Genomic DNA, 113,903 nt, shown 5'->3' with positions numbered 1-113,903 from the left:
AGTCCGTAGAATCGATATTACGTATATTTGAAGAGTAAACCTCGGTGCACCCACCCCAAAACCTGCGCGCACCCAAAAACTAGGAAATGTGGGACCATATAGCTAATGACACCTGATATGGTAAATCCTATTTTCAATAGTAAAATTTCGTCTTTTCAATATATACAACATTCCCTCTAATTTAGTCATTTCATCGCCCATTTTTTTACACGGCCACCTACACACCCCTTTTACACACCTATTTACACATTGCAGCGTACCGTAACAACACACAGCACACGACTCAATATCCACTATTATATTTACCCCCCCCCCCCACCCCCCGCCCCCTTATAGTACTATAAACGTATATAATTCTACTTAGATCAATCGCTATTAATTGCTTATAAATAGTATTAATTAAATAGAGTAGTTAATTCCTAATAACTTATACTTAACACTATAAAAGTATTACGAAATTTGAGTAACTAGGTTACTGGATCACATAACTGAGTGACCCAGCTGGCAAATCTGACTAAGGTAACAGACATTGAAAACGAGCAAAAACACGGCTAAAATACGATAATTTCAATACCGGCTGGAAATGGGGTTTTTGGGTGCGCGCAGGTTTTAGGGTGGGTGCACCGAGGTTTACTCTATTTGAAAGACGAAATTTTGTGGGTAAAAACAGTATTTACAGTATCAAGTGTCATTAGGTATATAGTCCTACATTTCTCTAGTTTTTGGGTATATATAGGTTTGGGGTGGGTGTGCGGAGGTTTACCCTTTATAAGTATAAGGGAGCCTATATTAGGATTTAAAACTAATTGAACAAGGTTTAAGAGGAGTACTAGAGAGTCCTAGCTGTATAAAGGGTAGTAAGGATTTGAATTTATAATATTAATAGTTAATAAAATTAAATACCTATATAAATAATTCGTACGGGTACTCTCCTATCCACTTACGGTTAACCTACTTAATACGTATATAATTATCAAACTTTAGTAACTCATTTATATAAATATTATAATAGTAGTTTATATAGTGTAGGTAAGCCTTATACAGCTCAATTAACCTACTACAAACTAAAAGTCAATAGCTTTTAAGAGAGCCGTTATTAGCCTCATTGGGTAATATAGTCCTTTACCCTTAATTGAAATACTGTCTAATATAGCAGCCTACCCATTCTTTCTTATGGAATAATAACGTCTCCCTAATCTATCAAATAATGTCGTCCTACTTACAGCGAAACTAATATTATAAAATAGATTAAACGCATTCGAAATCCCTTATATTCGAAGAGTTAATTATATACTACTCTATAAAGAATAGCCCTAATTAAAGCGTGCTTCAACTGTTCGGAGGTGGATGACATTCACTGTTTTAGAGGGGCTCATAATTCATTTATAACCCGGCATCCACCGAACGGACTATTAAGGGACGGTTCGTCTAAAGCCGGGTTTTCTAGTAAAGTTCTCAGGCCTATTATTAGTTAATTCAAATATACATTCCAACAACTAGTTAAGGCGTCTGCCAAGCCTATTTCTAATTAATCAATTCACAAATAATATTTCTAATAATCTACGCTAGGATATACTAGGTCTTTCCTTTTCTAAATAATAGTTAATTAACGGGTCTAACAAATAGCTAGCAAATACTAGGCACTAACGCTACCAATCGGTCTAGCACCCGCACTAACTAATCGTTTACATCGCAAGCCTCCCGCTATTCAACTTCAACCTCAACCTCAATTTCAACACTACTAATACCAATACCAATACCGCAATTCAATCTAATTAACCAGCTCACCGCCAAATAATTTGTTATAGCAGCTACAAACGTATATCGTTAGAAGGCAATAATTTTCCTATCCGGCAAGGGACCGGCAAACCAACCCACGTAGGGTATAAGAATCTCGCTTCCCCTCCCTCAAATTTCAAACTCTCCCCTCTTTCTGTTTATTACCAACCTAAAGTTCTACCCCGAAAGAAGGTTAATAAAAATCTACGATTAAGTATTACCTTAAATTTAATAATAAATATAAATCCCAACTTTCTAAATCCCGTCTATTAAATAAAGTCGGTTCTCCCCTTCTTATCTATTTACTTACTATTATTAATATATTATCGTAAGTATGGAGGATCTCCTTTTCTTTCTAAGGGTTTCTTTCTTTCTAAGGATTTCTTTTATTCTTAGTATTTCCTTTATTCTCGGCGTTTCCTTCTTTGTAGGGGTTTCTTTCCTTTCGTTATTATAAATATACCTACTAAATATTACAGAACATATTATTAATATAAGCCTAACCTGGAATTTACTAATAAACGAGATCCTACTAAATTCGTACAAAATTGTAAAGAATACTGCGACAAGCAAGCGGAAGTAAATATCTATTAAATTCCTATTTATTACTAACCCTAACGTTCCCTTTACTAACCGACCAGTATTATCCACTTAACGATAAATCCTTTAAAATATATAAATCCTACCAATAAAATCCTAATATACCGTATTATTTTACCACTTACGGGTAAATAGGATACTAAATAATAGGTAATACTATAATCTAAACCGCGGGGGGTAACGGGTACGATTCGGACAATATTAGCTAATTTACTTTAAATAACTAATATAATTAATGGATTATATACTATAAGAAGAGAAATACCACCGAATTATCCCCTCCTCTTAACCGATTACAACCGGTATAGCAACCAATATAATAGCCAGTATAGTAATTAGGTCCCTAATTAAGGCCTTTATTACCTCGACCTCAATATAAAAATTGCGAGGAAGAATTTAATAAACTATTAGAACGGGAACTACAACTATTTTCACCTATAATACCACTAATAGTACTACCACCAATAGCACCCCCCATACCTATACTACGCCAAAGACCCCTAGTACCGGCTCCAACGCCTATTCTAGCGCCTACCCTAGTACCAGCACTAGCACCGGCACCCGCTCAACTATTTCAAAGAATCATTAATATTAACAAATAGCTTTAAGATCGAAATTATATTATACATTCAACTACCCCTTTCTTTTTTGAAGGAAAGAATTCCTAGGTATACCTATTTAAAATAATAGATTTAAACCTAGCTAATTATACGTTCTACCTATATAGGATTCTCCTAGTACTACCGTAGCCCACTGCTAAATTAATTAGATTCAGCGTAGTTATTATCATTATTATTATAATAATTAACCAATTTCAATCACCCCCTCCCTCGAGAGTTAAAAAAGATACAATACTAGTATATACAATAGGAATAATAATTAAAATAATAATATAAATAATAATATAGAAAATAAGGATCTCAACCTTAGCCAAAACCCTAACTTAAATTCAGATCTAAATTTAAACCTAAACCTAGACGACTATTTCTTTTGCCTAGTATATAATATTGCTCGGGCTATAGCAAATAAATATATTGAGTTTAATATTTACAGATATTACCGGTTAGGTGCCCCATACGGCAATACCAACTTCGAGAACAAGTTCTATATATATTGTCGAAAAGTATTTATACGGGGGTTATTCTTTAATTTTAATACAAGAAAAGAGAGGGAATATTGCGATTAGTATTATTATAATAATAATAATTCATCCGAATAATTACAATCTATAAATCCCTTCAATATACTAATATATATACTTCAATATAACCCTCAACTATCTCTAGCTTTGCCACTACTTCGTTATAATCCTCAACCTCCCGATATAGTAGTAAATAGACTTAAACAACCTACGCCACCATCCCCCCTGGCCTTACTAATTCCCTAGACTTCCTAATATTAAATTTAAATAGGATCCCCTATACTATAAATCCGAACATCTTCTAGTAAGGGCTATTTCTAAGGTCGATTTCAACATAATTAAAGCGTTTTAAACAGGCGAGAAAGAAGATAACATAAAATAGTATCTACAATATAAAGAGAGTTAATTTAATATACATATTACTACCGGATGATGTCGTTAATATTATAACTATGATAATCGAAGAGTTCCTAATAACCCTGAGTATTTCAATGCCGATAATAATTTAAATTTTAATTATATTCCCGATTTACTAGCGTGTTACTAAATTAAAGAACAACTCATTACTCGAATATATATCTTCGTTAATATCTGAATCATTAAAAATTCCTAGTATAAATACTCCAATTATATTATTAATTTCCTTCGTAATATTGCTCATATTTGATATTAATTACTTTTATTACCCCGCGATCTCGACATTATTATCCTTCGACTTCGTAAAATTAGGGATGAACCCTATATTGCTAGAAGAGTTAAATAGACTCTAATAATTAACCGTAATAAATTTTATATTTGATTTAATCATTTAAACGCTAATTACCTTAAGATATTAGGATATTGAAATTGTCGAGGCCCGATTTAAAAACCTAGAACAACTTCCTAATAGTAATATATATAACGATTTAATAGTCTATAAAGTCGATCCTAATAATTTCCCTAAGAATAATGATTTTAATTTCAATAAAGAAGAGAATAAGAAGGATAATATTTTTAAACTAGAAGTTACCGCCCTCCCTAACCTTATAGCTAACTAAGTAAATATAGAATAACTTCGTTAATAATTAGGTAGAGGACAGCCTACTTAAACTAATATTTAAATTAATAATATATTAATTCAGCCCGCTCCCAGCCAACGCCCTCCAACTCAATTATTCCTTAAACCCAGTCCGTTATATAATACCCCTATAAGGAGATAGAATAGATCTTAGTCTATTTTACTATAAGCATTCCTAACCCTCCATTCCCAAAGTAAAACCGATTTTATTAAACCCCAAATACAATCTATCCACTCTAAGGACTACATAAAATATACCTTCAAATAGTATAATAATCGCTTTATACAATATTACCGGTTCTCTTTCATTATTTTCAATATATTAATACATAAATAAATCAATTTAAAGAATTCATTTTTTATCCGCTTAGGTTATAATAGTACAAATAACAAAGGTTTGGTTAATATTAAGCAATTAAGGGAAATAATTAAATTTAATACTCCCGAAGCACGTTGGCTATTCGATTCGGTTATTCGGTTTTCGAATATTATATAGGGTACACAACTATATTAAATTTACAAAAATCGTGAATTTCGTATTTATATCTAAGTATAAGGTATGCTAACTATATTTATAACTTTTAATATAGCCGATACTTATTGGGATAGCCTTACTTGGTATATACCCAATTATAAGGAATAGAAAGTTACTTTTATTAAAGATCGTAATAGAATTATAAAAAAGGATTTTAAGGAAAATCCTTAAATCGTTATATACTACTTAAAACGCCGCTTTAAATTATTTAAAAAGTATATCTTAGTACTAAAATTCAAGATCGAGGACTAGTAGTATTATATTAAATTCTAAGCAAAAGGTAATAGCTATAATTATAGTATTTAGTAGGTACTATATATTGAGGTACTTAAATTAATTAATAAGAATATACGGCGGCAATTTATTAAATTATAGGGTTATTATATAACCGCTTTCAACCCGGAGCCTAAAAGAGTTATTTAATAGAATAAAGGAGATCCCCTATTTATTATTATTAATAATAGCCTAGAAGAAGAAAGTATATACCCCCCTACCTTCGACCTTCTATCTTATATAATAAATAAAGTACAATAATATAATTAGTATACTAATAATTATTACTTCCATATTAAGCGGTTTAATTAAAGTACTCTACGTCCTAAAAATCTAATATTAAAAGTATACCGCTTTTACTTTCTTAAAAATCACCACCTAGAAGCCTACCTCACACACAGTCTCAACCCAAAGTATTAGCTATACGATAGGGCACGAAATAATAACCGTATAAATAACTACAACCGGACTATTACCCTAATATAGCGTACTAATATAAATATCTAGCTATATACTAATTATAAAGCCGTTATTAATTATATTGCTAAATACTATTTAAAGGTAGAGAAGTAATTAAGGCTTTTTAAAGAAATCGCGTAATAAATTGCCCCCTAGGTTGCTTCTAATAACGCTATTATCTCTTTTATTATAAAAATAATAAATTAATTAATTCCTAAAAGAGATTAGTCCATTTAGGAGATTAATTATCTTCTCCTTAATTTACAACTTAGCCAAAATACCCGCAAAATTATTAATATAGACTATCATTATCCCGATAGAATACCTAAACCTAGAATACTTATTAAATAAAATTAACTAATTTAAACCCGCAATTAATATTCTAAATACTTATTTCGCCCAAATAACTCCGAAAATATTAATTATTTCAAATAATTTACCCGATTTAATAATAATCACCGTCTAGGTAATCGTACTAAGAAGAGGGTACTTAACTACTATCCCATATAAAAATTCAATATAGAGGATTAAGCCCAATATAAAGAGTAGTATAGAATTAAACTTATGTTGCATTATCCCTATTGTATTCAGTGGGATTTATTTAGTATTTAGGGTATAAATAGAGTCTAAGAATCAAAAATATATTCTAATATATTTCCAATCTATACTAAAATTTATATAGGCGATATAGATTACCCTTACGATTACTACGGCAACCTCCCTAAAAGGGAACCTAATAATGAATTTGAACCTCCCGCCGAAGAGGAAAGGTAATAAAAATTATAGTAAGTATTGGCTAGAGAGTTTCCTATTTAATAACGAATTAAAAATGATGCAAATTTCGGGATGCTTGGTTTTAGGGATCAAAACGTTTTATATAATTAGTATAACCACCTAGGTTATTAAGATTTATTACTATTAGCCCGGGATTATTAATATAATATAAAAACCGATAATACCCATTTAAGAATTAATATTAATACTATTACCGCCTTTACTATCAATAACCTCAACCCTACCCAAAAAATTATTTTTAATCAGTTTATTACTCATTACCAATCTATCCTAAACTATAATAATAATAATCAATAGCTTAAAGCTATCCTACCTCTACTTTTATAAGTTAATAACTATGATAGTACTAGTAAATTATAATTTATTAAACTTCTATCTTTCAAACTAGAATAGATAATTATAGGTTGGAGGAAGGGTAATCCTATTATTCGTAGTGCTCTTACTAGTATACATACTAACAATACTAATGGACAAACCCTTTACTCTTTATTCAAACTTCCTATTATATTTAAGAATATAAATTAAAATAATTTAGAAATAGCCGTTGCAATATTACAAGGTATTAATCTTATTAATTTATAGCGAAGATTATAACTATATCGATATTTCATTATTAATAAAAAATTAATACTAGGTCTTCGAACACTCAATTTCATTAATTAAAAATTTCGCTAAATATTTCCTAAATATTAGAGTTAATTATTTAGTAGGCGGAACATTCTTCTACTTAATAATTTCTATTAATTACCACTAGTCAAACAAAAATTGTTATTTTATAATTAATAAGTATTACACGTTATTAAGGCTATTAATTGTACTTATTACTATATATTTAATAAAATTATAGAATTATAATAAATTATTTAATAATAAGGTAATAACCAAGCCCTATTTGAGGATATACTAGAAGGACTACGCAATAATCTACGTACTTATTAATACTAACAATTATTAAATTTTCGGATTAAAGTACAATTATTTACTAAAGAAATAGACTACCTCCAATACACTCTACGTATTTATCCTAAGCGTAATAATGTAAGGGTTTACAACATCGAATATATAAAAGCGTTAAATAAGCTATACTTTATACTTCCTACTACCTACAAGGGTACTAATACTAAAGATATAAACGCTATAGAAGTTAATAATCTACAAATTGAAACACTATCAATAATCTATAGCCGAATTATATTTACTGAGAATCTCTAGACTAAGGCTAGGCTGGTTAATAGTATATTAGGTATTATTTTTAATATTATTTAGGATACTAACTTTCCCGATTAAGAACCCCCTTTATTATATTAGTTAAATTCGATTAATATACTAGGCTATACTACTTTCCTAACCAAGAAGACCAGAAACAATTCCAGAATATTATTCCGGTATTCAAAATAACACGGGATTTCATATCGCATCGGAACGCCCAATACTAACGAACACAATTCCCCTTAATATTTATATATACTATTACAATATATAAATCACAAGGTTTAATATTAAACATAGCGGTACTCGATATTTCAAAGAAAGACTTCTAAACAGGATTTACATATATAGTTTACTCGAGAATTAAAATATTATAAAGGCTTATATTCGATGTACCATTCGATTTAAACGTTTCTCGGGTAACCTCTAACCGTATATGTATTATAAAAGCAACTAATAAAGTAAGGAGGTTGCCAAAGAAGCTCCTAATCCCGGATATATAAATAAACACTAACATTCCGGCTACTTGATATTACTACTTCTAGTCCGGTACTAGCCTACAGATATTATTCAAATAATATATATTTATAAATATAAACATAATTATAACTTATATTCTAAAGCGTACCTTCCTTTATATTTAATAATATTTATACTACTCCTTCTATCTTATTTAGTACATTATTAAGTAATATCTCTTTTCTCTCTTTCTCTCCGTCTCCCTCTCTCTCTCCCTTTTTCTCTCGTATTCAACTTTTTATTACTTTTATTTATTATTTACTATCAATCCCTAACGCTACTATATTAATTATGTTTAAAAACGATAATCTCGAATTCAAATTGCACTTTAATAATATATTGAAAAAAGAAGAAGAGTGCTGTGATTTGCTCGCTATTAAGCGCTAACGGACTTCTATTAGTTGGGTTAGTATTAAGATTTTACTATTAGTTAAAGATGAATTTCTTTATAAAAGGAAGACTATAGCTATACAATCCGCTAGCCTTTCTTTCCCTATCCGGTTAAAATAGTATATCACCTTTATTATTAACTACAATTTAGATTATTCTAATTTAGAATTTAGGTAATTAAATCTTATTACTAGCTTATTTAAACAAAGGAGTTTAGTTCGACTTATTCCGCGCACCCTAATCGAAAACCTTATAATATACCCTTTTTTAGAATAACTATCAATAGTACTAAGGGATAGTACGTCTTACGGCGGTTTTACATCTCTTATTCCCCAGAATAGCCTATACACAGTTAATACTAAGATTGGAAGATAAGAAGGATCTAAGAAACGTTAGTAGTATATATTTAAGCCTTTAAACGACAAATTAGTTACTAATAAGGAATTAAACGCGAGAGCTCTCTATATACTTACACTAATAGTAGTAGGATCGTCCTCTATACCGCTATACTACGAACGTCCCTATAGCACCCCGGGGGGGGGGGGGGGGGGGGCTAGTAATAGTAAGGTAATTGGAAGTAGATTATATATAATAATTAGAATATTCTAAGAGTATTCACTAGTTTATAAGCAAAATAATAGAAAGTCTCGTAGAAAGAATCAGATTTGGTAATATTTTAGCTGGTGTTGTGCCCCTAAGTGCGAATTCGAATTGCTAAGAACCTCCCGTACTTCCCGCCTTGGCATTTCTTAGCATACGAATTCTACTGGCTTACGTAATGTGGATCTAAAGCACGCTTCAATATATACCGGGCACTGCTTGAGCTGAGGATCCAGCATCGCACCGGTGTCTGAGAACTATTTTATATTATAATTACTATCTAATAATAGCAGTAATTAAATTAGATTAGACGTATAAATTTACTATTACCGACCTTACCCTGAAATTTGATAAAGAAGTCATTTAATAATATATAATCGGTATAAAAAAGAAGAAGGGAAGATAACGAACGTCGGAGGAAGAAGAAGATAAATTATACTTATTAATTAAAGCGAAGAATTCTCTACTAATTTGAATTGAAATAAAAATTATTAACCTCCAGGCTTTCCTCTACCAAACGAAAGTACTAAACATTATAATACCTATTTATATATATGGGTTTCAAAAGGAGACTTTTACTTATATTATCCTAAATTACTTTAATACGGATATTCTCTTCTAATCAGACTCCGAAAATTGGCTATTTATAAAGGAGGAATTTTAAAAATATTTAGACAATAGAATTAAAGTCGAGAGGATTTCATTATAGGTATTAAGGTTAGGGAGGTTAAGGGAATATTATTTAATAATTGAATTAGAAGAGGAGTAGCGGGAAGAATTCGCGAAATATTTTCAAAAAGGGAATAGAATATTAATAATATTATAATAATTGAACGACGGAATGAGGAAGGGATAATTATATTAACTATAAGTACTGTTTAAATTATAATCATAGTAAAAACCGAAGTACTATTTAACGAAGCGTTTAATTATATTTTAGAAGTTATTCGCATAGTACTATTATATAGGCCTAATTGTAGTAACTTCGTAACGCTATTAAACCTAATCCTTATTTATAATATAGCGGCCGGGAGTATTAATAGTTATAGAATTACTAAAAGTAGAACTACTACTATTACCGGATACGATATATATAAGAGTGATGGGACTACTATTAAAATCAAAAGCTTTTTTATAAATTTAAAAGGTTAGTAGTTTGGGTGAAAAAACGACGCCGAAACCGGAAACGCCAATTTCTGGTCGAGGAGTGCTCCAAAACGAAAGCTAACAACGGCAATCGACTTAGGAGGGTCGTTTACGTCCCTTACAATATCCTACGACGAACGCAGTAATAGCGTTGTATTATCGTTACCAATGGCTATCGATGGCGGTACTTGTAGGCTTGAAAATAGCGTTTATAACCTACTCGCGGAAATCTCAATATATAACGACCCTAAAATTGTATTCATTGCGAAGACTTCGGAAAAAACGGGAGAAGACAATGAAATATTAAAAATATTTATTATTAAAACGAATAAGTCTATAGATTATAATACTATTTTAATTAAGGATTGACGTTAGGTTCGAAAATCACTTTTTAAATTCGTAAAGGTACGTATTAAAAAAAGTGGATCCCTACGACCCGAAGTTAATAAGGTTAGAACCGACTAATTTATTACTAAAAAGAATTTCGATGATTTAAAGAAGGATATTCTAAAGGAGATTAAAAAAGGTACCTAAGAAGTATTAAAGTGTCAGGCCAATATTGTAGTAAAAGCTATTCCGAATAAAATTGGTACTACCTTCTAATAACTATTTACTACTACTATTAAAAAATTTACCCTTTCCAACTTTAAATATTAGTTTATAATTAAGGGAGTAACGATTACCGCCGAATTTATAAACTATTGGAATAAAGATACGAAAACAACCCTAACTATAAATTTAAATAAGAAGAAACCCGGCTTAATAATTTGTATAGTTATTAGAATATTAATAATTAAAGACTATATAATTATATTTAATAAATTTATAAATAATTAGTACTAGTAAAACTAAATATAAATTAAAGAAATATTCAATCCGGATATTTTTATTATTATAAATACTATAAATATATTAGTCCGAGGCGTACCCTAGGTTAGTATTAAGAAGTTATACTATAGCGGAAACCCTAATAAGAATAGTAAGGGAAGGAAATACGGAGGTAATTATTATTAAAGTTCGGTTATAGAAGAGAAGGGACGGAGAGAATAGGGGTCTATTCTTTATAGAAGTTACTACTACGTTAGTAGTATATTTCCTTTAAAATAATCTCTTCCTTTAGGACGGTAGTATATATCCGTACGAATTGTTTTAAGCTTCGAGTAATATTTAATAATACTATAAATATTAAGGAATTGGATATATAACGAAGTTTTATCGCTAGGAAAATATCTATACCCGGTATAGAGAAGTTAAATATAAAGAAGATTACTTTAGTAAAGTAAATTACCTATTTAATAAGGATTAATTATTTATTTATTATAAATTATATAGAAAGAAGAGATATTTTATTTATAATTGTAAAGAGTATCCTATTCTTTGGAAGGCTATTACGAAGGCGTTTATTACATATATTGAAAAATTACGGATATTCGCCCCTTATAAAAATCCTATTAAAAAGGTATTAAAGTCGATAATAGAATTTATAAATAAAGGTATCCTACCGGACGCCCCCCCTAGCTCCTATACTATTACTATTTTAGAGAGATAATTCGTAGGAGGTGCGAAGAAAAAACGGCCGAGGAAAATCGTCGGTTAAACTTCCTAACTAAAACCTTGAACTTTATAAAATTTAATTAATATTTATTACCTATATTTATAGAATATAAGGGGGAATTAGACGTATAGCGGTAATAGTTTTTATATAACTGCGGCCCCCCTAAGGAAGTAATACCTTTATCCTCTATTACGTAATTAGAAAGAACCCTATCCTGAAGTAATTAATAATACAATTAGAAATATTCTATCAAAATATAAGGAAATTATATAAGAAAGGGAAATTTCTATTTAAATAAGAGGAGATTTATAATATTATAGTAATTTAGGAGTTAGGTAGGACTTTAAATAGGGATACTTATTATCCGAAAGGCGGGAGGTATTTCGGGGTTAGTTATTTAGAAGGAGGAAGGACGGTAATATATATAAATAAAAAGTAGGATTGAAAAGACTTAAATTTCTAATCCGGGAAAAATTAAAATATAGTAATATTTAAAAACTAGAGGAATTCAACGATTATTTATTCTATTTACTCCTTTATCTTAATATAAAGAATACTAAAATATTAGTAAGAGTTACCGCTTTTCAAATTCCTTAAAACTAGCCCCCCGACGGGAAATTAAATTATTATTGGGGATTTTAACCCCTACTATCCTAATTAGAATTTAAAGAATAGGATTAGCCCGGAGATTATTCACCTTCTTATATAGGTATAATATTAAATATTTAATTTATTTACCCTCTATAATAAATTAATAAAATTTGGGAATATAATACAAAGAGAAAAGGATAGAGCAATTAATTATATATAATTATTACCTAGGGTTAAAATTAAATATTAGGCAGCGTAATAGTCCGAATAAATTAATTCGGACTATTACCCTTAGGAAATTTAAATTTAATTAGGAAGAAGAAATAGAAAAATAAAAAAAGAAGAAGGATATAATTAAAATCTTATAAATACGGTAAAAGTAAAGGAGGCGGTGGAGAAACGGATCTTAGTCCTAGAAAAGATTGATATAATAGAAAATATCGAATTCGCCTTTCGTGAATTTAATAAGGAATTTATAAATATTATAGAGGAATTCGTCCTATATTAAAAGAAAGGTTGAAGGAGAAATGTAAATTAATAAATTCTAGGATATAAAACAGTAATAAAGGAAGTGCGGCGGATATATTAGATATAATTCGGATATTAAATAATATTGAAGTAAAGGGATTTTATTAAAATTATAATAAAGAAGAAGAAAACAATAGCGAAAGTATAGTAGACTATATAGTATAAGGGTATTATAGAGGCTTTAAAGAATCCGAATCAATCTTAATTATTAGAGAAATAGGCCCGGATTTAAAATTATCGATTAATAATTCCGTCCAAATTATTAACCTTTTAAATTTATAAAAGGGTAATAAAAACTAAGAATTATGATAGTAAGGCCGAGATTTTTACCGACTGCTTTTTCCCGAAGGTAAATGTTATTATAAATTATTTATTAAATTGGATTAAATTATTAAAGGGTATTAATTTAATAATTATTGGCGATTTAATTACTAAAGAGGATATTTAGGATATACTCTCCTAGATAGTATTTAATAAAATTCCCGGGGTTAAATAGTATTTAAATAGGTTTTTAAAATTATATAAATAGTTATTCCAATAAATTATAGCGTATTTCGTATCCGCTAACTTCCGACTCGAATATTTCCTATAATAATTTAAAAATATAAAAATAATTATTTTTAAAAAACCTAGAAAAAACGCCGCCTAATAAAGGCTAGCGGGCGTATAGAGGCCTATATTGCTATTTGATAATATTGAAAAAATCTTCGAAGTACTTATAATTAAGAAACTAATATAAGTAACCAAAAAATTCAATTTCCTACCGAAGGGTTAAATAAATAACCGGGCAAACTATTTAATAGAATTCATAATCCGGATAATTACTGATATAGTATATATAACTTGGAAATTCAAGGCCGTAACTTTCCTTATACTTTTTAATTTAAAAGGATGAGAAGGCGAGGGAAATGGAAGAGACGCTCGGGGATATGGACTAGTGCATTTGATTGTGTGTGTGAAAGACCCGGCCGAAGCCGGTAGCTACCAAACCGGAACGGAACCGCATCGGAACCGATAAGAAGCCGACCAGACGTATACTAGACGTATCGAAGGCAGCCCCGGAAGAAAACTAAATTATAATTAGATTAGGGGAATTGGGGAATTAATTATTCTGCGTTGCTATTATCCAACATCGTATTAGCATCGCTATAAGCCTTAACCTCTTTAGGATTATAATTATCTTCTAAATCGGAACTTCTATTATTATCCTTATTGAAATCCTTAATAATAACGCCAATAAGTACCGTTTTTATACTATAGCGGGCCCGGATAGAAGTTGAATCGTCGACCGGACCTATGGTTAAGATGTAATTATAAATATTATAAATAGTTTGTTCGATATTAGAAAGTTATATAAAGGAAATTAGTAGAAGTACCGATATAGGAATAATACGGGTTATTTATAGCGGAGAAATAAGTATCGAAATTATCCTACTTAGTACGGACTACTATTATTCCTTTACTAATATATATAATATTAATAATAATTATATTAATTTTATTAGAAAGAAGGCGGATAGATTCCTCGACCTTCGTAATATAGAAACGAATTACGGCGATATTATTACGAAGTATAGTAAAGTCCGTAGAAGTATTAATAGTAGTATAGGTAAACTTTCTCTTTTTAGTAGGAAATTTAATTATAATTATTAAATTAAAAATTAGGAAGTTACTAATAGAGGAGGGTTCGGTACCGACGCGGTCCGCTGTAACCTACGCGGCGGCCGCGGCCTCTACCTTACTAATAAAAACCTTAAAATCGCTTTTAATAGTATTATAATTATATAGAACTATAACGGCTTCAATAAAGGTACGTACTAGAAGAGTAAATTTAGTATCCGGGTACTCCTTAGTCCTCTTTTACAATTAGTATTTACAATAAAGAGTAAAGGGATAGATTACTTTGCGGATTAGAAACGAAAATACTATAGTAATAATATAAATATTTATAAGGATCTTAGAAATACTAAGCCTAATCGACAATAATTTTGAAAGCGGCTATATCCTAGTAAATTAAAGGGAGGGTGTACTAGAACCTACGGGTATAAGCCTTATATTATTTATAGTTCGTAGGAATCTAGAAGTACTTTATAATAGCGCCTTTCTTCTTTAATATTTCCTTTAATAAATATTTCCGAACTTTCTTAAAGGTAACGGACTTAACGGGGGTATTATTATACGGCGAACTAGCAGGGCCGATATTAGGAAGTACTATATTCGAAGCGGCGTTGCCTTCCGAATTGTTGGGAGAAGTTATAACCTTTATAGCCTTAATTATTTTTAAAATAAGCGTCTTTTTAATAGTACTATTAAGTTTCTTACGTAATATTATAAAGTAATAATAATATTAATTCGGATTAGGTATGGGCGAATAGCGGTAGCGGATTCGGTTAAGATACGGATATAATGCGGCGAAGGTAGTAGTATAGTATAAAGAAGAAAGAAGGGAAGGAAGGAGAGAGCCGGGTCGAAGTTTCCTTTATAGAAATATCTAGGTAGCCCGGGATAATGTAATTAAAGAAAGATAGGATAAAAGACCGCTAATTATAGAGAAGCTACAGTAGGAGGATAAAGGAAGGACGGCTATAGGCTAGAGCCGGGTCGGTTACGTATATAATATAAATTTATAACTTTAATTATAATAGTAAGGTTATACCGAGAGGAAGGAAATTGGGAAGGTACGGGGCTAATATGGCGCTATTGCGATAGCGAAGCGGAGGGTTTTCACCCGGCCATTACAGTACGGTTTTTCCCACCGACTACGAGCGAAGCAGCACCGCGTGCCCACTGGGCGGACTATGTATATAGTTAGCGTGTATAAGACTAATAATAATAATTTAAAAGGAATATTCAATGGAATTAACTATAAGTAATTATTATATACCCTATAGGAAATACGGCTCCCAATATAAATTATTAAATAAGTAATTAATTTTATTACTAGTAAAAAAGGTTCTTTCTTCTTTAATAATAAAATATCCTACTCCTATACTATTACTATAAGTATATTCTAAGGCTCCCCCCTCTCCCCTATCCTATTTATTCTTTTTATTACCCTACTATATAGAAAATTAATTATAATCCCAAATATAATTCTAATCGGCCTCGCAAATAATATTAATATTATTATAGTAGTATATACTATAAAAGAGAATTACCGGACCTTATAGATAGTATAAGAAATATATTTAGAATAGGTAAAAGCGAAAAGTATAGAATTTAAAGCGAATAAGACAGAATTAATATATTTTATATAAACGAAGGTACTAAGGACGGAAACTCTCTAATTCGGAAATATAATACTTTAATTAATAGAATCTATAAAATTCCTAAGGGTCTAATTAAACTAAAAATTCAATTATAGAACTTATACGGAAATAGTAAAATAAAAAATAAATATTTAAATAAATATATTTATAAAATTAGTAGCGAAGATATAGAATTACTCCTTTATTCGGACGAGGGAAATATATATTAAATATATTCGTAGCGCTATTATATATAGAGCTTTAGCATTCTATTAACCGACCAAAATTTATAGGAAATTACCAAGAATAATAATTAAATTAGCGAAATATTAAATTAAATATTTAAGAATTATCGCCGGAGTATATAAAGCTATACCGGTACAGAATTTAGAGACGGAAACCTTTTATCCGCCGCTCGACCTCTATTTTAATAAAAGGGTCCGAACTTTCGAAGAGAGGCTTATTAGGATAGATTAAACTAGATTTATTTAGGGGATTGCAATTTAAATTACTAATTATATCTAAACCCAATAAGCTAGGGGTCGGCTACCTATTAATAAATTAGAAAATAGTACAATTAAAGTTCGGTAAATCGAAATATAAATACTAATAAAAAAATTATTAATAATAGCAGCCAATCCCCCTTCGGAATTAAAAATCTAACTACTACTATTATAAATCCTAAAATTAATAGTCGCTAATTAAAAAGAATAATTAGAAGATGCAACGAATTAACAATAGATATTACACTATAATTATTACCTAGTAACAATAGTAACTAAATTAAATTAGCAATATAAATTTACTATCGCCAATCTAACCCCCAAATTTAATAGGGAGGCTATTTAATAATATATAATCAGTAGAAAGAAAAAAAAGGGGAGGTAACGGATATCAAAAGATAAAAATAATAAACCGTACTTATTAATTAAAGTAAAGAACTCCCTCCTAATTTAAATTAGGATAAAGGTTATTAGCTTTCGGGTTTTCCTCTACTAGAAGAAAATATTGGACGTTTTAATACCTATCTATATATATAAATTCCAAAAGAAGACCTTTACTTATATAATTTTAAATTACTTTAATATAAATACTCTCTTTTAATTAGACCTTAAAAATTAATTATTAATAAAAGAAAAACTCTAAGAATATTTAAATGACAGAATTAAAGTTAAGAAGATCCTTTTTTAAATATTAAAGTTAAAAGAATTAAAGGAATATTATTTAGTAATTGAATTAGAAGAGGAGTAGCGTAAAGAATTCTCAGAATATTCTTAAAAAGGGAATAAAATATTAATAATATTAGAATAATGAAATATGGGGATGAAGAGGGGATAATTATACTAATTATAAGTACTATTTAAATTACAATTACAATAAAAACTGAAGTGCTTCCCTATAAAATATTTAATTATATTTAAAGAATTATTCGAATAATACTATTATATAAATTTAATTCGTAGTAACCTTATAGTACTATTAAACCTAATCTTTATTTAGAGTATAGCGATTAGGGGTATTAATAGTTATTGGACTATTAGGAATAGAATTATTACTATTAATACCGGAAATTATACGAATAAAAGTAATAATAATACTACTACCGGATGTAATACGTATAAGAATAATAATACTATTGTTAAAATTAGAAATAATCCGGACCGGGTTTATAGCGCTACTACTAAAGAAGGAAGGGGTATAACTATAACGGACATCCTTTATAATTAATTTATAGTAACCCTTTAATAAAAAGTCGGCGATATTAGAATATAAGGGGCGGAAAGGAATACGAATATTAGTAGGGAGGTTATTATATTCTAAATGTATATATATATATAATTAGTAAAACTATTAATAGTACGAACGAAGGATTCGAATCTTTAATTAAAACTAAATTAACTACCCAATAATATAATAATAACTACCGCCTAAATAATTTTACAAATATTACAAAGACTAACGGGGACGTTTAATATATATTTATTAACAATATAAATATAAACTATATTCTAAACGCCGGAAATTATAATATATAAATTAAATAATAACGAGGAAAGGAATAGAAGGATAAAGAATATACCGGACGCTAAAATATAATAAATTTTACTAATAATAATTATATAGAAGGCGTCGATAGAAGTAAATTTATTACCGGTTTTTAAGTAGGTAATTAAACTTAAAGTATAATATAGGTAAGGAATTTTACAAATAATATTAGTCGGGTTAGCGTATAAATTAGAAAGATAAAGAAGAAACTATACCGGTTTTAAGGAACTATAAGGCTAGGAAAATTTCAAAAGAAATAAGTGAGAACCGTAGGTTCTAAATATATTAGAAACGTAGGGCTAAGGGATAATTTAGGGGAGGAGACTTCTATATTGGAAATTAAATCGATTAAATTAGGGCAATAATAGTTAGAGGGAGCTATTTTAAGTAAGAATTATAATAGGGAAGAAGGAGGATAGGAATTAAGAAGGGGTATTATAGGGAAGATTATATAGAAGAAAGAAAAGGCTCTATACCATTATAAATAGAAGTAGAGCCGTAAGGTAAAAAGTAAAAGGCTGGGGCGGAGGTAATTAAAAATAGAATAAAGAAATAGGGAAGTAGAATAATAAATAGGAAAATAAAATAGGGTAATAGGGAAAAGGCGGAAAAAAGGGCGATAGATATTAGGACGGAGGGATAGTAAAGGGAAGTAGCGCTCTAGATTTAGGTCCTATTCCTATTATTTTCATTATTTTAATATTAGAATAATATAGCGGTAGGAGAGACGAGATCAGTTCGCTGTAGCGGTGGGTAAGAACCGTTATAGTTGTAAGTAAAGTAGGAGCGGTGTGAAAATCTACGACCGAAATATAGCTGGGGGTTTTCATCCGGCGGCGCTTAACGCCGTACGGTTCTCCCCTCCAGGGAATTGGAGAAGGACCCTATGCCAAAAAGCCACTATAGTTATATAGTATAGGGAATAAGATTATTATTATTATATAAATTTAAGTAAATACGAATTTTATATAAAAAAATAATTATTCGTAAAATGTATTATTTCCCCGGAGGATATTTTAATAAACCCGGAGAAGGTTATAACAATTACGAATTAGAAAACACTAGCGAATATCTATAATATTTAAATCTTCCTAAAGTTTACCGAGTTTTATTAATATTCTATGATATTATATTCGAAAGTAATTACACCCTTAACCGAATTATTAAAAAGGAATAAATAAAGACTGTTCGAACTTATAATAAAAGTAAAAAAAGTATTTACAAAATTAAAAAAATTATCCTAAAAAACTCCTATACTATAATATTTCGACCTAATATTATAAATCCGAATAGAAATAGACGTATTAAATTTTACAATTAGGGCGGTTCTTATACAATTATATAACGATAAGTAATACCTAGTAATATTCTTTTTAAAGAAAAAATCGCTAGAAGAAATAAAGTATAGAATTAGGGATAGGGAATTATTAACAATTACTAAGGTTTAAAAACGTAGAAATAATATTTATTATATATAAATGAACCGTTCTTAATAGTTATAAGTTATTTAAATTTATAATATTTCTAGGATAAGGAGTGGGCGAGTATAAGGTAAAATTAGTAGATATCAGAATTAGTAACGTATAATTTCGGAATAGAATATTAACTAAGAAAATTTAATTTAGTAAATAAATTATTAGAAAAATCGTACTTCTAAGGAGAGGAACTAAAGAAATGGGGTAAATACCTATTAATTAAAATTATCGAAGGGGGTAAAAAGAAGAGCCGGGTAATAAAGTGAGGTTAGGTATTAAAAGTATTAGTAAAATAGGTAATATTAATCGGAAAGGTAGGTTAAAGGGCGGCAGTAAAGGAAAAAGAATGGTAGTAGGATATGAGCGAAGTAGAAGAGGAGTAGGTATTAGAAAATGGAGGGGAAAAATTATAAGAGGAGTAGAGGGGATTTAGGGGAGAAAATAAATTAAATAAAGAGAGGAGAAAACGGACGGGGGTTAAAAATAATATAAAAAAAGGAGGGTCAGCGGTAAAAAGAGTAAGTTTCGTAGGCGAGGTTACTATTAAAGGGCGCGACGATATAAAGGGAATTATTATAAGAAATGTAGGCGTATATATAGTAATAGTAAAAATATAAAAGAACAAGGGATATTTCCGATTATTAGGGTAATAATTATTAAAAGTATAGAAGGAGGACCTATTCGTTATTAAAGAATTATAGAAGAATAATAAAGGAAGGAGATAGGCGTAGAATTGGAAAATAAGGAAGGATAGGACTCTTTAATATTAATATTAAATTTACATTCCGGAATATATACGGGCCCAACTACTTTATACTTAATATAATACTGCAATAACCGGATACCCAAGGCAGCAGAAAATATTAAAACACATTAGCCAATTTTACTACTAGCCTACTATTATAGCTAATATAAAAATATAGATTTGCGAATATCTAGTATATTAAAAGGCTAAACTTCGTAATTATCAATCTTATAACCTATTTAAATCATTACTTATCCCTACTATTCCTTAGTAGGATATTTTATACAATTTTATTACCCAACTACTAAAAATATTCAACCCTATCTCTAATTGGATATATAATACAATCTTAATTATTATTAACTATTTTACTAAATATACTTTATATATCCCTATATAAAAGACAATCGATATCCAATAATTTATTTTTCACTTTTAATAATACGTATTCTAATAATTCGGTCTCCTAGATTCTATTATTTCCAATAGAGGTAATCTTTTTACTAGCTAATTTTAGAAGATTTATTATAAGTTTTTAGATATCCGCCAACGCTTTAATACTATTTAATACCCCTAAATGAGCGGATAAATAGAAAAGTAGAATTAGAATTTAGAGTTATACCTTCGAATTTTCTACGGAATAGAATAGGTCGACTAAATTGAAAAATTTACACTAACCTAATAAATATATAATAATTATTTCTATACCGTTATTGGAAAATCCCTATTAGAACTATTCTTTAAATATTACTTTTAAAGATTTATAAACCTAAAACGAAAACGAAGAACGGTCCTCCCTATAGTAATTACCAATTAAATTAAGGAATTGCTTCGGGGCTAGACTAAAGTAATTACAACCTTAGAAATTATTAACCGAAGATATACGAAATAGTATAATAAAGTTCGGAAGCCCAAGGAATTTAATATAAAGAATTAGGTCCTACTTAATACGAAGTATATTAAATAATACCGTTCTAACACTAAATTAGCCAATAAATTCCTAGGGCTATTCTAAATTATTAAAATAATCGGAGATAGAGAAATAATATACTAATTTACCCTTTCCATATACTATCGCATCTACCTAATATTCCCTATTACCCTATTAAAATTATATTACAATGATCCTATTATAATAATACCCTAAAGAAAAGTAATAGATATTAAAGAGGATAACTTATAGTACGAAATTAAATTAATTATAAAGTACCGCGGGTCCGGTCGCTACCATTAATTTTAAATTAAATAAAAGGGGTATCTTAATAATAAGAATTCGTAGGTCCTTTAAAAAGATATAAATTGTCCAGACCTTTTTAAAACCTACGAAACTAAGGAAATATAAAGGCGAAGGGATAGAAGGGGGCCAATTATTAAATTTATAAAAATTAATTAATTAATAAATAGGAAAATACTAAGTCTTTAGAATTTAGAGATATAAACGTAAAACATAGACGTAAAATATAAAAATAGAGACGCAAAAGTAGAAATATAAAAGTAGAAATGTAAAAATGGAAATGTAAAAATAGAGATATAAAAATAGAGATATAGAAATAGAGATGCAAAAATGGAAATGTAAAAGTAGAGACGTAAAAGTAGAGACGTAGAAATAGAAACGTAAGACGTAAAACGTAGAAAATAAATATAAGGTATAAATATAAAGTATAGATGTAAAGTACTGATAAAATACAGTTTCCTTGGCCGGAGCCCGGATATAGCCAAGGAAGACAGAGAAACGCCCATGGAGGTGAACATTTAGGAAGTGAAAAGCTGGACCTACATATAGTAGTTGGATGTACCCAATTAAGTCCATTTGCTAAGACGGGAAGTACGGGAAGTACAGGAAGGTTCTTAGCAATTCGAACTCATATTTAAGGGCACAACACCAGCTAAAACATTACTAGATTTGACCCTTTCCGCGAGACTTTCTATTATTTTACCTATAAACTAGTAAACAGTCTTAGAACGCTCCAATTAACCTATATAGTCTACTTCCAACTACCTTACTATCACCAGCCCCCCTGGGGTGCTATAGGGACGCTTATAGTATAACGGTATAGAGGACGCTCTTACCGCTACTGGTGTAAGTATATAGAGAGCTCTCGCGTTCAACTCCTTACAAGTAATTAATTTTTCGTTTAAATACTCAGATATATACTACTAACGTCTCTCAAATCCTTCTCATCTTCCAATCTTAGTATTAACTGTGTATGGGCCGTTCTAGGGAACAGGAGATGTAAGACCGCCGTAAAACGTACTATCTCTCAGTGCCATTAACGGTTACTCTGAAAAAAGGTATACCATAAGGTATTCGACTAGGGTGCGCGGAATAAGTCGAACTAAACTCCTTTCTCTTTTTTTTTTTTTTTTTTTAAAAGCCGGTAGTGAGATTCAGCTACCTAAATGCCGAATTAGAATAATCTGAATTATAATTAATAGTAAAGGTAACATACTACTTTGACCGGATAGAGAGAGAAAGACTAGCAGTCTTTTCTTCGTAAAAAAGTTCATCTTTAACTAGCAATACTATCTTAGTACCGACCCAACCAGTAGAAGTCCGTTGGCGCTTAATAGCAAGCAAATCACAACGCTCTTCTTCTTCTCTTAACATATCATCAAAGCGCTACTCGAATTCGAAATTATCGTCTTCAAAGATAATTAACATAATTAATAATTAATAACTAATAATTAATAAAAGAAAGAAAAAGAAAGGGAATTTAAGAGCTACAAAGACTTTAATAATATACAACGGCTATCAATATAGAAGGTACGCTTAAAGGTATTTATTATTATATCTATCTATTATAATAATAACTATTCTTACTAATCTATCCTCCTCTCAACCGCGGTAATCCATTACTAGCACCAATATTCTTACAAAATCTTCCACAGGGCCTTCCTAAACTAACTCTACCCGGAGCAATACTACTAACTCTTAAACCAACTCTTAATCCAATTCTACCCGGTATACTACCAACTCTACTACCGGGCGGTCTACCGCGAAGTCTTAATCCAAATCTACCACGGAATCTACCGCGCACTCCTCTTCCCCGGGGCGGCCGGCTATCATCGGCATTATCATCATTATTGTCATTATCATTATTATTAATATCCCCCGGCCCGGAAGGGAGCTAGAGCCTTCGATTTATAACTAAAGGACTACCCGGGTTATAAATATAGTATAACGGCAATAGATAGCCGGGACGCAATTATTAAAATATACGTCTAACTATATCTATAGCTGTATATATATAAATCTTAGTATTTGTCACACATAAAGCATTAATCTCAAAGCTCTTATTAAATATAATACCTTTAATCGTATAAGTACGGGAAACAACTATATAGAATAACCCAATTATAAAATCCTTCTTTAAAATATTATAAACAACCTTATCCAATATTTAACCCTATATTCTATATACAATAATAGTATATACAATAATTAAAGGGAATTGAATTCTCCTACGAATATAAACTCCTTTCAAAAATTCCCGGGTAAAGCGAAAGATTAGAACAACGTACTCTAAATCATAAATATTAGGATAATTAAAATCTTTAAAATAATTAGATCTTCAATAGTAATTAAAATGTACTATAATAATAAAGGGGGGGTCGCCGGCTTTAAGGTATATATTATACATCTAATTACTATTCTACATAATATTAATAACTGTACTAATTAAGCTATTAATAAAGTTAATTTTAATCTAAAGATTCTCGGTAAGTATAATTCTACTACCCTTAACGTAAGTAAATTTACTATACAAATTACTAATATCGGTATATTTAATATTTTTAATACTATCAGGTTTATTAGGAGCCTCAGTAATAAAGGTTAGGCTCTTAAATTATTCTAAATACTTAAAGCTGTATTTATTAACTATAGTATTAGTTAGGTAGATTCGCAAAGTATTATCGAATTCGGCTTAGTCGGGTATAAATAATTTGAATTTAGTACAATTAATTAATACCCGCTAATCTTAAATAGTAGGGTTATTATTTCGTAGTCCTTCTAAAGCCTTACGAAAGTCTTCTTACTTAGTACCTTATTAACGGAGAATTTACTTCAATTCAATATTCTAATTAAAATTAAAGTAATAAATTCGACTACTATATTAAACCAAGTCCAATTTACCTTCTAAGCGCTTCCTTTCTTATTCCTCAGTCTCATTAGGAAGCCGGTCTAGATTATTATTCTTACTAAGGGCTTTAAGAGGCGTATTGGGATTATTAACGAATTTAAAGGGTTCCTAATAGAATAGGGCCTTTTATCCAATAGTCGCTAATTAGAAGAAATTCCTAAGAAGAAGGATATTAATACTACCGAACCACTTCCCTTAATTTTCAATAAAAGCCTAGCGAAGGCGGGTATTAATATAATATATAGTTTTTATACCTAATATAGACTTTTCGTTAATACTAAAATACTTATAAAGTTTAAATTTATTTTAAATACTAGTTAAATTAGTACTTTGTAGATTAATTAAACCTTTAATACCGAAAGGAAGCTGTAGAAGAGAATTAAGGGTATAATTATTGATATTATTAGCGGTAATACTAGTAGGGGCAATACGAATAATAGGGGTTAGAAGGTTATATATAAAAGTTATTTCAGTAAATTTGTAAAATAGTAATTAAATAAGGTAAAATTTCCCAATACTACTATAGCCGTTAATTTAAAGAAGCAGCTAATCTAGAGCTTAGCTATTGAATACTATTTAATAATAGTTAATAAATTAGTTAAATACTATTTATTATTTAGTATTGAGAGTATTATAAATACGTTAGATAATAGGCTTCAGATCAGGAAGGTTGAAAGTATTGTAACGAGATTTCTAGTAATCTGCAGCCAAAGGTAGGAATTCCTGGAACTTAATATAGTTATTATACTAGTTATAATTGAAATTAATATTACAGCGGCTAAGAACGTCGCTATTGAAATTGTCGTCGTCGGGATTAATATAGCGGTTAGGGTTGTCTCTAGCAATTTCTTCCCAGCTAGGCTTATTAGGCTCTTCTTCTTAACTAGGTAGTTCAAACTCTTCTTCTAGTTTAGTATTAGGGAGTTTACTATAATAGTTATTAGGGTAATTTAATTCATTAATATATTCTTTATAGTAAGCCACATAAGCATTTTCTAATAACTTATAGTAAATATTATTAATAATATAAATATTAACCGGATATTAATAAGGATAATATAGTATAAGCTTAATCCGGATGAAATTTCGTTAATTATTTTTATATTTGTAAATAGGGAAGTAGTTGATTACCCTCTATTTAGTACGATCCGTTAGAGGTTTGGGATATAAATTAGTATAATCGAATTTAATAATAAAATTAAAGAAGGATATTTAAGTATAAGATTCTTCTCGATTTATATACTTCTAGTAGATTAACCGGGTTTACCGAACTTCGTTGGTAGTATTAATATAAATACTACCTTTACCCTTATTATTATTACTACTAACTATGGCTATTACTACTCTTCCTCCTTCGGGATTATAAACAATAATACTTCGGTTATTTCGAAGGCGGTAATTTACTATAACCACTATATGGTTATTCTTATAAAGAAGAAGGTTAAAAAGTAGGTAGCAAACTTCTTAAACTAACCAATCCCTTTTAGTAATAAGTTTATTTATAAACTTAGTTATAAATTACTTAACTAAATTTCTAGCCGTAATTTGAGGGATAATCTCTATTGCAATTTCGTTGTAAGATTTAATACGTTTCTCAGTCTTAGAAACGTACTTAGCCATATAATTCAAAATAGTATTTATATTAGTATATAGTTAAATATTTATATTAGCCATCTATTTAAGTATAATAAGAGGATTGTACTAATTGAGAATACTATTATTTCTTCGGCCGTCGAAGAGCTAGAACCCAGGATTAATACGGGTAATAAGGAGAGGGTATTTATAAAACTTCCTAGCGAAATCAAAATAGTAAACCTTTTACTCTAGAACAGAGAATTCGAAATCCGGAATTTACCAATCCCCGGGAAGGGTTCGGACTTACTAGCGTATTTAGAGGTAGTAAATACTATTACAAATATATTATTATATACAGTTAATTATAGCTGTAAGTTCTTTAAAAATAAGTTTAACAGCATTTATCCTTCTATTTAAAGTATCGTTACGTTTATTATAGTATTTTGGAAGACGATTAATAGGGATTAGTTAATTATAGGCATTATATTAATTACTAATAGTCGTAATAGCGCTGGGAGGGGGGCCTTTTAAATTTTTACTTTTATTAAATTGAATTTCAATTGGCTATTCAATACCTTCTAATATTAGATTCTATACAGTAATATACAAACCCTACATTTCAATAATTTCTCGTCGAATCTTTATATTTCTTAAATCCGGAGCATTAATATTATTAACCTAATATACGCTATAAATATACCTAGTACCTCGAATTTAGAACTCTAACCGCTACTAGCAGTTATCGAATTTAAATTCAAGTATTAATATATGCTCTTTAAAGAATTTAGAACGATAAATAAAATAATAAGTAGTAATATAAAGGTTATTAAGGATATTAGTCTTGGATATATAGTAACGATTATTATCGTTGGAGGCTAGCTATTATTTATAGTTAGGTATATGTTTTATTAGACTTTCCCAATATAAATTAGTAATATTGAAAATTAGAAATATAGTTGGCATACCCAAAAAGTTAATATAGGTAGCTAATTCATAGGACTATTGAATCTAGTAGGATCTTATACCTCGAATAATATTAGTAAATTATACAACTAAATTGAAAAGACTTTATACTTCTTTAAATTGAACTTCGAAATATTCTTCGAATTATTACTAATTAACGAAAACTTCGGAGTTAAATTTGGTATTCCGAACGTAAAAAGCGTTTTTATTATATACTTAGCTACGTATTAAGGAATTGAATATAATATATCGAAATCTCTTGTATCGGGTAAATCTACTATTATAGTACTATATTATATAGCGAATATATATATTATATTTAACTTTCCTTATACGAGGCTTAGGATATTTAGTTTAACTATAGGGGTAAAAATTGGGAAATGCCTAAAATAATAATACCTAATTACGCTAGAATTTATTAATGGATTAATTATAAAGCGGTTCTTATTAAATATAATAACGTTTAGGCGGGGGAGCCGGAGCCGGGTTGGGATTTGGAAACAAGTCGGTAGCCGGAGGAGGAACCGGACCTAAAGGTTCTTATTACTAGCCTATAGGTTCTTCCTACTAGTTTATAGATTGTCCTTTAGGCCTTATGAGTTATAGTACTTAACTTAGAGGTAGTGGTTGTTAATTATCTAGTATATTTATAAATTCAATTAATAGAAAGTTAGGGTCTAATATTTAATCCCTATAAAGCTATACCCTAAATTAATTAATATCCTAGAGAGTACTACTTAGTATATTAGGGGTTGTACTAACCTCTATTTTATCGGCTTCTTTTGAAATTTCTTTGAATTTCTCTTCTTATAATATATTAAAATCCTTAATAATAATATTATTTATTAGGATATTTGCTATATTATTTATAATATTTCTATTTTCTCAAAAAGTATTAAACCGTTTTTATACGATATTAATATTCGAATACCTAGGGTAGTGGTCTTTTAAGAATCGAAGCTAAATATTAATTGTATACCGGTTGATTTTGAATTCTTTATATATATAATTGAAATTAGGGTAGTTTTAAATATTTCATAGCCGGAGTAAAATAATATCTGTTGGAGGAGGCACGTGACTCTGGGCACCATTCACCCTCGTACGGCCTCCCCGCCTTCACTAGTCTTTAGCCCTCCAGACCTCTCCACAAATTCTTTCTTTTTAGAGCAACTCAATACACATCATCAATTACTTCATTTCGTTGCCTTGTGCGTCGCACAGGTTATGAGCCCTCTAAAGCTATCGTAATCGACCGATCAATCGATCAAACAACAAGAGATCTACTGGTTATCCCGGGAATCAACCTCTTTATTGTACCCCTCCACTTGCAACCGACCTCGAGTTGCGTACAATCAACCGACCTTCAAATTGTTAACTAACCAACCTTCGAATTGTCAATAATTAATAATAGTACCCACTATGAATAGCGGTTCGCTTATAATCCTTCGTAGCGAGAATAATATCAACAATTGGAAGTGCGCTTTACATATCGAACTCGAATTTACCGAGGTCGACGACTACGTCTACAAGACCGTAGCTAAGCCCGATAAAGACACTAAACCTAATAATTATAAGAAGTAAAAGCTTAATTATATCTACACACTTAAAATTATTAATACTACCCTCAAAGACAATAAAATCTTAACTATCCTCCGCATTAACAGCTAGGACTAGTCCAATAAGGACTTTAAATATTTCTTTAACCTTATTAAAACTATAATTAGTAAAATTACTAACGAAGTACACAACAATATCCTTAAATAGTACTAAGGACTTTATCGGTCTAGCTTTAATTCTATAGCCAATTTTTTAAATTAGTATAAATTTACTCGCAAACGTATTACCAACTATAACTTAATTATCGACAATACTATTAAGTATTTTAACCTCTATAATATAATTAAGTATAATTACCCTACCGATACTAAATTATAGGCCAACAATATGACCAAAAACGCCCTCACTACTAACAAACTATTAGCTCAACTCTCTACCCTTAGTAATATAGAAGCCCGTTAAACTAATTTAATTATTTAAATTAAAATTATTAATAATAATAAGGTAAATAATAAGGACATTAATAAATCCAGTAACAATATTAGTGATAATAACAATTTTATTAAGAATAAAAGGAATAAAAATAAACTTATTTACTCTATTTGTAATAATACTATCTAGAAGGATTATATTTACTATATTTATAGCCGTCACTATTTAGCCAAGATCACTACTTATTAGTAGTATAAATTTGATAAGGCACCCAATTCCTAGCCTAATAAGGAGGAAACTCGTAAGTATAATATAAGTACTATAATTGCATTAAGTAATACTAATACTACATTGGCCAACCCCACTACTACTAGCTCAACTCTATTATTCAACAGCGCCAACTTTAATACCAACTTTAACCTCGCTTCTCTTAGTAGTAATTAAGGTTTTTACTAGAGCCTGTAGCAAAGTCTATCTATAGAATTAATTCTGATATTAAATCGAACACTTCTAATTATCCAGATTCGTATCAATTACAATACTTAAACCGTAACTTTTTTAAAGACTAATAAACTTCTAAAATATAAGACCTAGACTCCCCAATTAAAAATCTCGTTATTTACAATTCTAGTTATAGTTTATACATTTTCAATTATTAAAAATAATTTATTAAACTCTACCCTCTAACTTATCCATCAGAATATACTATTAGTAATGGCACTACAATTTACACGTACTATATTAGCACTATTAAATTAAAAATACTAATAATAACGAGTATTAATATTAGAATCCGTATTCCTAATATTATATTCAATCCATCCACACCGGCCAACCTTCTATTAACCTAGGCTATATTCAACTACAGTATAGAATAGAATATAAAAATAAATCAGATTTTACTAGTTAGCAAAACATTTATTCAATATAATTTTATTAACAATCTAATTACTTTACTAATATTTCAACCAAATAACTTCAACTAAATAATCATTATACTACGGTATATAATGCTTACTTTAATCAATTATATAATATAATATAAAAGAATAATATACATAGGCAGAGACTAGGTTTTCAAAACTTATAAATAAACCGGCATTAAACTCAGCAACGTTAACAACCATACTTATAATACGTATTTACACACTAGGACAACTAATTATATTCCTGAAGGAATTCACCCAATTACAATAACCCCGCTTCAATTTATACGAATCGACATAATCTCTTACAATAAGGCTAGATATATAGGGGCCCGCTATACAATCTATTTTATTTACAATATCTCCGGTTACTATTAAATAAAGTTCTATACTAATAAGGGAGATACCTTCATTATTATCATTCAATTTAAAAAGTAGATTAAACTCTAAATTAAACTTAGAATTAAAATTATCAGCCTCAATAACAATCTTAAATTTAGCTTTAATATAATAGAATTTTAAAAGAGCAAACTAGTAGAATAAACTTATAAAGAAGGAATGTAACTATATAAAACCCCAATATATATACTATAAATAAACGGCAAACTAGAGCGAACCGGTTATATTATTATAATTAGAATTAGAATTTTAATACTCAATTTAAGTATACTAGAATATTTTTAGCTACTCATAATCTAAACAATTATAATAATACTTAATATTATACTAATAAAGTCTAACCCCGATAATAAAACTCCCTATAAAGTATTTACACAAACAATCCCTAATTTCCCAAGGGATTAAATCAAACCTCGTCTTAACTACCTCAAAACTTTCTTCTATACAATATACTACTTTATTAAATTAGAGAAATATATTAAAGGAGACAAATTCCAAGAACACGCCCATCGCAGCAAATTCATAGGATATAATAACAACTACAATAGAATCTGCTAGATCTAAAATCTAAAAACTAGTGCTATTATACGTACTAACACGGTTAAATTTATTAAAAATAACAATAAGCTAAAGGATCCAATAATTTATTTATTATCTTATTACGCTAACTAGTTATACTAGTCTACCCAATGGGTATGCGGTACTGCTTCGTTCGTAGTCTAAGGGAAAAACCGTATTATTGAAATCCGGATAAAAACCCTCAGCTTCTCTATATCCAACCCTAACCCTAACCCGAACCCTTCGTTCTACCTTACCGTAGGAGGCCCGGGGAACCGTAGTTACTTCTTTCGTCTTATCTTCTCTCAATATATTATCTCTTTAATCCCAGTAGACTTCGTTACTTCTAATTAGTCCTTTAGACCCTACTTCCTACCCAACGCTTCGGTAGCGTTTTTATTCCAAAAGCGGGTATTCTTCTTTTATCCTATCTTTAGGGTAGGGGTAGGGAAGTAGGGTCTTACTTTTATAATTGGAATTTTCGATTTTTTATTAGAATTAGTGAGATAATATAATTGGTTAATTGTCGTATTACCGGACGGGTTCTATCCGAACGGAACCGTAGTTCTAAAATAGATTTCGGAGGTAGGGTTCCAATTCCTAAACCCTATTAGTAGAGCGGGGGAGGCCAGCGCATCTTCGATTGGAATAAAATTTTTAATACGTGCCCAATTACGTACACCTAGGGTTTTAGACTAGGGTAGGCCCCCACATTTGATTTCGCTATAAATATTCTTCTTTTAAGAGCGTTTAGTGGAGCGATAGCGGGGAAGATCTTTCATCCGATCCGGCCGAAAAACCGGATAAAAGAGGGGGGGGGAGCGGGATTCGAACCTACGACCTTTCGGATAAAACCGAAAGGGGGCCAAGCTCAGATCTTCCCAACTGAGCTATCCCCCCGATCCAATAATTAATACTATCCTTTATAGAGTATTCTTTTTAAATTAATCTATTTAAAAAATTAAAAAAGTAGCAAATAGCAGTATAACCGTTTAAATTACTATAATTAATTTATACCGGCTATCCCCAACCAAATCCTTAAATTAACTAACTCCTAATTAAATTATTAATAATAACAAAAATTAATAAAAGAGGGTACTATTTATACCCTTCAACCCTAACTACCTAATACTAAAAGTAATACCAATACTAAGAAAGAATACCTCGTCCTTACCTCCCCTACCTTCTTAATTTCCTAACCCTCAACCCCGACCAACTTAATATTATAACGAGCCAATACGATTAATAGAGGAAGAGGAGGAAATCTAATAAAGCAACCTAATCGATCTTGAAAACCTCGAGGAAAAAAATCCTATACCGAACTATACCTTTACAAAGTAAGATCTAAACCGAGAACTAGAACTAGGATAGGAACTAAATTAACTAAACATTACGAATTCAACTCTAAATTCCCCACCACCCGTAATAAAGCAATAATAATCATAGAGAACCCCATAAATTACATAAAAAAAGCCAGCCCTCTATAGAACCAGCTTCAATTGCAATTATAAAGGTACATAAAGGCAAACCTCGTAGATCAACTACAATTAAACTACCTAATTTTAAATATAATATATAATCAATTATTAATAATAATAATAAAATCGTTAAATATAATATTAGACTTTTCTATAGCACAACTGAAATTAAATACATAATACAACTACCGTAATACTATCTTACAATAATAAAGGCTATTTATAACCTTTAAGCCAATAACCGTTCGATACCTAAGAACTATTAGTAAACGAAGAAATTCACTAATTTTAAAATTTACTAATTCCTAACGATAGAGAAGTAAATTAAAGTACTCAAAGACTAGGGGGTATATTAATTAATTGACAGAACCCTAAATATAACTATTTTACCCAGCAAATAGATTTATAACAAGAAATATAATATTAATAATAAAAAGTATTTCGCACGTACTAAATAGGTAGTATACAATAATTACAAGAATAAAAATAATTAGGCCGTATAAAATATCTATATTACGATAGCTAATATAGTCAGCGTAAAACTCTTCTTAACTATTATAGCCACCTACAATTTAGACTACGAATGATTTAATATCAATACCACTTTCTTAAACGCCCTTATTCCCAACAATTGCAAATATTACATTAAACAACCAATTAAATTCGAAAAAGGACCTCGCAATAAACTAATTTACCTATTAATCAAGGCTCTTTACAATTTACACCGTAGTCTATTATACTAATTTAAAATAATCTTACCTACATTTAAAAAAATAGGCTTCATCCCCATCGGAGGCGATACATATCTTCTAATCTACAATGGACTAAACGCTTTACTTATCTTTTATGTTAACGACTTCTTTATTACAATACCTAATAAGAAGATTATCAACGACCTTTATTTTCAACTACAATAATACTTTACTATTAAATACATCGGACTAGTACGCACCTTCCTAGGCGTTAACATCGTCAGGAATAGAAATAAACGTACCGTATTTATATTACAAGAACAATATACTAGATCAATTATCGCTAAATTCAACCCCGCTATCAAAGTTCTATACCCAATTAAAACTCCCTAGCCACCGGACTTCAAAATCTATAAGAATAAACCACTTCCTAATAAACCAAAGCTATATATTAAATATATTAATTCTTTAAATTAGGTATCTTTAGGTACCAGACCGAATATTACATACATAATCAGCAAACTAGCTAAAAGTAATACTAAATTAATAAATAAGTATACTATTATTATAAAATATTTATAGCGATATTTAACCGGTCTTCCTAATTTAGGAATCATTTTAGGAGGAAAGGCCTCGCTAATAATAAATCTATAATTCAAAATATATACGGATGCCTTATATACAAATAACATACTAATAAAGCATAGTATAGTAGGGTATATAGTATTCTTTATATCGGGGCCCATCCTATAGAAATCAAAGAAGTAGGAATTTATTACTACTAGTACAATAGAAACTAAATTCATCAACCTCGTACCAATAATAAAATCCTTAGATTAAATTAATAATATATTTAATAATTTAAGTATTATTAAAATAATTAATAATACTAAAAGGATCCTTTATACCGATAGCGTAAATACTAAAGATAGAGCACTTAATAAGAATATTCTAGTTCGTAACTAGTATATCGATATATAATATAAATAGTTAATTAAATAAGTAGAACAATAGACTATAAAAGTTATTTATATCCCCGGAGAGGAAATACTTGTTAATAGTCTGACTAAACCGCTAAAGGCGGACAAATATGCAAAATTCGTCAAGATGATCGGTCTTTATTAAAAGAAGGTCCCTTAGGCTTGAGAACAACACCACATACTATATCACAAAGTAAACAATGTGTATAAATATCATGGCCATTAGGGTCTTTCGGTCTATGGGGGTATGTTGGAGGAGGCACGTGACTCTGGGCACCATTCACCCTCGCACGGCCTCCCCGCCTTCGCTAGTCTTTAGCCCTCCAGACCTCTCTACAGATTCTTTCTTTTTAGAGCAACTCAATACACATCATCAATTACTTCATTTCGTTGCCTTGTACGTCGCACAATATCAACTTCTTCGGGTAATTGAGATAATTGGCGGTAAACGTAAGAAATATTACAAAGAAAATTAATATAATAACCCCTATATTTTCGTTACTAGCACCCGAAAATATAAATATTTAGTAGGACTATTAATATATTAATTAAACGGTTTATTAGCGGAAGTAAAAGAAATTTACTAATATAAATGTAGATTTGTATAATAAGTATTTCCTCTATTAGATTAAGAGGTGGTAGCTAATATTCCTTAGTATTAGGACCGAAAGTGCTAAAATCTATATTGTTGGCCGTAGTATATTTAAAAGGCTCGCCTGGTCGGAGGTCCGTATTAATACGGCGATACTGCTTATAAACATCCTAGCCGCTAACTTTAATAAGCTTTAAATTGAATTACTTTTCTTTATAATAGTAGTATTCTTCTATAATTTTAGTATTTAACATAGTTTAATAATTGAGAATATATTAATAATTAGTATTAGTAATAGTCCGGGTATTTATATTGTTGTTGAATACGGGGTTGTATTTAAATTTAATATTAGGTAAGCCCGGGAATTGAGCGTTGAGAGGCCGAGGTAGCTATAGTAGTTTAGGATTGCGTAGCCGACTTCGTTTCTATTATGAAGTTTCGGATTAGTATTAGGACTAGGATTAAGTCTATAGAAGGCTATAGTCTTGTATAAAGTTATTAATATCAAATGTAGTGTTTGAATTGTTAAGAGGATTGTGTATTTGGAAACGGGGTTTAATTTGAAATAGATTATTATTATTATTATTGAAATGGTAGAAATTATTAGGATTATTATTATAATTATTTTCGTCTACTTTGTCTTTATGTAATAATTTTTAATACTATGTATAATAATTATATTTAATATTATATTTATTAGAGAAACCTATCCGTTGAAAGTTTTAATAAGAACTGAGATAGACTTTATTTTCTTTTCGGATATTGTAATTAGGATTGGTATAAATATATACTATGCAAAATCTAGTAATAGGATCTTTATTAATAGGGTACCGTATTGATTTATATATCGGGTAGAAGAAGTAGGGTATTTCTTCGTTGGGTTGAATATTAGTATTACTATTATTAATAGATTACGTTGGGAGATTAGAACTAATCAAGTAATTCTAATCCCTAGGTTTTCTTAAGTATAATAAATAATAGTCCCGTTCTAAGAAATTATAAATTATATAATCTAGACGGTCGGCTATATCATTATAAATAGAGTAGATCTTATATTGAAAATTAAGGTTGTATTGTGTGGAGGATTTATAAAGTATGTAATTACCGGTAACGGGATTATATTCGCTGATATATCGAGAGTAATAGTAATTGGGATAAATAAATTATTAGTTATTATTATATATAATATAGTTGCCTATAGTCGGGTTCCGGTTTATAATTGGTCGAATAATATAATAAATCGGGTAAGTAAATCGATTATTACTATTATAAAACCGATAAAAGCTTATAGTAGGGTTACAATCGGCGATACAGAATATAAAATAATAACGGTAATATATAAATTGACTAGGGTCCGGTTCGTTAGCGCCCGATTTTGAATTAGGATATTACTAGGCAATTAATATAGTTAATAAGGGAGTGGGTATAATATTTTATTTTCGATTATACTTACGAAGGTAATAATTATATTAAATCCGGTTTCTCTTTCGGCGGACTTAAATAGTTTTTTCGTTATCCTATTAAAGAAGGATATATATTAGTAAATAAAAAAGTACGTTAGGAACGGAAAATATACTTATAAATATAATTTACCCGTTTTATATTAAGTATTCTATTAAGTAAGATTAGTCTTAAATTTAATAGATTGGTATTAGGGAATATATATTTTAAAATAGGAAGTACTAACGGTTATAAATTAGGTATTAATTCAAAGTTAAGGCTATAAAGATTAAATCCAACGATTAATAGGCCGTTCTAAACTAATTCTCTAAGTTGGTTAGGGTTGGACTATCTGCCGTTAAAATTGTTAGATTTATAGTTAGGGGGGTTAGAGAAGTTAAAGAGGCTACTATAGTCATTAATGTTATTTAACTTTAAATTCTTAATGTATAATTATACGAAATCCGAATTCCCCTTATTACTATTACTATTTTTCAAATTACAATAACTCATATATAAATATATTAATATCTTCGCTATAAAAATGTTAATAGGGATTTAAATGTTGAAATACCGGGGGTTGCGGTTCTTAAAGCTATACCGGTTATTAAAATTTAGGTTACTAAATTTATTAAGGGAGTAGATTTTTAAAGACTTATTATTAGGGGGTATTATTAAAATATTCTATAACCTTTAATAGCGCGGGTTTCGTATTGTGAGGTTGGGTACGGGTATTTTCCGGTAATAATATTAAAGTAATTTCGGGACTTTGTTTATTGCCGGTAGAGGGATTGGGGACGGTAGGATTGCCGGAGGTATTGGGATTGGCGGTATCCGGATCGGCGGCAGACCGTAAGCTTAATGCTATTTAACGTTGGTGAGACCGATTCTAAAATAAAGAAGTTAGTTATTTAAAATATAGCCCGTTACTAAATAGCTAGCTAGTATTGTTTAAATTCTACCCGCAACCCCCCGCAGTTCGAATTATAATATTACTTATAAATATGTATTCTATTTACCCGTAGGTAGTAAAATAATACGGTATATTGGAATTCTATTAATAGGATTTACGTATTTTAAAGGATTTACTATTAAATAGATAATACCGGTTAATTAGTTAATTAATAGGAAGGGAAATAATAGATTGGATAAAAATAAAGGGAATAGATAATTTATTAGAGTACGTTTATTATAGTAAATATTATAGGTGATTGTAAGGAGGTTTGGATTATTCTTATTAATAAATATTAATATTAGCTTCTTTTTACTATAATTGTAATATTGGCGAGTAAATATAGGACCTGGCTAACTTTGCTCTTAGTTGTTAGGAGGCGGCTATTAATTAGAATCCATCTTAATTAAATCTTTAAATAATTGACTAAATGACTAAACGATTAAATAACTAAATAATTGAATTATTTAATAGATTAATAGACTAATTGAATAATGGAAAGATAAATTGATAAATTGATAGATTAATTGAATGATTGAATGATTGAATGTTTGATTTTGAATACGAATTGTGATTCTAATGGGAATTGTTGATTTTATTACTCTGGCCCAATTACTCTCGTATTTATTATCCTAATCTATATTAATAACTTATTTCTGAGGGTCTGTGATGATATTCCCAGACCCGATAGGGTGAATGAGATTAATTATTTTACCCTTCTAGTTACGTCCTATTAATCTATAGGCAGCTGATTGGGTGCCCCGTAGGGTAATATAGGATAGTAGTAATATTGGATATTAATATGGGATATTAATGTTGGGTAATATTATTGGAGAGCGATAGTCTATAAGAATATTATATTAAGGAGATTGAAAAGGCGGGTAAATTTATAGAAATAATATTAGTTAGTGAACGGTTAGATGGGTATTGGGTATTTTGGGGGGGGGGGGGGGGGGGGGCTTACTACTAGCTTCACCCTTCTAGTTTCGTTTTGTTAGTCTACGGGTAGCCAATTGGGCGCCCCGTGGGGTAATAGTCGAATTTTCGTCCTAGTATTCCTAATACTCCCCGGTTACTCTAAAGAATCGGTAAGGATATTAGGTAATAATAGTATATAAGGATGTTATAATAACGAAATTGAGAATGCGGGTAAATTTATATAAATTAAGTTAGATAGGTATTTGGGAGGAGGGAGGAGGGAGAAAGGGGGGGGGGGGAGGGGAAAGCGACTTACTATTAGCCGGTTAAATAACTGATATATTTTACCCCGGGTAATAAAAAATACCGAAATACTTTACTATAGTAATATTAGTAGTAAATAGGAGGGGAAATAGGAGGAGGGGATTTACCCGCTTATATAATTACTTTAGTTGAATTACTTTAGTAGTTAATTTAGAAGAGTGGTCGGTTATTAATAGGCGAATAGTTAAGTTTAAATTATTGTAGTATAGTATTGGAATTAAAAGATATTTAATATTAAGAGTTAAGGTTGATTTTAAATGTGAGATATTAAGTGTGATAAAGAGGAGAGAGTTCGATAGTCGAGAGAGGCGGGGGGAGTTAGTTTTTTATACCCTTCGGGGAGGGAATTAATAAGTATTAGAAATTTCCGCCGGTTTAATTAACGGTCGGGTTTATAATAAAGTTGGCTAATAAATAGTATTATAATTATTTTATTAGTATTAAAAGATAGAAGGTGGAAGATTATTGGTAGAAAGTAGTAGGATAATTTAAAATAGCGGTTGTTAATAGTAGTAGTATTATACTTTCTTTAGTAGAGTTTGTAAATAAGGAAGTGGTAATGTGTGATTGAATATACTTTATTGAAAGTCGTATAAATGGCCGTACAATCGTTTAAAGGCTTGAAATTAATGGAAATTAATAATTCTAGATGATCCCTAGTATTGTGCGATGGTTGTAGCAATAAAAGGGTATTGGTATTAATAAAAGAGTATTAGTGTTATTAATTGAAAATAGTGGATTTAGCGATAATGTAAATAGTAGTATTGCTGGGAGTATTAGATTTACCGGAAATAATAGAGTTATTGGGAGTGTTAGATAGTAAGGCTATTAGAGTTATTAGGAGTACTAGAATTGCCGGGAACCCGCGTTATAATTGTATATAGAGTTGTAAAACGGTTACGTAATTATTTAATGGGATTTTATTTGTAATACTATGTAACGCCGTATTTTACACTATATCTAGATGTAAATAATATAGGATATATAATCAATTAAGCTCTATCTAGTAATACTTTTTGTATTTTAATATATATAGTTGACGTGGAGATATGGTTGTCTGAATATGTTAAATGCAGTACTGTTTATATGTGCTATCGAAACCGTGTTTTACTTGGCGCTAAGAATTGCCTATTTGGGACTGCCAAAGCGTATTAAGACGGGTAATTTTCTATATTCTAGCCTATTATGAATAGAACTACCGCGCTTTCCTCGCGACCATATAGGGCTTATGGCACCACGACCTCTGGTGTGGGTCTGCGATAGCTATGATACATTTGGGCCCCGGACATCGCTCTCTCGTGAGGGCATGGGCGTTTCAATGAAATATAAATGTAAAATGTAAATATAAAAGGTAAAAGTAGAAACGTAAAATAGAGATGTAAAATATAAATATAAAACGTAAGCGTAAGATGTAGAGCCGAATTGGAAAGATAAGGATTAGGCAAAAAAGAAGAGGAAGTTTAGAATTATTATAGGAAATTAATAAGGCGCTAAAAACAATATAATTTATATTTTCTATTATTACCCCTAAAAACGAAAAATTCCTTAGTAGTACTACTATAGTCGATATAGGATTAGAACCTACGACTTTAGGAGGAGAACTCCTGCGTACTACCACGCCTATTAATATTATTAGTAAATATTACCTTATATCATCTATTCCTTATAGTCCTCCTTCGTAAGTATTAATAATTTATTTAATTTTCCATTTATAATTTCCAACTTTATACTAATATTACAACGCTAAAGGGTATTATTACAATTAGGGGAAGGGGCAATAAGGGTAGGGGAATTCTATAATAAAATTTATATAGGAGAACTGCTGCTATTACTAAGAAGATTATTAACCGTAATAATTAAACTAATAGTATTATTAATATTATTAGTAGTATAATAACCGAATTTCAAATATCGTTCACAATTGAAATTATTAATACAGAATATACTAAATAACGTTGTAGGGAGACCGTTATTAATGAAACGTACTTACATCGCATCCTAGAACGCTGATATATATTAATAAAACCGTTATAAGTCTAAAGTAAATAAAAGAATATTAATTGCAATGAAGACTATAACCTTAACCGCTATAACCTATATAATATTCCATAAATTATATATACTATAGGGGATTTCTGATATATATTTACGCTACAATAGCAAATACTATGATTTTTTTTAATAGATTTTATAAGAATATTAATAAGGAAGAAGGTAGGAAGAGTAAGAGGAAGGGATTACCCTTAATTTAGTAAGTATATTTAGTAATTAAACGGAGAATAATATATATAAATCAAAAAGGGGGGTATTAACGAATATTTAAATTAGAATAACGCTATATCCTGAATAAATAAGGGGGCGGATATTATAATGGGGAGAGGAAAAAAGGTAGAAAGGTTAATAAGGAATATAAAAAAGGAATAATAGGAGGGAAAGCGGAAAATCGGAAAGAAAAGAAATATACCGATTAAACTCGGAGGCGAAATAGGGGTTAATATATAAAACAGCTACAAAAATACGCACGTTAGTAATAGGGGCCGGCTTAAATAAGGAGGATAAGGTAATCAAAGTATTTTTAGAATTAGGCGAAGGGGAGAAATTAGCGAATTCGTTAGGGGAGGAGGCAGTAAATATAATTATAAGGGTAGGGATACGAAAGGAAAAAAAGAGGAAGTAAGGAGGACGGACGGAAAAGGACGTTATATAGGTAAGGGAGGAGGTCTTTATATAAATATAAATTAAGGCGGGCGAATGAAAATCCGCATAGGCAAATATTGAAAAAGGTAGGGGGGGGGGGGGATTATAAATAATAGTAGTAAATGGTAGGTAGGAATAAATAGGAAGGCGAAACGAAGCGAAATAGTAAAGGGAAGGGAATAGGATAAATAAATAATAATAATAATTATAAAGTAGTAAGAAGGGGAAAATAAGAAGCTGTAGTATAATGGAGGTATACTTGTAGGAAAGAAAGGTTATAGGATTATAGAAAGTATAGTAGCGAAATTGCCCTAAGGGTAGTGTGAAGTAAAGGGGAAAGTACGATATAAGGAAGGACCGCTTATATAGAGAAGGGGATGCGAGAATTATAAAGGGAGGAGATATTCTAAGGGTAGGTAGCGATAATAAATGAAGGGAATAGAGGTTCTACGGATAGAATTTATAGTGAGGGGGGGTCGTATAATAACCCGGGCGACAGTAGCGGCGGGCATTGTTAATCCAAACCGGTTAATTATAATTATATTAAGTATAAGGGTAGCGGCGGCCGTTATTAACCCGAACCGGCTAGCTATAATTATTGCAAGTAGGACGGCGGCGGGTATCATCAATCCAAACCGGTTAGTTATAATTAGGTCAAATGTAACGGCGGCGGCGGGTATTATTAATCTAAACTGGTTGGTTATAATTGTATTAAGCGTAATAGCGGCGGTGGGTATTGTTAATCCAAACCAGTTAGCTATAATTATATTAAATATAACAGCGGCGGCGGGCATCGTTAATCCAAACCGGTTAACTATAATTATTTCAAGTATAATAGTAGCAGCGGGCGTCATCAATCCAAACCGGTTGGCTATAGTAGCCTTAAATAGGAAAAGGATAACCGGTAATACAAATTGGAAGTAAATATCGAGGGCGGCCTAAATATAGTAATTACAGCCTATTATAAGCAATAATAGACCTTCGTAGGAAAGAATTTAAGGGTTAATTATATTAATATCCTTAAAATACTTAATAATACTCTTAAACTAAGCGTAGCACTATTATAGGGTTAAATCGCAATAGTATCCCCAAAATACTTATTAATACCCCTAAATTGGGCGTAGTACCGTTATAGGGTTTAATTATATTAGTATCCCTAAAATACTTATTAATACTCTTAAATTAAGTATAACACTCGGTTTAACGCTAACGGGTAACTATTATACCCTGAATTCAATAAGGGCGGCTAGTACTATTAATTTAAAGCGGCGGGCGGGGACGCTTCCCAATCGCCGATACTGAAGTATTAATACCTTCGACCGTTTAACCGAACTTCAGTCTTAATATATATTATTATAACGAAAGCCTCGAAAATTCCGAGGACGGAACCTATAAAGGGGGAGGTTGTATTAAACAGCCAAAAGGCGACTACTAAAGAAGGGATTCTACAAATCTACAACGCCGACGCCCTCTCTTACTTTATTAAACTTCTACCTAATAGGATCGTAGCGGCTAATACCCTCCTCTTCCTAATAAAATATTAAATTAATAATAGTAAGGTACGTAGTGAGTTAAGTATGCGAGAGGGATAATCTAGCGCCGTGCTAAGGTAGTACGCTAGTACTAGATTCTATAATATTTAATTATAAGGAAGTAGAGTCTGTATCGGTATGAAAGGGGCGTAAAGGAGCGTAGTTCATTATAATCGGTAACTATTAATATATTTTTAAATTGACCCCTAACTCGCCGTCTCCTACGTATGGCCACGACCGTAGTCACCTCAGCCTACCTTTCCCCTACGTTCCTGACATTCCCTATCCTATTTTCCCGTTTATTTCTCTACTTCTCCGCCTCCTTACCCCGTTTATAATTACTTCCGCCCTAACCCTTTACTTCCTACCCTACAATTTTATTTCTATTTATAATAGTATAAAACCTTTTTTTTCTTCTATATAATCCTCCCCGTAACGCCCTTTCCTAATTCCCTTCCTCCTTCTTCCATATTATAACCTCCCTTAAAATAGCTTCCTCTAACTATTATTAGCCTAATCCAATTAATTTAACTTCTAATATAGAAATTTCTTCCCGTAAATTATCCTTAAACTCTACGTCCCCGGCGTATTTAGAACCTATAGCCCTCCTTCGTATCTTCCGTAATCTTTTTAATTTTATAGTTCTTTAAAGCCGGTATTATTTCTTCTTTTATTCTTCTAATTTATATATTAACCCAATTAATATTATTCGTAAAATTCTTTACTTTTACTATATTTTAAGTTTAATTACCTTCTTGAAGACCGGCAATAGACCTACTTCTACCGATATTTTCCGTACAGTTATTATCAATAAGGTTTATTATATTTCAGCGTTCGGTAAATTTCTTATTTTCCTATTTCTCCTTCCTTCGCTCTTAATTTAACTCCTATATTTTAATTACCGGTTTTTGAAATATAATCTATATTTATACCGCCGGTAAATATATATTAGATATTCCTATTAGCCTTTATAATATTCGTGATATTATTTAAGTAGTAATTATTATTATATTATCAGGCGGTTAGTCTAGGTTTAAAAAAAAATTGGAATCCTTTATTCGTATTACTAGTAATTTTATCGATCGTATATATATACGCCTAAAATAGAACGATTTGTTTCTTAATATCTATAATTTTCCTTATACTTTATATTTTAGCATTATCGACTTTTAATAGAAGGATTACCATAAGTTAATTATAAGGGATGTCTATTATAATTATATCCCTTCCTTCCCTAATAGTAACGTTATAAACCCGGTCCGGATTATTTCTAATTCTAATAGTAGTATTATTATTCCTATATATATTGTATTTAGTAATAGTAATACTACTATTCCTACTAATATTAATATTATTGGCGTTTAGGTAGAGGAGAGCTCGCGAAAACGTTGAAACGCGGGTACTTGGTCGACGATAGCGATAAAATCGTTTTTGATATTAGAATTGTGTTTAGAACGTCCGATTACCCCCCTCTACAATGCCGTATTAATCGCACATCGAAAGCGTAGGTATCGGGGCGACCGGAAGCGTTGGGGGCGGGTTAGCGTCGAGCCGATACATACCCGGGGCGACCGGAGCCGATACGATGATAATAATACCCCGAGCCGGTATAGAGCCGGTAGAAGCTTTGGAAATTTTAAACCTATTTTAGGAAGAATAAGAGAAATTTATAAAGGAAGCTATAAATTTTCTTAGTATTAATAGCCCGCCTACTATCCGGGCGGTATAGGTTAAAAAACTTTTCGAAATTGTAGCGGCTACCCTATATACCCGAAACTAGAGCCTTCAAACTACTAATAATAATACGAAATAATTGTAGGATAATGTTAATAAATTAAAGAAAATAGTTATTAAAATTATGAAAATTTAGAAATCCCCCCCTCCGAAATCTTAAGCCGCAATTATTATAAGCCCGAACGCCCCCCCTACAAGTACAAAAAGACCCCATCTCATATTAATAAACACTTAAATTATTATTCCCCTCCGGGCCGAACGGTATTTAATAATAAAATTGAATAGAAAACCCCTATTAATTAATAAAAAACAACGAATAATAGTAAAAACTATTAATATAATTAATAAGAAATACCCTAAAGCTAAAGCTAAGGTAGTAATAAAATTATACTTTAATAGAAATTCATATAGTAATATTTAGTAAGGAAGGTAAACGTTAAAATCTTAAAAATTAAGTTTAAGTAATATATATCTTCTATTAAAATATTATAATTACTTTTAAAATAATTTCGGTAATAGCCTACGGCGTATTGTAGGTACTTATTAACAATTTAAAGTCCGAAGTATTAGCGAAGGGTTTATCCGAAAAAAATAGTATTAATATTATCCGGGCGAAAATATAGCGAAGGAAATATAGGAGTGAAAGGGGCTCCTTACTATTTGAAGTATTAATAGTAGACGATAGAATATATTTAACGAAGGACTCCCTCTTTTAAATAGGTAACGCCTTCTATTACGAATTTTTCGAAAGAGATATAATCCCTTAATAATATTATAATTATTAGGAATTTAATTACCTAAATTATTTCTACCCTAATAAAAAAAAAGTATAATACCCTTACTATATTGAAAAGAGATACCCGGGCGCGATTATAGTAGAATCCGAAGCTAATTGCCCCTCTAACTAATAGTCCGAACTTAAGAAGTGCCTCCTTTACAATTATAAAGGATATATTGTAATATCGAACGAATATTTACTCGTAAAAACTATACAAAATTATATTATAATAATATTTATAGAATAATTATAAAAATATACTTTATAATTCATACCGATTATAATCGACGAAATACCGGCCTTAAATTAAAATTAAAATTATTAAGAGATTATTTAAAAGGCCCCTACTACCCTTTAACGGGTTCGCCCTAAAATAGATAATAGTAATGTTAATATTCCTAATACTTTATTCGAAGATTTAAAAGCTTAATAGTAGGAAGTCCAATTTATTAAAAAGTATAGTACTTATAAGAAGGAGTATTAGTTACTTAGGGCTCGCTTCGAGAAGGTACGTACGAAGTAGTAACGACGGATTATTAGTATAATTAATACTATACGAAGGTCGAGTCCTCGATTATATTAAAAGTCTATTAAACCCCGATTATTAATTTAATAAATTTAAAGATCCTCTATTAGAATATAATAGAGTTATATAATAAGATAAAGATTATATTCGAAATAGAAGACCGATATAATATTATAATAATATAGGAGCTAAGCCGAAGTATAGTTATAGGAGGTATACCCGATACTAGGGCATCCTACTATTAGGCGTTGGACAACGCTAATTAAGGACGTATAGTAATATATATTAATAAACGCTTCGTAACCGAACGGTAGGATTATAAATAGGGAAATAATTAAACAATAGTATAGTTTAGAAAGGGAATTAAAGAAGTACAGGTATAATTAATATACTTACTAATTTAGGATTTAAAACCCGAAGCGAATTAATAAATACCCCTAAAAAAATTATATCGAAATTAAAGGGAAGGGATATTATTATAAGCGATATAAACTTCTACTATCCGAATTAGGATATTTATAGGAGAGAGAATTAGGGTAGTAGAATATTCCTAATATTAATAGTTAATTACCGATTAATTTTAACGATATTACGTAGTAAATTAATAAAGTTAGAAAATATAATAAGAGGCGAATTTTATAATACGATAGACTACGCTTAGGTTATAGAATTACTATACGCTATATACTAAATAGTAGAAAACGGAGTATTAATCGGTTCCGATTATTAAATATAATTAGTAATTATATATATTGAAATCGTAGAGGAGCCGATGGAAACCGATGCGGAATATAATTAAATATTTATAAATATTAGAAAGGTTAAAAAATTCACTAATAAATATATTATAGTCCTGTAAATAATTTTAATAGAAGAGGAGTTGGAGGAAGTAGTAAATTATTTTATAGTTTAATTAATTAAAATTATAAATAAAATAGTATTAAGAAGGAAGAATGGCGTTGGTAGACGGGTAGATTAATAGAATAGAAATAAAATAATTCTTAGACACCGGTGCAATACTAGATCCTCAGCTCAAGCAATGCCCGGTGTATATTGAAGCGTGCTTTAGATCCACATTATGTAAGCAAGTCAGATAATGCCAAGAAATGCCAAGACCGGAGTACGGGAAGGTTCTTGGCACCCAATCCTAACTTAAGGGCACAATACTAGCCAAAGTATCACCAGATCTAACCCTTCTCGTAGGATTTCTATTATCACGTCTATAAACTCAGCTACACCTCGCAAACACTCCCAAAACGCTCTAATCAGCCAATATAATCTACTTCCAACTACTTTACTATTATTAGCCCCCCCCGGGGTGCTATAGGGACGCCCGTAGTATAGCGGTTTGCGTAGGATGCCTATAGCCGCTATTAGTGTAAGTTCTAGAGAGTTTTCGCGTTTAATTCCCTACTGTAACTATCTTTTATAAAAGTTTAGTTAGTAAATTACTAATTTCTCTTAGATCCTTCTTATCTTTAAATTTTCTGGTGTTGATTGTGTGTGGGCTATTCCGGGGAAATAGGAGATATAAGACTACCGTAAGACGTATTATCTCTCGGTACTATTGATAGTTGCTCTAAAAAAGGGTATACTATAAGGTATTCGATTAGGGTGCGCGGAATAAGTCGAGTTAAATTCCTTTCTTTTTTTACCTTTTTATATATATATATATATATATATATATATATATATATATATAAGGCGGTGGTGAGAATCAGTTATTTAAATTCTAAGTTAGTATAATTTGAATTGTAGTTAATAATAAGGGTAATGTATTGTTTTAGCCGGATGGGGAGATTAAATTTAATAGTAATAGTCTTCTTCTTATAAAGAAGTTCATTTTTGGCTAGTAGTAATATTTTAGTACTAACCTAATTAGTAGAAGTCCGTTGGCGCTTAAGGGTAAGCAAATTATAGTATTCTTCTTCTTTTTTCAATATATTATTAAGGCGCTCCTTAAGCTCAAAATTATCGTTTTTAAAGATAATTAATATAATAGTATTGGGAGTTAATGGTTAATGGTTAATAAAAGTGATAAAGAGTTGAATGTGAGAGAAAGAGGGAGAGGGAGATAGAAATATTTATACTATTAGAAATATTAGATATAAAATAAAATAGAAGGAGCAATTGCAAATACCGAGTAATAGAAGGTATATTGGGGAATATTGATTATTATTATATCTATATATATAAAGCTAATACTAGACTGGAAGTAGTAATGCTAGGTGCCTAGGGTTTTAGTATTTAAATATCCGGGATTGGAAGTTTCTTTGGTAATCTCCTTACTTTATTAGTAGCCCGTATTATAAAGGTACGATTTAAGGTTATCTATAAAATGTTTAAATCGAAGGGACTGTTAAATATAAGGCTTTGTAAAGTCTTGACTCTATTGTATGCTATATATGTAAGCCCAGTTTGAAAGTCCCTCTTTGAAATATTTAGTATAGCCATATCGAGGGTAGAGTTTTGTACTTTATGTATTGTAATAGAATATGTAATAACTAAGGGGAATTGTATCCTTTTATATTAAGTATTCCGGTGTGAGATAAAGTCCTTTGTAATTTTGAATATTGGTACTATATTGTAATACCGTTCTTAATTCAAATTAAGGAAGTACGGGGGGCTAGTATACCGGTCTATTTTGACTAATATAATAAATGGGTTATTATAAGGGAATTGTTCATTATTTATATTTTAATTGGGGAAAGTAGTATTCTAAGTAATATCGAAGATAGTACCCAATATACCGTTAATCAATCCAACTTCAGTCTAGAGATTCTTAGTAAATATAACCCGGTTGTTTAGTATTAATAGAAGTTCAACCTACAGATTATTAACTTTAGCAGGGTTAATATCTTTAGTACTAAGACCCTTATAATTAGTTTTTATAATAAGATATGGTTGTTCTAATGCTTCTATATACTTTAGATTATAAGTTCTAATATCATTATGCTTAGTGTAGATCCGAAGAGTATTAGTAAATCTATTTTGTTCCTCCTGCGGTAACCGGATTTGAATTTGAATATATAATAATTCCTAATGACGATGGGTAGGAAGGTTATTTCGTAGTCTTTCGAATGCGTTCCGAAATTCGGTTTAATTATTGTTTTGTTGGTATATAATTTATTGTAATTCGATAGTCTTATCGAAAGTAAAATAATAATTACAACCGTCTATTTTTATAACGGGTAGAACCTATTAATTATAAAATAGTGGTTTTCGTCGGACTGGCGGCAATTAATGGAAATTATTAAGTAAAAGAATACTCCTATTTTCGAATAGTACGTTTTAATATTTAGGAAAGGTTTGTTAAAATTATCAATTAATAAAATAGAATATTCGAAGTTCCAATATTAATTTTTTATTAATAATAAAATATCAATATAAATATAGTCTAGCCTATAATTAAGTAAAATCAATACTATCTAAAGTAATAATAACTACCTTTAAATTATTAGGGTTAACGTTTTTAAGTATAATAGGGAATTTAAATAAGGAATATAGAATTTAGCCATCGATATTATTCGCTACTATACCCGTTGGAATACTACGGATAATAGGATTAGTCTTTCCTTTTATTATAGTTATTTAATTGAATTTGAAAGATAAAAAACAAATAAGGTATAATTTCCCTATACCTCCGCAATTATTAATTTATAAAAGTAAAGGTAGAATACAGAAGATCCATTAATAATTATTATTATAATTAAGAATAGATTAGTAATAGGCGATAAATTAATCGAAAATAACCTTTTAAGTAGGATTAAGGGTATTAATAATTAAAGAGGTGATAGTATTAGCATTGGCCCTTAAATTAGTATTATCGATTTTTATATTATACTAATAATCCTATACTAATAGCAGTAAATTTTAATAATTTAGGTGGTTATACCAATTATATATAATATCCTAGTTCCGGAATCTAAGTATCCCGAAGTCTATATTATTATTAATTCGTTAGTAGGCGGGAACCTCTCTAACTAATACCTACTACGGTTCCCGTTGCCTCTCTTTTTTAATAGGAGGCTCGAATTCATTATTAAATTCTCTATTAGGAAGAGTACTATAATAATTGTAGGGGTGGTCTATATTGCCTATATGAACTTCTATATAAATTAGGTATATATTAGAATATATTTCTAATTTTTGGATTCTATTAAGACTTTAAATATTAAATAGATTTAATTAAGAACGATGGGGATAATATAATATTAGTTTAATTCTATACTATTTTTTATATTGGGTATTATTATTAGATTTAAAAATAGGATAGTAATTAAATATTTACTTTTTAATATAGTTTTTAAAATGTCGGTCAGTAGTAATATCGAACCGAGTAAGTTATTTAAAGTAATTAATATTCTCAATGTTATTGGGATGTGAGAGATATTTAGTATATTAATTGCGAGTTTGAACCGGTTAATTTTATTTAATAAGTACGCTTAGGTTAGGTAGTCTATCCGGATAATAATAATTTATATTAATAATTTTACGAATACTATTATTAAGGGGTAAGGTAAGAAGTAAGTAACTAATCTCCTAAGCTAATTAATTACGTTTAGTAATGAATTGGTTTATTATCTTTACTATAAAGGAGATAATGGGGTTATTGGAAGTAACTTAGGGGGTAATTTATTAAATAAGCTCTTTGAAAGTCCGCAATTACTTTTCTACTTTTGAATAGTATTTAGTAATATAATTAATAATAGTATTATAGTTCGTATATAACTAACTATCCGTATTAGTATACTATACTAAAGTAATAGTACGGTTGTAGTTATTTATACGGTTATTGTTTTGTTCCCTATCGTATAATAAATACTTTGGGTTAAGACTACGTATAAAATATACTTCTAAATAATAATTTCTAGGAAAGTAAAAGCGGCACACTTTAAATACCGGATCCTCGGAGCGGAGAGCACTTTGGTTAAACCGTTTTACGCAAAGGTAATAATTATTAGTACACTAATTATATTATTATATCCGGTTAATTATACAGAATAGAAGGTTGAAGGTAGGTAGATATTGGCCTTCTTCTTCATTATTACTAATAATAATAGATAAAGGATCTCCTTTACTTTATTAATTAACTCTTTCTAACTCCAGGTTAAAAGTAGTTATGTAAAAGTCCTATAGATTTACAAACTCTTTTCGTATATTCTTATTATTTAAATTAAGCATATTAATATACAGAACCTAATAGATACTATAATTGTGACCGCTTCCTCGTACCTAGAATTTAATATAATACTATTAATCCTCAATTCTAAATTTAGGTATTAGAATATACTTCTTAAATAATTCGAATCGTTTTTGAAGATAATAGGCAGCGATATAAGGGTTTTTTTTAGAATTCTTTCTTACAATTCTATTACGAATATTTATAGAACCAGCCTTCTACTCCTCGTAATTAGGCATATATTAAGCAAGGTTTTCCTAATAAATATTAGTAGTATTAAATATTATAAACATAACTGGCATACCCAATATTTAAATATAAGTATAAAATTCACGGCTTTTACGCATCTAATATAGCCGTATGCCCCGTATAGAGTTAGCGAACTTAATAATAGAATTTAATAGATTTTATACTTTTAGAATATTAAATTTAATAGTTTCCTTTAATACTTCAATACTAGCTAAATTATTTGTACTACTATAACCTAAATGTACGAAGAAACGGCTTTTTATATTAGCCTATTTACTTTATTAATATATTAAAGACGATAAAAAGGAATCGGTAATATCGAACAAACTAGCCATTATACTATTTAAATATATATTTAATATATTCATCGAAGTCGGTTGATTATATATAGGGTTTAATAAAGTCGGTTTTTCTATTGGAATAGAAAATTAGGAATATTAATAATAGGATACATTAAAATCTATTCTATTCCCTTATTAGGGTGTTCCATAATAGGCCAGGTTTAATAAAAGGTTAAGCTAGAGGGTATTAGCCGGGGGCGGGTCGAATTAGTATATTACCCGGGCTTTAAGCAGATTGTTCTCCCCCTAATTATTAATAAAATTACTCTATATCTACCTAATTGGCTATAAAATTAGGAAATACTACGACCTTTAGCTAAAAAGTATTATTATTTTCATTTTCTTCTTCTTTAAAATTAAAATCCTAATTATCCGGGAAATTATCAGGGTCGATCCTATAGACTATTAAATCATTATATATATTACCGTTAGGAAGTACTACTAATTCTTAGAACCGGACCTCGATAATTTTAATATCTTAGTATCTAAAGTAACTAGCTTTTAAGTAGTTAAACCAAATACAAAACTTATTTAGGTTAACTATTATAACCTATTTTATTCGTCGGGCGATATAGGGTTTATTTCTAATTTTACGAGGCCGAAGAATTATAATATCGAAGTCCCAAAGTAATAAAAGTAATTAGTAATAAATATAACTAATATTACGGAGGAAATTGATAATGTGACCGGAATATTTATACTAGGAACCTTTAATAACCTATATATTAATATAAATATATACCCGTACAATAAATTATTCTTCGATTTAATTGAGTTTTGGAAGAAAGTTGGGTATATTACCGAAATTAAAGTTATTTTTATTACTAAAATAATAAGGATCCCCATTAATTCTTTAATCGTTACAATTGTAATATATACAATAATAATTATTAATAATATACATCTCAAACTATCTTTATTTATACCGGGGATATTTTTCTAGGTTATCTTCTCTTTAAACTATCTTAAATATTTTAATTATATTGAAGTCAATATTAGGAATAGTTTTTATAGGGAGGTCTTAAGGTCCTTAATATAGCGGGTCCCATTTAAATTCAATACCGGCAAATCTAGGAAATCGTCGAAATTGTAGCGGGGAAAGTAGTACGGGTTATTTAAAATCGGGTGGAATATTTTGTAGAATAGGAGTACAATATACCCAACATTATATTAGAGGATGGGGTAATAGTGGTCTATAGTTATCGAAAGGTGGAGAGGGATTACGACAATATAAATTACAATATTCCTTTTCTTTATTATCGTCGATATCAAAGAATAACCCCTATATAAATACCCTTCGATAACGTATATAGAACTTATTCTCGAGGTCGATATTACTATATAGTGCACCTAGCTAGCAATATTTATAAAAGCTAAATTCGAGATGTTTGTTTGCTATAGCCCGGGCAATATTATATAGTAGGCAAAAGAAATAGTCGTTTGGGTCTGGATTTAAATTTGGATTTAAATTTAGATTATAGTTCTAGCCAAGGTTGAGATTGTTATTTTCTATATTGTTATCTATGTTGTAAATGTTAGTATTATATGGGCTTCCCTCCCCGCACCCACCCCATTCCCTACAGGTACCCAGTCCCACCAGATGACAGCTGACATATAATACCGGCCGTCTTTGTTAGTAATTTCGAGTTTTTTAATATCTCCAAACATGGCACAAGACAGCCATCCCTACCCAACTTATTGAAACGGTCATTATAATAATCTATTAATACTTTTTATAGTATTGAATTATTATAGACTATTCTAAATACTAACATCTAACAGCTCTATAAACTCTATCTCAAAGAGGGAGAAAGTTGACAATATCTCAATAGCTACCTCATATCTCGCCTCCTCTCTTACCTTCTCTCTTACCCTCGCCTCCCAATATCTCCCCAACTCATCATCCTCATCCCCATCATCTACTACCTCAATACAACTACACACCTCACTCTAAACACGAACACGGGCGTCACCAACATCCATCTCCTTAATACTAGGTCCCAATTCATACTAGGAATCATTACACCGTACTAAAGCTTGTATAAGTACAATATTCTTAGATTTTCTACCAATACTAGCCTACTTACTCTAGGTAGTAGGTACGAGTAAGATAGCCTTATCGCTAAACGGGCCACCCTATTTAGAGGGGCGACCCTTAGGGACTCCCTAAACTACTAAGCGAAATTATAAATATCTATCTACTATATCCTATAATATATATTAGTATAGGGAAGCTTCAATTACAAAATAAGGTTAATTAATACTTACACATCATTAACGAAGGTGCTAAAACAGATAAATATTTTCTTTATCTATTAGGACGCCACCTTCCCTATCCTCGTTAAAGATAACCTCTATTTTATAAGCATAAGGGAGATTATACTAGGTACGGAAACTATATAAGCAAAGTCCCAGATCTATACCGACTAGCTATCTAGGGGTAAGGAGGCTCGCTTTCAACTAATAATATTACCTCTCAATTAAATCCAACCCCTAAGTAATTAACTCCAACAGAGTCGTACCTATCCACTTATTACTAACCTATCTAACCCGTACTCGTAAAATAACAATACTCATCTTTTCCTTAAATTATATATAATAATTAAATATATAAATACTATAAACCTTATAAAACTCAACAAGACCGCTATAAGCCGAGAGGTTAAATAATTTTAATAAACTATTATTAAATTTATTTAACGATATAATATATTAACTATAATTAAAGTAATTCCTTATATAGCAGCCTACCTACTCTATTTTATAAAATATAAAATTAAATCTAATCTATTTAATAACAACCTCCTAAACTCCTTCAAATTAATAATAAAATAAAAACCAAGCAACTTCAAAATCCAATACAAAAGTAGCGTAAATTATATACTACTATAAATAAAATAGCGCTAATCTAATATTAGTAACCTTAGTAGGCAGCGGTCCCAAGCCAGACCAAATTCACTTGGCCGTCCTAACCTTTTAATATAATTAATATAGTCGCTAAAAGTTATTTATATTTCCCTGATCAACTATAATTACCTCGCTTCTAAGAGACCGCAATAATAATAAAATAGAACTCTCATTACTAGACTCTCCGCTATTAGACCCCTCACTATTACTCTCGTCTCTATAATTAATAGCGTTATTATTAACAATAATATCCTCTCCATCACTAACAACCATAAAGACCCAATCCTTTTTAAAATAATCAATAATATTACAATTAATATACTATATACAATACTACCGCTAAGCATCTAGGAAGATACAATTAATCGTACTAATTAATTAGGAATCTCTATTAATAATAATAACCCATAGCGGTAGGATTCCTAACTCTTTAATTACCTTCTCAACTCTCTTAATTAATTATATAAATCCCTCCTCCCTCTCGTTATTAATTACTACTTAAAAAACTAGTATAGAGGTCTTTTTAGGTATAAATATTACCCCCTATACTAATAGGGCATAGTAACGGTTAGTCTTATATATAATATTAAATAAAAGAATATAAAAGTATCGCTACTATATCCTCTTTTAAACGCGGGTTAATTAAAGAGCATAACGTAATATAATTCCCTCCTCCTCCTCCTCCTCCTCCTCGTCTCTATAGTAATCAAACTCAAATCTCTTAAACCTAATCGACTTATCGTTGTTAAACTTCTTAATAAAGGTTTAAATATTTATATAGCCGTCCCTATTATTAGAATGCAATATCTATCGTATATTCTCGAAATCTTTATACGTAAAATAAAACTTAAGATAGCACTATCGAATAATAGTATAAATAAACTGTATTAATAAATCCTATTAATTAAAGAAACCTATAATATCCTCCTACGTATCAATATTAGTACCCTAACTTTAAAATATTATATATACAAAAAGATTTTAAGAAGGGGGATGCCTACAATATATACAATCCATTGCTCTAATAATCTAATTATAATTATTAATTTTCAAATTTAATAATACTATCCGGAAGGGATAGTCTCGTATAATCTTTCGTAATATAATCTATTACTTTTTATAGGGGTTATTGTTAGGGTATTCTTAATATTCGGTATAGTTATATCGTAGGACTATCTTCTATCGCTTACTATATATCTCTAACACTTATAAATTATTACATTTATAACTTCGCTAAATTAAAACGCTAAAACAGTAATAATAATACATTTTAATAATTTTAAAATAAGTATAATCTAATAAGGATTAGAGAGGGAGGTTAAAAATAGGGTCGTTAATAAGCACTTCCTATTCAATATCGTAGTCGAAAGATACCTCACTAGCGAAGGTAATTAATAAAATATTTAAATCATAATAATAATAATATTAAATAGTTAATTACATAGTCGGTTATATAATCGGAAGGATATTACCGGGTATCTAAATTAATTATTAACAATTAAAAATAATTAAAATCAATTAATTTAAATAAAATTCCATACGTTAGGGTATTAAGCATCGTAGGTACTAGTATATAATATATAAATAACTACAAATAAGTAGTATAAAAGGGGTACAAATAGCCGTATAAAAAAGAGTGAAAAAAACAATTAAGTTAAGGGGATGTTACATGCATTTGAAAGACGAAATTTAGCGGGTAAAAACGGGGTTTTCAATGTCAAGTGTCATCCAACTGCAGTCCCGCTTTTCTAGGTAGGACTGGGTACCTGTAGGGAATGGGGTGGGTGCGGGGAGGGATTCCCTATTATATTGTCTTTGATTGTTGAGGGAAGGAGTAATTGAGATTGGTTGGCCGTTACGACGACGATGACGATGATTATACCGAATTTGGTTAATTTGGCGGTGGGCTACAGTAGTATTAGGAGAGTCCTGTGCAAAGTCTAATTAACTATATTTATAATTTGAGGTATTTATTATGTTAGATATATTTGTGAATTCTTGCCTGTAGGAAAAAAAGGAGTGATTGAACGTATAATGCGGTTTCGATCTTAAAGCTATCTATTAATATTAATGATTCTGCGAGATTGTTGTGCTGGCTGAGGTAGTGCCGGTGTTGGGACTAGTGCTGGGGCAAGTGCCGGGGCCGGGGCTAGGGGTCTTTGACGCGGCATTGGCATAGGGGGTGCCATCGGTGGTAGTGCTATCGGTGGTGCTATAGGCAGAAATGGCTGAGGTTCTCGCTCTGGCAGCTCATCGAATTCTTCCTCACGATATTCATATTGAGGTCGAGGTAGTAACGGTCTCAATTGGGGAGGAGTTGGCGGTTGTTGTACTGGTTGTTGTAGCGGTTGTTGTACCGGTCGCTGTGCCGGTTGTGGTCGGTTGGGAGGAGGGGATAGCTCGGTAGCATCTCTCTTTTTGCGGCGAGTAGCCTGTTGATGATGGAATGAATGAATGAATGAATGAATGAATGCATTTTTCGGCTAAGTTCTACCTATAACTAGATAATGGGCCGTGCCCGCGACGGTGACTGGGCATAGGTACGTAAATACGGGGAAAAAGCCTCGTAAGCCAGGTTCTCTGGCCGTGGGCTGGAAAAACCCTATTCCTTCCAAAGTGTTACCACTTTATCCTATTCCAGGCCCCCTGACCCCGGCAAGCCGAACACTTCCGCGTATGGCAGTGGTTCGTCGTCCGGGTCCGGTGTTTCTGTTCGGGCAACCCTCACCCCCTGGTACCCTCCTCCTCTTAGCACCTGAATGTGTGTGTATCCCTCGTTCTTTAGGTTCTGGACCCTTGCGAGGAAAGTGGCGTAGCTTGTGCCGAAGGCTTTCGGCGAGTCCTCTGCCGCGTACGGATTGCGGTAGGTGACTATTGGGCAGAGATGATGGAATGTTAGTTGTTCAATGGGCCAGCCAACCGATGCTGCCCGAGTCGCACCCGCAACCCCCCGCGGCTCGGATCGTGGTATTACCTATTGCTGGGCATCCTATTCACCCGCAGGTGGTGGGACGATGCGGCGTCCTGGGATTCTATTGGTAGGATTTACGTATTTTGAAGGATTTACTGTTAAGCGGACAACACCGGTTGGCTAACAAAGGGAACGCTAGGGACAGTAATAAATGACCTGATGGATATTTACCTCCGTTTGTTTGTTACGGTATTCTCTGTAATTCTACACAAACTTGGTAGGATCTCGCTTATTAGCAAACTCGGGGTTGGACTTGTATTAATAATATGTTTTGCAATATCTGGTAGGTACATTTATAATAATGAAAGGAAAGAAACCCCTAGAAAGAAAGAAACTTTTAGATAGAAGGAAATATTGAGAATAGAAACCCCTAGATAGAAAAGAAAATCTTCCGTACTTACGATAATAGGTTAGTAATAATAAGTAAATAAATAAGAAGGGGAGAACTAACTTCGTTTAATAGACGGGATTTAGAAAGTTGGGATCTATATCTACTATTGAATTTAAGGTAATACCTAGTTGTAGGTTTTTATTGCCTTTCTTTCGAGGGTAGAGTTGTAGATTAGTAATTAGTAGAATAGTCTATCTAGTAGTTTATACATATATTGAAATAATCTGGTCGTTTTAGAATTTAAAAATGTAATAATTTATTTCGTTATAAATATAAATTTCGATTAGTTCTAGAGTAATTGGTTTATTATTAGCTTTAATAGTCTTACGAGGGTTAATACTACGAATTTAAGGTAAAGTATTGATTTAGAAAATTGGGATTTATATTTATTATTAAATTTAGGGTAATACCTAATTGTGGGTTTTCGTTACCTTTCTTTCGAGGGTAGAATTTTAGATTGGTAATAAGTAGAGGAGAGAATTTGAAATTCGAGATTGGGGGGAGGTGAGATTCTTATACCCTACGCGGGTTGTTTTACCGGTCGGTCGCTAGTCGGTTCGCCTGCCGGTTATTTACTGGAATAGAAAATTTCTACCTTTGGGTAATACGCGTTTATAAACGTTAGAATAATTTATTTAGCGGTAAGTAAAGTAATAAAGATTGAATTATAGTAATAATATTGGTATTGGGTAGAAGGTTAAAAGTCGAAGTTGAATAGCGGGAGGTTTTAGTTGTAATGTGAACGGTTGGCTAGTGTGGGTGTTAGGTATTTGTATATGTGTTAGCCGTCTGCTAGACCCGTTAGCTAATCCGTTATTTAGAAATAGAAAGACCTAGTACATCCTATCGAAGACTGTTAGAAATACTATGAGCGAGTTAATTAATTAAAAATAGGCTTAGTAAGATGCCTTAATTAATTGTAGGACCGTGCTACGTATTTGACTAATTAGAGTATAGAGAAGTTTTGTACGGGAGTCTGGTTATAAACGAACCGTCCCTCAACAGTCCGTTCGGTGGATGCGGGTTATGAATGAGCCCCTTTGAGATAGTGAATGTCATCCACCTCTGAATAGTTGAAGTACGTTTCAATAAAGGAGGCGGTTAAGTATATAAAGAGGATAGCCTACGCTTAGAGATTAAGAAGGATACTAATAAGGAGATAGAAATTGGACGAAGTAAAATAGAAATAGAATAAGGCTATATAGTTCGTGTAAATGAAGAAATAGCGTATATTTATAAAAAATATATCGAGAGATTCGAAAAGGCTATAAATATTAGAATAATAGGGAAGGATTCGTAATTACTTACTGTTAGAATTACTTAAAATACTAGTGCTATACTGTAAAGGAGATAATAAAGAGTTAAAAAATTATAAGGATAAGGTTGAAGTTTTAGCGGAGAGGTTCTTCCTAGCGGTCGATATGTTAATAGGCTACTTACTGGATTGGTATATAGAAAGGGAGTCTTAATTAATAATAAATTATATAATTAGTACCGATGATGTAATAAGAACGCTACGGTGTATAATATTTAATAAGGTATTAGGAAGTAATTAAATTTCTAATAAACTTTTTAAAACGTGCGGGCGGAAGTTAGTAGAAGTATTAACCGTAGTAATAACGGGGAGTTTTATATTTGGGTTATTTCTAGTGTAATAGCGATATACTAAAATAATAATCCTAAAAAACCCTGGTAAAATAGTAGTACAATAAAAGACCGTAAGTGTATAAAGGCTTATTGTACTACTAAATTATATAGGGAAGGTATTAGAAATTATATTTATAGAACGGTTCGTATTTATAATGTAAGAATATAGGCTCCTACCCGAGCGTTAGACAGGGAACCGGAAAGGAAGGTTAATAGAATTCGTAATAAAAGTACTAATAGAAATAGTATATATAGTTTAAGAATTAGGAATAATTATATCGCTACTCCTCTTCGACCTTAAGGGGGTATTTAATTATGTAAATTATAGGTAGCTCCTATATACGTTCTAAGAAAAAGGATTATTAATATAATTCTTATACTAAATTATAAATTTCTTATTGGATAGAATAAATAGCTTCTATTTCGACAGGGTAATATTAAAGGAATTCTATATAGCCGTAGGGGTATTATAAGAATCCCCCCTCTCCCTAATTCATTCCTCCTCTTTACAACTATATTATATAAAGTATTAAAAAGGTTTAAAGGTATTATAATAATAGGATTTATTAATAATACTAATATCCTTACCTTCTTAAAATTAATATAGAAGAATTATAAAAAACTTGTAGCTATATAGAAGATCTACTATAAATAGGTAATAAAAAGAAGAATAAAATTTGAAGTGGTAAAGTCGGAACTTATTTATTTTATATAAATACGTTAATTAAAGTAGGAAATAGTAGACCTAAGAGGCTACTAATTAATACCTATAGAATCGGTAAGGTTTTTAAATATATAGTTCAACCGCAAATTTACTTATAAAATATACCTCCAAATAATAAAGAAGAAAATATTAACGTAAGTATTCGCCCTAATATAGATTGCAGTAAAGACGTAAGGATATAGCCTCGTATACGTATAAGAAGTTTATACTAAAGTAATCCGAATAGCGGTAACCTATAGCGCATTAACCTACTATACCCTAATAAAACCGATAGGAGAATTATATAAATTAGTACGCAATTTAATTATAATCTAAAATAAATGCCTATAGGTAATATCCGGTACGTACAAAATAATATTAACCTTTAGCCTCGAAATAGAAACTTTTTACCCTCCCTTCGACCTTTATTTTAATAAAAGAGTCCGGATATTTAAAGAACATTTAGCGTACTCCCTAGTAATAGCCTTCGTACGGGGTACACTAATATAAATAGCAGCCGAAATCCGGAGTTAAAGAGTATAATAATTATTATATCTCGCGCTGATTAATAGTAGAGTAAAAGCCGAATAGACCGTATAATAAACCCTAATTAAAAATATATTAGTATTATAAGGGGAGGTAAAAGAATTTATACCGGAGGAGAGGGAAAAGTAGTTAGAAGAGGCGATAAGAAGAAAATAAATAGTAAAATAGTATATAAAGGTCGCCGAAATAATAAGGAAGAGGAAACGCTTAAATATTATAAAAGTGCGTACATAATTTAATAGAATTATACTATAGTACTACATATAGCCTAATACGGACGAAAATCCTATGTTATATTATTTATTGAAGGTTATAAACTCCCTGCTAATATAAGTAAAAACCGGGAAAATAGGCCTATAGGTATTTCTATTCGAAAGAAAAGTTCTAGAAGTAATAATACTATACTACTAATACAATATAAAGAAAAAAACATTCGAACACCTTATACTAAAATACCGGGAAATGGAATAGACCTAATTATAAAGCAAAAACACCTTTATATAACCAATCAATAAAGAAGAACTCTATAACAAACTCGAAATAAATATTAAATAAATTCTACAATAGGCCCTACGGTTAGGAAGGTTATAAAAATATGAATTAATAACTAAAATTAAAAGAGCAAGGGAAATAGAAAAAATATTAGGAAGTATAAATTAAAATAATTTAATTATATATATAAGAAACCCAGCCGAAATTAAAAACTACTTAACCGGAACGGGATTGCATCGGAACCGATAGGAAACCGACTAAATATATACTAAATATAAAAATAATAACCCCAGAAAAAAATTAAATTATACGTAAACCGGAAGGATAATAGGGTACTAACTACTCCGCATTACCGACGACCAACACTATATTAGCATTATCGCTAACTTTACCCTCCTTACTAGAAAGTTTATCCTTTATACTAAAATTCCCCTTGTCGGCCTTAGGAGGAATGTTATTAAATACTATCTTTATATTGTAATAAGGCCGAATAAAAATAGTATCGTCGACCGAACCTATACTCAAAATACAATTATAAATATTATAAATAATCTACTTAATACCAAAAAATTTTATAAAAGGAATTAGTAATAGGGCCAATACAAAGATATTGTAAAATACTTATAATAGAAAGGTAATTATTAAAATTATTCTATTTAGTACGGATTGTTATTATACCCTTACTAATACGTTTAATATTAATAATAATTAAATTAACCTTATTAGAAAGAGTACGGACAATTTCCTTAACCCTTATAATATAAAGACGAATTATAATAATATCGTTGCGGAGTAGAGTAAAATCTGTAGAAGTATCGATAGGAATGTAGATAAACTTCCTCTTCTTTAATAGAAATTTAATTACTGTAATAAAATCTAAGGCCGGATAATTGCCGATAAATGAAGGATTAGTACTAATACAGTCCGCTAAAATTTATATAATAAGTATAACCTATACCCTACCAACGAAAATTTTAAAATTACCTTAGGCCGTATTATAATTATGTAATACTATAGCGGACTTAATAAAAATATATATTAGAGGAGTAAATTCAACGTTCGAATACTCCTTAATCCTCTTTTACAACCAATATTTACAATAAAGGACATTAGGGCGAATTACTTTAAAAATTAAATATAAGGATATTATAAAAACTAAATGGAGATTTATAAGGATTTTAAAAATATTAGGCCTAATTAAAAGTAAATTAGAAGCCGGCTAAATTATTATAAATTATAAAAAAAATATATTACAAATTATAAATATAGGAGTTATATTATTTATAAGATTCGGGAGGTTAGAAGTATCCTATAGTAACGCCCTTCTTCTCTTATATCTCCTTTAATAAATATTTTCTAACCTTTTCGAAAGTAATAGGCTTAACCGGAGTATTATTATAAAACGAACTAGCAAGGCCGGTATTAATTACTATAACCTCCGCTATAACCTTACCTTCCAATTTATTAGGGGGGGCCGCAACCTCCAATACCTTCGAAGTAAACGTCTTCTTCACGGCGCTAAGAGGTTTCTTACGCAGTATAATATAATAGTAGTAATATTAGGTTGGATTAAATATAGATATAGGATAATAGTAGATTCGATTGAAATATAGATACAATATAGTAGAAGTAATAATATAATATAAAAAAGGAAAGAGGGAAGGAAAACGAGAGCCGGATTGAAATTTCCTTTATAAATAATTTAAGCGGCCCGGAATAATATAATTAAGGAAAAATAGGATAAAAGGCTACTAATTATAAGGAAGTAATAGTGGAAAAACGGAAGGAGGGCGGCGATTAATCGGGGTAGGGTCGATTACATATACAATAAAAGTTTATAACCTCGGTTATAATAGTAAGGTTATACCGAGAGGAAGGAAAACGGGACAGTATAGAGCTAATACGGCGCTGTAGCGATAGCGAAGCAGAGGGTTTTCATCCGGCTATCACAGCACGGTTTTTCCCACCGATTACGAACGAAGCAGTACCGTATGCCCACAGGGCGAACTATATAAATAGTTAGCGTGTATAAGACTAATAATAATACTATTCCTACTTATATAATTTCCGGTACTAATAATAATGAATCTTCCCTTAGTCGTTTAATGGCCGTCGATATTCCTAACTATTCTACTATAAATAAGGATTGGATTTAGTAGCGTTATAAGGTTATTGCGAATTAAACCCGTATAATAGCGCTATTCGAATAACTTTTTAAATATAGGTAAACGCTTCGTTAAGTAGTATCTCGGTTTTTATTATAATTATAGTTTAAGTAGCACCTATAGTTAATATGATTATCCCTTCCTCGTTCCTATATTTAATTATTCTAATATTATAAAATTTTTTTTCCCTTTCTTAGGAGTATTTTATAAATTCTTGACATTACTTCTCTTCGAATTCAATTACTAAATTATATTCTTTTAATTTCTCTAACTTGAATTTTCAAAATAGAATCCTCTTAACTTTGATTATATTATTTCAATATTGTTGAAATTCATTTTTTATAGTTAATTAATTTTTAGGGTCCGACTGCAAAAGAATATCCATATTAAAATAATTTAGAACTATATAAGCGAAGGTCTCCTTCTCGAATCTATATACGTAGATAGGTATTAAAATATCTAATATTCTCTTCCAATAGAAGAAAGCCTAAAGGCTAATAATTTTTATCCTAACTTAAATTAGGAGGGAACTTTATTTTAGTTAATAAGTACGGCTCATCGTTTTCTTCCTCTAATATCCATCATTTTCCATTTTCCTTCTTTATACCAACTATATATTCTTAAATAACTTCTCTACCAAATTCAAAGGTAAAGTCAGCAATAATGAATTTATACTAGCGATTTAAGTTAATTACTATTATTATTAAATAATAATTATAGTATGATATTTATTTCTAATTCGTTATATCCTCTAATTATTCCTTTTAATTAGCGGCTATCGGTCCCAAGATTAATAATAATAGTAGTAGAGACTCTAATTCCAGGGGGGGACCGGCTACTATTACTAATAACTTCTCCGTCGGTACCTACGCTTTAATTTACCGAACTTTCATTATACTACTTTCTAATTTATCAATAAATATTTAACCTCTAGCCTGTTGGGTCTAAATACAATTAATAACCTAGGCTATAGTCCCCCGGACGAATCTAATTTAATCCGTCCTAACAAACCTCTTTTTAAAAGTTCGGACCCTTTTATTATAGTAGAGGTCGAATAGTAAATAGAAGGTTTCTATTTTTAAATTTCATATTAATATAACTTTATATACCCCGGTAATGATCTTTAAATATTTAATATAATATTTTACTAACCTAATTACCATGCCTTTTAATTTCTTATAGACTCTAGTCGGTTAATAGAATATTAGAATTCTATATATAATAATACTACAAATATATTTAATATATATTTCCTTCACCTAAATAAAGAGATAACCCTATATTTTCGCTATTAGCCTAGTAATTATAATTATTTAAGTTTTTATTTTCTATTTCACCGCTTCCGTATAAATCCGGTAATTGAATTTACAATCTAGCTAAACCCTTAGGAATTTCGTAAATTCTATTAGTCGAAATACTACGTTCCCGAATTAGAGAGTTTCTGTCCTTAGTACCCTCGTCCGCGTAAAATATATTAGTTCCGTTTTATTCGCTTCGAATTCCATACCTCTCGTTCCTACTTATTCCGAATATATTTCCTACGCTGCTTATAGGCTCTAGTAATTCTCTTCTATAGTACGCGCTACTGCAACGATATTAGTATCATCTGCGAAGTCGATTGTAATTGCATTCGGGATTATAGCCAACTTTTAATATAATAGGGTAATAAAGAGAATGAATAGAATAGGGGAGAGGGGGGAGCCTTGGGGTGCACCTACGGTAATAGCGTAGGGGCGGGATGTCTCGTCGATGAAGAAGAGGGAACCTCTTCTGCCGGCGACGAAGCTTAGGATATTCATAGTATTCATAATATTAAAAGTATTTAGACCAATTTTTTTTAACTTATATTTAATTTTATTAATATTAATTGTATATCAATTCGTTAAATATAATAATGTAATCTTCCGTTATTAATATTCTGATAATTATACCGACTATTAGACTAAGTCTCTTCTTTCTTAAATTTATAGTTAGGGTTATCCTTATATCTTCATTCGAATAATTTATAAATTCGGCGGTAATTATCGCTCCTTTAATTATAAACTACAATTCAAAATTAGAAGGAATAAACTTCTTAGTAATAATAATAGGTAATTATTGAAGGGTAATACCGATCTTATTTGGGACGGCTTTCGTTATAATATCGGCCTAATATTTCGGTACCTCCTAGGCGCCCTTTTTAATCTCCTCTAAAATATCCTTCTTTAAATTATCGAAATCCTTCTCAGTAATGAATTAGTCGGTTCTAACCTTATTAGCCTCGGGTTATAAGGATTTACTTTTTCTAATATATACCTTTACGAATTTAAAGATAGTTTTCGAATTTAGCGTCGGTCTTCGGTCGAAACGGTATTATAATCCGCGGACTTACTTGCTTTAATAATAAATATCTTTAATATTTCATTATCTTTTTCGATTTTTTCTGAAATTTTTATAGTAAATATAGCTTTAGAGTTGTTATATATTAAAATTTCCGCGAACGGGTTACAAACATTATTTTCAAACTTACGAGTATTATTATCAATAGTTATTAGTAATAATAACATAATACTATTGGTACGTTCGTTATAGGATATTGTGAAGGACGTAAACGACCCTCTTAAGTCGTTTTCCGTTATTGGTTTTCGTTTTGGAGCACTCCTCGACTAGAAATCGGCGTTTCCGGTTTCGGCAGTCTTTCTAGATTTACGCTGTTCAGTAGAGTATATAGTTTGGGTAATTGTTAATGCGGTCTATACGGCCTAGAAATTCGGGGCTATAATATTTTTCATACTCCTCAATCTGAAGGGTATATTCGATAGAATTAAACACAAGTAGTTTTTATATACTTAATAGGAAATATAATCCCCAACGTAGATTATTAAACAGGTAGCAAGCTTCGTTATAAGTAGAAGAGGCGCTCCCTTCTTTGACGATAGAATATTCCGCCCCTATATTATTATAGTAAATAAATTCTAAGGCTCCCCCCTCTACTTATCCTTTTTATTCTTTTTATTACTCCATTATATTGGAAATTGGTAATAATCCCAAATATAATTATAGTCGGCTTCATAGATAATACTAATATTATCGTAGTAGCGGGTACTATTAAAGAGAATTACCGGACTTTATAAGTAGTATAGGAAATATATTTAGAATAAATTAGGATAGGAAGTATAGAATTTAAAGTAAATAAAAGAGACTTAATATATGTTATATAAACAAGGGTACTAAGGACGGAAACTCTCTAATTTAGGAACAGAATACTTTAATTAATCGAATAAATAAGATTCCTAAGAATTCAATTAGATTATGAATTTAATTACTAAATTTATACGGATATTGTAAAATAGAAAATAAAGATTTAGACAAATATCTTTATAAAGTTAGTAGTAAGATTTTAGGGTTATTCCTTTATTCGGGTAGGGGAATTATAGATTAAATATACTCGTAGTATTATTATATATAGAGCCTTAATATTCTATTGACCGATTAAAGTCTATAGTAAAATATGAGGGATTGTAATTAGGTTGGTAAAATACTGAATTAAATACTTGAAAAGTATAATTAGGGCGTATAAAATCATATTAATATAGAACTTAAAAATAGAAACCTTTTATTTACCGTTTCACTCTTACCCTAATAAAAGAATACAAGCTTATAAAGAAAGGTTCGCTTATATAGATTAGATAAGGTTCGTCCGAAGTATAGTAGCGTGATTAACTAGTTATATTCAAATATAATAGATTAAAAGTTAAATACATATTAATAAATTGAAGAGTAGTATAATTAAAATTAGGTAGGTTGAAGTGTAGGTACTAATAGAGAAATTGTTAATAATTGCGGCCAATCCCCCTTTGGAATTAGGGACACTACTACTATTATTATAAATCCTGGAATTTATAGCGACCGACTGAAAGAAATAGTTGGAAGATATAATAAACAGAGAGTAGGTACTGTATTATAATTATTAGTTAATAGTAGCTGTAATTGAATTGAATTAATAGCATAAATTGACTATTACTAACCTTACCTTCAAATTTAGTAGTAAAGTAATTCGACGATATATAGTTAGTAGGAAAAAAGAAAAGAAAAGAAAGAAAATTCGAATATTGAAGGACGATAGTAATGAATTATATTTATTAATGAAGGTAAAGAGTTCCCTCCTAGTTTAAGTTAGAACGGAGGTTATAGGACTCCGGGCCTTCCTGTTTCGGAAAAAGGTCCTAGGCGTCTAAATACCCATCTACGCCTACGGGCTAGAAAAGGAGACTTTGGTCTATATTATTTTGAATTGTTTTAATATAGAAGGTTTTTTTTTAAATGAAAATTGAAAATTAGCTGTTAATAAAAGCAGAATTCTAAAATTATTTAAGTAATAGATTTAAAGTCGAGAGAATTCTATTATGAGTCTTGAGGCTGGGGAGGTTGAAAGAGTACTATTTAATAATTGAATTAGAGGAGGAATAGTATAAAGCATTTGCGAAGTACTCTTAAAAAGAAAATGAATTATTAATAATATTAGAATGAAAGAATCAACAAGGGGGAGGAAATAATTATATTATTTATACGCAGTCTTTGAAATATAGTAAAGATTAGAGTACTATTTATTTATTTAATATACTAATTACGCTTAATAAATTCTCTGAAGAGTTTTATTATTTAAATCTAATTGATAGTAATGGTATGATACTATTAAACCTAATTATTAAATAGGATAGGGCAATTAGGGGTATTAACGGTTATAAGATTACTAGGAATAATACTACTATTACCGGAAGTAGAGACTATATAAGTAGGAGTAGTAATATTGTTACCGAATATAATACGTATAGGAATAACCGTATTACTATTAGAATTGGAAGTAATATGTGCCGGGTTTCTTGTACTACTAATATTAGGGCCGGAGGGAGCGCGGCTATAGAGAATATCCTTTATATATAGTATATAGTATCCTTTCTATTGAAAGGTAGTGGTATTATGACGCGGAGTATAAGGGAAGCTTATAATATTATATAGGAGGTTTTTTTATATTAAACGAGTATAGATACGTGTTGGTGGGTCCCGGCATTCACTGGGCCCAGTCCCCACTCTGTGCCCTGCCCAGACCGCACCACATCTAGCCTTCCAGACTCCGCCAGTCTCCCTCTCTTTCTCTCTTCTTATCTATAGCACACACTCAATCAATCGTATCCAACCGCTTAATGTCGTTAGTAATCTCATAGGTTATAAGCCCTCTCAAACCTTCCCTGTGATCGCATCTTCAAGCGTATCGCTAGCTTCGTTTTTATTAAGGCGCTGCAGCACCGGGTCAATAAGCCATCGCGACCTTCGTCTGTTTGACGATTCGCCAGCTCGCCCGTAAGCCAGCCTCGCTATATAAAGATTCTCGCCAACATTTGTTATTCAACGACCCCTCTATTGAATTAATTATTAATTCATCTATCGAATCAATTATTAATTTATCTATCGAACCAACTATTGGTTTTATTAAATCCATTATCGAATTAGCGATTCCATTATTAAATCAATTAGTGGCTAGTCTAGCGACTCCTACTGTGACCCCTTTTCTCTTTTAGACACGCGATTTCGATTTGACAATCGCCAATATGTCGAACCCTCCCATACCAACCACGACCACCAACTCATCGCTAATTCCCCTTTTCAGTAATTAGAATATCGTCGATTAGTATTAGGGATTTATAGCCGAGTTTAATTACTTTTAATTTATTAAGTATATTTTTGAGATAGTCCTAAAACCCGATAAAGTAACGGATCCTGAGAAGTATGATACCTAGTAGATTAGACGTACTAATGCTAATAAAATTCTCTTCTCTACTCTTAAAACCCCCGCCGTTATTACGATTTTGATTGTTAATAGATAGGATAGAATTAGTAGAGACCCTAAGGTTATACATAATTTCATTTAGTCTTATATTACCTGTATTATTAACGAGGTTTGTAGCGAAGTCTTTACCGAATATTTAATTATTAAGCGTACTAACTTTAATACTATAACTTCTTTCTTTACTTATTATACTTTATTCTATAAACGTATTAAAAACGTTAAATTCAAGATTAATAAGGATTTTAAAATTATTTTTCTTTATAATACTATAAAGATTATTTACCCTATTGATATTAGATACTAGGTAGCCGTTTTAGAGACTAACGAACTGGATATTAGTATTTTCTTAGCTAAATTCGGCAATATTAGTAACCTCGAGTCCCGTACTAGTATTAATATTAATATTTAAAAGTTAATTAATAATGATATTAATAAGAATAATAATAATATTAGTTTAATTAATAAGAAGAAGGACGAGAAGAGAATTAACTATATTAATTATACTAGAAAAATCTATATTAATTAAAAGTATATTTTTTATAGTTATTATGTTAATAAATAAGTAAACGCCTATTAAGTCTACTTCCTTAAGAAGGCGCTTAATATTTAAAGGTTTAAGAAGGAGATGTTAGTCAAAAATATAACCGCTACTATTAATGTTGGTACTAGTATTCTCGCTAATAATATATTAATTAATTTGATTATTCCCGCCACTATTATTAATTCTACTTTATTATATAGAGGTAGAATATTTATAGGTTTAAGTAGTTTAGGTAATAGTAGTATAGATTTTTATTAGAGCCCCTAGTCAATGCTATTAAACGTATTAACTATATTTAAAATAGTTAATTAATCGATTCTTCTCAATTTTAATCTTAATATACTTATAATAATCCCGCTGAAGTCTAATAGGCTTTGAGGTAATTTTAATAATTAAATAGTATTCGAAATTTAATTACTTATAATTCTAGTTATATAAGTGATATCTTTAACCACTTTAAATAGTTTACAAATATATGATTACTCCCTTATCTAATAATTTATACGGTCGGTAATAGAACCTCGATTTATACCTACTATATTAGCACCGTTGAACTAACTATAGCTACTGTGAATAATATAACTATTAAAATTAGAATTAAAGATTGTATTTATAATCCTTCTACCCTAGCGAATCTATTAATAATAAGAGGTCTTTTTAATAGCGGTATAGTTTAGGATATAAAGATTAATTAGATCTTAGTATACGGTAAAGTTATAATATAATATAAATAGATTAACGGCCTTCTAATTGTTCTAGTATTTACCCAGCCAGATTTTCCCCAAAACATCCGCTACGCTATAATAGCCTTAATCAATTATTTGATAATATACCGCCATTTTATATACGTAAATAAAAACTAAATTCTTAAAACTTACGAAATAACCGGTATTAAACTAAGTAATACCTGAAATTATTTTTATAAAACTTATATTAAAGTAAAAATATACAATATAATCCCTAAGATTGCCAATAAAGTAACAACTTAATTAATAGCTTATATCCACGTCGATATTATCTCCTACACTCTCCTTAATTATAAAGGCTACAAATATATAATCTATTTTAGCAATTAAATTACTAGCTTCTACTAGGCAAGGTTTATAGTTAATAAGGGTAATGCCTTCGTATGAATTAAAGAGTTTAAAAAATAGGCTGAGCTTCAAAGCAGTAGGCTCAAAATTAGGGTATTTAGTCTTAATAGCAGTCCAAAGTTTAGCTTCAATACTAAAAAATTTTAACGTAATAAAATTGTCAATTAGGTACGTACTAAGGGCGTAGAATTTCTAAAATTAATACCCTATACCCTATAAATATAAAGAAAGATCAAGAGAATTAGTACTATTATTATATAATGAACTAGAGTTTTAATGATAGATTTTAATATCCTAGAGTATTTATAGCCGTTTATAGTAGACTACGTTATTAAAATACTCAACCTTTTACCTTCTAAAGTAAATATTAGAGGTAAGAACCTATAGGAACTATTTATTAAAGCGGCCAATTTCCCGGACGAAATTAAATAACTATATTTTAAATACTTAAAGTTTTATTTTTATACAGCTTACTACTTCATTAAACTAGAAAAGCGACTACAAGGCGACAAATTTCGTACTAGAGTTTAGAAGGGCTATTTCATTAATTTTAATAATATCTATAATTATATTATATATATTTAGAATCCCTATACTAGAGAAATTGTTAGAACTAACGTAGTAACCTTTCTTAAGGAGGATCTAATTAACTATAAAAATTTAATCTATAATAGTAACGGTAATATTATTGAATATTACATTATCTTTTCAGACTAAACAATTAATAAAATCAATAAAATAATAAATAATAATTACTAGATTTAGGTCAAAGTAGATAGTACAATTCCACAACTATATTCATAGAAAGCAATCGAACAACCCTAGGAAGAAGGCAAAAAGATGTAGGAGACAACAATTATACTACTACTCTCGCCAGAGGTTATACTAATACCCTCAACCGCTCTAATTACAATTATTCTAATTAATACAATTATTCTAATTAACCTAACTACTCTAATAATTATAATAGTTCTTCCTAATATACTGGTTAATATAGCGCTACCAGTATCCCTGTCACCGACACCGACTCTAGTACTAGAAACCTCACTAACGTATTTATTGCTAGATCTATTATAGTATCAGCCGTCGGAATCTATAGTTAGAAATACTATTGAGTATAACAATAATCTTCTTAATTTTGAAGATCTTAATAAAGAAGACCCTATACCCCGCGATTGACGCAATAATAGTTCTAATAAATTAACTATATATACTACTCTAGGCACCCTACTACTTAATAATCTTTAATAACCCGTTTTAACCGTTCGATTACCGCCGATAGATATACCGAACCCTTTTCGTACGCAATAATATACCCTATCCCTAGTATTGCGAGTTAGTAAATTATAATTATAATCGAAGACGAATTCGGAATAGTAAATTTCGAATTCGGACCCTTCGAACCCGAATTCGGGCCTTCTAATTTCGAATTCGGGGCCTACAATAAACTAATCAAACCCTATAAATTATCCGTCTACTTAAATATAGCTAAAACAAGGAAACTAACCCTCTAGGATTAATATATAGGCAGTAAATTTGAAAGTAAATAAAGGTAGACTTCGTCGTTCTACGGTTAAACTACTAACCTTCAAATACAATATTTAATAAGTAAAAAATAGTAATAGTAATATTATTTAAAATTTAATAAAATTACCTAATAATTTCTATAGTATAGTAAAGGGTCGTTTAGTAAAACGGATAATACCTATATACTACCTTACTACTACTAAAGTAAATTACAGTATAATACTTATCGCTACTAGTAAAACTCAATAATTTATCCCCAAAAATTATCGAATTATATAAAAGTAAAATAACTTTAAATTATACTAATTACCCGTAATAAAAAAGTAAGTTAAGGTATTCGAGGATAGGGGAGTCTATACTTTAGCCCCCAAATCTCTAAATATAGAAGTACCACTTAGAAAATAAGTATATAACGAGAAATACAATATTAATACTAAAGATTAGAAAGCTAAAATTAGATAGGTAATTTATAATAATTTCGAATAAAGTAATTGGGCGGTATAAGAGATTTACGTAACGGTAGTATACTCTATTAATATTAGACTATTCTTAGTTATTATAACTACAAACGATTACGAGTATTATTAATTCAATTTTAATACTACCTTCTTAAACGCTTCTATTCCTAACAATACCCAATATTATATCAAATAACTAATAGCGCTTAAAAAACCTATTCCCAATTACAATAAAAAAGACGTAATTTACTAGCTTACTAAGGCTCTTTATAATTTTAAACGTTTACCACTTTACTAATTTAATACCCTTATTCTAATATTTAAAGAAACCGGATTTATCCCTATTTCTACAAACTCTTACTTACTTACTAATAGAATACTAAGAGCACTACTGGTTCTCTACGTTAATAACCTTCTCGTTATTATACTAACTATAACCGTCGTTAATTAAATTAAAGACTAGCTGGCCAATTATTTTAAATTAAAAGAGTTAGGATAAATACGTATATTCCTAAAATATAATATCGTAAGGAACCGCTAAATTCGTATAGTCTTTATATTTTAATGACGATATACTAAATTGGTTATCGCTAAATTCAATAATAGTAAAACTAAATTCTATAACGTTAAAATACTATAGCTACCGGACTATAAGATCTATAGGGGTAACGATATATTACTAAAAGAAATTAAATTTTACCCTAAAAAGATTAACTTATTAAATTGGATCTTAATAAGCACCCAGCTAAATATTTCCTTTACTATTAATGAACTATAAGAGGGTATTAAGAAACTAACCGACCGTTATTTTATTATTATAAAGTATTTATAGCGGTATTTATCTAAGTACCCCGACTTAAGTATTAAATTGGGAGGTATACTCTCGCCGTCGATAGCCCTATCCTTCCACGCATGTACGGACGCCTCCTTTATCGATAATATACTTTTAAGGAAGAGTATAGTTGGCTATATCGTATTCTTTACCTATAGCCCTATCCTTTAGAAGATTAAACAATAGGATTTTATTATAACTAGTATAATTAAGGTAGAGTTCACCAACCTAGTTCCTACAACAAAAGCTTTCGATTAGGTTAGTAGCATGCTAAATGATTTAAGTGTAAATTTAGGCCTTTAAAAAATTAATAGGATTCTTTATACGGATAGTAACAACGCTAAAGACCGGGTTCTTAACCCCAATCTCCCAGCTAGAAATAAATATGTCGATATATAGTATAAATGGTTGATTTAAAAGGTAGATAGGAAGGTATTTACAATTAAGTACTTGCCGGGCAATAAGATACTAGCGAACGGTCTAACGAAGCTGTTGAAGCTAAATAAGTACGTTAGATTTATTAAGTTGATGGGTATGGTCCAGAAGAAAGTTCCCTGGGCTTGAAAAAAAAAAATTAACAATACTATAAAAGATATCACAATATAAATAGTATAGAGGTTTAGACACTGTTTTGGCGTTCTTCCAGTCTATGGGGGTGTGTTGGTGGGTCCCGGCATTCACTGGGCCCAGTCCCCACTCTGTGCCCTGCCCAGACCGCACCACATCTAGCCTTCCAGACTCCGCCAGTCTCCCTCTCTTTCTCTCTTCTTGTCCATAGCACACACTCAATCAATCGTATCCAACCGCTTGATCTCGTTGGTGATCTCACAATACGTTTAGTAAAATATTAAGCGGCGTAGACGAATTCATTTAATTTGTAATGGAAACCAGCTTAAGTACCTATTATTACGGTAGTAATTATGGACTAAATAGCGTTATATATATTATAGAAGCTAATTAGAGTATTCAATATATATTTATTAGTAATAAAATCATAAATTACGACTTAAAAATCCGTACTTTGGGACAAATACTAATAAAGAAGGGAGGATAAAAAGGAAAGGGTTGTAAGATTTATAAGAAGTTGAGACGAAATAAGTTTTACTAATAATGATTTTACATAAAGTTTGAGGATTACTAAACTTTTAATTGTAGTTCGGCACCGTAGTAAAATTTACAGTAAAGATAGGGGATTTTATAACCGGCGCTAAATAGGTTGATATATAAATTAAGAAGATTAGAAGGGTTAAATATCCTAATTCAGAAGGATCCTAAGATTTGTATTATAGCGAAGTATATAGGAAAATATCGTAGGCTCTAAATAAGCCGGAATAGTAAAATTAGGGGAGGATATAGGGCCTAGAGAATATTTTAAGGAGGAGACCTCTAGGTTAGAAGTAAAGTTGATCGGGCCAGGGCGGTTACAATTAGAGGAGGCCATTATAGATAATATTATAATAGAAAGAAAGGAAGAAGGAGGGAGTTAGGAAGGGGTACTATAGGGAGGATTATATAAATAGAGGAATAAATCCTTACGCTACTATAAATAGGGGTAAAATTAGAGGATAGGAAATAAAGGGTCGGAGCGGAAGTAAATATAAATAGAAATAGTAAGGTAGAGGAATAGGGAAGGTAAATAGTGAAATAGGATAGAAAAGTAGAAGAAAAAAAGGAGAAGGAGTAGTAGGGGTAGGGACGGAGAAGCGGCGAACGAAAGCAGCGTCCCTAATTGTATTCCTATTATTCTTATTATTCCAGTGCTAGCATAATATAGTAAAGGAAGAGACGAAATTAGTTCGCTATAGTAGTGGGTAAGAACTATTATAGCTATAAGCAAAGTAGGAGCGGCGTGGGTAACCTACGACCGAAATGGAGTTGGAGGTTTTTATCCGGCGGCGCTTAACGCCGTACGGTTTTCCCCTCCAAAGAACTGGAGAGGGACCCTATGCTAATAAGGCGCTATAGTTATATAGTAAAGGGAATAAGACTATTATTATTATTATTATTTATTCTTATATTAATTGAATTAATCAATATCGTCCGTTACCGACGTAAACGTTGCTATTTCTTCTATCGGCTCGATTATCGACCCTATAAACAAATAATTTTTCGATAACTTTTTAAAGGCTCTCAATAGCAGCCCCGACCTAAGTACCCTAACCGAATAAATTATTCTTAAAACTGCTTCTAAATTTGCTAATTACCCTACTTTCGCTCTTATAGTTATCGTACTTACCTAATTTATTAAATAAGATATAATTAACGCTAATATATTTATTGTAATTATCAACAAAGTATTCAAAGACCGGGATATAATCATTGCTATACTTATTAGTAAGGTCGCTCTCCTTGAGAAGTAGACATCGTGACCCCACAATTGATCACCCCCCACAACGGATCGCGTCTCGCATCGTATTTTCCCAACAACAACAACAATATCCTCAATCTATCAACAACTATAACTTCCTCAAATCAACGCCGATTGCACTCAAACCAATCGCAATAGATTCAGCAAAAGAACAATTCATTAGCAATGCCCTTAAAACTATCAACAACAGCTTATCCCAACGATCTGCAGCGAAGCAATACGGTATTGCCCAGTCCACCTTATCCAAGCGCATGCGAGGTACTACATCCAAGCGCAACGCCAAAATCTCAACGCAATGGTTATTATTAGTATAGGAGGGGTTTATTTGCAAGTGGATATTAAATAAGGAGAAGGTTGGCTATACTCCCAATTATTGTTAAGTAGTTAGATTTGTAACGTCGATATTAAAAAGAGGAGGTAACAATAATAAGTTAGGCGCCCAATAGATAAATCGATTCCTAACAAGGAATCCCTCTATTAAGACTAAACTTTCGAACCCTCTCGAGTCAGCGAGAATTAGAGGCTCTACCCAAGAAACTTTCACAAGGTTCTTTAACCTTCTAGAAGCCCAGATTTGTAATAAGGGTATTATCCTAGTTAATATATCGAATATAGATGAATATAGGCTTTAAAAATTAGAATCTAAGGATAATAAAATACTTAGGATTACCCTAACGAAGAAGGTATATTTAATAACGACCGATATAACAATTTAGGTATTTATTATGGAATATAAAACTACTGAGCGTAAAAGATTGATCCTTATTATTATTTTCTCTAGGGTATACCTTCAAAGTCAATAGTTCCCTAATAATATAAAGGATAACGAATTTAGAAGCTAGAACTATACTAGTATATCGTCTAGATAGAGCAATTTAGAGATTGCTTTACGCTAGTTAAAAGAAATCTACATTCCAGAAACCTATACTAATAATAATTGGCGTCTCTTAATCCTTAATAAATATTCAAATCATCTATCTAATGATTTCCTCATTAAGGCATTTCCTTACAAAATTCAATTACTCTTTTTACCCCCTTATATTTCTTATAAAATTCAACTACTCGATTGATCCGTATTTACTACTATTAAATCATATTTCAGGGATTTAATAAAAGATTTTACTTCCTTTCCAAAATCTATACTAGTAAATAAATAATAGTTCCTCCAATACTATTAGGAAGCTTTAAGAAGGGGGGGTAAGTACTAGAAACCTCAGATTAGGGTTTAGAAAGATTGGAATATAGCTAACGAATAGATCTATTATCCTCGACGATCTAGAAGCTGTACTGGATGATAATGCCCTACTAGCCCAGCCATTACTACTAGGAACGCTACTAAATAAATTTCTTTCATAGGCCAATATTATTTTTCCTATTCCTTAGAAGTCTAGGAATATACTGGGAGGTATTTACAACCTTCCTTCTATCGACCGTAATATTAGGACTGCTTTTATAAAAGCGGCTAAGGCTATTGATACTAAGAATGCTGAGATTGCTGCTAAGGATCACCAGATTTGATATCTATAGACTCAATTAGCTTTCTAGAAACCTAGATTTAAAAGGAAGGTTAAAGAAGGGGGTAAAAATAGATTTGTAAGGGTAGAAGAGATTTTGAAAGTTTGTAATGCTTTAAAGGAGGTAGCTCCTAAGCGAAGGAGGGTTACTACGGCAATAACGACGAGACCACTGCAAGAGTTAGGAAAAGCCCTCCAGCCAATCCTCCATATTATTGAAGAGTATTAGGAATAAGATTATGACATTTTGAACAATTAAAATCGCTTCAAAAGTGGCCAGTTTTCAATGTTATCTGGGTCCTGGTGATGAAGTTACATGATCCGTTGTAGGGGGTGATTCGTTGTGGGGTCACGACTTCTAGTTTACTATTGCTTGAAATAAATTGATTAATTCCAACTCGGCTCTCAATATTGCTAATGAAGTTAATAGTAAATTTAAGAAGGACTATACTGCTAACCTTCGTAAAAAGGATAATACTTTTAAAAAAATTAAAAAAACTTTCCGCTAGTACGTAGATAGTGACCCGGCGGACCTTCCCCAGCCTACCGACCCGGACGATAATATTAATATTATATTTACCCTAAAGTTAAGGACTAGTAAGGACCCCGATATTTTTACTAGCAAGGGTAGTACGACTGTTAAAAGTACTAAATTTTACTATACTCAGCGTACTAAAATCGAATTATATTAGCTCTAAGATATTTAGTATTCTAATTAGAATAATTGTTATAAGGTTGTTTAAGTACTTTAGTACTTGGGTAGTACGGTTTTTTATACGTTATTTCCCTAGGTAATATTAATATTAAAGGAGGTTGATAAAGATAAGTGGAAATGGAAATCTAGTGAATTCCTATTTGTTTATTCTAATATTAAATATAATTGTATAGACCTTACCTTCGAATTGCGTTGCGAATTCGAAATTCTCAAAATAGTTAAGAATTAGAAGTAGTTTAATTTCGAGGATAAGTTTACTACCCTTGTAGATCGTTGTGAATTGGACGATTCTATAAAGACCTATTACCTAAAGGTAAAGGTTACTAATAAAATCCGTAATATTAGTGCCTATTAGTAAGAACTCCCTACCCTTAATATTTATAATAAGTAGTTCGCCCTATACTATATATTCGCTATTAATTTTATAGAGTATAATTGGTATAATAAAATTAATATCCTATTTATAAAGAATTCTAGCTCCGGTCATAGCCCTATAATTATTAAACGTACTATTAATTAGGGTAGTACTACTATAGATTTTAACGCCCTTATCGTTTCCTTTACCCGTATAACTAATAAAACTGTTATTAACTACCGTATGTAGAATAACCTTTATAAACGCTACGGTAATCCCGGTTATTAAGCGATTAATTACCGTAATAATATCAATATAGGTACTTAGCTACGGGGCTCTAGGGAAGTAAAAATCGTAAAACCACCGATAGTCGACGGTATCTGCCTTACTACCGTCAATATACCATTAGTGTCAGACTACCGTCCTTGGGCGCTATGTACCGTTGTGAGGAAAATTACCGTTGGAGGTCATGGAGCGACAAGTTATATTTTGGGCAGTTGCAAAATGTCAGATCATATGAATGGTAGTCAGGATGAAGGTGCTCCTTCCGTATTATAGTCGCAAGTTAGTATATTACAATAAATGCACGGAAGGTATTATATAGTACGGGTTCGCACTTGCCTAATTACAGAATATAGTTAGTATATCGCATCTTACGATACGTTAATGCAGTATATGATTGAACGTAGTAATAATACTAATAAAAAATAATAATAATAGCGACGATAATAATAGGACAAAATAATAAAAGGGTATAGTAAAGAATATAAAATACAGTTCCCCTGGGCGGAGCCAATGTCCAGGGGAGACAGAGAGACGCCCCTATAAATTACTTAATATATAGTCAAAAAAAAAAAAAAAAAAAAAAAAAACTCAAAGCTGAACTAAACAGTTAACCTTTATAAAAAGTAACACTAATAATAACCATTGAGCTATAAAGCTTAAATAGTTTCTTCAATAATTAGATGGATTTTCTTCTTGATATTACTTACTTTAAGAAAAAAAAAAGAAGAAAAAAAAAAAAAACTCAAAGGCAAAATTTTGAATTTTTATTTTTATTTTCTTCTCTTTACTTAAATTTTCGATTTTCAACCCTAACCCTAATACCCTAGATTTCCAGGGTTGGGACTTGGTCATTTCTAGGACTTAGCTATTTCTGGGACTTGGTCCTCTTTGGGAACTTGGTCATTTCTAAGCTACGGTCGCAACGAAAATCTTCATTTTTAACTTCTTTTGCATTTTTCTCAATAACTAGGGTGTGTACCACAATGCAACCGGTACCAAAATGACCGCCTTTTCTTTCTCGTCATTCTGACACCATATGCATTTTGATGCACGTAACGGTCGCGGAGCAATCTCCGTTGCAAGGGAAAAAGTGGCTTTTTCGCTCTGCTATTCAAACCGTGTCTTGCTTGGCGCCAAGTTTTCCTTTTTAGGCCTGCCAAGTACGTGCCAAAACGGGTAATTTTCTACATTCTGGCCTATTATAGATAAATACGCCGCGCCTTCCTCGCTTGCGGCGTTGGAGTGGGCCCATGGACTACGACCTTTGGTGTGGATCTTCCATGTCACCTTTCGGGCCCACGACAACGGCCGGGCAAGCTCTAAAAGCAAGGGCGTCTCAATTAGCTACCTATCTACAATAGAATATACTCTTCTTTCTATAGCGATATTAAATAGTATATATATAAATTAAATAGATATTACGACGTTGAATCGTATACTATTCAATACAATACTATTGATTACGAAACTACTAATTATAATGCTATTATTAATTGGATATAAGTATTATATAAGATTGTAATAATTGATTAAGGACAGCCGTATATTAAATAATAAATACATTACTCAAAGGTACAAATACTTTATACCTTCATCTAAGGTAGTAGCCGATTAGAGGATTGTAACTAGTAAAGAAGATGTAGTAATAGGTATACGTATACGCTTAGGAATAGGAGGCGTAATATAGAAGTTATTAGTAAATCAAAATATAATTTAACTATAATAAGCGCTATAATAATTATTATTAAAGCGATCTTTACGTTTGTACTATAGACAAACCGGGCTATCATTATCTTTATCGTTATTTTCCTCGTCCTCCTCCTCTAAGTAATAGCTACTACTATTACTACTACTACGGGTACTACGGGCACTAACGGAGTATTAATGTTTATATTGACAAGAAAGATAAGTAAGGGTATATTGTTTGCGGGACCTACTATTTTCGCTTTGGTTATAATTACCGTTGCTACTATAACCGCCGTAACTATAACCGCCGTAACTATAACCGCTGTGACCTTTAGTATGGGAAAGCCTCCCCGCACCCTGTCGAATCCTATACGTACCCTCCCCTACAAAGAAAAGTGGGACTACAGCTGCATGACACCTGACATTGAAATTCCCGTTTTTGCCCCCTAAATTAAATCTTGCAAATATATATAATATCCCCTTTAATTTAATCGTTCCTTTCACTCTTTTTCACACGGCCAATTACACACAACACACACCGCAATACACTACACTGTAATGTACTACAGCGCACGTGGTACAATACACGTACTCCTTTAATTTATTAATAACCCCTTCAAAGTATATAATCTTACTCAAATTAATTAATTTTAATTGCTTTTAACTGTTAATAAACGCTCTAGATATCTCTTAAAGCTAGGCCTCCATTAACATAACCCCTCTCCCCGGCGTAACTTCGTTATTATCGTCATTGCAATTCAAATATTTAATTTATTACCTTTACTAGTAACGCCTCCTTCGACCCCAATACCAAGTGGGAATTGCCCGCCAGCGACGCTAAATTTATTCTACTTCCCTAACCTATATTTAATACCGCCTACTTCAAGGTTAATAAATTGTGCTATTATTACTACATCAATATTATTACCTAGCGTAGTTATATATACAATAAATTAGATAACTTAGAATTAGATAGTAAGCAGTAGAAGGTAGTATTGCGTTATAACTATACTAAGTTACGAAAATACCCTAACGATAACCCTTATAAGAAGTAGTATACTATATTACGAAAGATCGTACCCGGTTGCCCCTTCCGGATTATAGTTTGGAATTTTGAAAGTAATAGTTATAAATAGACTATTAGAGTAATAGACCGTATATATCGAAGGTACATTCCTTCTTCAGATTTCTCTATATATTTTATATTTTAAGTACGAAGTATTAATATGGATACGTAGGATGCTATTCTAGGTTTATTTAACTAACGGGATTTAATAGTCCGTTCTATCTACTCTACCATTCGATAATATTACCCCAAACTCTATTTTACATTCAAAGATCTCGATAATATACAATAAACGTTACAATCCAATAATCGAGATAGCTATACAAATACCTAAACTTTCGTTAAAAAGTTTGATAGTAATTAGTTTATTACTCTAAAGTGAATTGACTTTGACTACCATAGGGATGAGGATGGGGAGGATAGGACTATATTGCGGTATACTCTATAGTTAATTTACGTTTAAGGGAGGATATAGGTACAGTACCCTTATATTCTTTTATTTAATAAAATATATAAGACTAACTATTACTATACCGCCTTAATATAAAGGGTAGTACTTACCCCTAAAAAAACTTCAATACTAGTCTTCTAAATAATTATTAAAAATAAGAGGGAGGAGGGATTTACATAACTAATTAATAAAATTAATAAGGTAATTAAAGAATTAGGTATCCTATTACTAAAAACTATTATTACTCATAGGGATACTTAGTTGATTATAGTAATTAACTACGTCTTCTTAAATACCTAGAAATAGCGTTATATATAGTATATTAATTATAACGTTAGCTTTACCTTAAGAAGGATTGGGTACGTGTGCCTCCTAGTAATAAGGATGAAAGGGGGGAGGAGGAGGTTACCGCGCTACGAAAGGAGGAGGTCGATAAGGGGTTTAATAAAGAGGAATCTAATAGCAATAATCCTGGTACGCTATCGTTATAATCTGTTAATAGTAAGGTAGCAGTATAATAATTATATTATAAAGCTATTATCTAGTAAAAGGAAGAAGATTCTGACCGATTATATTATTTATACTAGAAGGTTAAAATGGTAAAGAGATTTTAAATTAATTTAAGCCCATTGCCCTAGAAGGTAATTAATATTAAATTAAGGCTCTTCTATCTACAATAATATATAATTTATACTACTATTATACTAAATTTCAAAATTATTTAGATCTTCTTTTGTTATTAATTTGAAGGATCTTAGGAAATTAGTATTAAGTAAATCCGGTTAAATATAATACCTTATAAAACTAAATATGTAGGATACTATATAAGGAATCACTTTAATCACAATTAATATACTATATTACTAAATAAATCTAATAATAGCTCCTTAAAGTTATATAATCTCTCTATACGTAGCAGTTTTATCGATTTTTATAATACTTATTCTATTTATATAATTATCCGTTATATACGCTTTAAAGACAAGTTTAATATCTTTACCTCTTATATACGGGTTAGATAGGTAGGTAGTAAGTAAATAGGTACAACCCTATTAGAATTAATTATTTAGGGGTTCAATATAATTAAATGGTAATACTAGAAGTTTAATGTAAGCCTCCCTACTACTAAACACCTATTTAATATTCCTTTAGGACCTTAGACTAATATTTTATTTATTTAGTATAGCCTTCCTTATGTATACGAAATAGAGAGAATTTTTAATAAGGATAGGGAGGGTAATATATTAATAAATAAGGAGGATATCTACCCGTTCTAATATTTTCGCTAATGATGTATAAGCTCCTATTTTCCCTACTTAATTCCCGTTATTTCCCTATATTAATATATATTATAGGATACAGTAAATAGATATCTACAACTCTATTCGGTAGCTAAAGAGGTCCTTAAAGGCCGCCTTCCCAAATAGAGTAGCCCGTTTAGTAACGAGGCTATTCTACTAGCGCCTTTAGTACTACTAGTACCGACAATACCCTATAGGAAGTTTAGGAATATTTAATTAGTTGGGGTATTAGTACGGCGCAACTATTCCTAGTACGAATTGGGACCTAGTATTAAGGATATAGATGCCCGTAATACCCGTAATTATAATGGAAACGAAGTACGTAATTATATTAAGGTAATAAATAACGACAACAAGGAAGAGGACAAGGAGTTAACGAAATACTAGGTAGAAAGACTTCGAACGGTACAGTAAAAGGAGAAGGAAAAGGAGGTTACAAATGAACACTTATTGAAGTATTGTGGGATCACCAACGAGATCAAGCGGTTGGATACGATTGATTGAGTGCTATGGAGAAGAAAGAGGAAGAGGGAGACTGGCCGAGTCTGGAAGGCTAGATATGGTGCGGTCTGGGCAGGGCACAGAGTGGGGACTGGGCTGTGCCCAGTGCTGTGCCCAATGAATGCTAGAGACCCACCAACATACCCCTATAGATTGGAAGACTGCCAAAGAGTGTCTACCTCTATACTATTTATATTGTAATATCTTTTATGGTGTAAATGATATTTTCAAGCCCAAGGAACCTTCTTCTAGACTATACCTATTAATTTAATAAATTTAGCGTGCTTATCCGCCTTCAACGGCTTTGTGAAACCGTCGGCTAGTATCTCGTCACCCGGTAAGTATTCGATTGTGAATACCTTCCTATTTACCTCTTAAATTAATTATTTATACTATATATCGATATATTTATTTCTAGCGGGTAGATTGGGGTTAAGCATCCGGTCTTTAGTATTGCTATTATTTATATAAAGAATCCTATTAATCTTGTAAAGTCCCAAATTCATATTTAAATCATCTAGCATACTACCAACCCAGTCAAGAGCCTTGGCCGTAGGCACTAGATTAATAAACTCTATTTTTGTTGTGTTGGTTGTGATAAGATCCTGCCGTTTTGATTTCTAAAGGACGGGACTACAAGTAAAGAATATAATATAGCCCGCTATATTCTTCCTTAAAGGAATATTATTAGTAAAGGAGGCGTCCGTATATATATAAAAGGATAGGGTTATTAACGGCGAGAGTATGCCGCCTAGTTCGATACTTAAATCGGGATATTTGGATAGGTATCGTTATAAATGCTTTATAACGACGAAATAACGGTCGGTAAGCTTCTTAATACCCTCTAATAGTTTATTAACGGTAAATGCGATATTTGGCCGGGTACTTATTAATAGCCAATTTAATAAACCAGTTTTTTTAGAATAAGATTTAGCTTCTTTTAGCAATATATTATTACCCCTATAGATCTTATAGTCCAGTAGCTATAGTGTTTTAACTCCGTAGAATTTACTATTATTAAATTTAGCGATAACCGACTTAATATACTATTATTAGGATATAAAAACTATACGAGTTTAGTAGTCCCTTACGATATTGTAGCCTAGAAGTGTACGTACTTGTCCCAATTCTTTAAATTTAAAATAGCTAGCCAATTAATCTTTGACCTAATTAATAATAGTTACAATTAGCGCGGCAATGAAAAGGTTATTAACGTAGAGAATTAATAATATTCCCAATATTTTATTAATAAATAAGTAAGAATCTGCAGAGATAGGGATAAATCCGGTTTCTTTAAATACTGGGACAAGGGTATTAAACTAGTAAAGTAGTGAACGTTTAAGACCGTAAAGAGCTTTAATAAATTGGCAGACTACGTCTTCTTTATTATAACTGGGAATAGGCTTTTCAAACGCTATTGGTTATTTAATGTAATATTGGGTATCGTTGGGGATAGAAGTATTTAACAAGGTAGTATCGAAATTAAATTGGAAATACTCGTGATTATTTATAATTATAATAGCCAAGAATAGTCTAATATTAATAGAGTATACTACTGCTATATAGATTTTTTATACTGCCTAATTACCTTATTCGAAATTACTATAAATTACCTATCTAGCTCTAACTTTCTAATCTTTGGTATTAATATCGTATTTCTCGTTATATACCTATTTTCTAAATAATACCTCTATATCTAGAAATTTAGGGATTAAAGTATAAATTCCCTTATCTTCGAATACCTTAATTTACTTTTTTATTATTAATAACCAATATGATTCAAAATTATCCTGCTTTCGTACAATTTAATAATTCTTAGGGATAAATCGTTGAACTTTACCGGCAGCGATAGTTACTATATTGTAATTAACTTTAATAATAGTAAGGCAATATACAGGTATTATCCGTCTTACTAAACGACCCTCTATTATACTATAGAAATTATTAAATAATTTTACCGAGTCTTGAACAATATTACTATTACTATCTTTTATTTATTAAATACCGTATTTGAAATCTAATAATTTAACCGTAGAATAACAAAGTCTACCTTTACTTATTTCTAAATTTAATACTTATATATCAATCCTAGAAAGTTAACTTCCCTATCCTAACTATACCTAAATAGACAATTAACCTATAGGGTCTAGCCAAGTTATTATAAACTCCGAATTCGGGGCTTATTACTCCGAATTCATCTTCAATTATAATTGTAATTTACTAATTCGCAACATTAACGACGGAATATATTATCGCGTACAAACGGGGTTCGATATACCCATCGGTAGCAATCGCACTACTAAAACTAATTATTAAAGGCTATTAAAAAGCGGAATACCTAGAATAATATATACGGTTAACTCATTAAAATCGCATTAGTCGTAGTCGCAGAATATAAGGTCTTCTTCATTAAGATCTTCAAAATTAAGAAAATCGTCGTTATATTCAATAATCTCTTTAACCAGCGAATTTAATAATTAACGTTATAGCAGATTTAGTAATAAGCGTACTAGCGACGAGCGCGCTAGTAAGGTTTCTAAAGCCGGGGTTATTATCAATAACGGAATCGGTATCGGTAACAGTAAAACCAACGGCGCTTTATTAATTAGAATATTTAGAAGAACTATTATAATTATTAGAATAATCAAATTAATTAGAATAATTATAGTAACTAATATAATCATAGTAACTAGAATAATTAAGGGTATTAATATAACCTCTAACAATAAAAGTAATATAATCATTATCTCCCATATCTTTTTAACTTCTTCTTATTAAGGTAATTCTACTACTTTCAATAAATATAATTATAAAACCATACCGTCGACCTTAACCCAGATTTAATAGCCGCTATCCGCTACTTTATTAATTTTATCGACTATTTAATCTAAAAAAATAATATAATATTCAACAATATTACCATTACTATTACGCATTAGGTTTTTATTAACTATATCCTCCTCAAAGAAAGTTACCGCACTAGTTCTAACAATCTCGCTAATATAGAAATTCCAAATAAATACAATACAACTATAAATATTATTAAAACCAATAAAATAACCCTTCTATACTCTAATACAAAATTTATCGCCTTATAATCACTTTTCCAACTTAATAAAATAATAAACTATATAAAAATAAGACTTTAAGTACTTGAGATATAGTTACTTAATTTTATCTAGGAAATTAACCGCCTCAACGAACAACTCCCATAGACTCTTACCTCCAACGTTAGCTTTAGAAGGGAGTAAATTAAGCACTCTAACAACGTAATTAACAACAAAAGGCCATAAATACTCTAAGATATTAAAGTTTATTATTAGAACTCTAGCGCATTGCATAATAATAGCACCGGCTCTCTCGATTTTACCTTACATCCATAGAATATAGGGTATTAATTTCAATAACTCCACGCCTTCTATACGTACCTACTCAACGATTTTACTATATTAGAATTCCTTAATACTAAAACTAAATTCTAGACCGCCATTAAAATTAAATGCCCTAATTTTAAACCTACCGCTTTAAAGCTTAGCCTATTTTTCAAATTCTTTAATTTAAATAAAAGCATTACCCTTATTAACTATAAACCTTGCCCAATGGAAGTTAGTAACCTAATTAATAAAGTAGATCATATATTAATATCCTTTATAGCTAAATAAAGTATAAGAAATAATATTAACGTAAATATATACTAATAATTAAATTGTAATTTTATTAGCGATTTTAGGGATTACATTATAAGCCTTAGCTTTAACGCATACCTTACAAAAGTAGTCTTAAGTATTACTTAATTTAATACCGGCCGCTTCGTAAATTTTAAGAACCTAATCTTTACTTATATATATAAAATGATAATATATTGTTAAATAATTAATTAATACTATTATAGCGTAGCGAACGTCTTAAGGAAAGTCTAACTAAGCAAATACTAAGAGAACTAGAAAGTCGTTAATCTATTTACATTATATTATAACTTTACTGTACACTAATATCTAATTGGACTTTATATTCTAAATTATACTATTATTTAAAAGACCTCTTATAATTAAAAGATTTGCTAAGGTAGAGGGACTATAAATACAAACCTTAATTCTAACTTTAATAATTATATTATTCAAAATGGCTATAATTAACTTAATAGTGCCGATATAATAAGTATAAATCGAAGTTCCATTACCGATAGTATAGACTATTTAATAGGGAAGTAGTTATATATCTATAAATTATTTAAGGTAATTAAAAATATTATTTGTACAACTAGAGTTGTAAATAACCAAATTTTAAATATTATCTAATTATCGATATTGCCTCAAAACCCATTAATCTTTAATTAAATCACTATAAGTATATTAAAATTGTAATAGAAAATAATCGATTAATTAACTACTACTCTAAATATAATTAATATACTTAACAGCATCGATTAGGGGCTCTAGTAAAAATCCATACTACTACCGCCCAAACCGGACAAGCCTATAAATATTCCACCTCTATACAATAAAGTAAAATTAACAATAGTAGTAGGAATAATAAAATTAATTAAAATATTATTAGCAAGGGCACTAGTACCAATATTAATTACCTTCTTAACCATAATCTCCTTCTTAAACTTCCAAATATCAAACGCCTTCTTAAGGAAACAAACCCAGCAAATATCTGCCTTTTTACTAACGTAATAACCACAGGAAACATGCTTCTAGGTAGGGTAAATCTTCTTATTGCAGCTAGTACAATCGATTCTCTTGCCATCATCCTTCTTTTTATTAGTCGAACCAACATTACTATTATTATTATTCTTATTAACATTATTATTATTATTAGCTAACTTCTAGATATTAACGTTAATATTAATATAGAACTCTATATTACTAATATTACTAAACTTAGCTAAAAAAAAACCGATATCCAATTTATTAGCTTCTAAAACGGCTACCCAATATCTAGCATCAATAGGATAAGCAGTCTTTACAGTATTATAAAGGAAAGTAACCTCGAAATTACCGTCGATTATAAACTTAGCATCCTTAATACACTTGCGGAGTAAAGTATAACGAGTAAGGAAAAAAGCTATAATATTAAAATTAATACGCTTAATAACTAAATATTCAATAAAAACTTCACTACGAACCTTATTAGTAATACGGACAATATATAACTAAATAAAATTCTACATAACTTTAAAGTCTCTACCGGTTTTATCCTAACTATTAACGTTTAAAGTAGTAGTAACGTCGGTATTCTTAAAGGTAGAGAGCAGAATTTTATTAACATTAATACATTTAATCCATTAAATATTATACTTCTCGGGCTCAATCGCTTTATTAAACTCCAAAACTATCTTAAAAATATAGTTAACGAACTAAAAATAATCGAACTCAACTATAAATCCCTATTACTAATTGGTAATATTCTAATCGCCGAGGAGGGGAATTAGCGATAAACTAGTAATTATCGTAGGTATGGGAAGGTTAAATATATTAAAAAGAAGAAGAAGAGTAGGTATCACTAAACTAGCCATTATTTAATTTAATTGATTTAATAATAGAATCGTTTGAATCGCTTAATTCGATAATGGGTTTAATTAAATTAATAATTAATTCGATAGAGGGGTTACTATATAATAAATATTAGTGAGAATCTTTATATGGCGAGGTTAGTTTGTAGGCGAGCGGGCGAGTCGTTAAGTCGATAAAGGTCATGGTTACTTCTTTTAACCCGGTACTATAATGCCTTATTGAAATTAGCGATTGAAGCCGACGATGCGCTTTGAGGATGCGCTTGTCGCTTGTCTAATACGATCACAGGGAAGGTTAGAGAGGGCTCATAACCTGTGGGATCACCAACGAGATCAAGCGGTTGGATACGATTAATTGAGTGCTATGGAGAAGAAAGAGGAAGAGGGAGACTGGCCGAGTCTGGAAGGCTAGATATGGTGCGGTCTGGGTAGGGCACAGAGTGGGGATTGGGCTGTGCCCAGTGCTGTGCCCAGTGAATGCCAGAGACCCACCAACAAGTATCCTTATCGGCCTCATTTAACGAGCTATTTAAGTTATTAAACGTTAGTATTTAGACTATAGACTCTAAATTGTGATACGAGAGCCTCAACACTATAACCGCATCTCCAGATTATTCAGTTTGTGAATTTATGGGTAAGATATAGCTGTCTTGAAGACTTGCATTTCCAGCGGCATGTTCAGAACATCAGAAATCCCTAAATTACTAGTTAAAACGGTTGGTATTATATGTCAGCTGTTATTATATGGGGGAGGGTACTCGTTAGGTCTTTAAAACCGACCGTCTGACTAGGGGGCGAGCTACTAGTCAGGGACAGCGACTCGTACATGAACAGCGACTCGTACCGCGAGAGCGACTTTCACTAGCTAGAAAAAGCCCTTGGCGCGAAAGTCGCCCACACTAATCCGGTTAGCGGGCTTACTTGCATATGTATATGGTTTAGGTGTATTTTACCCCTCCGAACTAAATATTTGATGCATCACACCATATACCGTCTCGGTACAAGAATCCGGTACGAGTCGCTGTTCATGTACGAGTCGCTGTCCCTGACTAGTGGCTCGCCCCCTAGTCAGATGGTCGGTTTTGAAGACCTGACGAGTACGTGTAGGAAACGGGAGGGTGCGGGGAGGCTTTCTCTTTATTATTCCTAATATTACGGCTACTTCTATTATTATGACCGCGACTATGGTTGTTACGGTTACCTCTATCCCAATTATCGGAGCTACTACCTCTATTATTATAACTACCTCCATCCCGGTTACTATAATTACTACTTCTATTAATACAACTACTACTTCTATTATTATAACCGCCGCTACAATTATCACAACCCCCTCTGTTATTATAATTACCTCTATTGAAACGGCTACTATATAAATTGTATCTAGGATTCTAATTACCAGAACCTAGACCAGTATTACAATACGCGCTACTACTACTGCTACTACTACTACTATAGTTACTACTCGGGGTTCTAAAAGTACCAGAGGGGTCAAAGCTCTACTCGGGTAATAGGCATCGCTATTTACTAATATTAAGATAAAGGATATTAGGGGGTGCGGGTAGTACTTCCGTAATAACGCTCCTATTAAGACGATCCATCTTAAGCGTCTTAGTTAATCTAACCTACTTAACTACAAACTCTAACAGTTTTTTAATAAATTATTTCCAGGCGACTTCCTTATACCGTTCGTTTAAAGGTAAAATTGAGAAGGTTAGCGTATAATTTTACAAATATTTTTATTCATTTCTTTCCCTCGGACTAAGTCGAACCAACCCTTACTTATAATACATTTAAATTTAATAACGTTTAATATTCGAAAGCCTATATCTTATAACTCCGTTTTGCTATAGTAAAATAAAAGAGCGGTCCGGTCGTCGAAAGTAGCCTCGTAGTTGATATACTTTATAATATAAAGATAAATCTAATCAGAGGTCCTTCTATTAATTTAACTTTCGATGTAGTCTAGGTAATACGTTTAATAGTTGGTATCATTATTAAAATTATCTTCTAAAAGGAATAAATTATTAGAAAAACTTCTTGTAGAAAAAGATATTACAATATAATTAAGAAAGTTAAACGTTTTTATACAATAGGTTTTAAACACATATTCTCGAAGGGCTTTAAAGCACTTAAAATAGGTATTAATTCTATTAATTGTATTAATAACGAGAGTACTAAAAATCGAATTATAATAGTACAAGAATGAAGCCTATCGAAGCTCTTAATTCAATTTGTTAATAGTAATAATGTTATCTTAGAATAGTTCAACACCCTATATACACTCAACGCCTCGCATTAGATTATTACTTTTTATTAATATTTGAAGCGTGCTTCAACTATGCAGAGGAGGTGGATGACTTTCACAGTCTGGGGGTTAAGGACCCACATCCACCGGAGCAGCCTATTAAAGGACGGTTCGTCTACAATCAGGTCTTCGTACAATAGTTTCCTATACTCTCATTAGCTTAATATATAGTACGACCCTACAATTGGTTAGGGCGTCTTACCCCGCTACTTTCTCATTGGTTAACTCGTAGATAGTGTTAATAATAGTTCGCGCAAGAATACACTGGGTCCTTCCGTTTCTGAAATCCTTCACCAAATCTCTCGATATCGCCTATTGATAAAATTAAGTATCGTTATCCTCTTTACTACAAGCAATGAAGCAATGAAGTAATTTAGAGCGATTGGGTGAGGACGGCTGTAGCCGTCCGAACGAGGAATGCAACGGCAAGAGATGTAGAAATCCACGCTTCAGTAATACAGCGGGCGTTGCTTGAACTAGGGATTCAGCATCGCACCGGTGTCTGAAAACTATTTTAATAGGATAAATATAATTGCTATTTACTACATCGAAATCTAGTCTAATAGGCACTCCTTCTTCCCGTAGCTTTTATAGGCTAATACAGCTAGGTTCGTAAAAGCATTCGGGGTAGGATTATTATAATAGTCTACTATCGTCCCTCTTTCCCTTTTTCTACTCACGAACGCTTAAACTAAGGGTTTCAACACCAACAGCAGCACCAAAGGGGGCACTAGAGCCAGAGGCGGCACCAGTACCTCTACTACTGGAAATAGAAGATGTAGGACCCGAACCAGGACCTCTACCGCCAGAACCAGCACCAGAAACAGCACTAGAAACAACACCAAAAACAGTACTAGAAACAGTACTAGAAATAGTACTAGAAATAGCACTAGACGCAGCACCGCTAGGGCGACGAGGAGGAATGCTAATATTACCGAATATATTATTATTATCATCCTTATTATCATTGTTATTAGCGTTAAAATCGTCGTACTTATTGTCGTTTTACTGGGGTAGTTATTAAAAAGCCTCTTCGAAGTTAAAACTAAAATAGGCATCGGATACGCTACGGCCAAATATAATAAACCTATTAATAATCAATACCATTTAATTAAATAAAGGGATAGGCGGTCCAAGACCTTTAACTTTTACGTATTATATTTAACGAAATTCTTCGGCTTTCTATTAGTATACTATTTGTACTTCACAAGCTTCCTCTACTTTATATACTTCCTCTACTTTACAAACCTCTTTTACCTTACGAGCCTCTTTAGCCTTTCGGGTCTTTTAATTAACTTACTTCAATATAGGACCCCTCTATATTAGAGAAAAATCGCTCGTATTAGTAAAGCTTCTACTACGAAGAAAGCGTTCTAAATCCTTCTAATTCGTATTAGGAATAGGAGTACCTATCAAGGTAGCCGGTTAGGGGGTCTAATTAAATGTGGCAAACAAGATTGAAAAAAACTATTACTATATATACTATATTTACTATTATACTTATTATTACATCTATTATTATATTATTCTTATAATAATGATAATCCTGTTCCCTGTACTATATAACTATAGTGCCTTATCAGCATAGGGTCCTTCTCCAGTTCTCTAGAGGGGAAAACCGCACGGCGTTAAGCGCCGTTGGATAAAAACCCCTAGCTACGTTTCGGCCGTAGATTTCTACGCCGCTCCTACTTTATTTATGATTATATGGTGTTTACCTACCGCTATAGCGAATTAATTTCGTCTCCCCTACCGCTATATCATCCCCATACTAGAATAATAAGGATAATAGGAATAGGACCGTTCCCTCGTCCAATTGTTCAAGTATTATTAATATTCCATTCCCTTCTTGAGAGTATCTTACAAATCCCTTATACTAATCCTCCTCCAATTCAATTACCAAACGGTATTCCCTTAATTTCCTTAACCTTAATACCTATAATAGGATCCTCTCGGCTTTAATTCCGTTATCCAAAAACCTTTGGAATTCCTCCTTTATTAGTAGCTAATTTTCGGGGCGCGATCGTAAAAGGGTATCCGTATTAAGGCAATTCAGGATAATATAAACGAAGGTCTCCTTTTCGAACCTATAAGTATAAATAGGTATCAGGACGCCTAGTATTTTCTTCTAGTAGAAGAAAGTTTAGAGATTAATAATCTTTATTTTGACCTAAATTAGGAGGGAGCTTTTTGTTTTACTTAATCTATATAATCAATTATTTTATTCCTTTAAGGTTAGATATTTTCCCCTTTTATTTTTCAAATTAACCACATATTATTAAATAGCCTCTCTATTAAATTTAAGGGTAAGGTCGGAGATAATAAACCTTTACTACCCACCTAATTTAATTATTACTATTATTAGGTAGTAGTTATAGTACAGTACTTATTTTCGATTTATTATATCTTCTAACTATTCCTCTCGGTCGGCGGCTATCGGTTCCGGGATTTATGATAATAGTAATAGGGTCCTTAATTCCGAGGAGAAACTAGTTACTATTACTAATAACTTCTGTATTAGTACCTACGCTTCGGCTTACCGAATTTTGATTATACTACTTTTTGATTTAACCATAAATAATTAACTTCCAGCCTATTGGGTTTAAATGTAATTAGTAATTTGAATTGAAATCCTCCGAATAAACCTAATCTGGTTTATCCCAGCGAACCTCTCTTGAAAAGTTCGGACCCTTTTATTAAAGTAGAGGTCGAGCGGCGGATAGAAGGTTTCTATCTCTAGGTTTCGTATTACCGTAGCTTTATACGCCCCGGCGATAATTCTCAAGCACTTAGTCTAGTATTTTACCAACCCAATTACTATCCCTCGCAATTTCCCGTAGACCTCGGTCGGCTGGTGGAATGCTGTATTTATTCCTATATTTACTATTATATTAACTATAATTGCGCCTAGACTCATTATTAAATTTCTTATTCAATTAACTATTAAGAACTTATAAATCTATTATTATATAACTAAGTAAAAGCTAGGGCGAAAAGACTTAAGGTAATTATAGTATTAGCGTCGAGTACCGAAAGGCAGGGCGATAGTTAGGCGGAATATAACCATAAAATAGGGCAGGCGAGAAATACCGAACCGGTATTAAATGCCGGGGTGCGAAAGGACTAGGCGAAAATAACTAGGAGGCAACCGGGTATCTAGGAAGAGGGTATCTAAGAATAGGAGGATATTTAGGAGTAGAAAAGTATTTAGGAAGAGGGTATCTAGGAACAGAAGTAGACGGATACTAAATATTAGGTATAGATATACTACTACCCTATTTACTACTATACTTTTATTAATATTAATAGGCAAATAATATTACATCCGTTACTAAACTAAAGTTGATACTAGAGTTAGTACTAGTACTAGTACGCTGGCTATCCTTTAAAGAATATCGGTAAATGCGGCCGACTTTATATATTTAATTATCCACTTGAAACTGCTACCCTTTTACTACCCTTTATACAGCGAAGTAATATTACAGTACTAAAGTAAGGTTAGAATATATATAACGAATAAAAAGGAAAAAGAATATAAATCAATTTACTAGATTTTAATATAAGACTGTTGTATATTAGAGGTACTTTGGCTAGTAAAAGAATATAATAAAGATTTAAGTAGTATAAGTTGAGGAAACGTATTAGTAGGTAAAGATAGTTGGTTACTAGTAATATTCGGTTTGTTATTATTATCATTAAGACCCTATATATCAAAACTAAGTCCTTTTACTTTAATTTGCGGGAGTAGGAGTAAAACAATTATTAGCCCTATTAATATCCTTAAGGGGGTGACCGTATAAGTGATTACTCTTAGGCTTTTTATTAGGCGTAGTTTATATATATATTAGTTAAAGAAATTCAAGGTAGTAGTGATAATACTTACGGCGATTATAATCGATTATCATTGTATAAATCTTATTACAGGGCAAGGCGATGCTGAACGTATGGGGTAGAATATAACTTGTATAATTGCACAAGGAAGAAGGGAAACTATGGAATCTGTGCGTGGCGGCTCATTCTATATAGGCGAGGATGAGCCGCATCCTTAATATACATAACCGGAGCCTCTAGGAGTGTGTGGCTAATCAGGGGCCCGTATAGGCCTAGCAACCGTTGTAGCGGTAGTAAGGTTAAACGGGTTAATTAATTAGAAAACGTATATTAACCGGCAATTATAACTATAGTAATACTACGACTAAATAATAATTCTAGGCTAGCCCTATAATATTACCCAGGGCTTAAAATACCCTCAGGCGCTAGAATACATGGAAGAAAAATCACTAATCCTCCTCCTCTAAAAACCCGAAGCTCTCTGTTACTAGGTTTATAACCTTTTTAAAGGTATCCGCTACTAGTATTGCGTATTGAAGCGACTATTTTATAATTAGTATTATTATTAGTAGTGCCAGTCTTATATTATTATGGATTTTATTTAGGGTACGGGCGGTACGTTTACGCCTCTTTTTTATAATAATTTACTATCCAGGGACGGGGGATTCCGGATAATTAGTATAAAATTTACGGAGGATATTAATATAGTATTCTAAATTATTAACCGGCTTCTAAATTAATACAAAAGGCTTACCTTAAACAATATAATATTCCTATTTACTATTTTTAGAATAATAAGTATTAATCCCCTCCAATGATTATTCAATAACATCCTCAACGTCGTTTATATATTTCATTACCCTCCTTCAATTAACCCTCCCTATAATACCCCTTCTTAATTCCCTTCCTCCTTCTTCCCTATTATAATTTCAATTAAAATAATTTCCTCCGACTATGATTACCCTAACCTAATCAATTTAACCTCTAACGTAAAAATCTCCTCCTTTAATTTATCCTTAGGCCCTATATTCCCAGCTTACTTGAAATTTACGGTTTTCGCTTATATCCTCTATAATATTCTTAACTTTATAATTCCTCTAAAGTAATACTACTTCTTTCTATATTTTTCTCAAATTTGTACTAACCCGACTAATACTATCTATAAAGTTCCTTACCTTTACTATACTTTAGACCTTACTATTTTCCCAAAGACCGGCGATAGGCCTACTTCTATTAACATTTTCTATATAATTATTATTAATAAGATGAGAGTTGCGATGGGGAAGAAGGAGGATGGGAGCTAGGAAGGGGCGCCGCGGGGAGGATTATATAGAAGAAGGAGAAGGCCCTTGCACCGTTGCAAATGGAGGTGGAGCCGCGGGGTAGGAAGTAAAGGGCTAGGGCGGAGGTGATCGTAAACGGGACAAGGAGGCGGGGAAGTAGAGTAACGGACGGGAAAATAGGATAGGGTAGCGGGGAGAAGGCGGAGGAAGGGGCGGTGGATATTAGGACGGAAGGACGGTAAAGGGAAGCGGCGCTCTAGATCTGGATCTTATTCCTATTATTCTTATTATTCTACTATTAGGATAATATAGCGGTAGGAGAGACGAAATTAATTCGCTATAGCGGTAGGTAAGAACTATTATAGCTATAAACAGAATAGAAGCGGCGTGAAATCTACAACCGAAATGTAGCTAGGGGTTTTCATCCGGCGGCGTTTAACGCCGTACGGTTTTCCCCTCCAGGGAACTGGAGAGGGACCCCATGCCAAAAAGGCACTATAGTCATATAGTATAGGGAACAAGATTATTATTATTATTATTAATAAGATTTGCTTCATTTCGGCGTCCGGTGAATTCTTTATCCTTTTTTTCTTTCTTCTTTCGCTATTATCTAACTTCTATATTTAGCTACCGGCTCCCAGAATACGACCTACGCCTATACCGCCAATAAATATATATCAAACGTCCCCGCCGATTTTTGTAATATCCGCAATACTATTTCAACGGTAGCTATTATTATATTATCAAGTGGCTAGCCTTAATTCAATCAAAAATTAAAGCCCTTCATTCGTATTACTAATAACTTTATTAGTATATATATATACGTTTAGAATAGGACGGTGTACCTACTAACTTCAGTAATCTTCCCCACGCCCCGTATTATATTATTACCAACCTCTAATAGAAGGGTTACTATAAATAGGTTATAAGGAATATCTATTATAATTGGACCCTTTCCCTCCTTAATAGTAGTACTATAAATCTAATCCGGATCGCTTTTAATTCTAACGGTAGTACTATTACTCTTATATATATTATATCCAATAATAACAATATGACTATTTTTATGTATATTATCTTCAGTACTAATAGTAATAATTCTATTCTTAGTAATCCTATAACCCGCAATACTTTCGGCCGCCCTATTATAAATAAGGATTAAGTTTAATAGTATTATAAAGTTACTACGAATTAAACCCGTATAATAACATTATTCGAATAGCTTTTTAAATCTAATTAAATATTTTATTAAATAATTATGATAATAATCTTATTCTCTATACTATATAATTATAAGTAAACCTCGGTGCACCCACCCTAAAACCTAGGCGCACCCAAAAACCAGGAAATGTAGGACCGTACAGCTAATAACACCTGATATTGTAAATCCCGTTTTTACTAACTAAATTTCATTTTTTTCAATACACGCAACATCCCCTCTAACTTGGTCATTTCCTTGCCCTTTTTTTCACACAGCCATTTACACCCCTTTTACATACCTATTTACACACTATGCACAGCATACAACATATAATTTAATACCTACCGCTATACTTACCATTAATATACGTAATTCTATTCAAATTAATTGCTATTAATTATTCATAAATAGTATTAATTAAATAGAGTAGTTGATTGCTAGTATTTTATATTTAACGTTATAAAAGTATTACGAAATTTAGGTAATTGGAGGAATTATATAGTTGAGTGACCCAGCTGGCAAATCTGACTAAGGTAGCAAATGTTGAAAACGAGTAAAAACACGGTTAAAATACGATAATTTCAATATCGGCTGCATTTTGGGTTTTTGGGTGCGCCTAGGTTTTGGGGTGGGTGCACCGAGGTTTACTCATAATTATAGTGTCTCATTGGCATGGGGTCCTTCTCTAGTTCCCTGGAGGGGAAAACCGTGCGGCGTTAAGCGCCGCCGGATGAAAACCCCAGCTATATTTCGGTCGTAAATTTCCACGCCGCTCTTACTTTACTTATAGCCATAACGGTTCTCACCTACTGCTATAGCAAATTAATTTCGTTTTTCCTACCATTATATTATTTTCATATTAGAATAATAAGAATAATAGGAATAGGACCCCGATTTAAAGCGCCGCCTTCCTTTACTATTTCTCCGTCTTAATATTTACTACTCCTTCCTCCGCCTCCTCCTCGCTTCCCTATCCTATCTTAACGTTTTTCTATCCATCTCTCTACTTCCCGATCTCTTTACCCCGTTTATAATTACCTCCGGCCTATCTTTTTACTTCTTACCCCGCAATTTTACTTTCATTTATAATAGTATAAGGACCCTTTCCTTCTTTTATATAATCTTCTTCGCAATACCCCTTCCTAATCCCCTTCCTCCTCCTTCCCTATTAGAACCTTATTTAAAATAGTTTCTTCTAATTATTATTACCCTAGTTCGATTAATTTACCGTCCGACGTAGAAGTATCCTCCCCTTATCTGTCCCCGGGCCCTATATTCCTAGCGTACTTAAAGCCCGCGGCCCTCGCCCGTATCCTTTATAGTCTTTTTAATTTTGTAGTTCTTTAAAACTAATACAATTTCCTCCCCTATCCTTCTAAATATATACTAACCCAACTAATACTATTTATAAAATTCCTTACCTTTACTATACTTTGGACCTAACTGCCCTTCCGAAGACCGGCGATAGGCCTGCCTCTACCAACGCCTTCCGTACGGTTGTCGTTAGTAAGGTTTGCCTTGTCTCAGCGCCCGGTAGGTTCCTTATCCTCCTATTCTTCCTTCTCTCGCCGTCATCTAACGCATCTTAGCTGCCGGCTCCCAGAACGCGACCTGTGTTTTATTAAATAGTATCTTAATTTCTATTTCAATTATAATTTAAATAACACCCGTGATTAATACAATCATTCCCTTCTTATTCCCTCGTTTAATTATTCTAATATTATTAATATTTATTCTTTTCTTAAAGATATTTCGCCAATTCCTTATACTACTCCTCTTTTAATTCGATTATTAAACGGTATTCCTTTGACCTCCCTAACCTTAATACTTATAATAAGATCCTCTCGGCTTTAACTCCGTTGTCTAAATATTTTTAGAGTTCTTCCTTCATTAATAGCCAATTTTTAGGGTCCAATTAAAAAAGGATATTCGTATTAAAGCAAGTTAGAATAATATAGACGAAGGTCTCCTTTGTAAACTTATATATATAGATAAGTATTTGAATATTTACTGTTTTCTTCTAATAGAGGAAAGCCCGGAGGCCGATAACCTCTATCCTAATTTAGATCAGGAGGGAGCTCTTCGCTTTAATTAATAAATATAATTTATTTTCTTCTTCTTCTAATATTCATTATTCTCCCTTCTTCCTTTTCGTACCGACTATATATTATTAAATAGCCTTTCTGCTAAATTTAAGGGTAAGGTCGGCGATAATAAATCTATATTACCGACCTAATTTAGTTATTATTATTACTAAGTAGTAATTATAGTATAATACTTGTTTTAATTTGTTATATCCTCTAACTATTCCTTTCGGTTGGCGGTTATTAATTCCGAGACTTATGATAATAATAATAGGGTCCCTAATTCTAAAAGGGGGATTAATTACTATCACTAATGATTTTCTATGAATATTTACGCTTTAACTTACCGAATATAAACTATACTATTTTCTAATTTATTAATAGGGAGCCGACTTCTAGTCTATTAGGCCTAAATATAATTAATAACCTAAATTACTATCCCTTGAACGAACCTTACTTAATCCGTTCTAACGAGCCTCTCTTTGAAAATTCGGACCCTTTTATTAAAATAAAAGTTGAGCGGCGGATAGAAGGTTTTTATTTTTAATCTTTATACTGGAGTAATCTTATATACCCTAATAATAATTCTTAAGTACTTAGTCTAGTATTTTACCAACCTAATTACTATCGTTCGTAATTTCCTATAGACTTTAATTAATTAATAGAATATTGAAACTCTATATACATTAATATTACAAATATATTTAATATATATATCCCTTACCCGAATAAAAGAGTAACTCTATATTCTCACTACTAATTTCATAAATATATTTGTCTAGGTTTTTATTTTCTATTATATTACTTTTATATAAACCCAGTAATTAAGTTTACGGTCTAGCTAAACCCTTCAACATTTTATTAATTTTATCGATTAAAATACTATATTCCCGAATTAGAGAGTTTCCGTCCTTAGTACCCTCATCCATATAAAATATGTTACCTCCGTTTTACTCGCTTCAAACTCTATACCTTTTACTCTTACTTATTTTAAATATATCTCCTATACTATTTATAAAGTCCGGTAATTCTTTTCTATAGTATATACAATTATAATAATATTTATATTATTCATAAAGTTAATACTAATTATATTTAGGATTATATTTAATTTTCAGTATAGTAAGGTAACAAAGAGAATAAATATAATAAGAGAGAGGGGGGAGCCTTGAAATATACTTACAATAATAATATAAGAATAGGATATTTTATTATTGAAGAAGAAGGAACCTCTTCTACAAGCGATAAAATTAGTTACTTCTTTAATAATTTATATCAGGAATTGTATTTCCTATAGGATATATAAAAACTACTTATAATTAATTTTATTAAATACCCCCTTTAAATCGAATAATATAAGGGATATTACGGCCTTAAATTTCTAGGTTATATATACTACGTTAGTAATTATTTAAATTATAAATTTTATTAAATAGTTTACCTAATGACCTATTTAGCCCTCCAATAACAGATTGAACTTTTTAGCTATTTATATAAATCTTTTAATCATAAATATTTGAAAGATTTTTCCTATATTATTAAATAGTAATATAGGTCTCTATATACTTATTAGCTTTTGTTGGGCGGCGCTTTTTTTTAGGTTTTTTAAGGATAATTACTTTTATATCCCTAAATTATTATAGGAAATACCTAAATCGGAGGCTAGCGGATACTAAGTATATTATAATTCATTACAATAGTTATTTATATCTTTTTAAAATTTCATTTAAATATTCATTAACCCCGGAGACTTTATTAAATATTATTTAAAAAAATAGATTCTAAATATCCTCCTTAGTAGTTAGTTGGTTAATAATTAGTAGGTTAATATTATTGAATATTTTAAATTTAATTTAGTAAATAATCCGTAAGGATATTTACCTTTAGGAAAAAATAGTCAGTAACAATTTTGGCCTTACTATTATAGTTTCCGATTTTTATTACCCCTTTGTGAATTTGAAGGGCTAATAATCTAGGCGGATTTATTAATTTGTAATTTTAGGTCCGGGCCTACTTCTTAAATAGCTAGAGTCGATTTAAATTCTTCGAAGCCTTTATAATACTCTTATACTATATAGCCTATTGTATTTTCGCTGTTATCTTCCTTTTTTCTATTATAATTTCGATAAAACCTTTCTGATTTGATATTATTTAATATCCGAATTATATTTAATATATCCGCCGCACTTCCTTTATAACCATTTTATATTCTAATGTTTATTAATTTACCTTTTTTCCTCGACCTTTCTTCCGGTATAGGATGAATTTCTCCGTAATATTTATAAATTTTCTATTGAATTTGCGAAAAGCGAGCTTAATATTTTCTATTATATTAATTCTTTCTAGGATTGAAATCCGTTTTCCTATTGCTTCTTTTACTTTTACTATATTTATAAATTCCAATTAAATCTTTTTTCTTTTTCTACCTTTCTGTTCCTCTTTCCTGGTTAAATTTAAACTTCCTAAAAGCAATAGTCTAAATTAATTTATTTATACCGCTATACTCTTTAATATTTAATTTTAACCCTAAGTAATAATTATATAGAATCAATTATTCTATTCCTCTTTTTTTATATTATATTTTCAAATTTGATTATTTCGCTACGGGGGGTAAATAGATTAAATTATTGATATTATACCTACGTAAGGAGGCGAGTAGCCTTTAAATTAATTTTATTCTTTAAATTCTAATCAGGATAATAGAAGTTAAAATCCCTAATTATAATTTATCTTCTCGCTAAAGGCTCAATTTTGAATAATTTGAGAAATAGCGACCCTTATTAATATTTTAATATTCATTATAGTAAAATAGAAGAGTAAATGAAATAAATAATTATTAGGTCCCTCAAATTCTTAAATATTATAATAGGCTGATTCTTCCCGGATTAAAAATTTCAATTTTTTAAATCCTACTTTTGTTTATATATATTATTACCCTTCCCCCTTCTAAGTAATCGACCCTAAAATACCTCCCGCTTTTGAAATAATAAATGTTTCTATTGAAACTTTTACGGGCTTCTAATTTATTATAATATTATAAATCTCCTTTTATTTAAATAAAAGTTTCCTTTTTATATACGATTTCCCTACGTTCTGATAGAGTATTTTTAATTAAATTGTTAATTACCTTAAAATAGGATTCCTTCTAGTTTTATAGCGGGGGGTAAGGGTATTACTTCCTTAGGGGGGGTTGTAACTATATAGGTACTTCATTATTATATATTCGGATCCTCCCTATATTTTACGAATATAAATAATAAATATTAATTAGATTTTATATAATTAGGGGTTTCAGTTAGGAACTTTAATTAATAACCTTCTTTAACCGTCCTTCCCTTATACCTTCTACAAATTGTTTCTCTAAGGTAGTAATAGTACGGGAATTGGAAGGGGCGTTTGATAGAATGCCTTTATTTATGATTTCCATTATCGGCTTTAATATTTTCCTAATAGGGTTTTTACGGGGGGCGAACGCCCGCAGCCCTTCGGCGTACGTAAAAAATATTTTCATAATAATCTTCTGAAGAATAGGGTATTCTTTACGATTATACACAGAATAATCCTTCTTTCTATAGAGTTTATAATAAACAAGTAACCTATTTTTACTAGAAGGGTAATTCTCCTTATTAAAATCTCCTTTATATTTAATTTTGTTATATTAAGTGTAAATATCCTCCTAGTAATAGAATTTCGTTATATATCCGATTCCCTAATATTTGTAGTATTATTAAACGTTATTCGAAATTTAAAATAGTTTATATAAATATACGCTACTATCCTAAAGGAAGAAATTATTTTAGAGGAAAATACTACTAATATAGTAGCAATTTCTATTAGAGGTAGGCTTCTATTTTCCCCGTCCCTTTTCTTCTATAATTAAATTATAGTAATAATTACCTCCTTATTCCTTTCCTTTCCTATATTCGATAGGGTTTCCATTGTAGAATAATTATTAATACTAATTTAAAGTATACTTTAGATTAAGACTCCTATAATACTTATAGTAATACGAGTACCCGGACTAAAGATTTCTTTAACCTATATTTAATTTTACCAATATTGATTATACGTAGATTCATTGAATATAATAATGTAATGTCCTATTATTGATATTCTAATAACTATACGGATTCTTAAAATAGTTTTTTTCTTTTTTGAATTTATAATATTGGGGTTATCTTCGTATCTTTATTCGAATAATTTATAAGTTTAACGGCGATCGTCGCTCCCGTAATTATAAATTACCTCTCGAAATTAAAGGGAATAAACCTTTTAATAATAATAGTAAATAATTATTAAAAGGTAGTATCGATTTTATTTGGGACAATTTTTACTATAATATCAATTTAACGCTTCGGTACCTCCTAAACGCTCTTTTCAATCTTCTTTAGAATATCCTTCTTTAAATCATTAAAATCCTTTTTAGTAATAAACTAGTCGGTTCCAACTTTACTGACTTCGGGTCGCAAGGAGCTATTTTCTCTAATACGTACCATTGTAAATTCGAAAAGTAATTTTCGAATTTAATATTAATTTTCGGTCGAAATAGTATTATAATCCGTAGATTTATTCGTTTGAACAATACATATCTTATTATATTTTATTATTTTCTCACGTTTTTTCCGAAGTCTTTACAATAAATACGACTTCGGGGTCGTTATATACTAAGATTTCCGTAAGCGGGTTGTAGATACTATTTTCAAACCTATAAGCACCGCTATTAATAGTTATTAGTAATGATAATACAATACTATCGCTATACCCATTGTAAAATATTATAAAGGATATAAACGACCCTCTTAAGTCGATTACCGTTATTAATTTTCGTTTTAGAGTACTCCTCGACTAGAAATTGGCGTTTCCGGTTTCGGCGTCGTTTTTAATTAGATTAGATAAATTACTAATTATTATCATTTATAATATAATCGCCTATAATTGGGTTCTAGTTTGTGATTGGTCGAATAATATAATAAATAGGGTAAATAAATTGGTTAATAATAATAATCTTGTTCCCTATACTATATAACTATAGTGCTTTATTAATATAGGGTCCTTCTCTAATTCTCTGGAGGGGAAAACCGTACGGCGTTAAGCGCCGCCGGATGAAACCCCCCCAGTTAGGTTTCGGCTATAGGTTTCTACACCGCTCCTACTTTATTTATAATCATAATAATTCTTACCTATTATTATAGTAAATGAATTTCGTTTCTCCTATTACTATATTATCCTAATATTAAAATAAAAAAGAAAATAGGAATAGAATTTAAATTTGAAGCGTTGCCTTCCTTCGCCGTTTCTCTATTTTAATATTTACTACTCCTTCCCCCGCCCTCTCTCTACTTCCTTATCCTATTTTCCTATTCGCCTTCCTACTTCTCCGCTTCCTCACCTTATTTATAATTACTTCCGCCCCGTCCTTTTACTTCCTACCCTACAATTCCACTTCTATTTATAATAATGGAAGGACTTTTTCCTTTTTCTATATAATCCTCCCAATAATACCCCTTCCTAATTCCCTTCTTCTTCCTTCCCTATTATAACCTTATTTATAATGAGTAGCCCTCCGCACACCCACCCCATTCCCTACATACACCCAAAAACCCAAAATAGTGGGCCCAGACAGCCGATGACACCTGATATTGTAAATCCCGTTTTTACCCGCTAAATTTCGTCTTTTCAATGTACGTAACATCCCCTCTAACTTAGTCATTTCTTTCGCGCTCTTTTATACTGTTAATTACACCTATTTTACACGGCTAATTATCGTACATCGCAATACAACTATACAATACCCTTAACGTATATAATCTTACTTAAATTAATCGCCTTTAATTGTCTATAAATAATATTAATTACGCATATATACTAATAATTGATGAATACCGTTTCTAATTTCCTAGAATGCTCCTTCCTCGATGCAACCTTGCTATTATTGCGACTCGACCTTCTCGTTGTTTACTTTTGTAAGTAATTATACTTCTTTCGATAGTAATGCTAAGTAGATTGTCCCTTCTAAGAATAGCGCTTTTATTTTACTACCTAGCGACTTAAACTCTATAATAGTTAAAGTTATTAAAATATATTATTAGTATAGATTTAGGGTATTTATACTTTGGACCGATTATTTTAAAAAGGGATTATATACTAGCGAATTCTACTGCAAAGTCTTTCGATACGACCACGCCGAACCTATACCCAATACAAACGCTAACCCTTATAAAAAACGATGTATAACTACTTAAAAGATCGCCGATAAATATCCCTTCTATATTATAATATAATATTTAAAGAAGAACGATTATAAATATAGTATCCGGGTACTCGATCGTACACACAAAGGCCACCCTCTATCGCGAAACTTATTAAACTACTTAATCTACAAATAATAGTCTTTAAATACCCATAATTATAAAGATATTACGAATGTTCTTCGCTAACGGGAATTAACTATACGTACTATATATATAATAATTAAAGAGCGATACCCTAAGCTATTACTTATATATAAAGATTTTAAAAATATATAATAAAAGATATACTGATAATATGATAGGGGTTATATTAATATATAGGCATTCGTAGGTAATTTCAAGAATGATAAACTTATTATATTCTAGTACTACCTCTTTAATTACTATAAAAATAACGAAGGTTAATAAGAAGAGGAATTTAGTATACTATGGTATAGTTTCTAATATTTAAGGAAGTAAAAGAAGATATAGAAGTGATATTTATATATTTTACTATTTAATGCTATGTATAAAACGAATTGTTACTATATACTAATCATATAAAGCATTACAATTACCCTTAAAAAATTATTTATATTAGTCTTTTAAATAGTTATTAATAATAAGAAGGACGAAGGATTTAGTTAGCTTATTGATTATATTAGGAAGGCGATAGAGGAGTTATTAATCCTTAAGCCGTTAATTATTATTATTAATGGTGATAGTTAATTTATTAGAGTTATTGATTGAATCTTCCTAACCGTTTAATATTAATATTATATATAGTATATTAATTATAATGTAGTTAAGTACCTTAAGGATAATTAATAATATATAGAATTTGATAATAAGTAAAATAGAAATAATAGGGAGGGTAATTAGGAGTCTAAAGAGGAGGAGGATAGTAGTAATAAATCTAATAATTCAACCTTATATGTACAATAGTTATATCGAGAGCTAATCAATTAGTGTAATTATAATGACCTTAATTGACTATACTGTATATATTAAAAGGTTAAAATAATTATTAGAATATAGGTTAAGTTTGGTCCGCTTCCTAATAAGGTCGTTAATACGAGAGTAGGGTTCTTTTATGTATAGTAATATATAATTTACGCCCTATTAATAGTAGAGTTTATAAGCGCTTTATTATTTTTATATTGTTAATTTAGGAATGCCTAAGAAGCTATTATTAATTAAATTACAAATAATTTACTCCTTTGTAAGATTAAGTAGGTTGGTTGCTATATTAGGTATTATTTTAATTGTAGGTAGTGGACTATATTGCTGAGTAAATTTAATAATAGTTCTTTAAAGTTATATAGGTTATTTATTCGTAGTAGTCTAATTAATCTTTATTGAGCTAGCAATTAATATATAATACGCTATTATATTTATTTTAAGGAGGTTGTTACTAAGTTATTGTCTTGTATGTGTATAGATTGGATTGGGTACCTATGGGTAGGCAATATTCCTCTTAATATTATATTGTAGGTATATAAATTATTTATACGTTAATATAACTAATTAAAAGCTACCGTCCTTACTATAAATCATCCCGGTATACCTTTTAAATTATATATTAAGTAATTTAGAGTGTAATATAGTCTTCTTTATACCTATAAATTAATAGTAAAGAGGGAAGTTGGTAGAAGGGTTTTAATTATAAAGGATAATTACTATCTATTCTAGTATTTAGTTTAATAATAGGTAAAATTACTATTATTCTTCCTCTGGGCTACCCTTATACTAATTATTATATTAAGATACGGTAGATAGATCTCTATATCTTTAGTAAGCCGCTAAGGGTATACCCAAAGGTCGCCCTCCTAAATAGGGTAATCTATTTAGAAATAAAGCTATTCTACTAAGTACTTTATTAATTAGAGTAGCCCAAAATAAAAAAGTTAGTAAAAAGGTAGCGGCACCCTATAGTAAATTAAAAAATAGTTAACCTATACGAATATTAATATAGTGTAATTATTCCTAATATAAGGCGGGGCCTAGTATCGAGCAATTTAATATTTAAGACGAAGTACGTAGCTGTATTAAGGTTGCTAACGATAATAATAGTAATAATGAGTTAGGGAGGTATTGGGTAGCGAGAGTGCGAGAGTAGAGAACAAAAGAGTAGGGAGTTATTGAGGTATTATTAACTTCCTCGTCTAACGAAGTCTCTAAATTATTTAAATTATTAAATATTAATATTTAGTAATAGAGTACCATTGAGTCTAATCGTATGTAATTAGTATTGATTGAATAGAGCGTTTTATTACCATTAATTTGCTATAAATACTATAAGGATACTACTAGATTTGAAATAACTAGGTGTCCCAAAAATCTGACTAAGGTCCCAGACATACAAAACGAGTAAAATTACATATAAAACACGGTTATCTATATGCCAGCTGCCTTGGGGGTTTTTGGGTGTATGTAGGGAATGGGGTGGGTGTGCGGAGGGTTACTCTTTAAAATAGTTTCCTCTAACTATTATTACCCTAATCTAATCAATTCAATTTCTAATATAGAAATTTCCTCCCCTAATCTATCCCCGGGCTCTACAGCCCCAGCGTATTCAAAGTCCGTAGCTCTCCTTTATATCCTGTTGGTGGGTCTCTGGCATTCACTGAGCACAGCATTCACTGGGCCCAGACCCCACTCTGTGCCTTGCCCAGACCGCACCATATCTAGCCTTCCAGACTTTGCCAGTCTCCCTCTTTCTCCTCTATAACACTCAATCAATCGTATCTAACCGCTTAATCTCGTTAGTGATCCTACAGGTTATAAGCCCTCTCTAACCCTCCCTATGATTGTATTTAGACAAGCGATAAGCGTATCTTCAAAGCGCATTGTCGGCTTTAATTGCCAATTTCAATAAGGCGTTACAATACCGGGTTAAAAAAAGCAACTGCAACCTTTATTAATTTAACGACTCGCCCGCTCGCCCACAAGCTAGCTTCGCCATATAAAGATTCTCACTAATACTTATTATTTAGCGACCCCTCCATTAAATCAATTATCGATTCACCTATCGAACTAGTTATCGGTTCTATCAAATCTATTATCGAATTAAGTAATTCTATTATTAAATCAATCGGTAGTTAGTCTAGCGACTCTCACCCCTCTTTTCTTTTAAATACGTAATTTTAATTTAATAATCGTTAATATATTGAACCCTCCTATACTAATTATAATTACTAATTTATTGCTAGTTCCCCTTCTCGGTAATTAGAATATCGCCGACTAGTATTAAGGATTTATAGCCGAATTTAACTACTTTTAACTTGCTAAATATGTTTTCGAAACAATTCTAAAATCTAATAAGGTAATGGATCCTAAGAAATATAATATTTAATAGATTAGATGTGCTAATGCTAATAAAATTCTCCTCTCTACTTTTAAGACCCCCGCCGTTATTACGATTTTGACTGTTAATAAATAGGATAGAATTAATAGAGACCTTAAAGTTATGTATAATTTTATTTAATTTTATATTGCTTATATTACTAATAAAGCTCGTAATAAAGTCTTCGCCGAATATTTAACTATTAAACACACTAATTTTAATACTATAGCTTCTTTTTTTACTTATTATATTTTATTCTGTAAGCGTATTAAAAATACTAAATTCAAAATTAATAAGGATTTTAAAATTACCTTTCTTTACAATACTGTAAAAATTACTTACCTTATTAATACCAAATACTAAGTAACCGCTTTGGAGGTTAATGAATTAGATATTAATACTTTCTTAGCCAAACTCGGCAATATTAGTAATGTTGAATCCCGTACTAGCATTAATGTTAATATCTAGAAATCAACTAATAATAATACTAATAAGAATAATAACAATAATAATAGTAGTTCAATTGATAAGAAGAAGGATAATAAGAAGATCGATCATATTAGTTATAATAAGAAGATTTACCCTACTTAGAAATATATTTTTTATAGTCATTACATTAGCAAGAAGGCAGATATTTATTAGGTCTACTACTTTAAGAAGGTACCTAATACTTAGAAGCCTAAGAAGGATATATTGGCTAAGAAGGTAACTAACGCTAGTACTAATACCCTCGCTAATAATGCTTCAATTAATCTCACCACTCCCGCTACCACTATTAACTCTACCTTATTATATAAAGGCAGAATATTTATAGGCTTAACCAGCTTAAACGGTAGTAATATAGATTTTTGTTAGAGTCTTTAACTAATACTATTAAGCGTATTAATAGTACTTAGAATAGTAATTAATTAATCGATTGTTAATTTTAATTTTAATATACCTATAATGATCCCGTTAAAAACTAATAGGCTCTAAAGTAATATTTATAACCGGACAATATTTGTAATTTAATTATTTATAATTCTAATTGTATAAATAATATTTTTAATTACCTTAAATAGTTTACAAACATACAACCACTCCCCTACTTAATAATTTATATAATTGGCAATAGAACTTCGATTTATATCTACTATATTAGTACTATTAAATTGATTATAATTACTTTGAATAATATAATTGTTAAAATTAAAATTAAAAATTGCATTTATAATCCTTCTACCCCAGTGAATTTATTAATAATAAGAGGTTTTCTTAATAATAGTATAGTCTAGGATATAAAGATCAATTAAATCTCGGTATACGGTAAAGTTATAATATAATATAAATAAATTAACAATCTTCCAATCCTCTTAAGATTTACCTAGCTAAACTTTTTATAAAATGTTCGCTATACTATAATAGCTTTAATTAATTATTCAATAATATACCGTCGCCTTATATACACTAGCAAAAATCAGGTTCTTAAAGCCTATAAAGCGGCTAATATCAAATTAAGCAATACCTAAAACCATTTCTATAAAGTATATATTAAAATTAAAGCTTATAATATAATCCCTAAAATCGTTAATAAAGTGATAATTTAATTATTAAATTATATCTATATCGACATTGTTTCCTATATTCTCCCTAATTATAAAAACTACAAATATATAATTTATTTTATTGATTAAGTTACCGGCTTCTATTAGGTAAAGTTTATAGTTAATAAGGGTAATACTTTTATATAAATTAAAAAATTTAAGAAGTAGGTTGAGTTTCAAAGTAGTAGGTTCAAAATTAGGGCTTTTAGTCTTAATAGTAGTCTAGAGTTTGGCTTTAATACTAAAGAATTTCAATGAAGTAAAATAATTGATTAGGTATGTATAGAAGGTGTAGAATTATTAAAATTAATACCCTATACCCTATAGATGTAAGGAAAGATTGAGAGAGTTAGTACTATTATTATATAACGCGTTAAAACTCTAATAATAAACTTTAATATCTTAGAACATTTATAGCTATTTATAATAAACTATATTGTTAGAATTCTTAACCTTTTACCTTCAAAAGTTTATAATAGTAAAAGCCTATAGGAATTACTCGCTAATATAACTAACTTCCTAAATAAAATCAAAAAGCTATATCTTAAATACTTAAAATCTTATTTTTATATAGCCTACTACTTTATTAAATTTTAAAAGCAACCATAAAGCGATAAATTTTGTATTAGAGCTTAGAAAGGTTATTTTATCGGTTTTAATGATATCTACGGTCGTATTATATTTATTTGGAATTCTTATATTAGCGAAATTGTTAGAGTTAGTACAATAACTTTTCTTAAGGAGGATCTAGTCAACTACAAAGATCCAGTCCGTAGTAGTAATAGTAATGTTATTGAATATTATATTATTCTTTCAAATTAAATAATTGATAAAATTAATAAAGTAACAAATAATACCTACTAGATCTAAATTAAGGTTAAGGGTACAATTCTATAGTTATATTCGTAAAAAGCAATAAAATTAACCTAATAAACGATTGAATTATTAAAGTAGGAAGCTAAGATATAGGAGATAATGATTATATTACCACTCTCATTAAAGGTTATACTAATACCCTTAACCGTAATAATTACTGTAACTACTCTAATTAACCCAATTACCCTAATTAATTCGACTATTCTAATCGCCTCGATAACTCTAATAACTACGGCACTTCCGCCGAATATACCAATTAATATAGTACCGCCAATATTACTATCACTAACCCCAATTCTAGTACCGAACTCTCTAGTGCCCTTATTGCTAGACCCGCTATAATATTAACCGTCAACCTCGCCGGTTAAAGAGACTATCGAATATAATAACAACCTTCTTAATTTTAAAAATCTTAATAAAAAAGACCCTATACCCCGCGACCGACGCAATTCTAATAAGTTGATTGTATATACTACTCTAGGTACTCCGCTGCCCAATAACCTTTAATAATTAGTTTTAGTAGCGCGATTGCTACCGATAGGTATATTGAACCCCGTTCGTACGTAATAATATACCCTATTACTAACGTTGCGAATAAGTAAACTATAGTTTTAACTAAAGAACTAAGAGCAATAAGCCTCGAATTCGCAATAGGCTATTCCGAATTTGAACCCTCCGAACCCGAATTCGGGCCCTCCGACTTCGAATTCGAATATTCTAAACCTGAATTCGGACCCTACAAATCAATAATCTACGCAAGCCTAACTAGGATAGGGAAACCAATCCTCTAAATTTAGTATAAAAATATTAAATATAGAGGTAAATAAAGGTAAACTTCGTCGATTAATAGCCAAGCTAATAAATTTCAAATATAATATTTAAAGGGTAAAAGATAATAATAGTAATATAATTTAAAATTTAGTAGACTTACCCAACAATTTCTATAATATAGTAAAGGGACGTTTAATTAAATATATACCTATCTACTACCTTACTACTATCAAAGTTAATTATAATATAATAACTATCGCCGTTAATAAAATTCAACGTTTTATCCCTAAAAATTATTAAATTATATATAAGTAAAGTAACTTTAAATTATATTAATTACTAATAATAAAAAAGTAAATCAAAGTATTCGAAAATAGGGGAATCTATACCCTAATTCCCAGATCTCTAAATATAGAGGTTCTACCTAGAAAGTAGGTATATAATAAGAAGTACGATATCGATACTAAAGATTGGAAAGCTAGAGTTAAATAGGTAGTCTATAGAAATTTCGAATAAAGTAACTAGGCAATATAAAAAATCTATATAGCGGTAGCCTATTTGGTTAATATTAGATTATTCTTAACAATAATAGCTATAAACGACTATAAATACTACCAATTCAATTTCAACACCACTTTCTTAAATACCTCCATTCTCAATGATACCCAATACTACGTTAAATGACCAACAATATTTAAAAAGGCTATACCCGGTTACAATAAAGAAAACATAGTATACTAATTATTAAGGTATTTTACGGTTTTAAATATTCTCTACTTTACTAATTTAATACCCTCGTCCTAATATTTAAAAAAGCTAAATTTATACTAGTCTCTACAAACTCCTACTTATTTACTAATAAAACGTTAGG

General features: G+C 30.7%; 11 protein-coding genes and 1 pseudogene across 12 annotated transcripts; 3 read left to right on the top strand and 9 right to left on the bottom strand.

Annotated features, from left to right (window-relative positions):
• Window positions 1–23,900: 23,900 nt before the first annotated feature.
• B0T23DRAFT_324704 (uncharacterized protein) lies at window positions 23,901–24,089 on the bottom strand (the record flags this gene model as incomplete). Its single annotated transcript, XM_062835449.1, has 1 exon — window positions 23,901–24,089. A coding segment is annotated over one exon (189 nt), but the record flags the coding sequence as incomplete, so codon positions are not given.
• Window positions 24,090–32,056: 7,967 nt separating this feature from the next.
• On the bottom strand, window positions 32,057–32,143 carry B0T23DRAFT_t324 (annotated as a pseudogene). The gene has a single exon. The product of its transcript is annotated as a tRNA-OTHER (tRNA).
• Window positions 32,144–48,217: 16,074 nt separating this feature from the next.
• Window positions 48,218–48,409, bottom strand: B0T23DRAFT_324650 (uncharacterized protein; the record flags this gene model as incomplete). The annotated part of the gene is made up of 1 exon (XM_062835443.1): window positions 48,218–48,409. A coding segment is annotated over one exon (192 nt), but the record flags the coding sequence as incomplete, so codon positions are not given.
• Window positions 48,410–50,638: 2,229 nt separating this feature from the next.
• On the bottom strand, window positions 50,639–50,851 carry B0T23DRAFT_324924 (uncharacterized protein; the record flags this gene model as incomplete). The annotated part of the gene is made up of 1 exon (XM_062835468.1): window positions 50,639–50,851. A coding segment is annotated over one exon (213 nt), but the record flags the coding sequence as incomplete, so codon positions are not given.
• A 6,346-nt stretch (window positions 50,852–57,197) lies between these two features.
• Window positions 57,198–57,443, bottom strand: B0T23DRAFT_325241 (uncharacterized protein; the record flags this gene model as incomplete). Its single annotated transcript, XM_062835492.1, has 1 exon — window positions 57,198–57,443. A coding segment is annotated over one exon (246 nt), but the record flags the coding sequence as incomplete, so codon positions are not given.
• Window positions 57,444–80,026: 22,583 nt separating this feature from the next.
• B0T23DRAFT_325197 (uncharacterized protein) lies at window positions 80,027–80,176 on the top strand (the record flags this gene model as incomplete). Its single annotated transcript, XM_062835488.1, has 1 exon — window positions 80,027–80,176. A coding segment is annotated over one exon (150 nt), but the record flags the coding sequence as incomplete, so codon positions are not given.
• A 21-nt stretch (window positions 80,177–80,197) lies between these two features.
• Window positions 80,198–80,407, top strand: B0T23DRAFT_324877 (uncharacterized protein; the record flags this gene model as incomplete). Its single annotated transcript, XM_062835464.1, has 1 exon — window positions 80,198–80,407. A coding segment is annotated over one exon (210 nt), but the record flags the coding sequence as incomplete, so codon positions are not given.
• Window positions 80,408–81,027: 620 nt separating this feature from the next.
• Window positions 81,028–81,192, bottom strand: B0T23DRAFT_292232 (uncharacterized protein; the record flags this gene model as incomplete). Its single annotated transcript, XM_062834274.1, has 1 exon — window positions 81,028–81,192. A coding segment is annotated over one exon (165 nt), but the record flags the coding sequence as incomplete, so codon positions are not given.
• A 3,975-nt stretch (window positions 81,193–85,167) lies between these two features.
• Window positions 85,168–85,320, bottom strand: B0T23DRAFT_324209 (uncharacterized protein; the record flags this gene model as incomplete). Its single annotated transcript, XM_062835404.1, has 1 exon — window positions 85,168–85,320. A coding segment is annotated over one exon (153 nt), but the record flags the coding sequence as incomplete, so codon positions are not given.
• Window positions 85,321–88,832: 3,512 nt separating this feature from the next.
• B0T23DRAFT_324585 (uncharacterized protein) lies at window positions 88,833–89,153 on the bottom strand (the record flags this gene model as incomplete). The annotated part of the gene is made up of 1 exon (XM_062835439.1): window positions 88,833–89,153. A coding segment is annotated over one exon (321 nt), but the record flags the coding sequence as incomplete, so codon positions are not given.
• Window positions 89,154–105,768: 16,615 nt separating this feature from the next.
• B0T23DRAFT_324140 (uncharacterized protein) lies at window positions 105,769–105,936 on the bottom strand (the record flags this gene model as incomplete). Its single annotated transcript, XM_062835394.1, has 1 exon — window positions 105,769–105,936. The coding sequence occupies one exon, from the start codon at window positions 105,934–105,936 to the stop codon at window positions 105,769–105,771; it is 168 nt and encodes a 55-aa protein (XP_062688990.1).
• A 4,013-nt stretch (window positions 105,937–109,949) lies between these two features.
• B0T23DRAFT_325195 (uncharacterized protein) lies at window positions 109,950–110,165 on the top strand (the record flags this gene model as incomplete). Its single annotated transcript, XM_062835486.1, has 1 exon — window positions 109,950–110,165. A coding segment is annotated over one exon (216 nt), but the record flags the coding sequence as incomplete, so codon positions are not given.
• Window positions 110,166–113,903: the final 3,738 nt, after the last annotated feature.

The sequence above is a fragment of the Neurospora hispaniola genome (genome assembly GCF_033458365.1).
Source record: "Neurospora hispaniola strain FGSC 10403 chromosome Unknown B0T23scaffold_8, whole genome shotgun sequence".
In the NCBI taxonomy this organism is placed as follows: Eukaryota; Fungi; Ascomycota; class Sordariomycetes; order Sordariales; family Sordariaceae; genus Neurospora; species Neurospora hispaniola.
This window is presented reverse-complemented; position numbering and strand designations above follow the sequence as displayed.